This window comes from Thamnophis sirtalis, unplaced genomic scaffold (assembly GCF_051295495.1).
Source record: "Thamnophis sirtalis isolate CommonGarterSnake01/CBP01778 unplaced genomic scaffold, rThaSir2_p1.2 scaffold_3, whole genome shotgun sequence".
Classification (NCBI taxonomy): Eukaryota; Metazoa; Chordata; class Lepidosauria; order Squamata; family Natricidae; genus Thamnophis; species Thamnophis sirtalis.
Genome location: NW_028261383.1, coordinates 174,632,514 through 174,776,692, shown reverse-complemented (window position 1 = coordinate 174,776,692; position 144,179 = coordinate 174,632,514). Strand labels below are relative to the sequence as shown.

The following is a 144,179-nucleotide window of genomic DNA, read 5'->3' as shown; positions in this document are numbered from 1 at the left end:
CTGCTTGGACTAGATGAGCTTGTTGTGCTTCGTCTCCCATCACAGGGCAACTTTGGAAGCTATCAGTAGAATCTTGAAGGGAATACAGATAAATGTGACAGTGAGTCACCTTGAAGTTGAGTTCAAAGTTAGGAATAAGTACCGGTAGTTGGGAATTATTTATCCAGCAGCAATCAAATTGCATTATTATATCTATTTCCCCTTCAAAATAAATGAGTATTTTATTATGAAATCCAACTGTCGCAAACATAGAATTTAATAAGGGAAGTAACTGATGACAACTTCAATTTGGAATTCATTTGTGTTTCCCACTGATTCTTAGATCTTTTTGGAAGGAAGGGCCTGTGTGATTGGTAGCTCTAGAAATTGTCTACCTGGTATTAGCGTCCAAGTGCTCACTGTAATAGCTCTGCACAGGAATGATGTAACACCCTTAATTTTGTCCCTAGGATTTCAAGCAAAACACTGTCTTTTAATGTGAAGGATTCCATCACAACCTGGGAGGTGCTGGCTGTGAGCATTTCACCCACCAAAGGTAAAGAATTATGAACGATGGAGCTAAAGTTGGCAGGTGTGAAAAGCACCTAAGAATTAAAGTAGAATTAATGGGTTTTTTTGGGGGGTGGGGGGCTTTGCCATTGGCTTTCCTTGCAGGGATCTGCGTGGCTGAACCTTATGAAATAACAGTCATGAAAGACTTCTTCATTGATCTTCGACTGCCGTATTCAGTAGTGAAGAATGAGCAGGTGGAGATTCGAGCTGTTCTGTACAACTACGATGACAACAATATTGATGTAAGTTTTGGCACTGACAAGATTGTGGGTATAGAAATTAGGAAATGTGCATGACTTGTGTTACTATCAATTCTTTGACATACTTTGTGTATTTCCAACATTAAACCACAGCATTTTCTGACTAATAATAAAGTGCCAGTGATGGAGGCAATGGTGGGGCACCTTTGGCTAAGGCTCTTTGGAACAGAGTTGGTTAAAGTTTTTGTTATCAGGACCCCTTCCCACTTTTGAACATTATGGAGGGCCCTCAAAGAGCTTTTATTTGCTATATTTACCCATCTTTACCATATTAAAAATTAAAATGGATGCACTTGCAGAATATTTATCTACTGAATAATGTAAAAAAAATAATATTAAACCCATTACATATTACCCAATAAAATATTTTTCATGAAAAAAGTATATTTTGATTAACAACAATAAAACCAACAGAAACAAAGGCAGAATATAAGGAAAAACAGCTGGATGACAGATTAAATAGATGGAAAACCAAAGCTTTGCATGGACAGCACTTGAAAAACATGGAAGCAAAATGTGATGACAACTTGACATGGACAAGGCTTAAGATGGGAACCATCAAGAAAGTAACAGAAAGTTTAATACTGGCTGCTCAAGAACAAGCACGACAAACTAATGCCATGAAAGTGAAGATACAAAAATCCACCAACAACCCAAACTGCCGACTTTGCAACAACAAAGTCGAAACTGTTTCACACTTAATATGTGAATGCAGAAAATTGCACAAACAGATTACAAAGCTGGACATGACCAAGTTGCTAAATTAATCCACTAGTCATTATGTAAAAAATATGATTCACTTCTATCCAGAAAATCATGGGAACATAAAGTGGAAAAGGTTATTGAAAATGAGAAGGTGAAGAGACTTCCAGTTTGCCCATAGTGTTGTTTTCTTTGCCCTCTGCAGCCTTCAGGAATGTGAAAAATGACCCAACGTGCAAACTGGAAATCCGTTCCCCAACTTCCAGTTTGCGCATTGGGTGGTTTTTCGCCCTCAAAAAACAGCCAAAAAAACCCGCCAAAAAACAGCTGAAAAAGAAGGCCAAAGTCAACTGGCCAGTGCACACATGTGTGCTGGAACTGACAGGCAATGCCTGGCGTGCCCTAACAAATGGCTCCGGGTGCCATAAATTTGCCATCACTACCCAGGAGTCTGATACAACCAGGCAGGGAAACCTTTACCTTTATTAAGAACTGTACCTCTTGGATTCTCATATTTCAGGAATCTTATTTGCATAAATATTCTGACTTATTCACACAGTCCTATTTTCCACCAGTCCATGATGAAAAGAAGGGAAGGATAAATTGCATGATATGATGTGTGTGTATGTGTGCTCTGTGTGTACCCCTCTTCTGTCCTTTCTTCCATGTATCACAGTGACTTGCTGGTGCAGGGATATATTTGCTGGGGAATGTCTTTGTGTCATTTGTGGGAAGGCTGGATTTTAAATGATTCTTACGGTCAAAGCTTCCTTGTGGCTCATCTGCTTCTTTCCATCTCCACTAGGTACTAGTGGAACTCTTATACAGTCCAGCCTTCTGCAGTGCTTCCACAGAAGGACAAACATACCGAGAGCAATTCACGATTCCAGCTCTGTCCTCCAGAGCAGTGCCATTTGTGATCGTCCCATTACAGCAAGGATTGCATGATATTGAGGTCAAAGCAAGAGTTCGTGGACGGAATTTGTATGATGGTGTGAAGAAGAAACTGAATGTTGTAGTAAGTAACAAGTGGGGTTATATTATGGCTCTTGGAGAGGGAGAGAGATCTCTGCCGATAAAGGCTATTCACCATGTATTAATGAGTGCACTCTTTGTCTTCCCCAATTGCAACAGAAAGGCATTTTGGTCTCAAAACTTTACTTGTAACTGCACAAAATGTCCCATCTTCCATGGTGGTTAAAATGGTCTAGTTTGTTATCTTCATGGACTATATAGTTGTTCTGATTGTCTTTTGAAAACTCCTAGAATCTTCCCACAGCAAATTTTGGTTGGTTTGAAAATGGCAGAACAGGGGCAGAGCTGGCTGCTTGGGGAGTTTTTAAATATATATTTTTTAAATTTAAGTAAACATGGTCACTCTTGGACAATAGGTTTCTTTTGGTCCAGTCTTTCTCCCCCAGCCCCCAATCCTTCCCTCTGCTGCAGTAAAACAATCCCTGCCACATGAAACAATCACTCTTTACATGTCGGTGGTTGATTTGGTGGGAGGATGGGTGTGAGATTTGACCAAGGGGATAAGATGGTCCACAACAACAGCAATATTTCCAAAAAGAGAAAAAAAAAGGTATGCTGGGTTACTAACCAGATAATCTAGGAGTTCCCTAAGCTAGTCTGCCCTCCTGTGTTTTTCATTTTATCCCACAACAAGAATTCACCACCGCCTTTACCGTTGGAGACCCTTTCCTCCCATTCCCAGCCTAATTCTCCTCCCAATTTACAGGTGAACCAGGGTTGGTTTCCAGATTTGGTTTCACAGGGATTGTTGGCAGAGGATATTGGGTTAGGCCCCAATTCACCATCTGGCATGTCAGGCGGATCATGGCCCATTCCACTCGGAGCACGGCTACCACCACTGCCTGGGCCACACAGGCTTCAATTCTGCCAATTACCTCCCTGCGTCCCATCAGATCGCATAGAGTTGGCCTCCTCCGTATTCCATCCGCCAGTCAGTGCCGACTGGCGACTACTCGGAGGAGAGCCTTCTCTGTTGCGGCTCCGACACTATGGAACAATCTCCCCGTGGAGATTCGTACCCTCACCACCGTCCAGGCCTTCCGCACAGCCCTCAAGAACTGGCTAACCCGTCAGGCCTGGGGATAATCTTATTTCGCCCCTCCCGAATGCTGAGTGAATGTTGAGTTTTATTGTCTAATTTACTTTGTGCACATTTCTTTTTTAGTATTGTCCTACACTCCCCTTCCTTTTGATTGTAAGCCGCCCTGAGTCCCCTCAGGGAAAAGGGCGGCCTATAAATAAATAAATCTACAAATCTACAAATCTACAGGAGATATGCAGGGCCGCGACCTGGTCTTCACCATCGCCTTTCATGAAACATTATAAACTAGACATATTTGCCTCCGCCGAGGCATCCTTTGGGCACCGTGTACTGCAGAGCGTCATCGAGGTTCCTGAGACCACAGATCGTTCCAGTGCCCATCCTGAGATCCATATACTTTGGCATGTCCTATGCTTGGATTCTCCAAGCGGCGTACAGGAGAAAGACTGTTGGCTTACCTGAATGGTCGTTCTATGTGCGCCGTTGGAGAATCCAACCCCACCCTTGGTGTCTCGGTCCGGGGTCTAGGGGAAAGACTTACCGGTTGTATTTTTCAGAACTTATCTTATTTCCATCTATCAGTCCGGCTGTGCCTTCTTACAAAACTGGGCTTTATCATCCAAGGGGGGCAAGGCCAGGACTTTTTGAAACCCAGTCTCAAGGCTAATGGATGAAAGTTAAACCCATGCTTGGATTCTCCCGTGGCGCACATAGAATGACTGTTCAGGTAAGCTAATGGTCTTTCTTGCCATCTCGCTCCGCATTATATGAGATAAAGAAGCTCAGGGCTTCCAGGGTAAATATAAATTAATCCTTAATAGAGGACCATATTGATATCTCAGTAGAAGATATCTGGCTCACCTAAGACTTTTCCTACCGTGCACTCAAACATCAGTTTGATTAATAAATATTTTAGAACACTTCTAAGAGATTCCACTGGGGACTCTTCGTATTTTATAACTGATTTTTTGAAGTACTTGTTGCTGTCATGCATGGTATTTTTATTTGCAATGAGGCTCCCATAAGAGATTAATCTGGTGTCTTTTTCTGAAACAGCCTGAAGGGGAACAGAAAAATATTGTGACTATTATTGAACTGGACCCGCGTGCAAAAGGAATCGGTGAGTAACTCTAATTCTTACTCATTAATTCCCAGTATACCTTTTACTAAGTCCTGGGAATGGCAAAGTCCTTTCACCCACATGCTTTATTGGTTCCAGGGAAAGGAGAGGCCCTTTTTAACACAGCAGTTTAAAATAAAAGTTATTTTATTTTGCAAAAGTTATGTTCCTTCCTATTAAGTGCTTATTAAAGTAATTGTGTTAAATTCTATTTACAGTGGATTATTAGGAACAATGCCAAAGAGGAACTTAATGTGGAAATAACTTGTATTTTTCTTTTCCTGTAATTTTCCTCATTTTCTTTTTCATTTTTCAGGTGGAACCCAGGAACAAATAGTCAAAGCCAATAAATTAGATGACAAGGTGCCTGACACAGAAATAGAAACCAAGATTAGTGTTCAAGGTAAGAATTAGTTATTTGAAATCCAGGCTCCTACATCAGTTAAACAGAGAAAATGAAATGAAACCCAATTTTTGCTACAATTCACTGGTGCTGAAGATGGACTCCTGGATAAGACAATATCTCCTTGCCCTTCCATTCACGAATAGATGGAAATGTAGATCAGAGCCTTCCTTATTGGATCCACAGGTACAATGGATCTGTCTCACTTCTGACATTTAAGCTTATTACTTCTGCCCATCTGATGAGATCAGATCAAGGGGGTTTGCTCCAATTCCTGTTGTTTAATCAGTGTAATCTTGTGAAACCTAAGAAGCATTCTATGATGACCCAGGGCACAGCCCAGAGATAACACAAACAGCTGGCAGTTCAAATGGGCTCCTTTATTGCTCCAAATCTCCCCAAATGCTCCCACGTTTCTGGCAAGTCCCAGAGCAGAGTGAGAACAAACCCCCACACAAACCTCAAACAGCCTCTGGCTGCAATTTGACCAACCCAGAGCTGCCTACAACGTGACCCGACAATTGCGCAATAGACATATGCACGGCAACAAAATAGCGCTGATTAAAACACAATATCAAAATCGTGCCGACAAAAGCGCGATGACAAGCACAATAAAATTGAAAAAATTACTCTTAGGGTTAGGGTTAGGGTTAGGGTTAAATAAAATCAAAAAAATTACTGTTACTGTTTGATTAGCGAATTAGTTCAATGTGATTGCACACTCTTTAAATGTCATCACGCATTTGTCGATGCGCATTTGTCAGCGCGCTATTGTCAAAAACCAATTAGCGATTTTGACAGCGCTCATTTGTCTGTCGCGGTTTTGTCGGCGCGCATGTCTATCGCGCTTTTGTCGGTGAACCGCCTACACAAAGGCTGCACGGCAATGAATCCCAAATGAAATTGGCAAAAGAAGAGCAAAGCAAAGATTTCAGGGGGCAAAAGATTCAGATAATTAGTCCAGAAGGCCAACTAGGAATGCAAGGACACTTGGCAAGATCAAATGTCGGCACACAACACTTTAGTAACTCGGTGTTTGTTCCCAACAAATGCCCTTCCCCACAGCGTCTCCTGAAATCTCATTCCCCAGGTGTGCCTAGTGAAGCTGGGCAGGGCACTCACCTTGTCAGTGACGTACTCCGTCTGAGCTGGTCACACCTTTCTCTGCACACTCCGAGCCCTTGCATCAGGAGGGGGTGGTTCTTGCTCCTCGTCTGAGCTCTGTCTCTCCTTCCTGCCTGCAGAAAAGCCTTGCCTGGACCGAATTTGCCCTTCCCCAGTTTCTTCAAAGGCCAACGGAGGTGTCCTCTCGCTCTCTGTCAGTTCTTGTTCCATCTTATCTTCCCCTTTGTCAAGGACAGGACTGAAAAGATTACTTTCTGCATTTGGGTCTTACTGTGTTGAAAACCATTTGACTATTAATTATGATAAATCGAAAGTATTAGTGTTTACTAGAGCCCGGAAATTGTATAACTGGGATATCAGTGGCAATGCTGTTAAGCAGGTTTTCCATTTTAAGTATTTAGGTATTCAATTTCAGAACACCAGTGCCTGGACCAGACACCGAACCCAGGTGCTGAACTCGGCCTCCTGTAGTCACCAGAAGATTTTAAGATTCTTTTATACCCAGGGTGGCCAGTTCATTCCTTCTGCCCTACGTATTTACAAAGCCAAAACATTTGCCCAAACCCTTCACGGTATTCCCATATGGATAGGGGGCTTCAAGGATTGCATTGAAAGAACCCAGGCTGCTTTTCTTAGAAAATTTCTGGGTCTCCCCCCCCCCTTGTGTTGGTTTTGCCCCGATGTACCTGGAACTGGGCATTCGATCAGTGGAATGTATGGCCTGGATTAACACCTTTAAATGGTGGTTTCGGGTGCTTTTTCTGGCAGTTCCTGGCAGCTACCTCTCCCTGGTGTTTGTGGTACTCCCATATTTCTCGCTGGGAGAAAGAGCTGCTGAAGAAACTACATCTGCTAGGTTTTACGGAGGATGCCGTGGGAAACTTCGACCTTAAGGACGCCCAATATAGGGTAGTCCAACAGCTTGTGGACCTTGATTTACAATATCTATGAGCCAGAGCCAACAAGACTTGCTCCCCCCCTGACTCTCAACCAACCTAATAACTATGGATTGAGGGTGGCTTCCTATTTTTATACTTTAACCATTCCCAAGTATAGAAGAGCTTTTTTCCTAGCTCGCTTTAATGTCTTGCCCTCAGCACTTTTGGATGGTCGTTTTAAGAGGCTCCCGATTAACGAGCGACTATGCCCTTGTGACAGAGCCGAGGTTGAATCTATGGAGCACGTCCTTCTATTTTGCCCCATATATAATGCAGACAGATCTAAGTTACTGTCTCTTCTTGAAATCTTCCCTTCTAGACCTAATGGCTGTAATTTGTTTGTATATTGCCTTGGAGATGGCTCCTCATACATCATCTATCAGGTTTCCAAATTTTTCTTAAGAGCTGTAACAGTGGTGGGTTTCAAAAATTGTTCGAACCTACTCTCGGGGTGTGGCCTCCTTTGTGGGAGTGGCTTGCCTCCCATGTGACCGGATGGGAGTGGCTTGCCGCCCATGTGACCGGATATGAAGATGCGGGCGACACTTGTCAGAACCACCTTAAATTACCTCACACACAGCACTGGCATGCATAAGAATAGGATGTCAACTTGTTTTTTAAAAGGCATCTTTGGTTTGCGTTAAAACAACTTCAACACACGCAATGTTCCGATTGCACCACAAACGCAGTAGTCATCCTTGCCTTTCACAGAGGCACTGAGTTTTATAAATATGAGCTTGATAGTGTAGAATAATCATATCCAAGGACCAGTGGTGGGTTTCAAAACATTTTGGAAGCTCTTCTGTAGGTGTGGCCTGCTTTCCGGGTCCCCTGGTGGAACCTCTTCTAACTGGTTTGGTAGATTTGACGAACCGGTTCTACCGAATAGGTGCGAACTTGTAGGAACCCACCTCTGAGCTGTAACCATTAGAGGAGAATGCTGTAACTTCCCTTAGTTAAGCTTTTGGTGACTGATTGCTATGATGCTATGATCAATTCTCTTATGTCTCTTTTGTAGTACTTGTGTTTTGGTCTCTGACAGTAAATAAAATATATACGTAAGATTTTCTACCAGTATTGAGCTAATCTTCTGGTCAGCTATGTCTTTTTCTATGTATATATTATTTCTCCTTTTTAACCCTTTTTAACATCCTAAATTGCCAAGGAGAGCAGAAATCTTAAAACTGAATTAAATAAACTAGTTAAAAAAAACCTAATAATTAGTCAAAATTACCCCAGGCTCTATTCTCTAAAGAAAGAATAGTAGAGTTGGAAGTCAAATTAGACTATTCATTTGCCCTAAAGCTACTGAAGCTTAAAGCAAGATCACAAACTACCCACCTTCTGCAGATGTTTGACAATTCTTTCATGTTCAGGTAACCCTGTGGCTCAGATTGTTGAAAATTCAATTGACGGAAGTAAAATCAAACATCTCATTATCACTCCTTTTGGCTGCGCGGAGCAAAATATGATGAGAATGACTCCAACAGTTATTGCCACCTACTACCTGGATGCAACAGATCAGTGGGAGATCCTCGGCATAAATCGCAGGCCTGAAGCTGTCCAACAGATCATGAAAGGTAAGGCAAATTATCTCCAGAGTTGTTTTCTTCAGGGGATGGAAATGTGAGATTCATTAATCCCTAAATTGAACAAATGTAAAACCCACAGAAGTCAAGAAGCCAAGTATTCTTAAATGTATGGCGAGGTTCTTTTTGTTGTTTTTTCACAAGGTCGGTTCCTGCTAGCTTAGCTGAGGATATCATTTCTTTAGTCTGGAGGGGTGGTTGTGATCATAGTAACTGCAAGAAAAGTTTAAATATGGACTCATGGAATTATCACAAATTTCTATAAAAGGAAAGACATTTTTTTCTTTTTTTTAGTGAGTTTAGAAGTATTGTTCTGCTATCAAATGCTTTTGTTGTTCTTGTTCTTGTTGTTGTTAAGGTTGCTTTCTTTCAGAATCTCATCTGAAGAGTGGGATGGTTTTACACTGAGACCAGAACACAAACCGAAACAAGCGTGCAAAGGAAAAGCACCTCCAAGGAGACTCACAGCAAAGAAAGAAGAGTGCAAAACTGTTCTGGATGCTAGTCTAGATGTGATTTGTATGGTTGGAGCTAAATTTCATAGCTCTTTCTATCTTGTCCCTTTTCAGGTTACACCCAGGAGCTGGTGTACAAGAATGCAGACCATTCCTATAGAACATTTCCACAGGGTGTATCTAGTACCTGGTATGGACAAAACTATAGCCCTTACTTTAAGATCATGGAAAGGCTTTCCTCTAACTTCCTCTATAAATGTTCATATATTTTGATTTTCTAACTTCTGCTTCAGCATCTGCTTCTCTTCTCTTTGTATTTTTTTATTTGTTTGCTTTCTTCATTCCTTTCTATTTACCTTCTAGAAGCTCCTTCCCTGGCTGTGCTTCAAACCTTGACAAACTCCTCTCTTCTGATAATGGCTTACCCATATAACATGTCTTCCTCTTTTTCCTCTTGTTTTCTCATGTCTAGCTTTTAGTATCAATCAGTTCTATTTTCCCCCTTAAGATAAGAATGGAAATTTGCTCCTGCTACAATAGGATAGGATAGATCTGGAAGGGACCTTAGAGATCTTCTAGTCCAGCCCCCTGCTCAAGCAGGAGACCCTATATTATTTCAGACAAGTGATTGTCCAGTCTCTTCTTAAAAACCTCCAGTGATTAAGCCCCTACAGCTTCTGAAGGCAACTTCTGTTCCACTGGTTAATTGTTCTCACTGTCAGGAAATTTCTCCTTAATTCCAAGTTGCTTCTCTCCTTGATTGGTTTCCATCCATTGTTTCTTGTCCTGCACTCTGGTGCTTTGGAAAAGGACCCCCTCCTCTTTGTGACAGTCTCTCAAATACTGGAATAACTGCTATCATGTCCCCCCATGTTTCTCTAAACTAGCCAAATCCAAATCCTGCAAACGTTATTCATATGCTTTAGCCTCCAGATCTTTAATCATCTTAGTTGCTCTTCTTTGCACTTTTTCTCAACATCTTTCTTGTAATAAAAAAAATATTTTTAATTTAAAACAAACATAACATCCTTCTTTACATGCTGTAGAAAGTGTATCAGTTGGTTACAAAAAGACTTTCGTGCATCTCTTCCTCAGTCAACAAACATAATTCATATTAACTCAAGCATTTTAACTCAAATATTTATACATGTCACCATCATCATATCTCCATTTTCATTTGACTATAATTGTTTAAGCTCCTTCATCATAAAATATACCAAAATTTAATACATAACCACATACTGGCCTTTCAATTATTATTTCTAAAAAACCCCATTAACACTAAATCCTCATGTCCTATTCTAGCTAAATATCCATAATATTTAATAACAAAGTTTTCTAATCCTCCTTTCCAAATCACTGTTTAAAATTTATACCCAGCTTCCTTATGTTATACCCATATCTATATATACATTGTTATTCTTATCCCTCCTTTATTTGACTATATCCTATATCATAACATTTTCCCCCTAATAATCAAAACTTTAACTGTATCTAACTTGGTTCTTTTTTCTTTTTTCTTTATTAACCTTTATGTATAATCCAAAAGGATTTCTAATCTTCCTTACATGGGTACCATTCAATATTCATATCCAGTTATACTCATCATAACACTACACATTGTATACATTAATAACATTATCAATTTTTATTTAAACTATATCTATTGTCAATAAATTTCACTAGGTTTAGCTAGTTTTAAATTATATTCTTCCATCTATCAACCTGTATCTTTCCAATAGCAAAACAGTCTCATATCTTCTGCCATTTGTGGTGCCAGTCCTCTAATCATCTCCCTTGATGAACTTTGTATGGACTCCTCATTGCTTATAAGATCTCTCATGTAATCTTGATGCCCTTCTTCTGTTTCCTTAGTCAGCTTTTCTTTGATTGTCAGTAGTGTTATCAATGCTATTGCTAATAAAATTTCTCTCTTTAAATCCATAGATTCTTTGGTTTTTTTCTTCTTCTATATCTTGCCCTCTGGGATAAAATTCCCCTCCATTTAATCCCTCTTTCAGGATTCCACTCTTTCCATTTTCAGAGACAAACCAATCACCATAAATATCAGCAAATTTAATCTCTTTATATTCATTTTCCACTTCGATTTTTTTAGTTTTAACCACCACGTTTTGCATTTGATAAACATCCTCAACTTCTTCATCATATTTTGCTGTTATATACTCTAAGTCTTCCAGCTTCTTCTCTATTCTCTCATATGTATTTGATAATTTCTGTATTTCTGAAAATATCTTTTGCAAGCTTAAGATTTTTGTTTCCTTTTGAAATTGTGCAATTTTCTCCAGCTAACAAACACAGCTGCTCTAGCTTGGAAGGTTAATAAAATTAAACATAGATTCACAAAAATACTTTGTTTTCACTTTTCTCTGGTTAAAGATATATTTCAAAGGGACATCTGCATGCTTCCCTTCTTATCACTCTCTATAACCAAGCAGTGAGACCTTGTAGTGCCAAGCCAAAACAATCAGTGAAGAAAAAAAATGTTTCATTTCCATTACACAAACTCCAATACACAAACCTTCCAGCCTCCGAGTAGCAATGCTATTGTTGCAAATTTCCTTATTTCTTTTGTATCTTTTTTGTATTTCAAGTTAGAAAAAAGAGTCCAATTTTTAAATGGGTTAGAAAAACACCCACAGTAATGAAAGAGGAAAATTTTAGACCATAGGTTACAGAGAATAATAAAAGAAAAAATAGAAGAAAACTTAATCCATTCATTTTAAAAGGCTTGCATAAATTCCATCCATGAAGATAGCATTTAACAAGTAAGATAACCACTGTCCAAAACCATTCCAAATTTAATTCCGCTGCTTGATTCTTCTGTTCTCCAATTTAAATTAATTTTAAGTTTTTTATAGGCAGTCTCTTTTTAAAACAGTAAAAGTTCCTCACCAGTTGGACACACTTTCTCTTTCTGTATCCTTCCATTTTGGAGCCACCCCGACTTCATCATCCTTGGCTGGTTTTTTTGTCGCCGGCTTGAAGAACTTCTCTTGCATCAATCAGGGATTTTGCGATGTCCCTGAGGTCAGCAAGACATATTCTTCCTGTTCACCGTCTCTTCGGGATGGTTTAGGTCCGATTGGACCACCCAGTGGCAAAAGTATTGGCTGTGGTCTCAGAGCATTGAGACCGCATTCTGTATCATTGCGACGTTGACTCCTCCTCTCCAAAGTCTCAACATCTTTTTTTATAGCATGGTGATCAAAACTGGATGCAGCATTCTACGAGTAGTTCAAATGAGGTTTTCTAAAGTAGTATAATACTTCACATGATTTTGCTTCTATGCCCCTGTTTATACAACCTAGGACGGTATTAGCTATTTTGGCAGCAGCTGCACACTGCTGAGTCACACTTAAGTAATTGTTCACTAGGACTCCGAGGTCCATCTCACAGTTATTGTTTCACCTAATCTATACTTATATTTTGGTTTTTTTCTGCCTAAATGTAAAACTTCTATTTTCTCCACATTAAAATTCATTTTGTTGAAAAAGGGCCCTTTGTTCATAGCTGTCAAAATCCTTTTGGATCCTGAGCTTGTCTTGGCTATTCCTGCCAGCTTAGTGTCATCTGCAAATTTCATGTTCCCTTTCTATTCCCTCATCTAAGTCATTTATGAAGATATTGAAGAGTAGTGGGACTAAGACAGAACCTTGTGGTTCCCCACTGCTCACTTCCCTCTATGCAGATGTAGTACCAGTATGGATTACTCATTGAGTACAGTTTTCAGCCAGTTACAAATCCATATGGTGGTGATGCCATCTATCCCACATTTTTCTAGCTTACCAAGAAATAGGTTGTGGTTACTTTGTCAAATGCTTTATTGAAATCTAAGTATATTATGTCCACAGAATTTCGCTGCTCTACTAATTTAATCACTTTATCTAAGAATGAAATAAGATTGGTTGAGCAAGGTCTGTTTTTAACAAACCCATGCTGGCTTTTAGTTATAACTTTATTTGTTTCCAGATGTTCACAGATCTGTTTTCTGATTATCTTTTCCAGTATCTTTCCAGGTATTGATGTTAGGCTAATTGATCTAGAGTTTCCAGGGTTTGTTCCCCCACTTTTTTTTCTAAAGATGAGAACCACATCAGCTCTTTTCCAATCCTCAGGTGGTTCCCTGAGGCTCCAAGACTTTTGAAATATATGGTACAATGGTTCTGAGATAACATCTTCCAGGTCCTTCAGAACACTTGGATGTAATCCATCAGGTCCCAGAGATTTATATTCATCAGGATCAGGCAGGCGTTCTCTTGCCATTTTTTTTGTTTATTTTAATTTTTATTTCTAGTCAGTCTGTTACAGTATTTTTTTTTTAGTTGGTGGAGATACAGTTTCTTTAGACTGATGCAAAGAATGAGTTAAGCAGCTCTGCTTTTTCTCTACTACCTGTTACTTCCTTGTCATTTTCTCTCTCTCTCTCTCTGTTTTTTTCTAGTTATTAATATGTTGAAAGAAACTTTCTAAATTATCTTTGACTTTTGCGGCAAGCTTTTGTTCATTCTGAGGCTTTGCTTTCCTGACTTCATCTTTGCAGATTCCTGCCTATCTGCTGATATTCTGCCTTAGTTATGTGTCTCTCTCTTTCCCTTTTTTTCGTACTTGTCCTTTTCAGGACAACTTTAGTTTTCAGTTTATCAGAGAGATCTTTGTGCAACCATGCTGGTTTGTTCTTAGATTTCTTATTTTTCTTTTTCAGTGGTATTTTGCTAGATTGGGCTTTTATTATTGTATTTTTCAGCATTTCCCGTGCTTCTTGAGTTGCTTTCCCCTTTAGGATTTTCATCCATGGAATCTTCCCTAGGCTGTCTCTGAGGTTGTTAAAATCAGCTCTTTTAAAGTTTAAGACACTGTCTGGATTATGTTCTATTGCTTGTATTTACATTACATTGAATTCTAATATGATGCGGTTACTCTCGCCCAAAGTTCCTGCAACTTCAAGTCCCTCTATCACTTCTTTTCTATTAGTAAGAATTAGATCCAGTATACCTTTTCCTCTAGTTCCCTCCTCTACCTTTTGAATGACAAAGTTGTTGGCTAGGTTTGTTAGGAATCTGTTTGGTATCCCACTTGTTGCAGAGTTTGTTTCCCAGTCGATAGCAATAGCACTTAGATTTATATATTGCTTTACAGTCCTATCTAAGCAGTTTACAGAGTTAGCATATTACCCCCAACAATTTGGGTCCTCATTTACCCATCTCAGAAAGATGGAAGACTGAGTCAACCTTGAGCCTGGTGAAATTTGAACTGTCATATCGCAGGCAGCCAGCAGGCAGCAGAAGTAGCCCGCAGTTTTGCACTCTAACCGCTGCGCCACCATGGCACATCATATATCAGGATATCAGGGTAGTTAAAGTCTCCCATTACTATTAAGATATGCTTCCTTCATACATTTGTTAACTGGTTGAGCCAAGGTGGCGCAGTGGTTAAATGCAGCACTGCAGGCTACTGCTAGATCAGCAGTTCAGCGGTTCAAATCTCACCGGCTCAGGGTTGACTCAGCCTTCCATCCTTCCGAGGTGGGTAAAATGAGGACCCAGATTGTTGGGGGCAATATGCTGACTCTCTGTAAACCGCTTAGAGAGGACTGAAAGCCCTATGAAGTGGTATATAAGTCTACTGCTATTGCTATTGCTATTGGTTGGCAAAAAGTCCATCTATTTCTTCTGATTGGGTGGCTGTCCTTTAGTATACATTTATGGCAATGTCACTATTTTTTCCTTTTATATTGACCCATATACATTCTAGGAGGTTTTTATTTTTGATCATGTAGATGATTCTGTAGTGCAACTCCATGTCCTCTTTTTGTAGATCTGTTTCTTTTGAGCAATTTGTATCCATCCATCAAATGCATTCCAGTCATGGAATTGTGTACTATTGCTTCAAGTTCACTCTGTTTGTTCCCCAAACTTTGAGCATTTGTATATAAGCATTTGAGTTTTTTATGTTTCCTGCATCTCCTATTTGATACTTGATATTTTCTTTTTTTCTCATCACTCCCTACCTCATTGTTTAACTTATTTTCTTGGGGTTTATGATTGGTTTTATGTTCCAGAGATTCTAAACATTGGTCATCCTACCCCCTCAATTTTAGTTTAAAGCCCTTCTGATGAGTTGAGCCAGTAGTTTTCTGAGTACATTTCCCCTGTTATCATGAGGTGCACCTCATCCCTTGTCAAAAGTCCTTCATGTAGGCAATGCAGTCCATCGTCCAGGAAGCCAAAGTTCTCTTGACAACACCAACCTTTGATCTAGTGATTTATTTCTAGAATTCTTTTTTCCTTAATGAGTGCTGACCTTCTGTTGGGAGTACTGATGAGGACACCACTTGTGCCCCTAACTCCTTAACTTTTTTGCCTAGTTGCTCATAAACTCTCAATATTGTACTCAGGTTCTTTGTTGGAACACTGATTCCTTGGGATTGAGTTGTTATTGTTATTATTAGATTTTTATCGCACCTTTTTTCCCATTGGTTAGCTCAAGGCAATGAGCATACTTAATATCCCTGCTTTCTATTCCCCACAACAGCGATCCTGTGAGGTGAATTGGGTGAAAGAAGGTGACTGGCCCGAAGTCACCCAGCTGGTTTTCATGCCTAAAAGGGCCTAAAATGCACAATTTCCTGCTTTCTAGGCCAGCGCCTTCAGTATTACTCCAACGTGGCTCTCTGAATAGATAGTTATACTATTTCATTGGGGAGCTACCCTCTGAAAGTACTCAGTTCCACTTATATTATTAGCCGATATAAAGCAAATGCTAAGAATGCATCGTTGATAGTCACGAGAACTGAAATAAGGAATTCTCATTCTCTTAACTCTCATTCTGCATTTCTTCCAAAGCTCTAGTTCCTATGTACTGTTGTGCTATAACAATATTATAATTTCTGTTACACTGACTCGGATGCACTATTTCTCTTGATATGGCTTTGATTTGGTTGTTGGGCATATTTTCCTTCCTGGGTTGAAGGAGAGATTAGGGTGACTGATTTTAATTTTGATTGTTTCCCATCATAGGAACAATATTGCCCTAGAGGCATGCACAACTTCTATGGTTGTTGTGCCATAATGTAATATTGGGGTGACTCCTAGCTAGCAGCAACCTAGTCATATTTGGCTTACAAAATCAAGCAAGGAACTATTGGCACTTGTATTAAGATCTTCAAATTGTTGGTTAATGCATTACATTCTTTACAGGCTAACAGGATATGTTGTAAAAGTCTTTTCCTTGGCTGCCAAAATTGCAAAAGACATTAGCCATGAAATCATTTGTGGAGGTGTGAGGTGGCTGATTCTGAACAGGCAACAACCAGATGGAGTGTTCATAGAAAAAGCCCCTGCACATTCTTCAATGTTGCAGGTATGGTTTCATTCCTTCCTTTTTTCCTTCCTTCCTTTTCTTCCTTCCTTCCTTCCAATAAATACAGGGATTTTTGAGTTCTTAACTGAAAAAGACCCAAACTCAAGTATTAGAGAAAAGTTTGTACTAGTTCATTGCTAGTTTCTACTCTAATGACATTAGTTATTAGAATTCAGATAGGACACGAGGATAGCAATAGCACTTAGACTTATATGCCGCTTCACAGTGCTTTACAGCCCTCTTTAAACGGTTTACAGAGCCAGCATATTGCCCCAACAATCTGGGTCCTCATTTTGCCAACTCAGAAGGATGGAAAGCTGAGTCAACCTTGAGCCGATGCGAATCAAATGTCAGCTCTGGAGGCCATTTTTTCCTTGGGATCTGCAGGGCTGCCACACGTGGAGCTGTGGAAATCTTGGAGGGGGCTTTCCGGGAATGGTAGAGATATCTAGTCATAGCAACATTATTTTCTCTGGGAGTCATGGACATTTCAACCTGCACTTGAGTGGTATGACTGGGAGGCACCTCCAGTTGGGACAGTGGATTGATTGGAACATGTGATGGACAGGTGGGTGTAGGGGAAGGGTCTTTGATATTATTTTGAGTGGGGAAAACCCCAAAGCTTTCAGATTCAGGTTTTCCCAGATGTGCCAATATGACATCTTTAATAAAGTGGAACATTGAGGAACTTCAAGCCTCGGAGCCTTCTTTCGTTGGGGGTGTTACTTGGAACGCTGACATCGAACAGCCTAGCTGCAGTACTGCATTCAAGAACTGTGGCACCACAGCTCTACCATTACCAAAGATAGCCTTGGTAAGATTTGGCTTAATGTGGGAATAGATCTCATGGAGGAATTTGAAGATGAAATCTGCTTCAAAGACAAAAGAAAATCTAGAGCAGAGAAAAAAACAACATTGAAACAATATCAGATGAGGCTCTACAGAAGAAATTTAGAAGCAAATCTAAACAGCCTCCACGCCCTGGTACAAGATGGCTCACTCGACATTTCCTGAGCGCATGTCTTCATGCCTTCACTTGTAACATAGTTTCTCCGTAGTTGCCACAACATTGATCTTTGTAATATTCTATTTCAGGATGCTGCCCACAGGCAATATAGGGCATGTTGATATGGACTACGAAGGTGGCCTGAAATGAGTGCTCTGTGTGGCTTGGATTATGTTCTTTTTCTGTGGGATCATCAATTCAGTCTGGTCCTTGACCTCTTTCCCTGCCCTCCACTCCTCTTTTACAAGAAGCTGGAACTCTGATATCTACAAAACATTGTTTGTCTTTTTAAAAAAAATTGTGTCAACTAGTCAGATTCAGAGTATGAAGCCTTGAAATGATCCAGGCTAGGCCTGGCTTAAAGTAAATAATTAAAAGTTTCATTAAAAGGACTCATTTCTTATTCTTCTACAGATTGACAGAATATTCATTCCCTAGAGTTTGCTGTCCCTTGTTCTTACTTTGTTTCCCCATATAACATTGTTAGGGTAGTTTAGAGCTACAACATGGCTACACAAAGTTGAATGATTTCCTCAAACTTCAGCTCTTCATCAATACTGCATCTTGAATGGACAAATATGGATGGCCACTAGATAGAAGCCAAGAGATATAAAAGCATTAACTCTGCTGCTCCCCTGTGTATCCCCTATGTATAAACACAGAGTAGCATTTATTTATTAGCATAACTTTTGCCTTTTTGTCCCCCACCCACCGCTCTGTTTTCTTCTAGGGAGGAATCCAAGGTGCTGAACCAGAAGTATCTTTAACAGCCTTCATTCTGATTGCGTTGTTGGAATCCAGAGAAATCTGCAATGAACATATCAATGTACGTGATGTTGTGATTGGAAGTGGTATGAGAGGGCAAAATATGATCACATCCCTTAGGGGTTTTTCGATCATGGTCTTCCATTTTCACAACTTCTCTGACCTAGTATTAGAAGCCTTCAGGCTCTCCAGCATTCCTCAAATTGAGAGGAAGATTTAAAAATATCTATGCAGAAATGGTGTCTGCAACTGGATCGGGCCGTACTGCAGCTTTTACAGTGGAACCCTATTTAAGACATTCCTAAAGAATTTATGTTCAACATCTCTTCCTGCCTAAAAACCTTAAAATAACACACCCGATGGCTAAATCTGCATTATTAGCATGTAAAACATATAAGCAGGAAGTGGCAGCACATATTTATTTTATTTCTTTGTTATTTATTGAACAAATTTATATGGCTGTCCAGCTCAGAAGTAGTTGGCACTGGCAAGCTTACGAGATTTAAAAATCTACCACGTTAAAAATGTCTTGGAAGAAAGATATCTTGGAAGAAGGAAGAAAGGAGAAGAAAGATGGGAAGAGAGGGAGAAGAGAGGGTAAGGGGGGAAGATGAGGAGGATAAGGAGGCGTGGAATGTAGAGAGAGGAGAAGGAGAAAGGAAGGGGAAGTAGAGTAGGAAAGGATGATGGAGGGAAGAAAGGAGGTAGGAGAGAGGTAGAAGAAAGAGGTGTATGGAGAGCAGAAGAGCTAATAATGGGTTTTTATCTTTTTGGATTATTTTTCTTTAAAACTAGGATATGTTAAGTATATTGATATGGAAGCACAAATACACCAATGAGAGGAGGAGTGGGAAACAGAAGGGAGAAGAAAGATGGGAAGAGAGGGATAGGAGAGAGGGTAAGGGGGGGAAGATGAGGAGGATGAGGATAAGGAGGAGTGGAATGTAGAGAGAGGAGAAGGAGAAGGGAAGGGGAAGTAGAGTTGGAAAGGATGATGGGGGGAAGATAGGAAGTAGGAGAGAGGTAGAAGAAAGAGGTGTATGGAGAGCAGAAGAGCTAATAATGGGTTTTTATCTTTTTGGATTATTTTTCTTTAAAACTAGGATATGTTAAGTATATTGATATGGAAGTGGAAATACACCAATGAGAGGAAGAGTGGGAAACAGAAGGGAGAAGAAAGATGGGAAGAGAGGGATAAGAGAGAGGGTAAGGGGGGGAAGATGAGGAGGATGAGGATAAGGAGGAGTGGAATGTAGAGAGAGGAGAAGGAGAAGGGAAGGGGAAGTAGAGTAGGAAAGGATGATGGGGGGAAGATAGGAAGTAGGAGAGAGGTAGAAGAAAGAGGTGTATGGAGAGCAGAAGAGCTAATAATGGGTTTTTATTTTTGGGGGCATTGATGATCATATTACTATATGATAATGGCTATGTATAGTATACATGTGATTGTATGTTATGAAAATGGAAATACAAAAATATGTTTTAAAAAAAACAAATTAAAAAAAATAAAAAATAATAAAAAAATGCATAACTTATCTGCTCCCCTCACTCCCGTGGCCGCAGCAGCATAATCAAATCAACCGTTTGATCAGTTCCATCTCCATTTGCGCTTCCCAGGCCCGATGACAAAACCATGTTTTAGCGCCTTTCAGAAAAGCAACTGAGTGGGGCCCATCATATCTCAGGGAGATGGTATTACATAGGGATGCCTATAACGTTCCTAATGGATCTCTTCTCTACCCTCTCCCCTCACTTCCAGAGTCTAGAGAGCAGCATCAACAAAGCTACAGATTATTTACTCAAAAAGTACGAGCAATTGCAAAGGCCTTACACTACGGCCCTCACAGCCTATGCTTTGGCTGCTGCAGAACGACTCAAGGATGACAGGAAACTCATGGCAGCATCAACAGGTACATATATTGTTTTGTTTTAAGAAGAAACCAGAGGTTAACCAGGCGGTTGGGTTTTGAAAACATTCCACTAAGAAGAAGAATGAAGTAATCCTAGAAATACAAATAACGATGGACAGATTTTTAGATATTGCAGTGACAAAAATAAAACCAAGAACCACATGCAAATGGGCACTTCTTTGCTTCTAACTGCTTTCTCGAGAAGAAGAAATCAGTAGAAATAGATGCAAATTCTTTTTCCCGATTGTACAGGTTTATTGTTGAATTGATCTCCCAAAATTTGTGTCCTACCCATAGGTCCCCTGTTGAACTCTTTATCAAATATGAACTTCTAAGTGTATAGCCTGTAAATGTATTTGCTCTTATCATGTTTTCAGTTTAGCAAAGGAGACTAGAGACAGAAATGGAAACAAGTGGCTAATTTTTATTATGAATATTTGTTAATTTACAATATTTTGCTCTGATCTTTATCAATATGTTTATAATTTAAATATATGCATTTTTACCTAGTAAATATTTATGGTTATATTGCATTTTTAGTGATTTTCATAATCATATCTTGTTTGATGACTTTCTTGGTAGTTATTTCTCTTGCATTGAATGTAACAGATGATAAATCACCACTTAATTTTTTTTTAATATACTCCTAACTTTTACTTATATTGAAAAGTTAAATAGGATCTTAGAACATAGAATAAAAGAGTTGGAAGGGTGTGTGGAGGAGAGACTCTATACCATTTAGATACAGTAAGTGATTGCCTAGTCTCTTTTTGAAAGCCTCCACTGATGGAGCACCCACAACTTCTGAAAGCTAGTTATTCCATTGGTTGACTGCTCTCCTTAGAACTAAGGGGAATTTTCTCCTTAGTTCTGGCATGCTTCTCTCCTTAGTTAGTTTCCATCCATTATTTCTTATCTTGCCTTTTGGTGCTTTGGAAAATAGTTTGATCCCCTGTCTTTGTAGGAGTCCCTCAAATATTGGAAGATGGCTATCATGTCTTCCCTAGTCCTTCTTTTTATTAGACTACTAGACATACCCTATTCCTGTAATCATTCTTGCTATGTTTTAGCAAGTGGGCACTGCTATGGAAAAGATATTCTTTCTAGGTCCCGTTAAATCGGCGATCACCAACCGTTGGTCCAGAGTGCACCTGAGTAGAGGAGCTTCTCCAAGATGACCAATGGACCAGTCCTGTGACTAGAGTTCTGAAATATGGGACAGGACAGGCAGTTCATGGTAGGGCTCAAAAAATCCACTGTAGAGGAGGTATGTGCAATTTGCAACTTTGCAGGAGGTGCAACATGCAAGAGTAGTGCAGCTCTCGCTGGCTGGAATGAGGTAATGGTGCTGTTGCGGCAAAGGGGGGTGTGTGGCACAGGCAGGCCGAAGTGGCTCTTTCATTTCCCCCGCCTGTGGCTTCCTGTTGGGTGATCCCACCACTGGCCAGCCCAGCCCTTGCTCTCCCTTCTCAGTCACTCCTCACCTGGCCTGAGAAGGGAAGAATGTGGGATGGAGATTTGCTCCATCCAGAACGGGAGCAAAGCTTCATTTCTTGCTGGATCTCATAAGTATTTCTTCTGGCCCTTGTTGGTGCTAATGCTTCTTGGCAGGTTTTGTTCCTGGGCTCTCTATCTTCAGAAGATCTGTTAGGGGTTTGGCAATTTTCGCAAAGGAGGGGATGAATTGCCTGTAGAAGTTCATTAACCTAGGAAGCTTTGTAGCTGTCTGCGGGTGCGAGTGGGTTGCCAGCCTAAAACAGCTTGTACTTTGGCTGGGTCCATCTCTATTCCCTCATTTGACACTCGGTAACCCAGGTAGTCTAACTGTGCATGGTGTAATTCGCATTTTGATACCTTGACGTACAGTTTGGCTGCCAGACGTTTTTCCAATACTTGGCGGACCAGGGGTATGAGGTTGTCCCTGGTCTCAGTGTAGATAAGGATGTCACCAGGTAGACAAGGACCCCCTTGTAAAGGTGCTCATGCAACACCTTGTTTATTAACTGCATGAATACCGCTGGGGCCCCCTGCAGTCCAAAAGGCATCACTTTGAATTGAAAACTCCCTAGGGGGCAGTTGAACACTGTTTTCCACTCATCTCCCTCTCTGATACGTACTCGGTAGAATGCTTCTCTGAGGTCTAGAGTGGTTAAGACTTTTCCCTTGGTCAGATGAGATAGCATGTCCTTCATGAGGGGGAGGAGAATATAGGTTGTGGATGCATACCCCATTTATCCCTCAAAAGTCCACACACAATCTCATAGTTCCATCTTTTTTCTTCTTGAAGAGGACTGTTGCCGTGACCCGTGGCTCAGCTGGCTAAATGAACCCCCTTGCTAGGTTTTTGGCTATATATTTGTGCATCTCTTGCATTTCCAGGGGCGTCATGGTATACAGTTTGGGCTTGGGTAGTTTTGCCCCGGGGATGATTTCGATGGCACAGTCTGTCTCACAGTGAGGAGGCAGAACATCGCACTCGACCTCGCTGAATACCTCTGTGAGGTCCTGATATTCCATTGGAATCAGTTTGGCCTCTGGGGTTTTGTCGGATGTGGTTGCCAGTTGTTCTTGTGGGCTCTTTTGGTGGGGTTCCTATGCGGGTGGTGTTTCTGCTAGCTGGTGTGGGAGGGGTTGGGGGCCCCTTGATATCCTAAGTCTGTGGGAACCCCCTTTCCACCAGATGGTCGGTCCCCACTTGTCTAGCCAGGAAAGTCCAATTATGACTGTGTCTGTCATTTTGAGGGCTATTATGAATCAAATTACTTCCCAGTGATCTGCTAGCTCTAGCCTCAATGGTTCAGTCAGGTGGGTGGCATAGGCTCCTCCCATTGGGGACCTGTCAACCTGCTCGAACCAGATCGGATAGGCCAGTCTTTTTGCTCTGATCCCAAGACTGATCTCAAGACTGTGGTTAGGTTTATCAAGCACCTTGTGCAGCCTGAGTCTATTTGGGTTTGAAAATCTCCCTGGTTTCCTGTTTTTGGGGCTTTGAGGCATATTGGAAAAAGGAAAGGGTGAATTGGTCCACTCACCATTTGGTCATTTTCTCCCTCGTCTTCCCTGGTTGTTGTTGCCTTGGGTTCCACCACTTTTGCTTGAGGGGGAAGGGGCCTCTGCAGCCTGGAGAGCTTTCCCGGATGAGTTGGTGGGCTGTTTGGGTCCTCGTTCCGGTTGTCTCCTGGGCGGTGGGTCTGGCTTTGGTTTTGGGGCTGGGGTTGGGCATGCAGCTGCCATGTGGCCCATCCTCCCACATCGGTAGCATTTCAGCGGACTTTGAGGGAGGGCTGGTCTCAGGGCCTGCTGTGGTGCTGTGGTTCCCTGTCGGCTGGGTGATTTTAGGTCAGGTTGTGTCCAGTTGCTCTCTCATGTCGTTGGTGTACAGCCTGCTGCTGACTTTTGTTGCTACTTGGATCCACTCAGAGAGTTGATTTGGGATGTCGCAGTATGTGGTTACCTGGGCAATTGACTTGTCCAGGCCTGTTCTGAAAAAATGCACCAGCAGCCGCTCTGGTAAAGGGAGTAGCCTTCCTATGGCCCTCCTGAATTCACGGATGTGCTCTTTGATGGGGCGGCCCCTCTGCTTTAGGTTGCTGAGTTCCTCTTCTGCATATGGGTCCTCCTCGAGCTCCTCAAATCTGGCCTCTAGCAGTTGCAGGAAGTCATCTATGTCTTGCAGTTGGGGGTCTCCTCTTGTGAAGGGCTGCTAACCATTCCCTTGCTTCTCCCTCTAGCCCCTCTGTGATGGTATTCACCATGGTCCTGGCGGATGGGTAGAGGTGCCCATAGCATTCTAGGTGGATATCAGCTGAATCGAGGAATCGAGCTAGGTGGTCTGAGTCCCCGTCAAACTTTCCCCTGAATTGGGGCAGGTCATTCAGCCCTACACCTCCAACCTCCTGTCGGTCTCTGTATGCTTGCGCCTGATATGGCTGGCCATCTTCCTCACCTCTAGTTCAGAGGGATGGAAGGGTTTGTCTGACCAGGGCAGCCTGCACTGGTTGCAGTTTCAGACTGCTTCTCCTTCTATTAGGTGGAGGAGGGGGACTGTGGTCCAGTCTGCGTCTCTTCTCCTCAACAGAATCAGATGTCCCTCCCTTCTCTTTTGGGCAGCATGATGACTCCTCATCAGCAAGAATGGTCCGATCAAGATCCTCCCTCTGTTGCTCTATTACACTCGCCAAGGATTCCATCTGGGGCTTTAGGAGCCTGACTTGTGCCCAGTCCCACCTCCAGTCCACCCTTGCCAGCTTGTTTGAGACCCTTCCCTGTATCTGGGGATTAGGGGACTAAGGGACTCTACTTCAGCTGCCTTAGGGGCTAATTTCCACCAGTACTCCTTTCTTGCTTCTGCTGCTGGGAAAAGCATCGCTGCTTGGCATTGCCGCATACCTCCTGTTGCCTGATTTTCCCTCCAAGTACCCCAAATATGGGGGGAGTGCTTGGAGAGCCTGGGATTCAGGAAACCTGGAAATCTTGATAGATTTTTCAAAGTAAGTTTTGGCTCCGTCGGTTTTGGACACGCTTTACACGTTGACAGGCAGATCCTCCAAATAACTTTGCTGTGTGCCATGTATGTTTTAAAGGTGATAATCATCACCTTGTAGTGCATACAGAAAAAAAATGGACCCAGTGTAATTCCCATGGCAAAACACTATGATACGGGCAAAGCACCTGAAACTGCAACACCACTGAATTCTGGAACAGTTGTAACTTCTGAGTGATCTTCAAAGATAGAGCACATTGAAGTAGTCCAGCTGGGAAGTGACCTAGGCAGGAGTGACCATGAGTTAGGCCTCCCAATCCAGGAATGGCCACTATTGCTGCAGAAGATGGATCGATGCAAAGTCACCTTCAAGGTAAGTAACCAATATTTTTATCTGTTTGGCTTAATTCTGTTTCTGTGCTGTTTTTTTTAGGAAGGAATCGTTGGGAAGAATATAACGCTCACACCCACAACATTGAAGCCACTTCCTATGCCTTGTTGGCCCTGCTGAAAATGAAGAAAATTGAGGAGGCCGGTCCTGTAGTCAGATGGCTGATAGATCAGAAATATTATGGAGCAACATATGGACAAACCCAAGTGAGCTTTTCTTTCTTTTCACATTGTGTGTATTGTCTGAATTACAATCTTTTGAGCTCTATTCTACCTTAGGCTTCTTAAAACAAAACAAAAGTCTGAATTGTTGCATGTTTCACCTGAAGAAGAGAAGGTAAGGTCGGGACATGATAGCAGACGTCTAATATTTGAAGTGCTATCATGGGGAAGAGGTTGTGGATTTATTCTCCATAGTGCCTAAGGAAAACCGTCCGGTTGGCATGTAGAGCAAAAGAAACACCTGGGACATTTTTCATTTTACCAAGAGCATAACTATGTCATACACCGGGCAGCTTGCTACATATGCCTCTATGTCCTTCTTTATTTTTGGCCATCAAAATTGCCATAAAACTAGATGGAGAGTCTTCACAAATGCGAAAGTAGTTCTGCTGTAGAATTAGAGTGCTTCGGCTAGCTGGGATGTAGATTTTGCTCCATTTCCATTCCAGCCTCTCTCTTAATGCCAACTGGTCTCTGTGATGCTGGAACCAGTCTTCAGCCTCCCTTAGGGTTGTGCCAGGTCTGTGGCTGAGTATTGAGAGGTTGCTCTCTCCTGTCTCGTAACTGTGGGCGCCGCAAACTGGTTGGATGGGATGATGGAGTTGACAACTTCCTCTCAGGCACTATTGTACTGTGGCATGTGGGAGAGACCGTCCACCCAAAAATTATCTCCTCCTCCCCTCCCCCCCCGGTAGACATCAGTGGATGGAGTTGAAATGATTGAAATACTGAACCTACCAGACCTGCTTAGAAAATAGCTTCCATGGGGTCTTTAATGCTTTTATGTTCTTGTGGTCTCTCCTCATTTTGAAGGGGATTTTACTGCCCTCCAAGAACTGCCTCCAGATTAGGAGAGCCCACTGGACCTTCTAGGCTTCCTTCTCCCAGATGTCCCAGTGCCTCTTTGTCTCAGAAAGTTTATAAGATGTGTAGGTGCAGGGTTGCAACTCTCCCTTGGCATTTTTCTGGAGGAGGACCAGAAAATCACTGGCGCCTACCTGTATCACAAATGGTTCATCTGGGTCAGAGTGTTTCAGAACCGGCTCTGCAACAAAGAGGCACTTTAACTTCTTGAATGTGGCTTGGCCTTCGAGCAATCAATGCAGAGGCTTCCCAGGCTTGGGTCTCAGGCCTTTCCCTGTCCTACGCAAGTTAGTGATTGCCAAGGCTATGAGGGTAAACATGGGGATGAATTGGCGATAGAAATTTGCCAAACCGAGAAAGCTCTGCAGCTGCCTCCTGGTTCGAGGGACCTCCCATTCCAGTATTGCCTTCACCTTGCCAAAGAGCCGAGGTGGCGCAGTGGTTAGAGTGCAGTACTGCAGGCCACTTCAGCTGACTACTCACTGCAGTTCAGCGGTTCAAATCTCACCGGCTCAGGGTTGACTCAGCCTTCCATCCTTCCGAGGTGGGTAAAATGAGGACCCGGATTGTTGTTGGGGGCGATATGCTGGCTCTGTAAACTGCTTAGAGAGGGCTGAAAGCCCTATGAAGCGGTATATAAGTCTAACTGCTATTGCTATTGCTATTGCTCCCTCCTTTGAAATTCAATACCCCAAGTAGCCTAAGCTGGTTTTATGGAAGTTGCATTTGGATAGCTTTGCGTAGAGCTGGGCCTTTTTTAATTTTCTGAGTACAGCCCTGACCAGCTTCATGTGCTCCTCTTGGGTCTTGGTGTAAGTTAATGTATCATCCAGGTACACCAACTCCTTTGTACAGGTGCTGATGCAGACCGTCATTGATTAACATGGCCAGCACTCCCTGCAGGCCCAATAGCAATAGCAGTAGCAATAGCAGTAGACTTATATACCGCTTCATAGGCCTTTCAGGCCTCTCTAAGCGGTTTACAGAGAGTCAGCATATTGCCCCCAACAATCTGGGTCCTCATTTTACCCACCTCAGAAGGATGGAAGGCTGAGTCAACCCTGAGCCGGTGAGATTTGAACCGCTGACCTGCTGATCTAGCAGTAGCCTGCAGTGCTGCATTTAACCACTGCGCCACCTTGGCTCTTCTATAACATCAGGGTACCAGGACCTCTACCCTAGCTGTCATGGAGCGATGGTGCACTTACCATCAGGTTGCTGTTGATCTCATGGAAGACGGGATCCTTTTTGACAGGGGTTGGAGGTTGAGGGGAGAACTCTACAACCTGCTGTCCCACCACATCTTTTTGGGCTGGCTCGGGGGCAGGGGAGTGGATGCCAGTCTTGGCGCAAGGCACTCTTCTGCCCACCACCTTCTTTTCTTCCTCTGTGGGTCAGTTGTTTCTCGGGAATCCATGAGGTTGTAGGAGAAAGAATAGCTTTTGAAAGGAGTTTTTACCTGAGGATTATCTAGGGTTTATGTTCTTCATCCATGCTGAAATTAAGGGAATCAGGGGAAAACTCAGCCATAGACTTCCTATTGTCCTAGATCAGGGCTGTCAAATTCCTGGCCTGTGGGCCGGATGCATCATGTGCTGGCCATGCCCACACATGGTTTAGTGAAGGGGGGGAATCCTGACATGTCACATGAAACCACTGTGACGATATGAATTTGACACTCCTCCCCTAGATCATTTAGTTCTACAGATAAAAGGCTCTTTAAAGATGAATGTATGTGTATATAAGTCAACTCTCCTCTGTTTGTTTACTCGTTCAGTTTGTAGTCCAACTTCTCATTTATGATCAAATGGTCTAACAGACAATTGTAAAAATTAGAAAGATAGTTTGGGTATTGATTGTAGCAAGCCCCATCACCATGTTCTTCCCTATGTGTCAAACATTTATTTCTCTGGTAAAATACATCACTGGATTTTCAGTTCCTTTGTGAGACACTCCAAGACAAACAATCTTATTTTTTTCTTTCTCCCATTCCAGGCAACAGTTATGGCGTTTCAAGCTCTTGCTGAATATGAGATTCAGAGGCCTACCGAGGACTTGAATTTAGATATTGTTATTAGGCTGCCAAAACGAGAAATTCCTATAAACTACAAAATTGATGCTACCAATGTTCTTCGAGCCCAGACGACAGAGGTACAGTATTTCAGCAAGTGTACATATTACTCCTTTCATTGGAAATAATTACTTTGGTGTTTTAGGTTCAAATGCATCTTTTTTTCAAGAACTCAGAAAAACTATACAGAATTCAGTGAAACAAGAAAGAAGACCTAAATCAGTTCTGCCTTTTGGAATTGTGGTGGTTGGAAATTAGCCCATGTTCAAGCATCAGATCAGAGGAGACTGGCTTAAGACTACTACAGTGGTGGGTTCCTACCAGTTCGAACTGGACCGTTTCAGCCAAACTGGTAGTAGTAGCTTGGCAGCCTGGGTCACTGGAACCAGCAGCGACTGAGGCCTGCCACTCCCCCAGTGGTGGGTTGCAAATCCCGTTCCAACCGGTACAGTACATACCGGAACGGTATCCGGTGCTCCTGGCTGGCTCCAGTACACACGTCCCAGGGCATACAATCTGCAACCCACCACTGCACTCCCCCAAACTTGTTCTGCCATAGGCACCGCCACCTTGGTTTTTTGCTTCTGCGCATGTGCAGAACATTTTTTATTGATCTGTGCATGCCTGCACAGCACGCATCAAGAAAGCATGATACTCCCATGAGTGAACCGGCAGGAGTGACTGCTGGAACCCAACCCTGGACTACCAGCTTCTTTGTCAACATACAATGTAGTTTTAAATGGCTTTCCTTTCCTCACCCAAAGCTGCAAAAGGCTGTATTTAAGACAATATTGCAAAATTGTCTCTGTGTCCAAGAATTGTGTCCAAGAACTATTCCTAGGAAAGGGGTCTTAATGAGGGACTTTTGGAACACTTTGCAACACCTTCACTATTGCTATTTGCTACTTCTGATATTGCAGAAGCAATTTAGAGCCAATGTAGCTGTATGATACTAGTAGAGTTTAAATACATTTGTATCAGGAGTGGGTTGTTGCAGGTTTTACTGCTGGTTTGCTGCATGGACGCTTCGCCAACAACCATCTTTTTTTCTTGGTTTAACAATGAATAGTTTCAAAAATGGCAGAAGTGCTTCAAAAAGGGGTAACAGGCGGAAGTGACTGAAGAGAGCCTCTTTTAGCTAATACAGATAAAAATCCCTTAAATTAGTTAAGAAATGAAATGACTTATTGTCCATTTGAAAAATAAATTCCAAAACAGCTGCTTTGTTAACACATAAGTGATTGCAGGCCCGTCCCATCTCCCCCTCCCCAGGCTCACCAGATGCTTCGAAGCACAGCTCCTGAAACTATTTGCAGACTGCTGCTGTACGGAGCGGTCTTGTGGGGTGATTCTAGGACTCTCCCTGATCCAGGAGAGTCATGTAAACTAAAGGAATGGTGGTTCCTTCTGTTAGTTAGTTGAAAAACGGGGACTTCCTGTGAACATGACTGTCACTCATCAGGGAGCCTTCTGTCTCTCTGGATTGTTGATTTTCAACCCAGCAGGCATCTGACAAGCAAAGTCAGTTGAGGAAACCAGATTCGCTTAATGGCTGCAGTGATTTACTTAACAACCATTGTAAAAAGTGTCAGGTGCTTGAAAGTTTACCATACAGATACTACGTAATTGTCAAATGGCATCACTCATAATTTATATATAATTTATATTTATACCTTCCTACTGCAGAAAATTAAACCCATTTATTCTACTACATTATATTACTATGAAGGTACACATACATAGAAATTGCAAAGATTGGTGCACAATAATTTGGTTAATTTTACGTTCATTGTAGAGTGGAATGAAACTTCCACTTCAGAAAGTGGAAAGAAAGGAGTTTTCTTTATGATTTGATTTTGCTGATACCTTCCTAATATAATGTTGTTTCTTCATCCAAATATTTGATTTGGTCTTTTTTATATTTTGAAATCTGTTCCACCTCTAGCTCATATCAGGTTACAACAAATACAATTAAGTAGAATCAAAATAGCCAAGGAACTGCAGCTGATGGTCTTGCTAACCCTCGTTGCTTTTCAGACCAAACTGAATGAAAACTTCACTGTGTCAGCATCAGGTGATGGAAAAGCAACAATGACAATTTTGACAGTCTATAACGCACAATTGCGGGAAGAGGAAAATGTTTGCAACAAATTCCAACTTAACGTTTCTGTTGAAAATGTCCCATTGAGTAAGTTTGACTTCCCAGAAATAGTAGATTGTAATGAAGTTTTTTTGGGAGGGGATGAAAATGTTAGAATCTCAATCGCAGGCCACGCCCACCCCAGCCCCTCAAATGGGAAAAATGTCATGAAACATCACGTGACAGCAACATGATGCAGCGAATTTGACAGGCGTGCTTTAGAGCTTTAGAATCTACGCAACCAGTTCTTCAGTGACTGAAATTGGGTCTGGATTTAATTTATTATTCTTTGGTTAAACATGACCTATTCATATTATTTCTTTCAAGAATTCTTTCAAAAGCCAATCAATTATAGAAATAGAGGGTAAAAGTGAATAGCTTATTTATTGGTTTTCCAAAGAGATGTTACGGCCAGTTGGACAATCAAACCTTTCACCTTTAAAAAAAACTGCTAAGAATTTTCAGAGTCTGATTTCTCCCATTTCTTTTGCAATTTTTAGACGCAAAGCAGGCAAAGGGAGCCAAGGGAGCCCTCATGATTAAAATCTGCACTAAGTAAGAATGCTGAATGTTAAAGAAAACTTTGGATTGTTAACAGGATATTTGGAGTAATAACTCAGAGAAGCACTTGTGTTACTTTTCAAGAAAAGAGTTATACTTTCCCCAGCTTTACACTCTATCTATGCTTGGATATTGATCTGTTTTCTGTGCACCATCCTAGTTTGTAACATTTTGTTGTTGGTGGATGAAACCAAGAGCAGGATTTAAGCCACCGCAGGTCCTTCAGATTGATTTAGGGATGTAGAAATTGAAATATGCTACAGCAGGATGGCCAGTACACGAATGGGAAACCTCCAGGGGACTCTAGCAATGAAGAATAAATTGTTTGTGAACTAGGAAATCCATCTTTGGTCATTTTTTCTCCATTCTTGATTTTAGATATCTGGGAAAAGTTGACGCTACAATGACAATAATTGATGTTTCTATGCTGACTGGTTTTCTCGCTGACGCTGAAGACCTTACAAGGGTAGGCAAGCTTTGCGTGGGGCTTGAAATGGCCTCACTGAAGAGGTTGAATGAGAGAATCTGTTATAGTTAATCATTTGCCTATATGGTTAAAACTGCAGAGAGAATAAATGAATGTTCATTACCAGTAAATGAATCAATAAGATACTGAATTTTATTTCAATGACACATAAAAGGCATCTTTTAATAAAATCAGAAAAGTACATCTCTTTTAATGAAGACGCGATTCTGCAAAACATTGTGAATCTAGTCAGTTATTTTAATTTTCTTGAAAATTACTCAGATGTTGTAGGATTCAGTGGGCAAGAAACTTTGGATATAATTTAATGCTAGACAACAATGGGAGAATATGTGGACAAAAAGTGTAAAAGGGACACTAAATTATAATCTAAAAGAAAAATTTTATAAGATGATATATCATTGGTGTATAACACCAGATAAGTTGTCCAGAATGAATAAATATATTTCAAATGAATGTTCGAAATTTAAATGTAAAGAAGGGACCTTTTATCACTTACAGTGGACATGTGATAAAGCAAAGAAATATTGGAGTAGGATTCATATTTTAATACTGAAAATTCTTAAAGTGAATATAAAGATAAAGACAGAAGTTTTTCTTCTGGGTCTAATGGAAAAAGACTTGGAACTTTTTTAAAAAAACTTTGATTTTGTCATATATGTTGACAGCTGCAAGATTACTTTACATACAAAAATGGAAGGACACTTTGATTCCTACAATGGATGAATGAGGCAAAAGCTGATGGAGTTGGCAGAAATGGCCAAATTGACTGTTTTGATTAAAGAAAAAAATATATAATTACTTTTGCTTCTACTTGGAAACCACTTCTGGATTTTGTGCTGGTGGTGGAAAAAAAGGAAACTATTATTTTGGGTTTTACCAATTAATTGGGTTGTTGTTATTTAATACTCTTTTTAACTTTTGTAATATGTGTTTTTTTAATGTTGTACACCGCCCTGAGTCCTTTGGGAGAAGGGCGGCATATAAATCCAATAAACAAACAAACACACTTTTCTCTTTTCTTTTTCACCCCCTATTTTCCTACTAGTTTCTTTTGTATGTTTGTATTATATATTATAAAATAATTTAAAAAAAGAAAAAAGAAATTACTCAGATGTTGACTATAAGCAATGATTTCCATACTGACCTAGAATTTGTGGGAAGTTTCACTAGAAGAAGGATATGTGGAATTTCTTTAACAAATTAATTATATTAAAACTCTTTTTGGTTGTCTCAAAGTCTCTCAGGGAACTTGAAAGTTCTTTCCGATTTTGTTATAACACAGTCCCAGTACAAATAGCTTCAATCATCTGCAATTCCTTGAATTGAATCATCTGCAACTCCTGAAGTAAATATCTATCCTTTCTTTCCTTTCATTGTTTAGCTTTCTGAAGGAGTCGACAGATTCATCTCCAAGTTTGAAATTGACAATAATATGGCTCAGAAAGGAGCTGTTATCATTTACTTAGACAAGGTAAATACTTATGGAATCAATTTCTTTGAGTAGTTTCAAGGTTGGTTATTTGGTTTGCTAGGCAAAAAAGTGTGTTAGACTGAAAAAAATAGGATGTATATTCAGCAAAATAAACCTACACAATCCATAATTAACTGCAACAGATCATATACAGTATCTAGTAAGAAAGAGATATAATCATCTCTTGCAGCATGCGATACTTATGTTCAAAGACTGCATGTCTGCTATATTGATCCATAATTGGATAAATGTAGTACTGCCTCTTGTCTGTTTTCCACGATTACAATAAAGTACAAGCCACCAGCCCTTGAGCCAGTAAACATATACTGGCCTAAATTATATTACCAGTCCATATTCTGCCACAATAATGAGGATGGTGAATGGCATTGTCCTCGGTAGATTCCTTCCCTTCCACTAAGCATCATCCGTCACTCTGCCTAATATGGGGAAGGGTGGGGCAGGCTTAAACAAATGCTTAGAACAGCATATCTTGCCATCTGTCAGGTGGCCTGACTTATAAAAGGCAGACAGGTATCAGAGGGAAGCATGGGGTAAGCAAGTACACCCCATCTATTTTGAAATCTCAAGCCCGTCCTGATATATGTTGGTTCAACTATTGTGAACACAGTTCTAACACCTTCCCAAAAGAGAGAGATATGGTTAATGAATAGCCTGGCTGACCAGTTAGAGATCTGGAGGGGAATGCCGGTTGAAATAGGAAGTTGTAATTGATCAAAAGAGAGCTATATCCCTGACTAATGCTGCAATATGATGATGGTGTCCAAATAATGATGGTATCCAAGCAAATAGTCAAAGCTTCGAGTTCTGTCCTTGAGGCCTGAAGCACCTGAAATAAGCAGGGAACAGCCAAGGAGAACTAGCATGCTAGAACTGACTGAGAGAGTTGTGGGATTATTATTGTGATCTCTATGTAATTCTAGCAGTCATCCCGATAAAAACATCTTGATTTTCTCCACTTGCATTAACTTCAGTACACCTTGGTTAGCACTTATTTTCTGAGATACCTCTAAATTGTTCCTCCATTTGGCTCACAGATATATATATATATATGTGTATATATCTCCTGCAGCCCTCTGCCAGTGAAAATGGAGCTGGGGAGGGCCATGGCTTGAGCTCTGTTTTCACTGGCAGAGGCACTGTGGGCCGGTCCTTTGCTGTTGCCAGGGTGTCCACCAGAACTTCTTCTGTAGGTGTGTCCTGCTTTGTGGGAGTGGCTTGCCAGCCATGTGACTGAGTGGGAGTGGCTTGCTAGCCATGTGACTGGGGATGTGTGGCCAACTTGTAAAATGTGGTGAAACTCACTTAACAACGCTCTTGCTTAGTAACCAAAATGTTGGCTCAGAAACTCTGGCATTTGAAGCACGCAAGTCTTAAAGCTGTCAATTTACAAGACCCTTGCACCACTAACCCTTTAGAAAAAAAACCTAGGGGTGTTCAAACTTGACATCTTTAAGACTTGTGGACTTCAACTCCCAGAATTCCTCCTCTCACTCTTCATCTTGGGAGGGGGTGGGAGCTGGAACCGGTTCTAAATGGCACTGTAGATTTGTGGAACCTCTTCTAGAGGTTAGAACTGGCAGGAACCCACCCCTGGTGTCCACATGGGCCAGATCTAAGCACCCTGTGGATTGGATCTGGCCCCCAGGCCTTGAGTTTGAAACCCCAGGAATAGTGTGGTAATTCGACCACTATTTTCTGAGACACCATTTCTTCTCACCTTTTCCATTGCTTACCCTTTATTCTGGGAAACCTGGACAGATTTCAGAATTTAATCCTTCAATCGTTGGGTCAAACCTGAGGAACTCAGAATAAGCAGTTTCCTTGAGGTTATTCAGATGGAGTTTCAGGGGAGGGGGAAATTATCTCCATGGATAAACTGGCATCCACAAATTCTCTTCTCTCTCTATCCCAGGTCTCCCACTCTGAGAATGAATGCCTGCAATTTAAGATTCTCAAGCATTTTGAAGTTGGATTTATTCAGCCAGGATCAGTCAAGGTGTACACCTACTACAATCTAGGTAATGGCAGATGTATTGAACACATCTCCCTCCTCCTAATTTCCTCACAACAACCACTTTGTGAAGTGAGTCCGATTGTGAAAGAATGACTTGACTTTCATAGCTAAGGTGGGACTTTACTCTTGGCCTCCCGCTCTAGCCTGGTACATTTACCATTAGGCCAGTGTGGCTCTTTCCAAGGAACTCAAAGGTACTGGAGCTTGTAAAAACTAGGCAGAAAGCCAAACAACAATTGATAGTTTATAAAAACATTCTTTATTTTCTAAAAATCTCTTTATAACAATTTTATAAAAGCTGAAGTGGATGAATCCTTTGGGAATATTGAAGGTATATTAAAGGTAGCTCTATCCAGGGGTGGGTTCCAGTGGCTGCTACTGCTGGTTTGATCTGGGGCAAGCTGTGCACACGTTTCGTGCGCGTGCGCAGTGCAACAAAAATTTTAAAACCAAGGAAAAAGCAAGATGGTGGCGCCTGTGGCGCCGCCAAGAGAACCAGTTTGGGGATGTGGCCGGTTTGGGTCGCTCAGTTCCAGCAACCCAGGCCGCCAAGTTACTATCGGTTCGGCTGAATCAGTCAGAATCAATAGGAACCCACCTCTGGCTCTGTCCAATGCTTTGGCAGCCTTCTGGTCTGAGTTTCCTTTGCTTGCCTCCTGAGGGGCAGAGAACAGAGCCAATGACACCAAGACCCTGTTTTTCTCTGCTCTGGTGGGCAACATGATGCTCATCTTTGCGGGAGGGAAGTGGTACTGAGCTTATCATGGCTGAGGAAGAGTTTTGTCAATCTAATTATCATTTTCAAAGTTCATTATCATTTTTATTTCTGAATGGCATTTTCAGTGCATCTCCTTAACCATGAAACGTGCAAAAGCATGAAAATACTTCAGATAAAATTACCTGTAAAACCTGTATATAGTAGGCAAAATTGCAAAAAAGCCTTTGTTTGGGAAAAATACCCTTAAATGCATACACATTTCTGAAATGTTAAAAGAATACAAAAGAAACTATATAAAAAATCTCTAATCCAACTCATCAGACCTGACATATTTGCAAAGATGAAAATGATGAGAAACCAGAACCGACAGACACACATGCCCAGTTCTAATTCGCTTTTGTTGGCAGAACAGATCAATGAATCATGCTTTAATTTCAGGAAAGGATGTGCCCATCCGAGACATTCTGCTGTACAAAGCATTTGCACTGATTTTGTGTATAGACACAACCCAGTGGTGGGATTCAAATAATTTAACAACCGGTTCTCGGCCCTAATGATTTCTTCCAACAACCAGTTCAACAAACTCTTTAGAAAGTTACCAACCGGTTCTCCCGAAGTGGTGCAAACTGGCTGAATCCCACCACTGACGCAACCCTAAAATTGTTTGTTGTGTCAAAGGGCTCGGGCAGGCTACCTAACTTGCCTGGAAGGTCAATTTGTCCCCCTTTTGATCTCACTCTCACTAGGTCTTGCTAATTGCAGTGAAAATGTGAGATTATTGGCCTGTGGAATCACTTATAAGACCCTTGTAGTCTTTGCTTACCAACAGACAAGGGACGCTGCAACTGTTCAAAATTACACTTGTGCTAAAAAGTAATTTTATTCATTCAATTTACAACTATCGTGGCATTAATTTAAGTGAAAATATGAGACTGCAGGTAGTCCTCGATTTAAAGCAATTCGTTTAGTGGCTGTTCAAAGTTATAACACTGAAAAATGTGACTTATGACCATTTTCCCCCACATTAGTCATGTGATCAAAATTCAGATGGTTGACAACTGGCTCATATTTATGACTGTTGTAGTATCCCGGGATCACGTGATCACATTTTGCAATCTTCTGACCAGCAAAATCCATGGAGAAACTAGATTAATTATCAACTATGCCACTAACTTAACATTACAATTCTTCACTTAACAACTGTAGCAAGAAAGATTGTAAATTGGGGCAAAACTCACTTAACAAATTTTCCACTCAGTAACGGGAATTTTATGGGTCAATTGCGGTTTTAAGTCAAGGACTACATGTATCGGCCTACAGTTTCAATTATAAGGCATCTTTACTTACTGACCGCTATGGTACAATGGTGCTAAAAAAATAACCTTGTGTCTAATCCTTCAGGTTATAATTATTGCAGCATCCCTCAGTCATGTGATTGCTATTCACATTGTTTAAAATTAGCACACATGTTTGCTTGGAACTAGCAGAGTTAATATGGCACAGTTTAAAAGGTGGAAGTAAAATTGTAAGTCACAATCATGTTATTTTTCATTTTGTGACTGCATCCCTTTGCTTAACGCCCAAGGGGATGTAAGGTCATAAGTTCAGTTGCAGTCACAGCATTTTCTGCTTAGCAATCTAGAGCCGAGGTGGCGCAGTGGTTAAATGCAGCACTGCAGGCTACTTCAGCTGACTGCAGTTCTGCAGTTCGGCTGTTCAAATCTCACTGGCTCAGGGTTGACTCAGCCTTCCATCCTTCCGAGGTGGGTAAAATGAGGACCCGGATTGTTGGAGGCAATATGTTCACTCTGTAAACCGCTTAGAGAGGGCTGAAAGCCCTATGAAGCAGTATATAAGTCTAACTGCTATTGCTATAGTTGCTTGTCCCAATTGTGATTACTAAGTGAAAACATTAATATATTTTAGTATTGGTATTGTTAATACCAGAGCCGGGATATTATATGTACCATTGCAGAGAAGCTCCCTAAAATTGGAGACTTTCATACTAGAAGGAATTAGTTTTATAACATATATGAATCATAACTATAGGTAGTCGCCTGCCCAAAAACCTCCCATTTGATTAACTGGATTCAGACTTACAACCATGTGGTCTGCTTAATGACCATGTGACTCAACTATTGCAGTGACCCATTTAACGACCATAATTTCAATGGTTATAAAACCAAGTTTGGACATGTGAAGACTCAACATATGACAGCAATGATTTACAACCAGAATTCAGGGCTCAATTGTGGTTATACGTTAAGGGCTGCCTATAGTCTATTTTATGCTATGGAAAAGTGGCCCATACAAGGAGGCATCAAAGGGGGCTAAAATGAGAAATGTAAACATTATATTGTCGCACCAGAAGCCCCACACCTTTTGCATGTTAATTGTGGCATCGCATGCATGCCCAGAACTTCCAATGCAATGCCATTTGACCAAAGGAGCAGAATTCTCCAGATGTCCATGTTCCAACTTCCTAACTCCACTATATAATGGGATATTCTCTCTTACCTTTCTTATTGCATTGTAGGGCTCTGTGCTTCTCAGGTAAATGCTTAATAAAACTCAATCAGCTAATCAACATTCTTGATAAGTTTCCATTGAATTGTCAGGTCAGACATGCCCCAAATTGGAAATCTCTTTGAGAAAATTGGTTACTCTTTGTTCTTCTAAATAATTATAACTATAATCATCCTAGATTTCTTGATGTGATGTATGGACATAATTTTTAATTCTTTCAGATGAAACATGTACCAAGTTCTACCATCCAGATAAAGGAACAGGCCTTCTCAGTAGGATATGTGATGGTAACATTTGCCGATGTGCGGAAGGTAAGTTGGGACATTCCAAGCTGGCCAACACCCTGGAAGATAGGCTCAAAATCCAGATGGATCTCTCTTCTGATCCCCCTCGTTCCACACCAAAACACACTCTGAGCCAGAGATAAATTACGGCATTTAATTAACAGACAAACAGGTCCTTGGCATCAACCCGGCACAGACAAGCTTGGGCAGCAATAAACACAGATAAGGCTTGGCAGCAATCCAGCCTGCCAAGCTCATACAAAGTTCTCCGACATTCGATTCTGTGTTGACTTCTGCAAAGAGGGGCGTGTGAACAAGTAGCTTTTTATAGTCTGCAGAGGAGCCTAATGACCACCAGCTGAGCGCAATTACCTCCTGTAATTGCATAATTGTTCCTGACGCCTAGTAGCTTTTCGATGGTGTGCATCCAGGAACAACTGACTACTGGCTTCCGGCTCACTCTCCCTTGTCTCCTCCCCACTGGTCCAAGGCTCAGGTGCCTCCTGGTGGCCAACCAGACTCTTTACGCCCTGCTCGGAGTCGGAACCCTGTCCAGGGTCCTTCACATCCTCCAGAGCCGACTCTTAGGGCCCCTTGCTGTCGGAGTCTGGTGGCAGCTCCAACGGCTCCTGCTGGGCCACAACAGATCTCAATAGACTTGAACACTGTGTCTTATCTAATAAAATGAAATTCAATGTAGAGAAAAGTTAAGGTTTTATATTTAGGTAAGAAAAAACAAGTGCACAGGTATAGTATAAGTCTGTGATAGCACGCATGCCGAAAGTGGCACACAGAGCCATTTCTCCAGGCATGCGAGCTGTCACCCGTTGCTCTTCTGGAGTCTGGCGCACAAGCCAGCTGGTCTTCATGCACGTGGGAGCGCCAAAAATCAGAAGAGCAGCCACCCTGTGCACATGTCCATGCCAGTCTGGTCTTCCGGATTTTGGCATGCATGCGTGCGCAAAAACCAGCTGGAAGCCAGAAGAACATCTTCCCAGCATACTCATGTTCTTCCAGTTTCTGGCACATGCACTCCCATTTCAGCACTTGGTGCTGAAAATGTTCGCCAACCTGGTATAGGTGGTACCTGGTTCAATAGTAATAATTGTGACAATATTCTTGGTGTCCTAGTGGACAATCACTCAAATATGAGCCAACAGTGTGCTGCAGCTACCAAAAAAGCCAACTCCATCCTAGGCTGCATAAACAGAGAGAATCAAGATCATATGAAGTGTTAGTACCACTTTATAATGCCACACTTAGAACACTGCATCCAATTTTGGTCACCACAGTACAAAAAGATGTTGAACCTCTGGAAAGAGTGCAGACTGCAGAGAAGATGAACCAAGGTGATTGGAGGCTAAAACATATGAAGAATGGTTGCAGGGTATGAGTATGTCTACCTAGTGGAAAGAAGGACTGGGGTGACATGATAGCAATGTTCCAATATCTAAGGGGCTGCCTTGAAGGCAAGACAAGGAGCAATGGTTGGAAACTAATCAAGGAGAGAAGCAACCTGGAATTAAGGCGAAATTTCCTAACAATTAGAACTATTATTAATCAGTGGAATGACTCCAGAAAATGGTTGCTCCAACATTGCAGGTATTTGAGAAGAGATTGGGCAATTGTTTGTCTGGAATGGTAAAAGTCTGAATGGTCCTAAATGGTCTGAAATGTTCCTGCCTGAACAGAGGGTTGGACTAGAAGACCTCCAAGTTCCCTCCCAAACTCTATTATTCTGAAATTATTATTTCAGAGCAAAATAAACCTTACGGCAGAGGTGTAGAGTTGCTTTTGAAAAATCCAGTGTTTTCTTTGCTCCTTAAATAGAGCACAACTCTTATCTGATTTCAGGAAAAATAAGACTGCAAGCATTTGGAATGCCACATTATGAACTAAGTATGTAATTAGCTCTAGATAGTAGGGTCTTGCATTTAAATTAGAGTTACTTGTTTCTGATTATCAAACACAGATGTCTTCTAAAAATGAGATGTTACCTGCTTTGTGCTGGCTACTTTTTACCCTAGCAATGTCTTTTAAATCAGAAGATGTATCCTCAACAGTCAATCCAACATTCTGTCTTCTCTTTTCTCCCCTTGAAGAAACCTGTTCCTCCAACCAGCAGGAAAAGATTAATCTCGCATTACGAATTAAAAAAGCCTGCGATCAAAGTGTGGATTATGGTATTTATATTGTACAATCTTATTCATAATTAGTGGTGTCTTTATTTGTTAATGGTTTATGTCTAATTAACAAGATTTGGAGAAGCCATTTTGAATTTATTCGTAAGATGGAATTTTTTTACCCGCAATTGCTCATCCACTTGGCGCAGACATTTGGCCAGGTGCCCACATGGTGCACAATCTCCTCCACTGCTCCTGACACCTGCTGGGTCTCCGAGGGGGTATGCAGGCTCTCCAGGACCCCGCCACTAGCACCCAACACGTCTTAAACTTTCTTTTCCATTCTGCCATCTTCCCTGAGTCTTTCTGCTGCCTGGGTAGACTGGGCAAATGGCTGGGGCTCAGGACCCCAGATAGCAGCTCCAGTTGGAGTGGAGAAGTTAGTTGGAGAGTCAGTTTAATGTCAGGATTCCAATCCAGGCTTCGGATTACAGCAAACAGTAATCCGAGGCAAGCAATTTCCTCAAAGAACAAGCTCATTGGACATATCATATTGGCATAGACTGGTGAAAACTGACTCTATAGTCCCTCACCTAATTAAAAGTAAAAGTTTCCACCCTTTCCCAAACAATAAGTCACATGGTCCAATCAGGGTGCTATCTGGTTGCTTGGAAACTACACTCCTCTTCAGCCACCTGTGGGAATGTTCTTGGTTCTCAGGAGAAACTATTTGGTTTCGGCTACAAAACCCCAGCTATCACTATTCCCCCCCTCCCTATCCCTCGGCACCCTTGTGACAACACTGAAGCCCCCCCCCCACCCCCCGTCAGGGTAGCTTCAGAGTTTGTTGGTGCGTTAAGTGAACTTCCAGTGTAGCATAACAATTCATGGCTCCTAAAAATAGATCTGTATCAATGAGTAAGCAGAGCCAAAAGACCGAGGACATTTTCATGCTCTGCACATTCATTGTTTTCACTCTCAATTCTTCCAAAAGCAGCATGAGGCCAAAGTGCAGTAATCTGCATGGCCCCAACGTCAAAACCCAGAGTTTAAGCACTACAGTGCCGTGAAGTGGAGGGAGGTGAACGTTTTCACAAAAGGGGGAAAGGACTTCTTGGAAGCTTAGCCCTCCGAGATAGCCCAGACAGGAAGAGCAGCCAGGCACGTCAGAGAGAATCTTTAGCATGAAGTTACGTTAAACAGATCTCTGAAGACTAAAAGTATTTCTCCCATCCACCTTTTCCATTTTCTGGAGAACTAGGGAGGGTCACCTCTGAAACTCTTCCTACGTTTTTCCCACACCCACAGACTGAGCTGCCTCTCATCAAGCCGTTGCCTAGGTAGGCTGCAGATCTTCCTCCTGTCTCCCAAGGTCAGTCCAAGAAACCTGTAATGGTATCTGGGAATGGCCTTGGGAGATGGCTAGACAAGGGGTAGCTTAGCCTACCCAAAAGGAATTCAAGTGGGGCAAATGTCTCCCCAAAAACCCTCCCTAGTTTCTTGGGCTTGCAAGATTCTGTTAATGCAACCTTAGAAATAAAGTAAATTTAGTCCATCTGGCCATAGGTCCTGTCTGGACTACCTCACATGGCTGATAATAGCATCAGACTCACAGAAACGCAACATTCGAGAGAAAATACACAATTTGCGTCCATGAACTCCACAGTGGAGCTAGTACCCAGCAGCCTCACATGGAGGATTCTAGACTGCCACGAAGATCCAGCCTGGAAGTGCCCGTAGTCTAGGTGGAAAGGTTAGCAGTCCCAAAGGTGCTTCTCCAAAGGCAACCGGACTTTCTTGGTAAGATAGCAAATCCAGTTGCCTTTTGGAAAAGCACCTTTGGGACAACCATGACCTGGATGGGAATCTCCAGAGACAATTAGCAGCACCTGTGCCTCTCTGATAGTGCCACTCGTGGTCAACAATAATCAGCTGTCTTAATGAGTATTGTTTCTGTCTTTCTCCTTACAAGTCTACAAAACCAAGCTGCTTCGAATAGAAGAAAAAGATGATAATGTTATCTATGTCATGGAAGTTCTAGAAGTTATTAAAAGAGGTAAGAATTCTCTCTCAAAATGCAGAAGAGGGCAGCCCTTAAAAACCTTATTTGTAAATTTGTAAAATACATAGGGCATATTTTATTGCCCAGAAGCTCACATTTTCTATGGAACAGTAAAGTATTTCCCATTGGCAGTCAGGTAGAAGGTCTCTCAAAATGTGCATGATTGAATATTTCCCAAATTTTTTTGCTAACACTTTGGGATTCATCATCCTCACAAATGCGTTTCAGTAATTCCTTCAAACGTCCCTTATTCATGAATTATCAAAAGGAATAAGTGGATTTCGGTCTGCTTTCTTACAACAAAGTCTCCCTTTTAATGCTTCTGGTTACAGTAAGGATGCTGAAACAGGTGGAGGTCTGGTGAACTCTTTTGCTTGTAAGAGGAGACTGCCTTTAAATTAATCTCTCCACTCTTTTTCTGTGTTTTAAAGGAAGGAGACATCTTATTCCTCCTCCTCATCACTGTAATTCAAGATCACGTAGGGTTTTCCTAAACAGAATGTTTCTGTTTCAAATAAGGATTTTGTCCGTGAGGATGAGGAGCTAGGGATGAGTTACATCAGAAAAAGAGGAAGGAGCCATTTTTAGCATTCTACCCGTTTTCTGTATCCTGATCAATCGGCTCCAGTGAATCAGAAGATCCTCCAACCAGTGTGAGAAGGATCTATTGTTGGGGGGGGGGCTGCCAATGGTCGTCCTTCCCTCTGCAAAAGTGGCCTTCCTTTCACTTCTGTTGATAGGAATCTTGCCCGGATGATCCGCAGACAGCTGAGGTTAGCCTGAAAAGGACTCCAGTACTGAGATAGGGAACTGGTTTTTCAGGGTCAGATGCTGTCGTATCTGTGTTGCCTCTCTGAGGAAAAAGGTAGAGCTGAGAAGATGGTTTGTTTGCCCCAAGGTGATAAATATGGACTAATAGAAGTTGAAGAAACGGCCAATGCACCCACTAAATACAGCTATTTCCTCTTCTCTAGTCACGTAACATAACTTGCCAATGTAAGACCGTGTCCCTATTGAAATATTTGTTCAGATTCTATCTAATTTCTGCAGGCACTGACCGAAATCCAAAAGCAAAAGCCCGCCAGTACGTAACTCAAAGGAAATGCCAGGAGGCTCTGAATCTGGAGGTGAACAATGATTACCTGATCTGGGGTCTCACCAGTGACCTGTGGCACATGAAAGATAAGTATGTGCTTCACTTTTTTTCTAAAATTTTCTAAAATTTTATAGGCTTTATTTTTCTGCTATCAAATCCACAGAACACCTAAATCTATATATCTATAGTGCCAGGGAAGGTTGTGTTACATTTTTGAAAGCAACCCTAATCTGAATAGATGATGATGATGATGATGATGATGATGATGATGATGATGATGATTATTATTATTATTATTATTATTATTATTATTATTATTATTATTATTATTTTGGTTCAGTTCGAGTCCAGCTTTTGGCAATTTTATGGTTCAGGTCCCAAAGGTGCTTTTTCAAAAGGCAACTGGTCTCTTCAAAACATTTTGAAAAAGCACATAGACATTTAGCTATACTACAGGTCTCTCCAGTTGTGGGTTCCTCTCTCTGTCACTATCGGTACGCTGCTCATGGGGCCATGTGTCCTGTTTGTGTGCTGCGCATGCATGCCCACTCTGCACCGCCCCTTTAACACCCAGCTGCTTGTCGGAACTCGTGCTGTGCGTACATGTGCAATTGGCCGCTTGCTTTAAAAACAGGTATAGAAGGTGGACAGGTGGGCCAAATGAACCACCATACAGGTAGGCTGTCAGCTGCTCCCAGCTACTACCGGTACAGCCGTATCGGGCCGTACTGGCCGGAACCCATCACTGGGTCTCTCCCTATCTTCCGATCTTGCACTATTTATTTGAATTTTGTGTGGTATGGTTAGTGTCATCTGTGGTAGTGTTCAGCCACCATGTTCTTTGATGCCCTGGTTTCCTTTTGCTGCTAATTGCTGCAAACATAATTTCTTTCTCTAGTGAATTCCCCCACAATGCTCTCTGTTCTTACTTGTATTTTTTGAATTTCTTGCATAATCATTTGCAATGTCACTTCCTTTTCTTTTTCATGTTGTGCCATTCCTCCAGTTAGTAAACACTGCCACTATAGAATCCAAAGGTTTTTTTTTAATTAAATTCCAAACAAATTCACTGCAATCTTCTCTCTTTCAAGTCAAGGCTTTCTTTTCATTCCAATCCAGCTACTGATAGTACCCCAGAGGAGCACCTGTATAAACAATCCGTGCTCTTCCTACTATCATTTTCAATTAAAAAACTCAGAAACCTTGAAATGTACATCAAATGTTCAAAGAAAAAAGAAAAACAATGTTTCCAAGCCTCCAAGCCTCTAAGTGGCAGTGTTACTTCTTTTCCTCTACTTTTATTCCCCTCTTAATATTCCAAACGTAAGGAGAAGAAGAGAAGTTCTTAGGAAAAAATGCAATAGAGTTTTGAAAAAAGAAAAAGAAAGAGAGTCTTAATCAATAAGTATTAAAAAAAGAAAAATAGAGGAAGAAAAAAATGGTCCAGTTTAAAAAGTAAGAAGCATTTGTAAAAATTCCATCAATAAAAAGATTAAAGAAAAATAACGCACTATGTTTGACTCAGGCTTAATCTCGCCGCTTAACCTCTTCTGTCTTCAATTTTAACTTTACTTTTAATCTTTTTGGGTGTTCTCTAATAATAAATTTTATCTCACCAATTTGACACACTTTCTCTCCTGCTTTCCTTCTATTTTGGAGCTGTCCCAATTTTCAGCAGCTTCAATGGCTGCTTCTCTGTGGTCAGGAAAAGGGCTTCTCCTGGATCTACCAGGGACTTTGTGATGTCCCTGGGATCAGCAGGATGTGCCCTTCTCCATCACCGTCTCTACAGGATGGTTTAGGTCCAAAAGGACCAGCCAGCGGCAGAGATATCGACGGTGATCTTGGAGCTCCAAGATTGCACGTTGTACCGTCGTGACATCGGCCCCGCCTCTCCTCCCCTTACTTGTTTTTAATGGTGCCTTTTCAAGCAATAAATGATCCTCTGAGCTTTTTGACTTGCCTAAAAGAATTCTCGGTGTGACCCTTCGTGGTCTGATTCAAGATTTTTACACTGCTTATCCCGATAAATGTCATTATTCTTCCTTACTGCCCTCTGGAAACCTGCATTCAGTCTTCTTGCTTCTTCCCATTTGTCTGCTGCTTTGGCTGCTTTTTTTTGCTCAACTATTTTGATGGTTCATCTGAGAGTCATCTGCGCTTTTTCTCTGGCTTCTTGCATAGTATCTTCTGCAAGGATGAAATTATTAAAATGTATAAATGGATTCAGTCCAAGCATAGCACGTTGCTCCAACAGGGGACAGTTGAACTAATTTCCTTGCAGGGCTAAATTTTAAGCTATCCTGTTTCCTCTTTCCAGAATTTCCTATCTCATTACAAAGAACACCTGGATAGAGAGATGGCCAAGTGAAGACGAATGTCAGGATGAAGAATTCCAGGACGTATGTGCAGACATTGGCCAGTTGTCTGACATATTGGGTATTTTTGGATGCCCTTCTTAATGTTCAGAAGAATCAATGATAGGAAGAAAATTCTTAGAAAACAGATTTTTGAGCCAATACATACGTTATTTTGTCTCTTAATTTTTGAGTTTTCTGCAATTTTCCTTTAAATTGTTTATACATAAAATAAATAATTGATTTCTTATTTGGTGTCCTGTTGATTATTAATAAGCCATGATGTTTCAGGATTGCTATTTCTTCTTCTTCTTCTGATCCATCGAATAATTTAATTTGTCTGAGATTATAAAGTACTGTTTTAGTGATGGATGAATGAATTGGTGCAGTGTTGGATTCAATTTTTTTTACTACGGGTTCTGTGGGCGTGACTTGGTGGGTGTGGCTTGGTAGGGGGCAAAGTGACTGAGTGGGCCTGAATAGGTAGGAAAAAATGCTTTAAAAGTGAAAAAAAAGGGTATGGCAATCGTGTGGCTCATAGCTGATCCGTGCAATTGTCGGAACCATTTTTTTCACCTTTTAAAGCATTTTCCCCTACCTATTTGCCCAAACAGGGGAGTCGCCAGCCAACATTGGCTGGTGGATGGAATCTGGAGGAGACCTAACCTGTGAGATCTAATCGGTCTATGGGAGGTAATCGGCAGGAGGCGGTCTCTCAGGTACCCAGGTCCGATGCCATGCAGGGCTTTATAGGTAGCGACCAGCACCTTGAAGCGGATCTGGAGACTAATGGGTAGCCAGTGCAGCTCGCGGAGGATAGGTGTGACGTGGGTGTACCTGGGTGCACCCACAATCGCTCGCGTGGTTGCGTTCTGGACTAACTGAAGTCTTCGAACACTCTTCAAGGGCAGCCCCATGTAGAGCGTGTTACAATAATCCAGTCTTGAGGTCACAAGGGCGTGAGTGACTGTCTGAAGGGCCTCCCGATCCAGGTAGGGTCGCATTGGTGCACCAGGCGAACCTGGGCAAAGGTCCCCCTGGTCACAGCCGACAAATGGTGTTCTAAAGTTAGCTGGGGATCCAGGAGGACTCCCAAATTGCGAACCCTCTCTGAGGGGCATATAATTTCACCCCCCAGCCTGAGAGATGGAATAATTGGCCAATCTTTGGGAGGGAACATCAGAAGCCACTCGGTTTTGTCTGGATTGAGTGCCAACTTGTTTGCTCCCATCCAGACCCTAACAGCCTCCAGGCACTGGCACATCACTTCTACTGCTTTGCTGAGTTGGCACGGAGCAGACAGATACAACTGCGTATCGTCTGCGTATTGGTGGTACTTAATCCCGTGCCGGCGTATGATCTCACCCAGCGGCTTCATGTAGATGTTAAATAGGAGGGAGGATAGGACCGAACCCTGCGGCACCCCGTAGTTGAGGGGCCTTGGGGTCGATCTCTGCCCTCCGACCAACACCGACTGCGACCTGTCCGAGAGGTAGGAGGAGAACCACCGAAGGACGGTGCCTCCCACTCCCACCTCTCGCAACCGTCGCAGAAGAATACCATGGTCGATGGTATCGAAGGCCGCTGAGAGGTCAAGGAGCACAAGGATAGAGGGGTGACCCCTATCCCTGGCCCGCCAGAGATCATCGGTCAGCGCAACCAAAGCAGTTTCCGTGCTGTAACCAGGCCTGAAACCCGACTGAAAGGAGTCTAGGTAATCGGCTTCATCCAAGGACTGTCAGAGTTGAGAGGCCACCACTTTCTCAACAACCTTCCCAACAAAGGGAAGGTTGGAGACTGGACGATAGTTGCTCAAAATGGCTGGGTCCAGAGACGGTTTCTTCAGGAGGGGTCTCACCACCGCATCCTTTAGGAGGGGCAGGAAGATTCCCTCCTGGAGAGAGGTGTTAACTATCGTCCGGATCCAGCTGCGTGTCACCTCCCTGCTGGTCGAGACCAGCCAGGAGGGACACGGGTCCAGTATACAAGTAGAGGCACTCACCGCTCCCATGGCCTTGTCCACTTCCTCAGGAGAAGCAAGTTGAAACTTTAATTATCTTTTCCAGGATTTTCTCAGGTATTGGTGTCAGGCTGTTTGGTCTATAGGGTTATATTTTTGGGGGGGAAGGTATTTGTTCATTATTACTGTATATTCTATGTGTGTGTCTGTGTCTGTGTTTGTGTGTGTGTGTGTTGCATTTGTGCTGATAAATAAATAAAGGGAGACTAGTATAGATCTATTTCAAGCTATTTAGCTCTCATCAGCTAGCCATACCCTTACTGGGAATCGAACCTGGGCTGTATTACATATCAGGCAGTTATATCAGCCACTAAGCCACAGTCTCTCTTCCTTTATCAGTTAGGCCAGGGAAATAGGTATGTATTGTGTCACAACCCCTGGTATGCCCAAATATGGGAGGAAGCATACTGCTTCCTTTCTCTGTCTATCGGCTCATCACAAGAGACCATCACAACAGATGCCGTGTCTCAGTATGTTCTGAATTCCATGTCCCTTCATGGCTTTGGTTTTAAACTTAAAAAATTAATCATCCCACTCCAAATTGTATTTTGATGGGGTTTGTTTAGTCCTTTAGTCTAAAGGAAATGCACCTCCTCCGTAGCAGTGTCTGTCCTCTGGAATAAGAACCCCCTGATCTGGATGGAGGACAGAGACCTGATGATGTTTCAAAGGATTTTGAAGGCCTGGCTCTTCACCAGGGGTGGGTTTCTCGCCCCGTTCCAACCGGTTCGGTTGGAACGGGGCTGGCGGCGTCCTCGTGCACGCATGCGGTGCACGCATGCGTACTAGCATCTGGGAGATGCTCCAGCTGCTCCTGGAGGATCGCGCAGGCGCTGTATGCGTCCTGCGCATGCGTGGAAGCGCAGAACTCGTCAAAACCGGGTAAGGAGCGCGGGCGGGCGGGTGGGCCCTTCGCCGTTCCTGGAAGTTACTTACTTCCAGATTCGCCGACCAACCGGTTCGCAGGGACCGCCGCGAACCGGTTGAAACCCACCCCTGCTCTTCACCCTCATCAAACCCTTGATGAGAGTTATTGAAGCCTCCTTTGGACTATGTAAATTTGTTCTTCATTCTCATCTGGCGGTTTTTTTGGGGGGGGGGGTTGATCACTCTTTCCATCTTCACTCCTCATTTTTGTCTATCACTGTCATTTTTTAAAATACTTTTACTTATATCCACCCCCTCCAAACCATTGAGAGTCAGGCAGCATACACTATACATTTAATTAATAACAACAACCACCAAGAAAGCATCAGAACAAATTTAAAACCAGACTAATTTAAAAGCCTAGACTACTTTTCTGATATTATTGTTCATTGCATACCACCCTCTTTGAGGAAGACGGGTGATTCAGAAATGGAAAATTAAATAAATAAATTGTTATGGTTGTGGCACTCTTCTTTTATGTAATAGGATAGATTTCTTAGGTTCTTTTGTGGCCTTCATAAACAACATGTTCCTAACGACAATTGGGAATGTGTGATGCATATGTTTTAATGTACAATGTTCTCCTCTAATCAGAAAATAAAGCAATATCTTTCACCTGGGAAATGATTTTAAGATATTTACAATAGCTACATCCTGAAGCCTCAAGATGTGAGTCTCCTGTTGGGAATATCAAATGTTATAAAGAATATCAGATAAGTAGCACGTGTTTATTAGCAGACCTGAGAAGGTAGCTTCTGAAACCACCCTACTATTTTCGTCAATACTCTTATGACCATTAGAAGGAAAGAATTATCCATGCTTCCTTCCCAGATATATGCTTGCAGCAGGAAATGGGGATAGGAGGGGGGGTTGTTTCTATTGGACCAACAGAGATTTCCCTAGGACTGGACCACACCACACCAAAGCAAGGCATAAAAATAGCCTTTATGCTGCCCTGCTGTGCTCTGAAAACATTCGCTGCAACATATTAATTTTATTAAAGATTAAACTTCATGCTCCAATGAACACAAGGCAGTGCACAGAGTTTTCTCTCTTAAATGTCAGAAATGGCATAGGACCATGATGGCAAATCTATGGTATGCGTGTCACAGGTGGCACACGGAGCCATTTGTCAGGGCACGCAAGGTGTTGAACCCCTGAAAGACAACCAGCCGACATTCGACCTGCTTTTGAGGCCATTTTTTGCCCAGAGAGTGAATACTGGCCCTACAGACAAACCGGAAGTTCGGAAACATACTTCCGGTTTCCTCGTAGGGCCGGTTTTAGCCCTCTGGAGCCTTCAGGAGGCTTCCCTGAATGCTCCGGAGGGCAAAAAACGACCCTACGAGCAAACCGGAAGTCACATCCAGTTTGCTCGTAGGGCCGGTTTTAGCCCTCCAGAGCATCCAGGAGCCTTTAGCTGAAGGGCTAAAATCAGTCCTACGAGCAAGCCGGAAGTCCGTTCCCGAACTTCTGGTTTGCCCATAGGGCCAGTTTTTCGCGCTCCGGAGCTTCCCTGAAGCCTCTGGAGAGCTTCTGGGGTGGGGGGCAGGGGAGACCATTTTCCTATAAAGACTCTGAAGCCTGGGGAGGGCAAAAAAAGCACACCATAAATGGGGGGGGCAGCGCTGGTCGTGCCTGCATGTGCACTGGGATTGTGCGCATAGCATTATGGGTGTAGCATGCCCACGCATGACCCCCTTGCACTCCCCCCACTTTTGACACGTGAGCCAAAAAAGGTTTGCCACCACTGGTATAGGATCTCCTGCTTGAGCAGGGAGCTGGACTAGAATGCCTCCAAGATCCCTTCCAGCTCCATTCTGATTCTGATTCCTATTCATTTCCACAATGAGTTAAAATTGGTTAAAGGTCAGTGATAGATGAGAAAATCTCCTTCAATGAAATTCATGGATGTGTGTAAGTTTTTGCTTTCTTTTGTGATAAATCTAAACATCCAAAGTCCACAAAGACAGCAGATCCTGGAGAATATCACCCATTTAGACTCTTTTATTGGCATCCCCCAACCCAAAGGCTACACATCTGGAGTCTCTGGCTTGGCCTTGTTTACCCAACTTCCATTAGACTAGCATCTTTCCTCTCCATTCCAGGGACCAGTTGGGATCTCCCCTTTCTGACCTTCACTTAGATTGGGAAAGGGTGACCTCAAAGAGACACGGAGCACAGGATCACTTTACTGGCATGCTGCTAAACATTAAGAGGGATGGAACGTTGACCATTTTGCTGCATCCACATCCTTTAATGAAGCCGCATTGGTTGATGGTGAGTTGGGTGATGCTGCGAATGTGTTGATCAAAGATCCTCTCAAAGATCTTCACAGTGTGAGACAGAAGGTGGATTGGGTGATAGTTGGCATAGTCAGCTGGGTCACCTTCTTTATTCTTGAAGATGGGAACTGTTACGTTTGTTGACCAATCAGTTGGTAGATGTGTTCATTACAGCATTGAAGAACTCACTCAGTCAAAGTATCTCTGTGTCCTTTAGTTTCCAAACATCTGCAGGCAGATTGTCCAGTCCAGGACCCTTCAAATTCTTCATTCTGTCCATAGCATTGTTGATTTGTTCCTCAGTTATGAGTGGAATGGGTCCATGGGATGGTGGAATTTGTGGATGGGGGAATTCAATGTGGATGGAAAACTGTATGCATGGAGAATTATATATGTTTATGGCTTTGCAATTTGCAGGAAATGAACTTTTAGTATTGCCTTTGGTGGAAACTCAGACAATGCAGAGATCCATCTATTCTAGTTACTGGGATAAAATTACAAGGAAGTAAATTTCTATTCTCCATAGTGTTGAGTTGTGCCACCTAATTCTCTCCCCAACTCACTAATCCCAGTTAATATTCACCAACCAACTCAAAAGTGGTATGAAGCTGGTTCAGACTGGTTCGGACGAACCAATAGCAGAAATTTTACCTGGTTCGGAGAACTGGCAAATACCACCTCTGGCTGGTCCCATCCCAACCTGCCCAGTCACCTGGTTGCCACTCACCCCTCCCTGCCCACTTGCTGCTCACCCTGCCTGCCCACATGCCCCTCCTTGAAGAGCCGAGGTAGCGCAGTGGTTAGAGTGCAGTACTGCAGGCTACTTCAGCTGACTACTAGTTGCATTTCGGCGGTTCAAATCTCACCGGCTCAAGGTTGACTCAGCCTTCCATCCTTCCGAGGTGGGTAAAATGAGGACCCAGACTGTTGGGGGTGATATGCTGACTCTCTAAACCGCTTAGAGAGGGCTGAAAGCCCTATGAAGCGGTATATAAGTCTAACTGCTATTGCTATTGCCCCACCCGCCCCTCCCCTCCCCTTCACTCCTTTTCGTGCCTCACCTACCTACAGTTACGCCAGCAACATAGCTGCTGCTGCTGCTCTCTGGACTGGTTCCCTCGCTTGGCTCGACCACAGCTGATTTCTATCTGGTGATTTCTGCCTTCATTCACTTGCCCAGCTATCTCCCTTGCGGCCACCCTTCACCTGGCCTGAGAAGGTAAGACCTTCCATGCTCAGCGAAGCTTGGCCATGTTTCAAGCCCAGCTCTGGGAGGGAAATCCAACAGAAACTGTCTGGTCAAGTTACATAGTGCTCGCCCCAAAGGGTCGCTTGCCTGCCGCTCAGAAGCACACTCCCCTCACCCCAAAAACACTATAAAGCCTCGAGAGTGAGGGGGAATAAAGATGCCAGCGGGCAGGCCTGAAGCATTTCTTGCTTTGCTCTCCTAAGTCCTGCCTCCGTTCTTGCAAATCTCACGGCCTTTTCTCTTGCCGCACGACCCTCCCAATCTTTGAGACTGCAGCAGTGGCTACCTAAATGAGAAAGAAGGGAGACAAAGGGAGCTAGGAAGAGAAAAGGCAGCGAGCAAAGCAAACGAGTGAACCTTCAGCCCGCCCTCTTTACTCCCCCCCCCGCTCCCAAGACAGCCATCTGGAATGGCAGCAGCAGCGCGATGGCTGCCTTTTCTCTGGCCATGCGAGCTTTGAGACTGCAACTCCCTAAAGGTAATGGTACTGTGCAGTGGTTAAATCATTTTTTTTTGCCACCGGTTCTGTGGGTGTGGCTGGGGGTGGTGGTCATGTGACCGGATGGGTGTGGCCAACTTTTTTTCACTTTTTAAAACATTTTCCCCCTGCCTGTTTGGGCAAATAGGTAGGGGAAAATGCTTTAAAAGGTGAAAAAAATGGTTCCGACAATTGCACGGATCAGCTATGAGCCACACGATTGTCATACCCTTTTTTTTTCACTTTTAAAGCATTTGTTCCTACCTATTCAGGCCCACTCAGTCACTTTGCCTCCCACCAAGTCATGCCCAAAGAAACGGGAGTAAAAAAAAATTGAATCCAACCACTGCACCAACTCATCCATCCATCACTAAAACAGTACTTTATAATCTTCTCAGACAAATTAAATTATTCGATGGATCAGAAGAAGAAGAAGAAATAGCAATCCTGAAACATCATGGCTTATTAATAATCAACAGGACACCAAATAAGAAATCAATTATTTATTTTATGAATAAACAATTTAAAGGAAAATGACAGAAAACTCAAAAATTAAGAGACAAAATAACGTATATATTGGCTCAAAAATCTGTTTTCTAACAATTTTCTTCCTATCATTGATTCTTCTAAACATTAAGTGGGGCATCGAAAAGTAGTCAATATGTGAGACAACTGGCCAATGTCTGCACATAAGTCCTGGAATTCTTCATCCTGACATTCGTCTTCACTTGGCCATCTCTCTATCCAGGTGTTCTTTGTAATGAGATAGGAAATTCTGGAAAGAGGAAACAGGATAGCTTAAAATTTAGCCCTGCAAGGAAATTAGTTCAACTGTCCTCTGTTGGAGCAATGTGCTATGCTTGGACTGAATCCATTTATACATTTTAATAATTTCATCCTTGCAGAAGATATTATGCAAGAAGCCAGAGAAAAAGCGCAGATGACTCTCAGATGAAACCATCAAAATAGTTGAGCAAAAAAAAGCAGCCAAAGCAGCAGACAAATGGGAAGAAACAAGAAGATTGAATGCAGCTTTCCAGAGGGCAGTAAGGAAGAACAGTGACATTTATCAGGATAAGCAGTGTAAAAATCTTGAATCAGACCACGAAGGGTCACACCGAGAATTCTTTTAGGCAAGTCAAAAAAATCAGAGGGCCATTTATTGCTCGAAAAGGCACCATTAAAAACAAGTAAGGGGAGGAGAGGCGGGGCCGATGTCACGACGGTACAACGTGCAATCTTGGAGCTCCAAGATCACCGTAGATATCTCTGACACTGGATGGTCCTTTTGGACCTAAACCATCCTGTAGAGACGGTGATGGAGAAGGGAACCTCCTGCTGATCCCAGGGACATCGCAAAGTCCCTGGTAGATCCAGGAGAAGCCCTTTTTCTGGCCACAGAGAAGCAGCCATTGAAGCTGCTGAAAATTGGGGCAGCTCCAAAATAGAAGGAAAGTGGGAGAGAAATTGGTGAGATAAAATATATTATTAGGGAACACCCAAAAAGATTAAAAGTAAAGTTAAAATTGAAGACAGAGGAGGTTAAGCGGCGAGATTAAGCCTGAGTCAAACTTAGTGCATTATTTTCTTTAATCTTTTTATTGATGGAATTTTTACAAATGCTTCTTACTTTTTAAACTGGACCATTTTTTTCTTCTATTTTTCTTTTTTTAATACTTATTAAGACTCTCTTAAAAGTAGTAAAAGTAGAGGAAAAGAAGTAACACTGCCACTTAGAGGCTTGGAGGCTTGGAAACATTGTTTTTCTTTTTTCTTTGAACATTTGATCTACTTTTCAAGGTTTCTGAGTTTGTTTATTGAAAATGATAGTGGGAAGAGCACAGATTGTTTATACAGGTGCTCCTCTGGAGTACTATCAGTAGCTGGATTGGAATGAAAAGAAAAGGTTTCTGAGTTTGTTTATTGAAAATGATAGTGGGAAGAGCACGGATTGTTTATACAGGTGCTCCTCTGGAGTACTATCAGTAGCTGGATTGACTTGAAAGAGAGAAGATTGCAGTGAATTTGTTTGGAATTTAATTAAAAAAACCTTTGGATTCTATAGTGGCAGTGTTTACTAACTGGAGGAATGGCACAACATGAAAAAGAAAAGAAAGTGACATTGCAAATGATTATGCAAGAAATTCAAAAAATACAAGTAAGAACAGAGAGCATTGTGGGGGAATTCACTAGAGAAAGAAATTATGTTTGCAGCAATTAGCAGCAAAAGGAAACCAGGGCATCAAAGAACATGGTGGCTAAACACTACCACAGATGACATTAACCAGACCACACAAAATTCAAATAAATAGTGCAAGATCAGAAGATAGGGAGAAACCCAGTGGTGGGTTCCGGCCAGTACGGCCTGATACGGCTGTACCGGTAGTAGCTGGGAGCAGCTGACAGCCTACCGGTATGGTGGCTCGTTTGGCCCACCTGTCCACCTTCTACACCTGTTTTTAAAGCAAGCAGCCAATTGCACATGCACGCACACCCCGAGTTCCGACAAGCAGCTGGGTGTCAGAGGGGCGGTGGAGTGGGCATGCATGTGCAGCACACAAACAGGACACGTGGCCCCATGAGCAGCGTACCGATAGTGACAGAGAGAGGAACCCACAACTGGAGAGACCTGTAGTATAGCTAAATGTCTATGTGCTTTTTCAAAATGTTTTCAAGAGACCAGTTGCCTTTTGAAAAAGCACCTTTGGGACCTGAACCATAAAATTGCCAAAAGCTGGACTCGAACTGAACCAAAATAATAATAATAATAATAATAATAATAATAATAATAATAATAATAATCATCATCATCATCATCATCATCATCATCATCATCATCATCAATTCAGATTAGGGTTGCTTTCAAAAATGTAACACAACATTCCATGGCACTGTAGATATATCTACTGAGGCTAGACTTCCGGAGGCCAAACCCCCACCGTAGGGAGGAGGAACCGACCAGGTGGTTTTGCCCCAAGCGACTGATGGACCCTGTTAGGTTCCAGACGGAGCTTGGGGTTATTCCAGATACTCTCGCCCACAGTTCGGTGGAGACCCTTGTCGCTGCCTGGCACTCGGCAGCTTCGGGGTCTCTAAACCGGATTGCGCCACTACGGCCCCTCCGGGTCAGCGGCCCCCGGAGGCCTCCTTGGTCCACCGAGGCGCTCCGGGAGATAAAGCGCCGGAGGAGACGCCTAGAGCACCTGTGGAGATCAGACAGGTCCGAATTGAACCGGGCACTTGTAACAGCATGCACCAAGGAGTATACTCGAGCTTTAAGATCGGCAAAAAGAACACAGATTGCCTCCTTGGTAGCGTCCGCCGAGTCCCGCCCAGCCGCCCTGTTTAGGATAACCCGCTCCCTCCTAAATAGGAGGGAGACGGGGGACCCCTTACAGGGTAAGGCTGAGGAGTATGTTCAGTTCTTGGCGGACAAAGTTGCCCGATTTCAAGCGGACCTGGACTCCACTCTTGCAGAGCCAGCTGAGACACAGGGGAAAGATTTGGCAAACCATCTCTGGGTTGAGTTTCAGGAAGTTGCCTCTGGGGATGTGGACGAGGCTATGCGAGCTGTGAGTACCTCCACTTGTGTACTGGACCCGTGTCCCTCCTGGCTGGTTGCCAACAGCAGTGAGGTGACACGAGGCTGGATCCAAGCGGTTGTTGTTGCATCTCTTCGGGAGGGGCACTTCCCCACCGAGCTTAAGGCAGCGGTGGTGAGACCCCTTCTGAAGAAACCGTCTTTGGATCCAGCTGTTCTTAATAACTATCGTCCAGTCTCCAACCTTCCCTATGTGGGGAAGGTTGTTGAGAAAGTGGTTGCCCTCCAGCTTCAGCGTACCTTGGAGGAAGCAAACTATCTTGACCCCTTCCAGTCCGGCTTCAGACCAGGTTACAGCACAGAAACCGCTTTGGTCGCATTGACCAATGATCTCTGGAGAGCTAGGGATGGAGGCTTTGCGTCCATCCTAGTTCTCCTTGATCTCTCAGCGGCTTTCGATACCATCGACCATGGTATCCTTCTGCGACGACTGCGGGAGGTGGGAGTGGGCGGCACTGTCTTGCAGTGGTTCTCCTCCTACCTCTCGGACAGGTCGCAGTCGGTGTTGGTGGGTGGGCAGAGATCGTCCCCGAGGCCCCTAACATATGGGGTGCCACAGGGGTCGGTCTTGTCCCCCCTCCTATTTAACATATACATGAAACCGCTGGGCGAGATCATTCGGAGGCACGGGATAAAGTATCACCAATATGCGGACGATACACAATTGTATCTGTCCGCCCCGTGCCAACTCAATGAAGCGGTGGACGTGATGAACCGGGGTCTGGAAGCTGTTAAAGACTGGATGAGAGCTAACAAACTGGTGCTCAACCCAGACAAGACCGAGTGGCTGTTGTGTTTTCCTCCCAATAATTTGACCACCGTACCATCAATCAGGCTGGGGGGACAAAACTTATACCCCTCAGATAGGGTCCGCAACTTGGGAGTCCTCCTGGATCCACAGCTGAGTTTTGATCACCGTCTATCAGCTGTGACCAGGGGGGCATTTGCCCAGGTTCGCCTGGTGCGCCAGTTGCGGCCCTACCTGAATCGGGAGGCTCTCACGACAGTCACTCGAGCCCTTGTGATCTCTAAGCTGGAATACTGCAATGTGCTCTACATGGGGCTGCCCTTGAAGAGCACCCGGAGACTTCAGCTAGTACAGAACGCGGCCGCGCGAGTGATAGTGGGCGCACCTCGGTTCGCCCACATAACACCTATCCTCCGCGAGCTGCGCTGGCTGCCTGTAGATCTCCGGGTGCAATTCAAGGTCTTACTTACCACCCATAAAGCGCTCCATGGTAGTGGATCTGACTATCTGAGAGACCGCCTCCTGCCAATAACCTCCCTGCGTCCCATCAGATCGCATAGAGCGGGCCTCCTCCGTATTCCATCCGCCAGTCAGTGCCGACTGGCGACCACCCGGAGGAGAGCCTTCTCAGTTGCTGCTCCGACGCTATGGAACAATCTCCCCGTGGAGATTCGTACCCTGACCACAGTCCAGGCCTTCCGCACAGCCCTTAAGATCTGGCTAGCCCGTCAGGCCTGGGGATAAATTTTCTTGCCCCTCCCGAATGCTGAGTGAATGTTGTGTTTTAGTACTTTTTGTTATCTCACACTTTTTTTTCTGTATTTTGTCTTTCACTCCCCTTCCCTTACTATTGTAAGCCGCCCTGAGTCCCCTCAGGGAAAAGGGCGGCCTATAAATGTTAAATAAAATCTAAAAAATCTAAATTTTAGGTGTTCTGTGGATTTGATAGCAGAAAAATAAAGCCTATAAAATTTTAGAAAATTTTAGAAAAAAAGTGAAGCACATACTCATCTTTCATGTACCACAGGTCACTGCTGAGACCCCAGATCAGGTAATCATTGTTCACCTCCAGATTCAGAGCCTCCTGGCATTTTCTGTGACTTACATACTGGCGGGCCTTTGCTTGTGGATTTCGGTCAGTGCCTGCAGAAATTAGATAGAATCTGAACAAATATTTCAAAAGGGACACGGTCTTACATTGGCAAGTTATGTTACGTGACCAGAGAAGAGGGAATAGCTGTATTTAGTGGGTGCATTGGCCCTTTCTTCAACTTCTCTTGGCCCATATTTATCACCTTGGGGCAAACAAACCATCTTCTCAGCTCTACCTTTTTCCTCAGAGAGGCAACACAGATACGGCAGCATCTGACCCTGAAAAACCAGTTCCCTATCTCAGTACTGGAGCCCTTTTCAGGCTAACCTCAGCTGTCTGCGGATCATCCGGGCAAGATTCCTATCAACAGAAGTGAAAGGAAGGCCACTTTTGCAGAGGGAAGGACGACCATTGGCAGCACCCCCCCCCCCCAACAATAGACCCTTCTCACACTGGTTGGAGGATCTTCTGATTCACTGGAGCCGATTGATCAGGATACAGAAAACGGGTAGAATGCTAAAAATGGCTCCTTCCTCTTTTTCTGATGTAACTCATCCCTAGCTCCTCATCCTCACGGACACAATCCTTATTTGAAACAGAAACATTCTGTTTAGAAAAACCCTACGTGAGCTTGAATTACAGTGATGAGGAGGAGGAGGAGTAAGATGTTTCCTCTCTTTAAAACACAGAAAAAGAGTGGAGAGATCCATTTAAAGGCAGTCTCCTCTTACAAGCAAAAGAGTTCACCAGACCTCCACCTGTTTCGGCATCCTTACTGTAACCAGAAGCATTAAAAGGGAGACTTTGTTGTAAGAAAGCAGACCGAAATCCCCTTATTCCTTTTGATAATTCATGAATAAGGGACGTTTGAAGGAATTACTGAAACGCATTTGTGAGGATGATGAATCCCAAAGTGTTAGCAAAAAAATTTGGGAAATATTCAATCATGCACATTTTGAGAGACCTTCTACCTGACTGCCAATGGGAAATACTTTACTGTTCCATAGAAAATGTGAGCTTCTGGGCAATAAAATATGTCCTGCGTATTTTACACAGTTACAAATAAGGTTTTTAAGGGCTGCCCTCTTCTGCATTTTGAGAGAGAATTCTTACCTCTTTTAATAATTTCTAGAATTTCCATGACATAGATAACATTATCATCTTTTTCTTCTATTCGAAGCAGCTTGTTTTTGTAGACTTGTAAGGAGAAAGACAGAAACAATACTCATTAAGACAGCTGATTATTGTTGACCACGAGTGGCGCAATCAGAGAGGCACAGGTGCTGCTAATTGTCTCTGGAGATTCCCATCCAGGTCATGGTTATCCCAAAGGTGCTTTTCCAAAAGGCAACTGGATTTCCTATCTTACCAAGAAAGTCCGGTTGCCTTTGGAGAAGCACCTTTGGGACTGCTAACCTTTCCACCTAGACTACAGGCACTTCCAGGCTGGATCTTCGTGGCAGTCTAGAATCCTCCAGGTGAGGCCGTTGAGTACTAGCTGCACTGTGGGGTTCATGGACGCAAATTGTGTATTTTCTCTCGAATGTTGCATTTCTGTGAGTCTGATGCTATTATCAGCCATGTGGGGTAGTCCAGACAGGACCTACGGCCAGATGGACTAAATTTACTTTATTGTAAGGTTGCATAAACAGAATCTTGCAAGTCTGAAACTACAGTACATTCCTTTGCCTTTTACAGTCCAAGAAACTAGGGAGGGTTTTTGGGGAGACATTTGCCCCACTTGAATTCCTTTTGGGTAGGCTAAGCTGCCCCTTGTCTAGCCATCTCCCAAGGCCATTCCCAGATACCATTACAGGTTTCTTGGACGGACCTTGGGAGACAGGAGGAAGATCTGCAGCCTACCTAGGCAACGGCTTGATGAGAGGCAGCTCAGTCTGTGGGTGTGGGAAAAAACGTAGGAAGAGTTTCAGAGGTGACCCTCCCTAGTTCTCCAGAAAATGGAAAAGGAGGATAGGAGAAATACTTTTAGTCTTCACGAATCTGTTTAATATAACTTCATGCTAAAGATCCTCTCTGACGTGCCTGGCTGCTCATCCTGTCAGGGCTATCTCAGAGGGCTAAGCTTCCAAGAAGTCCTTTCCCCCTTTTGTGAAAACGTTCACCTCCCTCCACTTCACGGCACTGTAGTGCTTAAACTCTGGGTTTTGAAGTTGGGGCCATGCAAATTACTGCACTTTGGCCTCATGCTGCTTTTGGAAGAATTGAGAGTGAAAACAATGAATGTGTAGAGCATGAAAATGTCCTCGGTCTTTTGGCTCTGCTTACTCATTGATGCAGGTCTATTTTTAGGAGCCAGGAATTGTTATGCTACACTGGAAGGTCACTTAACACACCAACAAACTCTGAAGCTACCCTGACAGGGGGGGGGGGGGGATTCAGTGTTGTCACAAGGGTGCCGAGGGATAGGGAGGGGGGGGAATAGTGATAGCTGGGGTTTTGTAGCCGAAACCAAATAGTTTCTCCTGAGAACCAAGAACATTCCCACAGGTGGCTGTAGAGGAGTGTAGTTTCCAAGCAACCAGATAGCACCCTGATTGGACCATGTGACTTATTGTTTGGGAAAGGGTGGAAACTTTTACTTTTAATTAGGTGAGGGACTATAGAGTCAGTTTTCACCAGTCTATGCCAATATGATATGTCCAATGAGCTTGTTCTTTGAGGAAATTTCCTCGGATTACTGTTTGCTGTAACCCGAAGCCTAGATTGGAATCCTGACATTAAACTGACTCTCCAACTAACTTCTCCACTCCAACTGGAGCTGCTATCTGGGGTCCTGAGCCCCAGCCATTTGCCCAGTCTACCCAGGCAGCAGAAAGACTCAGGGAAGATGGCAGAATGGAAAAGAAAGTTTAAGATGGGTTGGGTGCTAGTGGCAGGGTCCTGGAGAGCCTGCATACCCCCTCGGAGACCCAGCAGGTGTCAGGAGCAGTGGAGGAGATTGTGCACCATGTGGGCACCTGGCCAAATGTCTGCGCCAAGTGGATGAGCAATTGCGGGTAAAAAAAACCCATCTTATGAATAAATTCAAAATGGCTTCTCCAAATCTTGTTAATTAGACATAGACCATTAACAAATAAAGACACCACTAATTATGAATAAGATTGTACAATATAAATACCATAATCCACATTTGGCTCGCAGGATTTTTGAATTCGTAATGCGAGATCAATGTTTTCCTGCTGGATGGAGGAACAGGTTTCTTCAAGGGGAGAAAAGAGAAGACAGAATGTTGGATTGACTGTTGAGGATACATCTTCTGATTTAAAAGACATTGCTAGGGCAAAAAGTAGCCAGCAGAGAGCAGGTAACATCTCATTTTTAGAAGGCATCTGTGTTTGATAATCGGAAACAAATAACACTAATTTAAATACAAGACCCTACTATCTAGAGCTAATTACATACTTAGTTCATAATGCGGCATTTCAAATGCCTGCAGTCTTATTTTTCCTGAAATCAGATAAGAGTTCTACTCTATTTAAGGAGCAAAGAAAACACTGGCTTTTTCAAAAGCAACTCTACACCTCCGACATAAGGTTTATTATGCTCTGAAATAATAATTTCAGAATAATAGAGTTTGGGAGGGAACTTGGAGGTCTTCTAGTCCAACCCTCTGTTCAGGCAGGAACATTTCAGACCATTTAGGACCATTCAGACTTTTACCATTTCAGACAAAAAATGGCCCAATCTCTTCTTAAACACCTGCAATGTTGGAGCAACCATTTTCTGGAGTCATTCCACTGATTAATAGTTCTAATTGTTGGGAAATTTCACCTTAATTCCAGGTTGCTTCTCTCCTTGATTAGTTTCCAACCACTGTTCCTTGTCTTGCCTTCAAGGCAGCCCCTTAGATATTGGAACATTGCTATCATGTCACCCCAGTCCTTCTTTCCACTAGGTAGACATACTCATACCCTGCAACCATTCTTCATATGTTTTAGCCTCCAATCATCTTGGTTGATCTTCTCTGCAGTCTGCACTCTTTCCAGAGGTTCAACATCTTTTTTGTACTGTGGTGACCAAAATTGGATGCAGTGTTCTAAGTGTGGCATTATAAAGTGGTACTAACACTTCATATGATCTTGATTCTCTCTGTTTATGCAGGCTAGCATGGTATTGGCTTTTTTTTGGTAGCTGCAGCACACTGTTGGTTCATATTTAAGTGATTGTCCACTAGGACACCAAGAATATTGTCACAATTATTACTATTGAACCAGGTACCACCTATACCAGGGTTGGCGAACATTTTCAGCACCAAGTGCTGAAATGGGAGTGCATGTGCCAGAAACTGGAAGAGCATGTGTATGCTGGGAAGATGTTCTTCCGGTTTCCAGCTGGTTTTTGTGCACGCATGCATGCCAAAATCCGGAAGACCAGACTGGCATGGACATGTGCACAGGGCGGCTGCTCTTCTGGTTTTTGGCACTCCCACGTGCATGAAGACTAGCTGGCTTGTGCACCAGACTCCAAAAGAGCAACGGGTGACAGCTCGCGTACCCGGAGAAATGGCTCTGTGTGCCACTTCCGGCATGCGTGCCATAGATTTGCTATCACAGACTTATACTATACCTGTGCGCTTGTTTTTTCTTGCCTAAATATAAAACCTTAACTTTTCTCTACATTGAACTTCATTTTGTTAGATAAGACACAGTGTTCAAGTCTATTGAGATCTGCTGTGACCCAGCAGGAGCCATTGGAGTTGCCACGAGACTCCGACAGCGAGGGGCCCTATGACTCGGCTCTGGAGGATGTGGAGGACCCTGGACAGGATTCCGACTCTGAGCAGGGCGTAGAGAGTCTGGTTGGCCACCAGGAGGCACCTGAGCCTTGGACCAGTGGGGAGGAGACAAGGGAGAGTGAGCCGGAAGCCAGTAGTGAGTTGTTCCTGGATGCACGCCATCGAAGAGCTAATAGGCGTCAGGAACAATTAGACAATTACAGGAGGTGATTGTACTCAGCTGGTGGTCATTAGGCTCCTCTCCAGACTATAAAAAGCTACTTGTGCACACACCCCTCTTTGCAGAAGTCAACACAGAATCGAATGTCGGAGGCTGACATGAGCTTGGCAGGCTGGATTGCTGCCAAGCCTTATCTGTCTTTATTGCTGCCCAAGCTTGTCTGTGCTGGGTTGCTGCCAAGGACCTGTTTGTCTGTTAATTAAATGCCATAATTTATCTCTGGCTCAGAGTGTGCTTTGGTGTGGAACAAGGGGGATCAGAAGAGAGATCCATCTGGATTTTGAGCTTATCTTCCAGGATGTTGGCCAGCTTGGAATGTCCCAACTTACCTTCCGCACATCGGCAGATGTTACCATGACATATCATACTGAGAAGGCCTGTTCCTTTATCTGGATGGTAGAACTTGGTACATTGTTCATCTAAAGGAAGAATTAAAAATTATGTCCATACATCACATCAAGAAATCTAGGATGATTATAGTTATAATTATTTAGAAGAACAAAGAGTAACCCATTTTCTCAAGGGTATTTCCAATTTGGAGCATGTCTGACCTGACAATGCAATGGAAACCTATTAAGGGTATTGATTGGCTGATTGAATTTTGTTAAATATTTACCTGAGAAGCACAGAGTCCTACAATGCAATAAGAAAGGTAAGAGAGAATATCCCATTATATAACGGAGTTAGGAAGTTGGAACATGGACATCTGGAGAATTCTGCTCCTTTTGTCAAATGGCATTGCATTGGAAGTTCTGGGCATGCATGCGATGCCACAATTAACATGCAAAAGGTGTGGGGCTTCTGGTGCGACAATATAATGTTTACATTTCTCATTTTAGCCCCCTTTGATGCCTCCTTGTATGGGCCACTTTTCCATAGCATAAAATAGACTATAGGCAGCCCTTAACATATAACCACAATTGAGCCCTGAATTCTGGTTGTAAATCATTGCTGTCATATGTTGAGTCTTCACATGACCAAACTTGGTTTTATAACCATTTTAATTATGGCCGTTAAATGAGTCACTGCAATAGTTTAGTCACATGGTCATTAAGCAGACTACATGGTTGTAAGTCTGAATCCAGTTTATCAAATGGGAGATTTTTTGGTGGACGACTACCTATAGTTATGATTCATATATGTTATAAAACCAATTCCTTCTAGTATGAAAGTCTCCAATTTTAGGGAGCTTCTCTGCAATGGTACATATAATATCCCGGCTCTGGAATTAACAATACCAACACTAAAATATATTATTGTTTTCACTTAGTAATCACAATTGGGACAAGCAACTATAGCAATAGCAGTTAGACTTATATACCGCTTCATAGGCCTTTCAGGCCTCTCTAAGCGGTTTACAGAGTGAACATATTGCCTCCAACAATCCGGGTCCTCATTTCACCCACCTCGGAAGGATGGAAGGCTGAGTCAACCTTCCTTCTAGTATGAAAGTCTCCAATTTTAGGGAGCTTCTGTGCAATGGTACATATAATATCCCGGCTCTGGTATTAACAATACCAACACTAAAATATATTATTATTGTTTTCACTTAGTAATCACAATTGGAACAAGCAACTAGATTGCTAAGCAGAAAATGCTGTGACTGCAACTGAACTTATGACCTTACATCCCCTTGGGCGTTAAGCAAAGGGATGCAGTCACAGAATGAAAAATAACATGATTGTGACTTACAATTTTACTTCCACCTTTTAAACTGTGCCATATTAACTCTGCTAGCTCCAAGCAAACATGTGTGCTAATTGCAAACAATGTAAGTAGCAATCATATGACTGAGGGATGCTGCAATGATTATAAACTGAAGGATTAGACACAAGGTTATTTTTTTAGCACCATTGTACCATAGCGGTCAGTAAGCAAAGATGCCTTATAATTGAAACTGTAGGCCGATACATGTAGTCCTTGACTTACAACCTCAATTGGCCCATAAAATTCCGTTACTGAGTGGAAAATTTGTTAAGTGAGTTTTTCCCCAATTTACAATCTTTCTTGCTACAGTTGTTAAGTGAAGCATTGTAATGTTAAGTTAGTGGCATAGTTGTTAAATTAATCTAGTTTCTCCATTGATTTTGCTGGTCAGATGATTGCAAAATGTGATCACGTGATCCCGGGATACTACGGCAGTCATAAATATGAGCCAGTTGTCAAGCATCTGAATTTTGAAATTAGGAGGAGGGAGATGTATTCAATACATCTGCCATTACTTAGATTGTAGTAGCTGTACACCTTGACTGATCCTGGCTGAATGAATCCAACTTCAAAATGCTTGAGAATCTTAAATTGCAGGCATTCATTCTCAGTGTGGGAGACCTGGGATGGAGAGAGAAGAGAATTTGTGGGTGCCAGTTTATCCATGGAGATAATTTCCCCCTCCCCTGAAACTCCCATCTGAATAACCTCAGCTAAACTGCTTATTCTGAGTTCCTCAGGTTTGACCCAACGATTGAAGGATTAAATTCTGCAAATCTGTCCAGGTTTCCCAGAAAAAAGGGTAAGCAATGGAAAAGGTGAGAGGAACTGCAGGTTAAAATGGTATCTCAGAAAATATTGGTCAAAAGTTAGAGAATTAGCACACTATTCTCGGGGTTTCAAACTCAAGGCCTGGGTGCTTAGATCTGGCCCAGGTGGACACCAGGGCTGGGTTCCTGCCAGTTCTAACCTCTCCTATAGAAGAGGTTCCACAAATCTACAGTGCCATTATAGAACTGGTTCCAGCTCCCTCCCCCCCCCCGTCCGTCCACACATCATCATGATGAAGAGCGAGAGGAGGAATTCTGGGAGTTGAAGTCCACAAGTCTTAAAGCTGTCAAGTTTTAACACCCCTGGTTTTTTTCTAATGGATTAGGGGTGCAAGGGTCTTGTAACTTGACAGCTTTAAGACTTGCGTGCTTCAAATGCCAGAGTTCCTGAGCCAACATTTTGGGTGCTAAGCAAGAGCGTTGTTAAGTGAGTTTGACCACATTTTACAAGTTGGCCACGCCCACACAGTCACATGGCCGGCAAGCCACTCCCACAAACCAGGACACACCTACAGAAGAGGTTCTAAAAAAATTTGAAACCCACCACTTGTGGACACCCTGGCAACAGCAAAGGACCGGCCCACAGTCCCTCTGCCAGTGAAAACAGAGCTCAGGCCATGCCCCCCCCCCCCAGCTCCATTTTTGCTGGCAGAGGGCTGCAGGAGATATATACAGATATATATCTGTGAGCCACATGGAGGAACAATTTAGAGGTATCTCAGAAAATAAGTGCTGACCAAGGTGTGCTTATACTGCAAGTATAAGCAAGTGGAGAAAATCAAGATGTTTTTATCGGGATGACTGCTAGAATTACATGGAGATCACGATAATAATCCCACAACTCTCTCAGTCAGTTCTAGCATGCTAGTTCTCCTTGGCTGTTCCCTGCTTATTTCAGGTGCTTCAGGCCTCAAGGACAGAACTCGAAGCTTTGAATATTTGCTTGGATACCATCATTATTTGGACACCATCATCATATTGCAGCATTAGTCAGGGATATAGCTCTCTTTTGATCAATTACAACTTCCTATTTCAACCGGCATTCCCCTCCAGATCTCTAACTGGTCAGCCAGGCTATTCATTAACCATATCTCTCTCTTTTGGGAAGGTGTTAGAACTGTGTTCACAATAGTTGAACCAACATATATCAGGACGGGCTTGAGATTTCAAAATAGATGGGGTGTACTTGCTTACCCCATGCTTCCCTCTGATACCTGTCTGCCTTTTATAAGTCAGGCCACCTGACAGATGGCAAGATATGCTGTTCTAAGCATTTGTTTAAGCCTGCCCCACCCTTCCCCATGTTAGGAAGAGTGACGGATGATGCTTAGTGGAAGGGAAGGAATCTACCGAGGACAATGCCATTCACCATCCTCATTATTGTGGCAGAATATGGACTGGTAATATAATTTAGGCCGGTATATGTTTACTGGCTCAAGGGCTGGTGGCTTGTACTTTATTGTAATCGTGGAAAACAGACAAGAGGCAGTACTACATTTATCCAATTATGGATCAATATAGCAGACATGCAGTCTTTGAACATAAGTATCGCATAATGCAAGAGATGATTATATCTCTTTCTTACTAGATACTGTATATGATCTGTTGCAGTTAATTATGGATTGTGTAGGTTTATTTTGCTGATTATTCATCCTATCTTTTTCAGTCTAACACACTTTTTTGCCTAGCAAACCAAATAACCAACCTTGAAACTACTCAAAGAAATTGATTCCATAAGTATTTACCTTGTCTAAGTAAAAGATAACAGCTCCTTTCTGAGCCATATTATTGTCAATTTCAAACTTGGAGATGAATCTGTCGACTCCTTCAGAAAGCTAAACAATGAAAGGAAAGAAAGGATGGATATTTACTTCAGGAGTGTCAGATGATTCAATTCAAGGAATTGCAGATGATTGAAGCTATTTGTACTGGGACTGTGTTATAACAAAATCGGAAAGTATTTTCAAGTTCCCTGAGAGACTTTGAGACAACCAAAAAGAGTTTTAATATAATTAATTTGTTAAAGAGATTCCACATATCCTTCTTCTAGTGAAACTTCCCACAAATTCTAGGTCAGTATGGAAATCATTGCTTATAGTCAACATCTGAGTAATTTCTTTTTTTGTTGTTTTTTATTATTTTATAATATATAATACAAATGTACAAAAGAAAATAGTAGGAAAATAGGGGGTGAAAAAGAGAAGGGAAAAGTGTGTTTGTTTATTTGTTTGTTTATTGGATTTATATGCCGCCCTTCTCCCAAAGGACTCAGGGCAGTGTACGACATTAAAAAAACACATATTACAAAAGTTAAAAAGGAAATTAGAGTATCCAAAACCAAACCCAATTAATATTAGCAATAGCATTTAAAAATTGATTAAAATTAACAATAATCAATCATTTATTTTGTTTTGTTCAGGCCAGGCTGGCTGGCTGGAAAAGCCAACTTTTTAGGGCGCGTCGGAAGGACCAGAGGTCGGGGATTATGCGAAGCTCCGGGGGCAGCTCATTCCAGAGGGAAGGCGCTCCCACAGAGAAGGCTCTCCCCCTGGGGGTGGCTAGCCAACACTCTCTGGCCGACGGCACCCTGAGGAGGCCAACTCTGTGGGATCGCACTGGACGGTGGGAGGCTACCGGTGGCAGTAGGTGGTCTCGCAGGTACCCTGGGCCTAAGCCATGGAGCGCTTTAAGGGTCATAATTAGTACCTTGAATCGCACCCGGAAGACAACCGGCAACCAGTGCAGGCTGCCTAAAAGGGGTGTAACATGGGAGCACCTAGGAACCCCCATGATAACCCGTGCAGCCGCATTCTGGACCAGTTGAAGCCTCCGGGTGCTCTGCAAGGGCAGCCCCATGTAGAGAGTGTTACAGTAGTCCAGGCGAGAAAGGACGAGGGAATGGGTGACTGTGCACAGAGCATCCCGATCCAGGAAGGGGCGCAATCAACGTACCAGGCGAATCTGGTAAAAGGCCCCCCTGGTCACAGCCATCAGGTGTTCTTCTAAACTAAGCCGCGTATCCAGGAGGTCTTCCCAGATTGTGGGCCCTCTCTGAGGGGGCTAAAATTTCTCCCCCTATCATCAAAGATGGAACAGCATTAAATTATGTCCAAAGTTTCTTGCCCACTGAATCCTACAACATCTGAGTAATTTTCAAGAAAATTAAAATAACTGACTTCACAATGTTTTGCAGAATCACGTCTTCATTAAAAGAGATGTACTTTTCTGATTTTATTAAAAGATGCCTTTTATGTGTCATTGAAATAAAATTCAGTATCTTATTGATTCATTTACTGGTAATGAACATTCATTTATTCTCTCTGCAGTTTTAACCATATAGGCAAATGATTAACTATAACAGATTCTCTCATTCAACCTCTTCAGTGAGGCCATTTCAAGCCCCACGCAAAGCTTGCCTACCCTTGTAAGGTCTTCAGCGTCAGCGAGAAAACCAGTCAGCATAGAAACATCAATTATTGTCATTGTAGCGTCAACTTCTCCCAGATATCTAAAATCAAGAATGGAGAAAAAATGACCAAAGATGGATTTCCTAGTTCACAAACAATTTCTTCTTCATTGCTAGAGTCCCCTGGAGGTTTCCCATTCATGTACTGGCCATCCTGCTGTAGCATATTGCAATTTCTACATCCCTAAATCAATCTGAAGGACCTGCGGTGACTTAAATCCTGCTCTTTGTTTCATCCAACAACAACAAAATGTTACAAATTAGGATGGTGCACAGAAAACAGATCAATATCCAAGCAGAGATAGAGTGTAAAGCTGGGGAAAGTATAACTCTTTTCTTGAAAAGTAACACAAGTGCTTCTCTGAGTTATTACTCCAAATATCCTGTTAACAATCCAAAGTTTTCTTTAACTTTCAGCATTCTTACCTAGTGCAGATTTTAATCATGAGGGCTCCCTTGGCTCCCTTTGCCTGCTTTGCGTCTAAAAATTGCAAAAGAAATGGGAGAAATCAGACTCTGAAAATTCTTAGCAGTTTTTTTTAAGGTGAAAGGTTTGATTGTCCATAACATCTCTTTGGAAAACCAATAAATAAGCTATTCACTTTTACCCTCTATTTCTATAATTGATTGGCTTTTGAAAGAATTCTTGAAAGAAATAATATGAATAGGTCATGTTTAACCAAAGAATAATAAATTAAATCCAGACCCAATTTCAGTCACTGAAGAACTGGTTGCGTAGATTCTAAAGCACGCCTGTCAAATTCGCTGCATCATGTTGCTGTCACGTGATGTTTCATGACATTTTCCCCATTTGAGGAGCTGGGGTGGGCGTGGCCTGCGATTGAGATTCTAACATTTTAATCCCCTCCCAAAAAAACTTCATTACAATCTACTATTTCTGGGAAGTCAAACTTACTCAATGGGACATTTTCCACAGAAACGTCAAGTTGGAATTTGTTGCAAACAATTTCCTCTTCCCGCAGTAGTGCGTTATAGACTGTCAAAATTGTCATTGTTGCTTTTCCATCACCTGATGCTGACACAGTGAAGTCTTCATTGAGTTTGGTCTGAAAAGCAACGAGGGTTAGCAAGACCATCAGCTGCAGTTCCTTGGCTATTTTGATTCTACTGAATTGTATTTGTTGTAACCTGATATGAGCTAGAGGTGGAACAGATTTCAAAATATAAAAAAGACCAAATCAAATATTTGGATGAAGAAACAGCATTATATTAGGAAGGTATCAACAAAATCAAATCATAAAGAAAACTCCTTTCTTTCCACTTTCTGAAGTGGAAGTTTCATTCCACTTTACAATGAACGTAAAATTAACCAAATTATTGTGCACCAATCTTTGCAATTTCTATGTATGTGTACCTTCATAGTAATATAATGTAGTAGAATAAATGGGTTTAATTTTCTGCAGTAGGAAGGTGTAAATATAAATTATATATAAATTATGAGTGATGCCATTTGACAATTACGTAATATCTGTATGGTAAACTTTCAAGCACCTGACACTTTTTACAATGGTTGTTAAGTAAATCACTGCAGCCGTTAAGCGAATCTGGTTTCCTCAACTGACTTTGCTTGTCAGGTGCCTGCTGGGTTGAAAAACATCAATCCAGAGAGACAGAAGGCTCCCTGATGAGTGACAGCCACATTCACAGGAAGCCCCCTTTTTTCAACTAACTAACAGAAGGAACCACCATTCCTTTAGCTTATATGACTCCCCTGGATCAGGGAGAGTCCTAGAATCACCCCACAAGACCGCTCCGTACAGCAGCAGTCTGCAAATAGTTTCAGGAGCTCTGCTTCGAAGCATCTGGTGAGCCTGGGGAGGGGGAGATGGGACGGGCCTGCAATCACTTATGTGTTAACAAAGCAGCTGTTTTGGAATTTATTTTTCAAATGGACAATAAGTCATTTCATTTCTTAACTAATTTAAGGGATTTTTATCTGTATTAGCTAAAAGAGGCTCTCTTCAGTCACTTCCGCCTGTTACCCCTTTTTGAAGCACTTCTGCCATTTTTGAAACTATTCCTTGTTAAACCAAGAAAAAAAGACGGTTGTTGGTGAAGCATCCATGCAGCAAACCGGCAGTAAAACCTGCAACAACCCACTCCTGATACAAATGTATTTAAACTCTACTAGTATCATACAGCTACATTGGCTATAAATTGCTTCTGCAATATCAGAAGTAGCAAATAGCAATAGTGAAGGTGTTGCAAAGTGTTCCAAAAGTCCCTCATTAAGACCCCTTTCCTAGGAATAGTTCTTGGACACAATTCTTGGATAGAGACACAATTTTGCAATATTGTCTTAAATACAGCCTTTTTCAGCTTTGGGTGAGGAAAGGGAAGCCATTTAAAACTACATTGTATGTTGACAAAGAAGCTGGTAGTCCAGGGGGGAGTTCCAGCAGTCACTCCTGCCGGTTCACTCATGGGTGTATCATGCGTGCTTTCTTGATGCGTGCTGTGCAGGCATGCACAGAGCAATAAAAATTGTTCTGCACATGCGCAGAAGCAAAAAACAAAGGTGGCGGTGCCTATGGCGGAACCAGTTTGGGGGAGTGCAGTGGTGGGTTGCAGGTGGTATGCCCTGGTACGCACGTACTGGAGCCAGCCCGGAGCACCGGATACTGTTCCGGTATGTACTGTACCGGTTGGAACGGGATTTGCAACCCACCACTGGGGGAGTGGCACACCTGAGTCGCTGCTGGTTCCCGTGACCCAGGCTGCCAAGCTACTACCGGTTTGGCTGAACCGGTCCAGTTCGAACCGGTAGGAACCCACCACTGTAGTAGTCTTAAGCCAGTCTCCTCTGATCTGATGCTTGAACATGGGCTAATTTCCAACCACCACAATTCCAAAAGGCAGAACTGATTTAGGTCTTCTTTCTTGTTTCACTGAATTCTGTATAGTTTTTCTGAGTTCTTGAAAAAAGATGCATTTGAACCTAAAACACCAAAGTAATTATTTCCAATGAAAGGAGTAATATATACACTTGCTGAAATACTGTACCTCTGTCGTCTGGGCTCGAAGAACATTGGTAGCATTAATTTTGTAGTTTAGAGGTAGTTCTCGTCCTGGCAGCCTAATAACAATATCTAAATTCAAGTCCTCGGTAGGCCTCTGAATCTCATATTCAGCAAGAGCTTGAAACGCCATAACTGTTGCCTGGAATGGGAGAAAGAAAAAAATAAGGTTGTTTGTCTTGGAGTGTCTCACAAAGGAACTGAAAATCCAGTGATGTATTTTACCAGAGAAATAAATGTTTGACACATAGGGAAGAACATGGTGATGGGGCTTGCTGCAATCAATACCCAAACTATCTTTCTAATTTTTACAATTGTCTGTTAGACCATTTGATCATAAATGAGAAGTTGGACTACAAACTGAACGAGTAAACAAACAGAGGAGAGTTGACTTATATACACATACATAGATCTTTAAAGAGCCTTTTATCTGTAGAACTAAATGATCTAGGGTAGGAGTGTCAAATTCATATCGTCACAGTGGTGTCATGTGACATGTCAGGATTCCCCCCCCTTCACTAAACCATGTGTGGGCATGGCCAGCACATGATGCATCCGGCCCACAGGCCAGGAATTTGACAGCCCTGATCTAGGACAATAGGAAGTCTATGGATGAGTTTTCCCTTGATTCCCTTAATTTCAGCATGGATGAAGAACATAAACCCTAGATAATCCTCAGGTAAAAACTCCTTTCAAAAGCTATTCTTTCTCCTACAACCTCATGGAATCCCGAGAAACAACTGACCCACAGAGGAAGAAAAGAAGGTGGTGGGCAGAAGAGTGCCTTGCGCCAAGACTGGCATCCACTCCCCTGCCCCTGAGCCAGCCCCAAAAGATGTGGGGGGACAGCAGGTTGTAGAGTTCTCCCCTCAATCTCCAACCCCTGTCAAAAAGGATCCCGTCTTCCATGAGATCAACAGCAACCTGATGGTAAGTGCACCATCGCTCCATGACAGCTCGGGTAGAGGTCCCGGTGCCCTGATGTTATTGGGCCTGCAGGGAGTGCTGGCCATGTTAATCAATGACGGTCTGCATCAGCACCTGTAGAAAGGAGTTGGTGTACCTGGATGATACATTAACTTACACCAAGACCCCAGAGGAGTACATGAAGCTGGTCAGCTGGCCAGCTCTACGCAAAGCTATCCAAATGCAACTTCCATAAAACCAGCTTAGACTACTTGGGGTATTGAATTTCAAAGGAGGGAGCGGAGAGGGACCCTGGCAAGTGAAGGCAATACTGGAATGGGAGGTCCCTCGAACCAGGAGGCAGCTGCAGAGCTTTCTCGGTTTGGCAAATTTCTATCGCCAATTCATCCCCATGTTTACCCTCATAGCCTTGGCAATCACTAACTTGCGTAGGACAGGGAAAGGCCTGAGACCCAAGCCTGGGAAGCCTCTGCATTGATTGCTCAAAGGCCAAGCCACATTCAAGAAGTTAAAGTGCCTCTTTGTTGCAGAGCCGGTTCTGAAACACTCTGACCCAGATGAACCATTTGTGATACAGGTAGGTGCCAGTGATTTTCTGGTCCTCCTCCAGAAAAATGCCAAGGGAGAGTTGCACCTACACATCTTATAAACTTTCTGAGACCAAGAGGCGCTGGGACATCTGGGAGAAGGAAGCCTACAAAGTCCAGTGGGCTCTCCTAAGCTGGAGGCAGTTCTTGGAGGGCAGTAAAATCCCCTTCAAAATGAGGAGAGACCACAAGAACATAAAAGCATTAAAGACCCCATGGAAGCTATTTCCTAAGCAGGTCCGGTAGGTTCAGTATTTCAATCGTTTCAACTCCATCCACTGATGCCTACCAGGGGTGGGGGGAGGAGGAGATAATTTTGGGGTGGGCGGTCTCTCCCATATGCCACAGTACAATAGTGCCCGAGAGGAAGTTGTCAACTCCATCATCCCATCCAACCAGTTTGCGGCGCCCACAGTTACGAGACAGCAGAGAGCAACCTCTCAATACTCAGCCACAGACCTGGCACAACCCTAAGGGAGTCTGAAGACTGGTTCCAGCATCACAGAGACCAGTTGGCATTAAGAGAGAGGCTGGAATGGAAATGGAGCAAAGTCTACATCCCAGCTAGCCGAAGCACTCTAATTCTACAGCAGAACTACTTTCGCATTTGTGAAGACTCTCCATCCAGTTTTATGGCAATTTTGATGGCCAAAAATAAAGAAGGACATAGAGGCGTATGTAGCAAGCTGCCCGGTGTATGACATAGTTATGCTCTTGGTAAAATGAAAAATGTCCCTGGAGTTTCTTTTGCTCTACATGCCAACCGGACGGTTTTCCTTAGGCACTATGGAGAATAAATCCACAACCTCTTCCCCATGATAGCACTTCAAATATTAGACGTCTGCTATCATGTCCCGACCTTACCTTCTCTTCTTCAGGTGAAACATGGAACAATTCAGACTTTTGTTTTGTTTTAAGAAGCCTAAGGTAGAATAGAGCTCAAAAGATTGTAATTCAGACAATACACACAATGTGAAAAGAAAGAAAGGCTCACTTGGGTTTGTCCATATGTTCCCCCATAAAATTTCTGATCTATCAGCCATCTGACTACAGGACCGGCCTCCTCAATTTTCTTCATTTTCAGCAGGGCCAACAAGGCATAGGAAGTGGCTTCAATGCTGTGGGTGTGAGCTTTAGCTACTTCCCAACGATTCCTTTCTAAAAAACAGCACAGAAACAGAATTAAGCCAAACAGATGGAAATATCGGTTACTTACCTTGAAGGTGACTTTGCATCGATCCATCTTCTGCAGCAATAGTGGCCATTCCTGGATTGGGAGGCCTTGCTCATGGTCACTCCTGCCTAGGTCACTTCCCAGCTGGACTACTTCAATGTGCTCTATCTTTGAAGGTCACTCAGAAGTTACAACTGCTCCAGAATTCAGTGGTGTTGCAGTTTCAGGTGCTTTGCCGGTATCATATTGTTTTGCCATGGGAATTACACTGGGTCCATTTTCTTTCTGTATGCAATACAAGGTGATGATTATCACCTTTAAAACATACATGGCATACAGCCAAGTTATTTGGAGGATCTGCCTGTCAACGTGTAAAGCGTGTCCAAAACCGACTGAGCCAAAACTTACTTTGAAAAATCTATCAAGATTTCCAGGTTTCCTGAATCCCAGGCTCTCCGAGCACTCCCCCCATATTTGGGTTACTTGGAGGGAAAATCAGGCAACAGGAGGTATGTGGCAATGCCAAGCAGTGATGCTTTCCCAGCAGCAGAAGCAAGAAAGGAGTACTGGTGGAAATTAGTCCCTAAGGCAGCTGAAGTAGAGTTCCCTAGTCCCCTAGTCCCCAGATACAGGGAAGGGTCTCAAAAAAGCTGGCAAGGGTGGACTGGAGGTAGGACTGGGCACAAGCCAGGCTTCCAAAGCCCCAGATGGAATCCCTGGAGTGTGTAATCGATGGGTCCCTAATGGGAGGAGTCTATGCCACCCACCTGACTGAACCATTGAGGCTAGATCTAGCAGATCACTGGGAAGTAATTCGATTCATAATAGCCCCCAAAATGACAGACATAGTCATAATGGGACTTTCCTGGCTAGACAAGTGGGGACCGACCATCTGGTGGAAAGGGGGTTCCCACAGACTTAAGATATCAAGGGGCCCCCAACCCCTCCCACACCAGCTAGCACAAACACCACCCGCATAGGAACCCCACCAAAAGAGCCCACAAGAACAACTGGCAACCACATCCAACAAAACCCCAGAGGCCAAACTGATTCCGATGGAATATCAGGACCTCATAGAGGTATTCAGTGAAGTCGAGTGCGATGTTCTGCCTCCTCACTGTGAAACAGACTGTGCCATCAAAATCATCCCCGGGGCAAAACTACCCAAGCCCAAACTGTATACCATGACGCCCCTGGAAATGCAAGAGATGCACAAATATATAGACAAAAACCTAGCAAGGGGGTTCATTGAGCCAGCCAAGCCATGGATCGCGGCACCAGTCCTCTTCAAGGAGAAAAAAGATGGAACTATGAGATTGTGTGTGGACTTTTGAGGGATAAATGGGGTGTGCATCCACAACCTATATTTCCCTCCCCCTCATGAAGGACATGCTATCTCATCTGGCCAAGGTAAAAGTCTTCACCAAACTAGACCTTACTACCTACCGAGTAGGTATCAGAGAAGGAGATGAGTGGAAAACAGTGTTCAACTGCCCCCTAGGGAGTTTTCAATTCAAACTGATGCCTTTTGGACTGCAGGGGGCCCCAGATGTATTCATGCAGTTAATAAATGAATAAATGAAGTATTGCATGAGCACCTCTACCAGGGGTCCTCCTTGACCTGGTGACATCCTTATCTACACTGAGACCATGAACGACCACATACCCCTGGTCCGCCAATTATTGGTAAAACTTCTCGCAGCCAACCTGTACGTCAAGGTATCAAAATGCAAATTCCACCATGCACGGTTAGACTACCTGGGTTACCGAATGTCAAATGAGGGAATAGAGATGGACCCAGCCAAAGTACAAGCTGTCTTAGGCTGGCAACCCCCTCGCACCCGCAGACAGCTACAAAGCTACCTAGGGTTCGCAAACCTCTACAGGCAATTCATCCCCTCCTTTGTGAAAATTGCCAAACCCCTAACAGATCTTTTGAAGACAGGGAGCCCAGGAATGAAACCTCATTGGGGATAACCCCTACAGTGGGACCTAACCTGCCAAGAGGCATTAGAAACACTAAAAGAAATTTTTGCAAAGGAGCCAATGCTGAAGCATCCTGACCCCAAGCAACCCTTCATGATCCAGGCAGATGCCAGCAACATGGCAGTGGGAGCGGTGCTACTCCAAAGAAACAACTAAGGAAACTTACAACCCTGCACCTACACCTCCCGCAAGCTCACAGACACAGAGAGAGGATGGGCTGCGTGGGAAAAGGAGGCTTTCGCAGTGAGATGGGCACTGCTGACCTTTTGGAAGGGGGCCAGAAACTGGTCAAAGTCCGGACCAACCACAAAAATCTGGAGGCGCTTAGGACCCCACATAAAACAAGTCCGATGGGCTCAATACTTCAAATGTTTTGATTTTGTTTTAAAGCACATTCCAGGGGGGAGGAACTTTCTAGCTGACACCCTCTTCCGCATGCCTCAGTACAAATGTGAACGGGAGCACATAGTGGATGCTATATTTCCCTCTACTCAAACCGCTGCTCAGGTGACCACCAGGTGGCAACACCATGACCGGCAAGACCAACCCACAAACGACCTAACCACGAGACTCAAAACCAAACTGCTAGGGCAGACCTTTTATCTTTTGCTGAGGTTGCGTACAATAATGCTGTTCACAGTAGCACAGAACTCCCGCCGTTCAAAGTAATAAGCAGCATGGATTTTATCCCAATGCTTGAGTATCCAAGGGATTCCCCCTACCCCCCAGTCAGTTTGACTGATTGGATGTCGATGCTGAAAGCAACCTGGAAAAATGTCAAAAAAGCACTGGCTAAAGCGGCACGAACCTATAAGAAACAGGCAGATAAACACCGGACTCCGCAACAGCCATTCCGAGTGGGAGAGAAGATTTACCTCTCCACAAAATATGTGAGATTAAAATTGCCTAGCAAGAAACTGGGGCCAAAGTTTATGGGACCATTCCCCATAGTAAAGATCATCAACAGTGCAATTGAAACTGCCTCAATTGTTAGGGAAGATACACCCAGCATTTCATAGTAGTCTCTTAAAAGCCGTGATTGGATCCACTCTGAGATCCCTACCCCGGGACATAGGGGGACAAACCTATTATGAAGTTCAACGAATCCTTGATTCAAGGTGGCACAGGACACAACTCCAATACGTAATCAAGTGGAAGGGCTACCTCTTATCAGAGGCATCTTGGGTGAAAATTAGAAATATCTAGGCTGATCGCCTTATAGCAAAATTCCATGCAGAAAATCCAAGCAGGCCTGGGGGAGGAACGCATCCCTAAGTTATACACCTGTACTCAAATTGCTTTGTTTTACACAGGTCACTTTCAGGAAGTGAGGGGAGCTGGATGTCAAGGTGTAAAGCGTTTCCATGACTACTATCAACTCAGGAAGGGAGGAGCCCTTCAAAGTCATGCCGGCATTTTAGCGTGCCCCTCGGCCGCCATTCAGCGAAAGATGTTTCACTGAATGGGGGCCGAGTTCTAAACTGCCGGCATGACTTTGAAGGGCTGGATTGCCTTCTGCGCGAGCCGATGTGGAAGGCAAGCAGCAAGCCAGCCCTTCAAAGTCATGCCGGCACTTTAGCGTGTTGGCAGGCAGGGCTGGAACGAGCGAGCGAGCGTGCTTCGTCCCGGTGGGTGCATGAGCGGAGCACTTTTCCAGCGCTCCTGTGCCTGGAGAGCTCCGTCTGCATATGAGCCCAGGATCCGCCGCTTGCGCTCCCTTGCTCCGCCCCACCACCCGCCTTCCCTGACTAGGGGCTCCTCCAGCAGAAGTAGCAGAGTCGCGTCGAGCGCTGCTCTGCCTTCCTCCGCGCTCTTCCCGCCCGGACGCCCAAAGCCTCCCAGTCCGCCCGGCCCAGGGTGAGTCAGCTGCAGTGCAGCGGGCGGCGATCCCACCACCATCCGCCCGCTCACTCGCCCCACCCATCACTTACTCTGAGTTCGGAGAAGAAGCGGCGGCCCCAGTTGGCTCTTTTCGCGGAGGCTTTCCCACAGCTTGTCTAGAAGTGGAGCTGGAAAGGCGAGCTCACTCCCCCGCTCATCCGCCCACTCACTCGCTACACTACCCCACCCATGCGAGCGGCAACGGATGGGCGGGGAAGCGAGTCGAAGAAGGCACCAAAATTAAGCGAGATCTTTTGGGAATGGCCCGGGACGCAGGAAAAATTATGAGAAGGCATGCCTGTCCCGCCAAATGCGGGACGTCTGGTCACCCTAAGGATTACTTCATTCTTCTTCTTAGTGGAATGTTTTCAAAACCCAACCACCTGGTTTCCCTCTGATTTCTTCTTAAAACAAAACAATATATATACCTGTTGATGCTGCCATGAGTACCCTGTCATCCTTGAGTCGTTCTGCAGCAGCCAAAGCATAGGCTGTGAGGGCCGTAGTGTAAGGCCTTTGCAATTGCTCGTACTTTTTGAGTAAATAATCTGTAGCTTTGTTGATGCTGCTCTCTAGATTCTGGAAGTGAGGGGAGAGGGAAGAGAAGAGATCCATTAGGAATGTCATAGGCATCCCTATGTAATACCATTTCCCTGAGATATGATGGGCCCCACTCAGTTGCTTTTCTGAAAGGCGCTAAAACATGATTTTGTCATTGGGCCTGGGAAGCTCAAATGGAGATGGAACTGATCAAATGGTTGATTTGATTATGCTGCTGCGGCCATGGGAGTGAGGGGAGCAGATCAGTTATGCATTTTTTAATGTGGTAGATTTTTAAATCTCGTAAGCTTGCCAGGGCCAACTACTTCTGAGTTGGACAGCCATATAAATTTGTTCAATAAATAATAAAGAAATAAAATAAATATGTGCTGCCACTTCCTGCTTATATGTTTTACATGCTAATAATGCAGATTTAGCCATCGGGTGTGTTATTTTAAGGTCTTTAGGCAGGAAGAGATGTTGAACATAAATTCTTTAGGAATGTCTTAAATAGGGTTCTACTGTAAAAGCTGCAGTACGGCCCGATCCAGTTGCAGAAACCATTTCAATTTGAGGAATGCTGGAGAGCCTGAAGGCTTCTGATACTAGGTCAGAGAAGTTGTGAAAATGGAAGACCATGATCGAAAACCCCCTAAGGGATGTGATCATATTTTGCCCTCTCATACCACTTCCAATCACAACATCACGTACACTGATATGTTCATTGCAGATTTCTCTGGATTCCAACAACGCAATCAGAATGAAAGCTGTTAAAGATACTTCTGGTTCAGCACCTTGGATTCCTCCCTAGAAGAAAACAGAGCGGTGGGTGGGGGACAAAAAGGCAAAAGTTATGCTAATAAATAAATGCTACTCTGCGTTTATACATAGGGGATACACAGGGGAGCAGCAGAGTTAATGCTTTTATATCTCTTGGCTTCTATCTAGTGGCCATCCAGGTTTGTCCATTCAAGATGCAGTATTGTTGAAGAGCTGAAGTTTGAGGAAATCATTCAACTTTGTGTAGCCATGTTGTAGCTCTAAACTACCCTAACAATGTTATATGGGGAAGAACAAGGGACAGCAAATTCTAGGGAATGAATATTCTGTCATTCTGTAGAAGAATAAGAAATGAGTCATTTTAATGAAACTTTTAATTATTTACTTTAAGCCAGGCTTAGCCTGGATAATTTCAAGGCTTCATACTCTGAATCTGACTAGTTGACACAATTTTTTTTTAAAAAGACAAATAATGTTTTGTAGATATCAGAGTTCCAGCTTCTTGTAAAAGAGGAGTGGAGGGCAGGGGAAGAGGTCAAGGACCAGACTGAATTGATGATCCCGCATAAAAAGAACATAATCCAAGCCACACAGAGCACTCATTTCAGGCCACCTACGCAGTCCATATCAACATGCCCCATATTGCCTGTGGGCAGCATCCTGAAATAGAATATTACCAAGATCAATGTTGTCACAATTATGGAGAAACTATGTTACAAGTGAAGGCATGAAGACATGTGCTCAGGAAATGTCGAGTGAGCCATCTTGTACCAGGGCGTGGAGGCTGTTTGGATTTGCTTCTAAATTTCTTCTGTAGAGCCTCATCTGATATTTTTTCAATGTTGTTTTTTTCTCCGTTCTAGTTTTCTTTTGTCTTTGAAGCAGGTTTCATCTTCAAATTCCTCCATGAGATCTATTCCCACATTAAGCCAAATCTTACCAAGGCTATCTTTGGTAATGGTAGAGCTGTGGTGCCACAGTTGCTTGAATGCAGTACTGCAGTTAGGCTGTTCGATGTCAGCGTGCCAAGTAACACCCCCAACGAAAGAAGGCTCCGAGGCTTGAGGTTCCTCAATGTTCCACTTTATTAAAGATGTCATATTGGCACGTCTGGGAAAACCCGAATCTGAAAGCTTTGGGGTTTTCCCCACTCAAAATAATATCAAAGACCCTTCCCCTACACCCACCTGTCCATCACATGTTCCAATCAATCCACTGTCCCAACTGGAGGTGCCTCCCAGTCACACCACTCAAGTGCAGGTTGAAATGTCCTTGACTCCCAGAGAAAATAATGTTGCTATGACTAGATATCTCTACCATTCCCAGAAATCCCCCTCCAAGATTTCCACAGCTCCACGTGTGGCAGCCCTGCAGATCCCAAGGAAAAAATGGCCTCCAGAGCTGACATTTGATTCGCATCGGCTCAAGGTTGACTCAGCTTTCCATCCTTCTGAGTTGGCAAAATGAGGACCCAGATTGTTGGGGCAATATGCTGGCTCTGTAAACCGTTTAAAGAGGGCTGTAAAGCACTGTGAAGCGGCATATAAGTCTAAGTGCTATTGCTATCCTCGTGTCCTATCTGAATTCTAATAACCAATGTCATTAGAGTAGAAACTAGGAATGAACTAGTACAAACTTTTCTCTAATACTTGAGTTTGGGTCTTTTTCAGTTAAGAACTCAAAAATCCCTGTATTTATTGGAAGGAAGGAAGAAAAGGAAGGAAGAAAAAAAGGAAGGAATGAAACCATACCTGCATTGTTGAATGAAGTACAGGGGGCCAAACAGGGAGGGAGGGAGGGAGGGAGGGAGGGGGCCATACCTGCATTTCTTCATGGATTACAGGGGCATTTTCTTTGAACACTCCATCTGGTTGTTGCCTGTTCCGAATCAGCCACCTCACACCTCCACAAATGATTTCATGGTTAATGTCTTTTGCAATTTTGGCAGCCAAGGAAAAGACTTTTACAACATATCCTGTTAGCCTGTAAAGAATGTAATGCATTAATCAATCATTTGAAGATCTTAATACAAGTGCCAATAGCTACTTGCTTGATTTTGTAAGCCAAATATGACTAGGTTGCTGCTAGCTAGGAGTCACCACAATATTACATTATGGCACAACAACCATAGAAGTTGTGTATGCCTCTAGGGCAATATTGTTCCTATGATGGGAAACAATCAAAATTAAAATCAGTCACCCTAAACTCTCCTTCAACCTAGGAAGGAAAAAAAGCCCAACAACCAAATCAAAGCCATATCAAGAGAAATAGTGCATCCGAGTCAGTGTAACAGAAATTATAATATTGTTATAGCACAACAGTACATAGGAACTAGAGTTTTGGAAGAAATGCAGAATGAGAGTTAAGAGAATGAGAATTCCTTATTTCAGTTCTCGTGACTATCAAAGATGCATTCTTAGCATTTGCTTTATATCGGCTAATAATATAAGTGGAACTGAGTACTTTCAGAGGGTAGCTCCCCAATGAAATAGTATAACTATCTATTCAGAGAGCCACGTTGGAGTAATACTGAAGGTGCTGGCCTAGAAAGCAGGAAATTGTGCATTTTAGGCCCTTTTAGGCATGAAAACCAGCTGGGTGACTTTGGGCCAATCACCTTCTTTCACCCAATTCACCTCACAGGGTTGCTGTTGTGGGGAATAGAAAGCAGGGATATTAAGTATGCTCATTGCCTTGAGCTAACCAATGGGAAAAAAGGTGCGATAAAAATCTGATAATAACAATAACAACTCAATCCCAAGGAATCAGTGTTCCAACAAAGAACCTGAGTACAATATTGAGAGTTTATGAGCAACTAGGCAAAAAAGTTAAGGAGTTAGGGGCACAAGTGGTGTCCTCATCAGTACTCCCAACAGAAGGTCAGCACTCATTAAGGAAAAAAAGAATTCTAGAAAAAAACCACTAGATAAAAGGTTGGTGTTGTCAAGAGAACTTTGGCTTCCTGGCCCACTACTCTTCAACATCTTCATAAATGACTTAGATGAGGGAATAGAAAGGGAACATGAAATTTGCAGATAACACTAAGTTGGCAGGAATCGCCAAGACAAGCTCAGGATCCAACAAGACCTTGACAGCCATGAACAAAGGGCCCTTTTTCAACAAAATGAATTTTAATGTGGAGAAAATAGAAGTTTTACATTTAGGCAGAAAAAAACCAAAAATATAAGTATAGATTAGGTGAAACAATAACTGTGAGATAGAAGTTTTACATTTAGGCAGAAAAAAACCAAAAATATAAGTATAGATTAGGTGAAACAATAACTGTGAGATGGACCTCGGAGTCCTAGTGAACAATTACTTAAGTGTGACTCAACAGTGTGCAGCCACTGCCAAAATAGCTAATACCATCCTAGGTTGTATAAACAGGGGCATAGAAGCAAAATCATGTGAAGTATTGTACAACTTTAGAAAACCTTATTTGAACTACTCGTAGAATGCTGCATCCAGTTTTGATCACCACGCTATAAAAAAAGATGTTGAGACTTTGGAGAGGAGGAGTCAACGTCACAATGATACGGACATGCGGTCTCAATACTCCGAGACCGCAGCCAATACTTTTGCCACTGGGTGGTCCAATCGGACCTAAACCGTCCCGAAGAGACGGTGAACAGGAAGAATACGTCTTGCTGATCTCAGGGACATCGCAAAATCCCTGATTGATGCAAGAGAAGTTCTTCAAGCCGGCGACAAAAAATCCAGCCAAGGATGATGAAGTCGGGGTGGCTCCAAAATGGAAGGATACGGAAAGAGAAAGTGTTTCCAGCTGGTGAGGAACTTTTACTGTTTTAAAAAGAGACTGCCTATAAAAAACTTAAAATTAATTTAAATTGGAGAACAGAAGAAGCAAGCAGCGGAATTAAATTTGGAATGGTTTTGGACAGTGGTTATCTTACTTGTTAAATGCTATCTTCATGGATGGAATTTATGCAAGCCTTTTAAAATGAATGGATTAAGTTTTCTTCTTCTATTTTTTCTTTTATTATTCTCTGTAACCTATGGTCTAAAATTTTCCTCTTTCATTACTGTGGGTGTTTTTCTAACCCATTTAAAAATTGGACTCTTTTTTCTAACTTGAAATACAAAAAAGATACAAAAGAAATAAGGAAATTTGCAACAATAGCATTGCTACTCGGAGGCTGGAAGGTTTGTGTATTGGAGTTTGTGAATTGGAAATGAAACATTTTTTTTCTTCACTGATTGTTTTGGCTTGGCACTACAAGGTCTCACTGCTTGGTTATAGAGAGTGATAAGAAGGGAAGCATGCAGATGTCCCTTTGAAGTATATCTTTAACCAGAGAAAAGTGAAAACAAAGTATTTTTGTGAATCTATGTTTAATTTTATTAACCTTCCAAGCTAGAGCAGCTGTGTTTGTTAGCTGGAGAAAATGGCACAATTTCAAAAGGAAACAAAAATCTTAAGCTTGCAAAAGATATTTTCAGAAATACAGAAATTATGAAATACATATGAGAGAATAGAGAAGAAGCTGGAAGACTTAGAGCATATAACAGCAAAATATGATGAAGAAGTTGAGGATGTTTATCAAATGCAAAACGTGGTGGTTAAAACTCAAAAAATCGAAGTGGAAAATGAATATAAAGAGATTAAATTTGCTGATACTTATGGTGATTGGTTTGTCTCTGAAAATGGAAAGAGTGGAATCCTGAAAGAGGGATTAAATGGAGGGGAAATTTATCCCAGAGGGCAAGATACAGAAGAAGAAAAAACCCAAAGAATCTATGGATTTAAAGAGAGAAATTTTATTAGCAATAGCATTGATAACACTACTGACAATCAAAGATAAGCTGGTTAAGGAAACAGAAGAAGGGCATCAAGATTACATGAGAGATATTATAAGCAATGAGGAGTCCATACAAAGTTCATCAAGGGAGATGATTAGAGGACTGGCACCACAAATGGCAGAAGATATGAGACAGTTTTGCTATTGGAAAGATACAGGTTGATAGATGGAAGAATATAATTTAAAACTAGCTAAACCTAGTGAAATTTATTGACAATAGATATAGTTTAAATAAATAATTGATAATGTTATTAATGTATACAATGTGTAGTGTTATGATGAGTATAATTGGATACGAATATTGAATGGTACCCATGTAAGGAAGATTAGAAATCCCTTTGGATTATACATAAAAGTTAATAAAGAAAAAAGAAAAAAAAGAACCAAGTTAGATACAGTTAAAGTTTTGATTATTAGGGGAAAAATGTTATGATACAGGATATAGTCAAATAAAGGAGGGATAAGAATAACAATGTATATATAGATATGGGTATAACATAAGGAAACTGGGTGTAAATTTTAAACAGTGATTTGGAAAGGAAGATTAGAAAACTTTGTTATTAAATATTATGGATATTTAGCTAGAATAGGACATGAGGATTTAGTGTTAATGGGGGGTTTTAGAAATAATAATTGAAAGGCCAGTATGTGGTTATGTATTAAATTTTGGTATATTTTATGATGAAGGACGCTTATAAGAGCCGAGGTGGCACAGTGGTTAAATGCAGCACTACTTCAGCTGACTGCAGTTCTGCAGTTCGGCTGTTCAAATCTCACCAGCTCAGGGTTGACTCAGCCTTCCATCCTTCCGAGGTGGGTAAAATGAGGACCCGGATTGTTGTTGGGGGCGATATGCTGACTCTGTAAACCGCTTAGAGAGGGCTGAAAGCCCTATGAAGCAGTATATAAGTCTAACTGCTATTGCTATTGCTATTGCTAAACAATTATAGTCAAATGAAAATGAAGATATGATGATGGTGACATGTATAAATATCTGAGTTAAAATGCTTGAGTTAATATGAATTATGTTTGTTGACTGAGGAAGAGATGCACGAAAGTCTTTTTGTAACCAACTGATACACTTTCTACAGCATGTAAAGAAGGATGTTATGTTTGTTTTAAATTAAAAAAAATTTTTATTACAAAAAAGATGTTGAGAAAAAGTGCAAAGAAGAGCAACTAAGACGATTAAAGATCTGGAGGCTAAAGCATATGAATAACGTTTGCAGGATTTGGATTTGGCTAGTTTAGAGAAACATGGGGGGACATGATAGCAGTTATTCCAGTATTTGAGAGACTGTCACAAAGAGGAGGGGGTCCTTTTCCAAAGCACCAGAGGGCAGGACAAGAAACAATGGATGGAAACCAATCAAGGAGAGAAGCAACTTGGAATTAAGGAGAAATTTCCTGACAGTGAGAACAATTAACCAGTGGAACAGAAGTTGCCTTCAGAAGCTGTAGGGGCTTAATCACTGGAAGTTTTTAAGAAGAGACTGGACAATCACTTGTCTGAAATAATATGGGGTCTCCTGCTTGAGCAGGGGGCTGGACTAGAAGATCTCTAAGGTCCCTTCCAGATCTATCCTATCCTATCCTATTGCAGCAGGAGCAAATTTCTATTCTTATCTTAAGGGGAAAAATAGAACTGATTGATACTAAAAGCTAGACATGAGAAATCAAGAGGAAAAAGAGGAAGACGTGTTATATGGGTAAGCCATTATCAGAAGAGAGAGGAGTTTGTCAAGGTTTGAAGCACAGCCAGGGAAGGAGCTTCTAGAAGGTAAGTAGAAAGGAATGAAGAAAGCAAACAAATAAAAAAATACAAAGAGAAGAGAATCAGATGCTGAAGCAGAAGTTAGAAAATGAAAATATATGAACATTTATAGAGGAAGTTAGAGGAAAGCCTTTCCATGATCTTAAAGTAAGGGCTATATTTTTGTCCATACCAAGTACTAGATGCACGGCTTGCAAATGCTGCATAGGAATGGTCTGCTTTCTTGTACGCCAGCTCCTGGGTGTAACCTGAAAAGGGACAAGATAGAAAGAGCTATGAAATTTAGCTCCAACCATACAAAATCACATCTAGACTAGCATCCAGGACAGTTTTGCACTCTTCTTTCTTTGCTGAGAGTCTCCTTGGAGGTGCTTTTCCTTTGCACGCTTGTTTCGGTTTGTGTTCTGGTCTCAGTGTAAAACCATCCCACTCTTCAGATGAGATTCCGAAAGAAAGCAACCTTAACAACAACAACAGCAACAACAACAACAATAGGAGCTGAAGAGTGCTGTCTTGTATGCCTGAAAAGCAAGCATTTGATAGGAGAACAATACTTCTAAACTCACTAAAAAAATAGAAAACAATGTCTTTCCTTTTATAGAAATTTGTGATAATTCCATGAGTCCATATTTAAATTTTTCTTGCAGTTACTATGATCACAACCACCCCTCCAGACTAAAGAAATGATATCCTCAGCTAAGCTAGCAGGAACCGACCTTGTGAAAACAAAAACAAAAAGAACCTTGCCATACATTTAAGAATACTTGGCTTCTTGACTTCTGTGGGTTTTACATTTGTTCAATTTAGGGATTAATGAATCTCACATTTCCATCCCCTGAAGAAAACAACTCTGGAGATAATTTGCCTTACCAGTCAGGATCTGTTGGACAGCTTCACGCCTGCCATCTACGTCGAAAGTCTCCCACTGATTTGTTGTATCCAGGTAGTAGGTGGCAATAACTGTTGGAGTCATGCTGATCATATTTGACTCCCCGGAGCCAGAAGGAGTGATAATGAGATGCCTGAGTTTACTTTCGTCAATTGAATTTTCAACAATCTGAGCCACAGGGTTGCCTGAACATGAAAGAATTGTCAAACATCTGCAGAAGGTGGCTAGTTTATCTTGCTTTAAGCTTCAATAGCTTTAGGGCAAATGAATAATCTAATTTGGCTTCCAACTCTACTATTCTTTCTTTAGAGAATAGAGCCTGGGGTAATTAAGACTAATTAGAAGCTTTTTTAACTAGTTCAGTGATGGGCAACCTTTTTGGCGTGGTGTGTCAAAAATCGGCAAAAAATCAAGCATAACTCGCGTTGTGTGTCACTTCGACAAAAACATAATTTTGCGCAATTTATAGTTTAAACTACAAAAATGTATAATTGCAATATATAATTGTATTTAATAAACCAAAAACAAATTATTTAACATACCTGCTTAGTAACTTCTTTGTTCATCAGTCGATTTCGTATGTTGCCCTTGATATTATTGAACTTGTTTGGGGTGCCGTGAACCAGGGCTGTGGAGTCGGCTGCTTCCAGCTCCACGTCCTCATCAACATGCCGCTCCAGCCCGCCCCTGCTATGAATATTCCTAGTGACGCGAGGGCGAAGAATATGAATATTCATAGCGGGGGCGGGCCGGAGCGGCATGTTGATGAGGACGTGGAGCTGGAAGCAGCAGACTCCACAGCCCTGCCGTGAACTGAGAAAAGTGAGGGGGAGGGCGAATTCTTTAACTAACCAAGAGTAGACTCTCTGTGCCAGCCTGACTGGAGAGAGGCGCGCACTGTTCCCGCGCTCCTCTCCTGCGGGTCCTCCCTCACCGCGCTGATGACGTGTGTGCGCACGGCACACACGCCTTACCAGCAGCCCCTGCGCTCAGAAAGGGGCGGCAGCGATACAGTAAGTGAGTGTGGGCGGGGGAGATCACACGTCCCGCCCCCCCGTTCCTCCAGCACAGATTCTTTCATCCTCGGCGGCTGTGCAGGAGCCGAGGATGAATCGCATGAAATCCTGTGCGTGTCACCCCAAATGGCTACGCGTGTCAGCACTGACACGTGTGTCATAGGTTCGCCATCACTGAACTAGTTTATTTAATTCAGTTTTAAGATTTCTGCTCTCCTTGGCAATTTAGGATGGTTTAGGGTTAAAAAGGAGAAATAATATATAATAATATATACATAGAAAAAGACATAGCTGAACAGAAGATTAGCTGGTAGAAAACCTTATATATATATATATATATATATATATATATATATATATATATATATATATATATATATATATATATGTGTGTGTGTGTGTGTGTGTGTGTGTGTGTGTGTGTGTGTGTGTGTACGTATACGTATACACATACACATACATGTATGTGTGTGTGTGTATATATATATATATATATATATATATATATATATATATATATATATATATATATATATATATATATATATATATATATATATATATATATATATATATATATATATATATATATATATATATATATATATATATATATATATATATATGTTTAAAGTCACAACCCCTGGTATGCCCAAGTATGGGAGGAAGGTCACACTTCCACTCTCTGTCCTTCGGCTCGTCACAAGAGACCATCCAGACAGAAACCCAATATTTTTTACTGTTGCCTTTTTGTTACATTTGTTATATTTATGCTGATAAATAAATAAAGGGAGACTAGTATAGATCTATTTCAAGCTATTTAGCTCTCATCAGCTAGCCATATGTATGTATGTATGTATGTACGTACGTACACACTTTCTTTACAGTCACAGACTAAAACACGAATACTACAAAAGAGACATATGAGAATTGATCATAGCATCATAGCAATCAGTCACCAAAAGCTTAACTAAGGGAAATTACAGCGTTTTCCTCTAATGGTTACAGCTCTTAAGAAAAATTTGGAAACCTGATAGATGATGTATGAGGAGCCATCTCCAAGGCAATATACAAACAAATTACAGCCATTAGGTCTAGAAGGGACGATTTCAAGAAGAGACAGTAACTTAGATCTGTCTGCATTATACATGGGGCAAAATAGAAGGACGTGCTCCATAGATTCAACCTCGGCTCTGTCACAAGGGCATAGTCGCTCGTTAATCGGGAGCCTCTTAAAACGATCATCCAAAAGTGCTGAGGGCAAGACATTAAAGCGAGCTAGGAAAAAAGCTCTTCTATACTTGGGAATGGTTAAAGTATAAAAATAGGAAGCCATCCTCAATCCATAGTTATTAGGTTGGTTGAGAGTCAGGGGGGGAGCAAGTTTTGTTGGCTCTGGATCGTAGATATTGTTTATCAAGGTCCACAAGCTGTTGGACTACCCTAAATTGGGCGTCCTTAAGGCTGTAGTTTCTCACGGCATCCTCCATAAAACCTAGCAGATGTAGTTTCTTTAGCAGCTCTTTCTCCCAGCGAGAAATATGGGAGTACCACAAACACCAGGGAGAGGTAGCTGCCAGGAACTGCCAGAAAAAGCACCCGAAACCACCATTTAAAAGTGTTAATCCAGGCCATACATTCCACTGATCGAATGCCCAGTTCTAGGTACATCGGGGCAAAACCAACACAAGGGGGGGGGGGAGACCCAGAAGTTTTCTAAGAAAAGCAGCCTGGGTTCTTTCAATGCAATCCTTGAAGCCGCGTATCCATATGGGAATACCGTGAAGGGTTTGGGCAAAAGTTTTGGCTTTGTAAATACGTAGGGCAGAAGGAATGAACTGGCCACCCTGGGTATAAAAGAATCTTAAAATCTTCTGGTGACTACAGGAGGCCGAGTTCAGCACCTGGGTTCAGTGTCTGGTCCAGGCACCAGTGTTCTGAAATTGAATACCTAAATATTTAAAATGGAAAACCTGCTTAACAGCATTGCCACTGATATCCCAGTTATACAATTTCCGGGCTCTAGTAAACACTAATACTTTCGATTTATCATAATTAATAGCCAAATGGTTTTCAGCACAGTAAGACCCAAATGCAGAAAGTAATCTTTTCAGTCCTGTCCTTGACAAAGGGGAAGATGAGATGGAACAAGAACTGACAGAGAGCGAGAGGACACCTCCGTTGGCCTTTGAAGAAACTGGGGAAGGGCAAAGTTAGTCCAGGCAAGGCTTTACTGAATTGGTAGGGCCTGCAGGCAGGAAGGAGAGACAGAGCTCAGATGAGGAGCAAGAACCACCCCCTCCTGATGCAAGGGCTCGGAGTGTGCAGAGAAAGGTGTGACCAGCTCAGACGGAGTACGTCACTCACAAGGTGAGTGCCCTGCCCAGCTTCACCAGGCACACCTGGGGAATGAGACTTCAGGAGACGCTGTGAGGAGGGGCATCGGTTGGGAACAAACACCAAGTTACTAAAGTGTTGTGTGCCGACATTTGATCTTGCCAAGAGTCCTTGCATTCCTAGTTGGCCTTCTGGACTAATTATCTGAATCTTTTGCTCCCTGAACTCTTTGCTTTGCTCTTCTTTTGCCAATTTCATTTGGGATTCATTGCCGTGCAGCCTTTGTGTAGGCGGTTCACCGACAAATGTGCAATAGACATATGCGTGCTGACAAAACTGGAACGGACAAATGAGCACTGTCAAAATCGCTAATTGGTTTTTGACAATAGCGTGCCGACAAATGCGCATCGACAAATGGGTGATGACATTTAAAGAGTGTGCAGTCACATTGAACTAATTTGCTAATCAAACAGTAACAGTAATTTTTTCAATTTTATTTAACCCTAACCCTAACCCTAACCCTAAGAGTAATTTTTTCAATTTTATTGTGCTTTTGTCGTCGCGATTTGGACGGCACGAATTTGTCGGCACGATTTTGACGTCGCGTTTTAATCAGCGCTATTTTGTTGGCGTGCGTATGTCTATTGTGCAATTGTCGGGTCACGTTGTAGGCAGCTCTGGGTTGGTCAAATTGCAGCCAGAGGCTGTTTGAGGTTTGTGTGGGGGTTTGTTCTCACTTTGCTCTGGGACTTGCCAGAAACGTGGGAGCATTTGGGGAGATTTGGAGCAATAAAGGAGCCCATTTGAACTGCCAGCTGCTTGTGTTATCTCTGGGCCATGCCCTGGGTCATCATAGAATGCTTCTTAGGTTTCACAAGATTACACTGATTAAACAACAGGAATTGGAGCACGCCCACTTGATCTGATCTCATCAGATGGGCAGAAATAATAAGCTTATATGTCAGAAGTGAGACAGATCCATTGGACCTGTGGATCCAATAAGGAAGGCTCTGATCTACATTTCCATCTATTCATGAATGGAAGGGCAAGGAGATATTGTCTTATCCAGGAGTCCATCTTCAGCATCAGTGAATTGTAGCAAAAATTGGGTTTGTGACTATTTCATTTTCTCTGTTTAACTGATGTAGGAGCCTGGATTTCAAATAACTAATTCTTACCTTGAACACTAATCTTAGTTTCTATTTCTGAGTCAGGCACCTTGTCATCTAATTTATTGGCTTGGACTATTTGTTCCTGGGTTCCACCTGAAAAATGAAAAAGAAAATGAGGAAAATTACAGGAAAAGAAAAAAATTACATTGTACCTTAAGTACCTCTTCGACATTGTTTCTAATAATCAATTGTAAATGGAATTTAACAGAGTTATCTTAATAGGCACTTAATAGGAAGGAATATAATTGTCTGTAATCACATAACTTTTGCAAAGTAAAATAACTTTTATTTTAAACTGCCGTGGTAAAAAAAGAGCCTCTCCTTTCCCTGGAACCAATAAAGCACGTGGGTGAAAGGACTTTGCCATTCCCAGGACTTAGTAAAAGGTATACTGGGAATTAATGAGTAAGAATTAGAGTTACTCACCGATTCCTTTTGCACGCGGGTCCAGTTCAATAATAGTCACAATCTCTTTCCGTTCCCCTTCAGTCTGTTTCAGAAAAAGACACCAGATTAATCTCTTATGGGAGCCTCATTGCAAATAAAAACACCATGCATGACAGCAACAAGTACTTCAAAAAATCAATTACAAAATACAAAGAGTCCCCAGTGGAATCTCTTAGAAGTGTACTAAAATATTTATTAATCAAACTGATGTTTGAGTGCACAGTAGGAAAAGTCTTAGGTCAGCCAGATATCTTCTACTGAGATATCAATATGGTCCTTTATTAAGGATTAATTTATATTTATTTATCCTGGAAGCCCTGAGCTTCTTTATATCATATAATGGGGAGCAAGGTGGCAAGAAAGACCATTAGCTTACCTGAACGGTCATTCTATGTGCGCCACGGGAGAATCCAAGCATGGGTTTAACTTTTGTCCATTATCGGCGGCCAGGATTTGATTTGTCTTGAAAGAAATACCACCTCAAATGCTAAGAGCCAGGAGAGATTATGCTTTTCTAGTGGAAGAACTCAGAAACCGTCAGATACAGTATAGATGGGATGTGCCATTTGGTATTATAGTTACATTTGACAAGCAAATGTATGGAAAGCTCGAGATTTCTATCACAATATTCTGAAGGTGGGACACCCTGCACCATCTGGATCTGGAGAAAGACCACAAGAAGTACAAGATAGATGGCAAACTACACAACTACCAGACAAGGTGCACCATCTCCTCTTCCCAGAAGGACAAGGTGTCATGGAACAAAGACCTAGCCGTATGATTACCAGACGAATGGAAAAACAAGCCACAATGCAACAACCTCAACAATCACCGGCCATTGATCAAAGAGTCACAGCAACAAGCTCAGAAGCCATGGGAGGAGCTAGGCCAAAGGTTAAACAGGCCATGCAGGAGGCTCTAAAAATGCTTCAGCCAACCAAAGATGACAACTAAGATCTTGACATGGAATGTCAATGGACTGAACTCTCCACAGAAGAGAAAGAAAATATTTCACCATCTTAAACAGTTCAAGAATGATATAATTTGTCTGCAAGAAACTCATATCAAATCAACCGATCAAAAATATTTGTTTAACCCCAAACTTGGTCAACATTTTGTGACCTCTGCTACGGAAAAGAAAAATGGAATAGTTGTATACTTAAGAAAAGACATTAAGGCTGAACTAATTGAAGCAGATCCCTTTGGAAGATATATCGCGCTAGACCTAATCTTAGAAGGGAAAAAGACATTACTTTTGGGAATTTATGCTCCTAATCAACAACAAGACGGATTCTATAGAAATCTTCACGCTAAATTAGTACAGTGGGACTATAAGTCTTGTATACTATTGGGTGACTGGAACAGCATGATTGACACTAAAAGAGATAAGAAGACCTCTCGCCCTAATACTAAAATGCGAGCTAAGCTACCCAAACCTTTTTTTGACATGATGGATGACTTTGAATTGAAAGATATTTGGCGAGAAAGAAACGCAGAGGAATATGATTTCACCTTCTTTTCTGATAGACATCAATCCTTTTCAAGGATTGATTTTATACTAATCACTAATGATTTACTTTCTAGGGTGAAGAAGACAAAGATTGCGGCGTGGGTCCTTTCGGATCATAACCCAGTTTGGATGGAATTGGGAAGGATACTGCAGGCGAGAAGGTCTTGGAGGCTGAATGAAAACTTATTCAGATATGAGTACATTAATGATTGTAAAAAATTGTTATCTGAATACTTTGTTCTGAATATGAATAAGGGTACACCTATGGAATTTGTATGGGATGCAAGCAAAGCGTATATGAGAGGAGTACTGATGAATATAAACAAAATACATAGACATAAACAAGGGCTAAAACGAAAAGAATTGGAAGAGGAAATTAAAGGGAAAGAGTTGGAGTTAATATTGAATCCAGGCGATACAAAGGTTAAGGAAGCAATTACTATATTAAAATCCCAATTTGATATGTTGATCTCTGATCAGGTAGCCACTAGTTTACTATATGCAAAACACAACACTTTTTGTAACGCAAATAAACCAGGCAGATGGTTAGCTTATCAGATTAGGAAAAAAATAAAAATTCGAAATGTAACCAAATTGATTTATAGAGGGAAGGAGGTGTTTCAACAGGAGGAGATTCAAAAGGCATTCCGGGAATTTTTTTTTAAAAAAAAAAAACTCCCCAAGCAGCCAGCTCTGCCCCTGTTCTGCCATTTTCAAACCAACCAAAATTTGCTATGGGAAGATTCTAGGAGTTTTCAAAAGACAATCAGAACAACTATATAGTCCATGAAGATAACAAACTAGACCATTTTAACCACCATGGAAGATGGGACATTTTGTGCTGTTACAAGTAAAGTTTTGAGACCAAAATGCCTTTCTGTTGCAATGGGGGAAGACAAAGAGTGCACTCATTAATACGTGGTGAATAGCCTTTATCAGCAGAGATCTCTCTCCCTCTCCAAGAGCCAAAATGTAACCCCACTTGTTACTTACTACAACTTTCAACTTCTTCCTCACACCATCTGATGCCAACACTCCCCGGACACTAGCTTTGACCTCAATATCATGCAATCCTTGCTGTAATGGGACGATCACAAATGGCACTGCCCTGGAGGACAGAGCTGGAATCGTGAATTGCTCTCGATATCTTTGTCCTTCTGTGGAAGCACTGCAGAAGGTTGGGTTGTATAACAATTCCACTCGCACCTAGTGGTGATGGAAAAAAGCAGATGAGCCACAAGGCAGTTTTGGCCGTAAGAATCATTGTGTCACAAATGACACAAACACATTCCCCAGCAAATATATCCCTGCACCAGCAAGTCATTGTGATACATGGAAGAAAGGACAGAAGAGGGGTATACACAGAGCACACATACACACACATCATATCATGCAATTTATCCTTCCCTTCTTTTCATCATGGACCGGTGGAAAATAGGACTGTGTGAATAAGTCAGAATATTTATGCAAATAAGATCCCTGAAATATGAGAACCCAAGAGGTACAGTTCTTAATAAAGGTAAAGGTTTCCCTGCCTGGTTGTATCAGACTCTTGGGTAGTGATGGCAAATTTATGGCACCCGGAGCCATTTGTTAGGGCACGCCAGGCATTGCCTGTCAGTTCCAGCACACATGTGTGCGCTGGCCAGTTGACTTTGGCCTTCTTTTTAAGCTGTTTTTCGGCGGTCTTTTTGGCTGTTTTTTGAGGGTGAAAAACCACCCAATGCGCAAACTGGAAGTTGGGGAACGGATTTCCAGTTTGCACGTTGGGTCATTTTTCACATTCCTGAAGGCTGCAGAGGGCAAAAAAACCAGCACTATGGGCAAACTGGAAGCCTCTTCACCTTCTCATTTTCAATAACCTTTTCCACTTTATGTTCCCATGATTTTCTGGATAAAAGTGAATCATATTTTTTACATAATGAATAGTGGATTAATTTAGCAACTCGGTCATGTCCAGCTTTGTAATCTGTTCGTGCAATTTTCTGCATTCACATATTAAGTGTGAAACAGTTTCGACTTCGTTGTTGCAAAGTCGGCAGTTTGGGTTGTCAGTGGATTTTTGTATCTTTGCTTTCATGGCATTAGTTTGTCGTGCTTGTTCTTGAGCAGCCAGTATTAAACCTTCCGTTACTTTCTTGATAGTTCCCATCTTAAGCCATGTCCATATCAAGTTGTCATCACATTTTCCTACAATGTTTTTCAAGTGCTGTCTGTGCAAAGCTTTGGTTTTCCATCTATTTAATCTGTCATCCAGCTGTTTTTCCTTATATTCTGCCTTTGTTTCTGTTGTTTTTATGCTGTTCTCCGTTTTCACAGCCTGCAGCAATTTTTTTGTACTTTGGTTCACATAATCATTCAAACTTCATTTTTATTCTTCTACAGTTTGATGGATTTGCAATAGCCCCCTGGCCCCTATTGGCAGGTACAACTTGTTGATGTCACTTTGTGGATGTAAAGCGTGGTACATATTCAAAAGTTTGCGTGTTTTCTGGTCCAGGTTTTCCAGTTCAGCCAGAGTCCAGTTGATGATTCCAGCTGAGTAGTGTATCACTGGAACTGCCCATGTATTAATGGCATTAATTATGTTTCCAGCATTCAACTTTGATTTTAATATTTTGCGGATGTATTCCTTTTGCGTTGACTCTTTGACTTTTCCATTCAAGATGTTATCTGCTTCCAATATGCCAAGGTACTTGTAACCATCACCCTTTGCTAATGCTTTCACTATATTTCTATTTCCTGGTTCTATTCCTTCTGATTTTTCCATTTTTCCTCACCACATGGATAATATAATACATTTTTCAAGCACAAAGTTCATTTTGGTGTCACTGCTGAACAGTTGAACTGTGTTGAGTATTGATTTAAGTTCAGTGGGGCTTTTTGCATACATTTTAAGTCATCCATGTATAGTAGATGGTTTATCTTGCCATGTTGGCTCGAGATTTGGTATCCCAGTTTTGTGTTTCATAGGATTATTGTCAGTGGAATTAATTCAATGTTGAACAGTAGTGGTGAAAGTGAATCCCCTTGGAAGATTCCTCGTGTGATGTTGACTTCACCAACGTTCTCCCCATTTGTTGCTAGACCTGTTTTCCATTTTTGCATATTTGCTTTCAAAAATGTACAGATATTTTTGCTGATTCCAAAGATTTCCAGACAGGTGTTAATCCAGCTGTGGGGTAATGAGTCAAATGCCTTCTTGTAATCAATCCATGCCATATTTAAATTTGTTTTTCTTCATTTTGCATTTGTTAGTACCATTTTGTCTATGAGCAGCTGATCTTTTGTTCCTCTTGATATTTTATAATTTCCTTTTTGTTCTACTGGATAAAAACTGTTTTCCATCAGATGATTGAATACTGAATTTTCCAGTATCCTTTTTAAAAAGTTTGAACGTTGTTGGCAGACAAGTAATTGGGCGATAGTTGCTTGGTTCTGTGCCTTTTTCTGGACCTTTCATTATCAAGTATATATGACATTGGGGATCACTGTTACATATTTCATCCATAGCCATGTAGTTTCGATGGCCAGGTTGCAGTATTTTGTAATTTTTTCCAGTTTTTTTCTTTGACTCTGGCATCTCCTGGTACAGCAATATCAATAAGCTGTATGCTTCTGCCCTCGACAGCTGTGATATCTGGTGTATTGTGTTCCAAATGATGATCCGTCTGTATTCAAAAGTCCCACAAGATCGTCCCCGTGCCATTTTTGGTGACTTCTTCCACTTTGTGCTCCCATGACTTTTCGGATACAGGTATGTCGTTGTTTTTTTTTACATAATGACCTGTGGACTAATTTAGCAAGTCGATCATGTAATCAGTTTGCGCGATTTTGCTGCACTCACATATTAAGTGTAAAACAGTTTTAACTTTGTCATTGCAAAGTTGGCATTTGGATTGTCAATGGATTTTTCTATCTTTGCTTTCATGGCATTAGTTTGTAGTGCTTGTTCTTGAGCAGCCAGTATTAAACCTTCCGTTACTTTCTTGATGGTTCCCATCTTAAGCCTTGCCCATGTCAAGTTGTCATCACATTTTGCTTCCATGTTTTTCAAGTGCTGTCCATGCAAAGCTTTGGTTTTCCATCTATTTAATCTGCCATCCAGCTGTTTTTTCCTTATATTCTGCCTTTGTTTCTGTTGGTTTTATTGTTGTTAATCAAAATATACTTTTTTCATGAAAAATGTTTTATTGGGTAATATGTAATGAGTTTAATATTATTTTTTTACATTATTCAGTAGATAAATATTCTGCAAGTGCATCCATTTTAATTTTTAATATGGTAAAGATGGGTAAATATAGCTCATAAAAACTCTTTGAGGGACCTCCATAGTGTTCAAAAGTGGGAAGGGGTCCTGATAACAAAAACTTTAACCAACTCTGATCCAAAGAGCTTTACCCCAAGTTGCCCACCATTGTCACGCAAGCCAGCTCTTCAGGGAAGGAAATGTTTATTGTGCAGGTTCAGAATGAATGCCCTGAACAATGAGTGAAAGGAAATTCCTTATATAGTTTATCGCTTTCAGCTAAAGCCCTTAGTTTTGGAAACACCCCTCAAGATTTTGCCCTTGAGTTACAGAAAGTATGTTTACAGGATGTCATAATACATAGGTCAGCCAACGGATATACATAGCATGTATTGTGAGGAGCTAACAATATGTGTCTACCAAACAGATTAACAGCCAAGCCAGCAAATAGGCTAAAATAGATGCTTCGCTTCAGCATATTTCATGTGCAGACTTCCTTCTAACCCATGTCTAACCCCACTATGTCCTAAAAGCAAACCTTGCAATTTCTATATGAACAGTTAAAGCTTAATATCATGAAAACCTAGTTTGGTTCAGGCTTGAGGCCTACTTTGGTTCAGCCTGCCATCTTACCTCCATCATTGGCACTTTATTATTAGTTAGAAAATGCTGTGGCTTGGCGTTGGAAATACACAAAGTTTGCCTGTCAAAGAAATAATAGTAACCCAAGTCATGCACATTTCCTAATTGCTAAACCCACAATCTTGTCAGTGCCAAAACTTACATAAATATCATTATTAGCGTAGTTGTACAGAACAGCTCGAATCTCCACCTGCTCATTCTTCACTACTGAATACGGCAGTCGAAGATCAATGAAGAAGTCTTTCATGACTGTTATTTCATAAGGTTCAGCCACGCAGATCCCTGCAAGGAAAGCCAATGGCAAAGCCCCCCACCCCCCAAAAAAACCCATTAATTCTACTTTAATTCTTAGGTGCTTTTCACACCTGCCAACTTTAGCTCCATCGTTCATAATTCTTTACCTTTGGTGGGTGAAATGCTCACAGCCAGCACCTTCCAGGTTGTGATGGACGCCTTCACATTAAAAGACAGTGTTTTGCTTGAAATCCTAGGGACAAAATTAAGGGTGTTACATCATTCCTGTGCAGAGCTATTACAGTGAGCACTTGGACGCTAATACCGGGTAGACAATTTCTAGAGCTACCAATCATACAGGCCCTTCCTTCCAAAAAGATCTAAGAATGAGTGGGAAACGCAAATGAGTTCCAAATTGAAGTTGTCATCAGTTACTTCCCTCATTAAATTCTACGTTTGCGACAGTAGGATTTCATAATAAAATACTCATTTATTTTGCAGGGGGAAATAGATATAATAATGCAATTTGATTGCTGCTGGATAAATAATTCCCAACTACTGGTACTTATTCCTAACTTTGAAATCAACTTCAAGGTGACTCACTGTCACATTTATCTGCATTCCCTTCAAGAGTCTACTGATAGCTTCCAAAGTTGCCCTGTGATGGGAGTCCAAGCAGCAAGAGCTGGAAAGCAGCTTTCTCCACAACTATCATTTCCTGGTCCTTCAACTGTGCTCCATATAGCAGAACCCAAGAGGAAAGATGCATTATTGCTGCTAATGGTGTGAGAAGCAGAAAACAGCATATGCCAACGTACATCTCTACTTGGCTGAAACTACCCCCCCCCAATGGACCTAGATCCTCTGATCTTGGTTGATAACTCTGGATCAACTTGGCTAAGATTAATTTATCAAAATTCATGGCTTTTCACAGGATGATGCTAGTTTAAGGCGGGTGTATCAAGCAACTCTGTTATTCTGTTATTAATTGTAATTAATCATCATTTCTACCTTTTCAAAATGGAATTCTGGTCATTGTCCATAATAAACATTGATTAACAAGTAGCTTTTCTCTTCTAAAGGAGGTGAAAAATAAACCCCAGGTTTCATGCAGAACCTTTTCTGATCCTTTCCTCTTGGAAGAGACACCATCTTCCCCATCCCTGTATAAATTTTGAAATCATTAGATTTTCCTTTCAACTGGAAAATGGGCTAATAGAAACAGAAGAACTCAAATACCCTTGACTGTTAGGTGGTGCATTCAGGTTCTCCGTTAGCCACAACCAACTCTCAGGAAAATCAGACCTTGAGATGAAGTTGTCATCGCCAAAGAATTCATCTTCAAAATCACCTGGAAAACAGAAAGCAAGTTGGTATAAGATACTGTTTTTAACAGTATTTTATTAAATAAGCCACAGTTAACTAGATTGTTATTTTCAAAAATAGCAAAATAGTAGGTATTTCTGTATTTTGGTTAATCAAAGTATACTTTCCTTTGCTTGCTATTCTACCAGAAAGTACTGAACATGCAAACTGGCCCAATGGTGCAACGTTTCCTTCTTCAAAACTCAAGCTATTCAGAATGAGAGACTCTGCAGGGCAATGGGGATTGCTTCCATCACATGCAGTATTAGATGTAGTAGCAAGGACATGATGAGAATTAATCATTGTTTCTGTAGCCACCTATTTCTTCCATCCTTATTTTATATTCTCTATTAGATTGACATGTACACATTAAATGAAATTAAGAAATAATTTCATTTTCAGTCAGACAGGGAAAACCAAAACTAGAAAAACAATTATCTATCAAGGAAAGGAAGATCAAGGTCATATGTGATTCTAATCCTCACCCAATCTTGTAGCTACCTCTAAGCAGCTCTATAACAATATTGACACAATGCTTATTTCTCCCCTTTTCTTCAGGAGTGTTCACCCACATTTCCACATAGAAAAAAGGCAAAGTTTCAACCACCCTACTATGGTTGCCATCTTCTCCTTTTTTTTACCTCAGCTTTTAAAAAATAATCATTTTCAAACCTTTTTTTTAAAATCAAGGTTTTAATTTATAGTTCGTTGTTCCAACTAGAATAAAATTGAAGCAGTCTACCATTAAACTACCACCAAAGATAGATCTATATTGCCACCACTTTCCCTCAACAAGCCCTCAAAATCATTTCTCACCAAAAGCTTTCTTCAACCGCTGAGACCTTACCAAAAGTTGCTTTAGCTCAGTGGTGGGTTTCAAAAATTGTTCGAACCTACTCTGTGGGTGTGGCCTTCTTTGTGGGAGTGGCTTGCCACCCATGTGACCGGATGGGAGTGGCTTGCTGCCCATGTGACCGGATGGGAGTGGCTTGCTGCCCATGTAACCGGATATGAAGATGCCGACAACACTTGTCAGAACCACCTTAAATTACCTCACACACAGCACTGGCGTGCATAAGAATATGATGTAAACTTGTTTTTTAAAAGGCATCTTTGGTTTGCGTTAAAACAACTTCAACACACGCAATGTTCTGATTGCACCACAAACGCAGTCGTCATCCTTATCTTTCACAGAGGCACTGAGTTTTGATTGAGTCAATAAATGCAAATGGACTGCAGTTTTATTCTTTTACCTCAGAGTAAACAGAAACTTCATTATTTGTCACATACCTTTGCTTGCCTTGCTGTCAAGCAGGGAAACAGAGCTGCGACGCCTCCGATTGGCAGGCTGAGGACACTTTGCATCTGAACGAGGCAGGGGAGAAGAGGCAGAAACAATTATTCTTTAAAGTAAGAAGATAACTTTCAGCGCTAATCCCTGTGAAGATTGATTTTACAATTGGATTACAGTGAGGAAGTAAGGGTATGCCTTCTATTTCTCCCATTTAAAATAGATTGGGAATGCAGTCTGAAGCCTTAATCGTGTGTTAATTAGATCTATATCTAATAGATCCAAAGCAGCTCATAGAAAGTTCACTTTAGTGCTGGGAAGCTGCAGTGAGGAAGAAAGCATAGCTCAACTCTTCATTGGGTCTGAGTTGAAGGGCTCACAGTTGGAGGCCAAAGAGCATCTCCAGCTTTTTCATGTTTGGCTGAAGTCTCCCCCCACCCTTGAAATAAAATGATAGGAAAAAGCAGGAAAATACCAGTGAGAATAAAGTAGGATGCCTGCACTATAACTCTCTCCTCTAGAGCCACCCTTACAAACAGCGATCTGGAATTTGCCCTGTAATTTGAGTAATCATTTGATAGAAGATGTTGGAACCATTGCATGCATTTCAAGACCCCAATGGCCAATATTCTGTGCTTGAGATGCTGAAACATACTTTTCAGGTGCCAGGAAAACAAATCCTTAGCCGAATGGGACATTTTAGCAAAAGAGAAACATTAAAGGAATGTGTGCTAATTGGCAGATGAAAAAGGCAACCTTGAAGTTCACAGTAAGCCTGGCCAAGATTTCTACGGCAACCGAACTGACATTTTTCTTTTATTACCATAATACAATAATTCCTTCTTGAACACAGTAAGTGGAGAAGTAACATGAGAGTTATTAATTATGAATGATTATGGTTATATCATATCATATATATAATAAGGTTATGTATGACTCATCATTTTTCCTCCTTTCTGAAATGCATAGATATGAGTGAATATTTTTTCTACTGGAGTTTCTTCTACTACATGTTTTCTTTCTTTTCTTTCTTTTCTTTCTTTTCTTTCTTTTCTTTCTTTTCTTTCTTTTCTTTCTTTTCTTTCTTTTCTTTCTTTTCTTTCTTTTCTTTCTTTTCTTTCTTTTCTTTCTTTTCTTTCTTTTCTTTTCTTTCTTTCCTTTCTTTCTTTTCTTTCTTTCCTTTCTTTCCTTTCTTTCCTTCCTTCTTTCTTTCTTTTTTTTTCTAAACTGCCCATCTCAACCAAGTGACTCTGCAGTGAGCCTTAACTATTTGCTTTAGGATTTGTGAATTGATTCCCATATGATGCTAGTAGTATTTGATGGAGCAAATGCTCTTCTCTTGGCTTCTAGATGGATTGGAGAACCTCTGTCATCTCCCAGACTTTAACACCCACCCCCAAAATACCTGATCTTTGTTTGGTGTTGAGATTACTGCTAGTTGTCAGAGTCAGTCCAGCATCTTCAAACACACCCAGATTGTTCTGGCCGCTGCCAGCTGTGCAGCCAAAGTCACTATTTTCTATTGTGTCCCATATCTAGTGCACATCAAAGAAAAAAAATGTTCCTCTTCTGTACTATAAGTCGGAAAACCTTTGAAAGCTGTTTGTAGCTTAAGAAGTTTCTGGCCTTACCTTAGTTTGGCTAATCTTATATTTATCATTGAGAACATATACTGCTTTGTCCACAGCCACAAGACTGACACGAGCACCTGGATCCCCTTCCAATTTGATATTCACTGCTTCTCCTGGCTTTTTTATTTGATTGTCTCTGGAAGATGCTCCTTTCACAACCAACTGTTTACACAAAGCAAAGAACAGCTCAAATATCTAACAGACAGGAAAAATGCCAATTCAAGGAAAAATGGTTGACTTTCTCTGTCTGAATTGAAATAAATGTTTTGGGAAAATACAATTTAAATGCTTTAAAATAAGCACATCTGATTTATGCTCCAATTCTGGTGCAGTTCTGATGCAGCTATAATAAGGTGTTTCCCATGACTGCTAAGAAAGCTACTGGGAAGGCTGACTTACCGTTCCCATGCAGGTATCCTTCACGTCCACCCAGACAGAGTCAGCCACAATTTCGCTGTTTCCCACGAGGTAGTAAGCCACAAACCGGAAGGAAGGGATGAGATCTGGCGTGATACGCAGAGTCATGGTTACCAGATTCTGCCCATCTCCCTTGGGTTGCCTGCCAACCTTGAAAATCTTCCCTTTGGTCAATATCTGAGGGTGAACAAATACTGGTTAATGGAATGGTTAGAAATGGTAGATGAAGACAGTGGCTTCAAGGCTGCAATATGAATTGAAATACAGCTCTTGGATTTCCTCCAGGTCTATAATACTTACAAGGTATGTGAAATACTTGATCTGGTTCAATGAATTTGCATTGCCCCTCACATTGAAATTGACATGTAAGTTATCTCCGGGCTTAATCTCTGTACATGGAATGGCTACATGAAGGTAGTTTCCAGATCCTCCCTGCGTTTGGTAGGCTGTGGCTGTCATGGACCTGGTTGCTTGGCGTTCTCTTAGGAGGTCTCCATGGTTGGTTCTAACCTAGACAGGGTAAATATGAAGCAGTAACCTAATTAGGAAGCAACTGTGACTCCTTTTAAGGCTGGCATTGAGTGATGTCCACATGCAGACTGCTGAAAGAATACAGTAATGGCTAGAATGGACCTGGCTAGCATCCTGTTTTCATTAAAAAGTATCTGAGATCCTGTTATTTGATCTGCATCGTTAGGATAAAAAAGAGCTCTGTGTTACTATGAGTGTAGCAAATTCTATATTGTAATTGGGATTTGGGGAGTGGGCATAGCTATTGAATAAAACAATTGCAAAGTGAGTTGCAGCCTGAGGGTCAGATAGGCTGATGAACTGACTACAAAGAACAAGATCTCCCTTGCTCTAACAGACAGACATAATGTCTCCATTCCTAGCTAAGATGACTCTCCGGTGACACAATGTGCATAGGGGCTTCACAGAATATATTTCTTTCTTTGCTTGTCATAGTTGTGTGGATTGTCCTGCAAAAGTGCATAAAAACAGAGTTTGCAGCACAGCCAACATATTTCACCTCTTGTTCCCTCTTGAGCCACAGCAGAGCTGCTGCTGGCATCCAAGGTGCCATTGGGCAGAATTCCACAATGCTAGGACTGTCTCTGCTCTCAGAGTCTGACTGTGTAGGGGCAAAGCGGGTGAGTTTATGTCACTGACAATCTTCTCTTCGGGTCATTCCATCGGGTGGTGCACAATTTGCACACCAGACTGTGATGGGCCCATGTTCCAACATAGATGTCAGGCCCAAAACCAAGAAGAACACTTTTCCCAAGTTGAGTTCTCTATTGCTTTCCAACCTATAGACAAAATCTTGTCAGACCGAGGAGTCTTCTATCTGTATCTACAATATACTCCGAGAACTATTAGGGAGGGGCTGTCTTCACCCTATTTCTCTCACACAAAGCATCCGGACTGAGTTGCCACTTACTCCTCTGCAATGCCCCCCTCCCTCCTGGGAATCTCCCTCCTCACGACATTCCCTCTCTCATCAGCACACTGAGTGGGATTGAACAGAATATCAGAGTGACTTACAGTGATCGGTAGGCTTTGAATGTTCCCTTGTGTGTTCAGGATGAATTTAGCAGTCCCATCGCTCAAAGTGGTTCCCTCAGAACGAATTTCCTCTGATATCACTGGTACATTAGCAGCTGGTGAGCCATCGGGGTTGGTAACAAGCACCTAAAACAATCCAGAAGAGGTGATTCAGCATGGAACATGGCAGCTTCCTCTGAATCTAAATCAGCTTATTCAGCTATTATTTATTTAAAAGATTTATATGACTGCCCAGGTGACTCAGTGACTCCAGGCCGCTTAGAAATTTATTTACTAAAGTTTTTTTGTAATTTATACTGTAGGTTCTATGCGGACACATTACAGCAAAACATCCAATGTGCAAATACCAATCAATCAATCAATTTACAGAGGCAGAGTCAACCCCGAGGAAAGCTGAAGCCTCACATGCATCTCGAACAAGTCTAGACAGCTCTTCAGAAGCCCAATAAAGTGGAGGAAGATATTGCTAAGGTGGTTCTCTGACAAAACAGGAGACTTCGATTTCTATTACCATAAGTTCATACGGCATTCCTGGCTTGAAATATTGGGGAGTTTTTGTGAAGTAGATCTGATAGGGAGATGTCACGATGTGAATGCCGCTTTGCTCAGTCACTACCATATCACTGCCTGCAAAACAAAAGGAAGGAATGCAACTTAAAATAGAAAATAAAACTGAGAAATTCAAGACAAAAATCATGCAAAGATTTTGAAGCACTATTAGTTTCAAACCTAATAAACCCAATACTTTCACGCTTTGCAAGTTCTCTCTCAATGTTTTCTCTCTCCGTACCCCCTTTTTTTTCTAGAAAACAATGTTGCATCATATTATGTGCTGGTTGTAAGCTTTATTATCCTGTCATGTAAATGGTCTTAAGAAATTAGAGAAAATAATGTGGCAAATGATCGTTTATAAATAGAAAATTGGCATATTAAAACTTCAGAAGATGTGGATTGGGATAGAAATGAATAAGATCTGTTATGCCACCTGTCATACCAATTTCACAAATGTTTTATTGGTGTTTCAAGAAGACAGTGAAAGTATTAGAAACAAAGACAATATCAGATTGATATTGGTTTCAGGAAGCACATGTATAGCCCAGGAAGAGAAGGACATTAATATTCCAAATTTAGGCCTAACACTTCAAATAATTAGAAACAATTTTAATTGAAAAAACTAATAGATACAGTTCATACAGGGCAACATTTTAGATAGAACATCCCTTTTAATCTAATTTGGAAAGTTTTGATGACTAAACAATTAGAGTCAATTAAGAGACATTTATCCACAATAATATTGTGGATTTTTGTGGGATAAAGGTGAATAATCATTGTGAAAGGAGAGGATTTAAAAGCCAAGTCACATGTATTCTGGTGATGGTTTGTTTTCTTTCATTTAGTTGTTTTCAACCCCTGGTATTTAAAATTGTAGTCTGTTACTTTTTTAAAGTGTAATATGTTTGTATTCAAAGAAACAACATGCCCTTCTCCCACCCCTGCTCACCTGAGTCTGTTATCACTGTTACAGATGCATACAGAGTATGCCCAACAAGCTGATTGAGATCTTGAAATCGAGAACGTAGCATGCGTCTTTCTAGTGTTGCTTCCCCATCTCCATCACTAATCTGAAAATAAATGAAAAATAACCAAAAATAACAGAATAGAATTCTTTATTTGGAGAGGTAGCAGGACTGAAAATAAACAGAGAAAAAAACTAAAGCTCTAATTAAAAATCTTACACAAAAACAAAATCTAGCAGAAAAAGTGGACTTTCAAAGAGTTAAGAAAGTTAAATATTTGGGAATATACTTAGCGAGATGTGCAGCAATAGAAGACAATTATATAAAACTTACTTTAAGCAAATAAAATTAAATTTGGAAAAATGGAAACATTTACATTTGCCAATGTTAGGAAGGATTGTCACGATAAAAATGAATATCCTACCAAAACTGCTTTGCCTGTTTCAAACAGTACCTATAAAAATTGTAAAGAAATTATTTGATGATTTGAACAAATTGATGTTGACATTTATTTGTCAAGGAAAAAAAGTTGAAAATGGAAAATGCTACAAGAATCTAAAATTGAAAATGCTACAAGAATCTAAAGAAGATGGAGGGTTTCGACTTCCAGATTGTTTTTTGCATTACCTAGCATGTGTGATAACGTGATTTAAAAAATGGATAAATCTCAGACACAAGAGACTCTTATATTTAGAAGAACATGATTTACAATTAGGATGGCATGCCTTCCTATGGTATGAGAAAAATAAAATTCATAGATATTTTCAAAATCACTATATACGAAATTCACTAATATTGATATGGGAAAATATAAAGCCTAAAATTCCAGAATGGCTCTCTATGATAGAAGCCTTTATATATCCAAATGTGGTGATGTTTAAAAAATCGTGACTTATAAAGATATTTGAGACACTGAAGGGAAATTAAAATCGAAGCAAGAGCTTGAAGAACAGGTCATTACATTATCATGGTGGGCTCAATTGCAAATATAATCTAGATATGACATAGATATGAAAACGTATGGCTTTTATAAAGGACAAATACCATTTGATAAGACACTATTGAACACTGAGGAAAAATTAATTAAGGTATATAACTTTTTGCTAAATTTAAAAATGGAGGATGAACAAATAAAAGACACAATGGTACAATGGGGGAAAATGTTGGCTATAACATAGAATTAGAGAAATGGCAAACATTATGGGAATGGAACTATAGTTTAACAATGGGAACTTCTTATAAAGAAAATGTATATAAAATGTTTTATAGATGGCATTTAGCACCTGCAAGGTTAGCTAAAATGTTTAAAAATATGTCTAACAAATTTTGGAAATGTAATCAAAAGACGGCCATGTTTTATCATATGTGGTGGCTTTGTGCTAACACAAAAGAAATTAGGCAAAAATACATAACAGGGAAACATGTAGACTTTAAACCTAATTTCTTGGTAGATCTTATATGGACTTTTCTTGGCAACTTGTTTTTCATTGCATATCTTATAAAGACTCGAAACCAGTGATATTTTCAGACTTTTCCACACATTTGCCAGTTCATTTGTGGAGAGCTGATTTCTCAGAAGAGACTGAAGCAGACACTCCCTCATTCACTGAATTATTTGAAGGAGAGGGAATTATAGCACAACCAGGCTTGTAAAATTCTGTTATTATAGCCAACCTCAATAATGGTAGCTTAGCCTTCTAGTGAAAATGTTCTAGTAGATCTGACACACAAACCCACAAGCACACTCCTACATATGCAAACACCTCTGTTACATTTTACCGGAATTCTTGTGAGTGAGTCTGGAATGCTCTTTTTGCCATCATCTGTTTTCACTCCAAAGAGGACAAAGGCAACACCTTCGATTTTCTTTCCATACAAGTACCTGTAATGACACGATGAAAGTAAAGGCCCAATTATACATCTTTGCTTTCCCCACAGATCTTCTCTGAACACAAGAGGGGGGCATCAGTGATGGTGTCTCAAAGATGCTTTTTTCTTCAAAAGGCAAGTGGACTGTTTTTTCCTTGAAGAAGAAGAAGAAAACATTTCACTTGTCATCCATGAAGCTTACAATACAATACAATTGCAAAACAAAAATTGCAATCCTTCCATTTCTTCCCTCACCACCAACCTATCAGAACCTATCCTCCCCTCCCCCCACCATCCAGTCTCAACTGTCGGTACTTATCTGTCCTGAACGCCTCAGAACTGAGGAAGCTTCTTGGATGAGAAGTGAAATGTTTACTTCTTCTTCCTCAAGGAAAAAAAACAGTTGCCTTTTGAAGAAAAAAATCACCTTTGAGACAACTATGACCTGAATGATTGAGAATCTCCACAGACATTAGTGAGGTTGCTAACCTATTTCTTTTTTTATATAAGTTCTTTATTTTATTTTAATACAAACATTCCATCTTTCATTAAACTCTATCATCTGGGTACAAACATTTTGTGCAATAACAATTAAAATTACACCCATGTCCATTATCTTATCTATTCTTAAATTGATACTAACACATAACATACTATTATAATAATCCCCTTCTTTACTTGTTTAACTTTATTAATACAGTTTCCCTATTTCACTCCTCTGCTTTCATTTCTAATTTTCATATTTATTTTCTAACCGTTGATAAAATAACTCCTATATACTATAATAGTCAAATTCTTCCTTTTCTTTAATTACAAGTGTTAATCTATTCATTCCTGCACATTCTAATATTTTTGTAATCACATTCTCATCCGTAGGGATCTCTTTACTTTTTCCAATTTTGTGCAAATACAATTCTAGCTGCAGTTATTACATGAATAAATATACGTTTTCTTTACTATACGTTTCTAGTAAAAGCCCAAACAAGAATAATTCTGTTTAAAATCAATATATTGTCGTATCACCTTTTCCAACCACATACAGATTTTGTCCAATATTTTTTACCTTCTACCAGGGGTGGGTTTCAACCGGTTCGCGGTGGTCCCTGCAAACCGGTTGGTCGCCGAACCCGGAAGTAAGTAACTTCTGGGAACGGCGAAGGGCGCGCCCGCCCGCCCGCAGTCCTTACCCAGTTTTGACGAGTTCTGCGCTTCCACGCATGTGCAGGACGCATACAGTGCCTGCGCAATCGTCCAGGAGCAGCTGGAGCGTCGCGCAGATGCTAGTACGCATGTGTGCACCGCGCGCATGCACGAGGATGCCGCCGGCCCCATTCCAACTGAACCGGTTGGAACGGGGCGAGAAACCCACCCCTGCCTTCTACATATGTCTACCACATATGATAGTAAGATCCTGGTATCTGATGACATTTCCAACATTTGGCTGATTTATCTTTAACCATCTTTGCTAATCTTTCCAGTGGAAAGTGCCATCTATCAAGCATCTTATACAAATTCTCCTTGAATGCAGTTGACATTGTTAATTTATAATTTCTGTCCCATAGTTTCTGCCATTTGTCTAACTCTATCATATAACCAAAGTTTTTGCCCATCCTATCATTGTTTCTTTTACTTGTTCTTCTTCTAATTTAATATACAATAGGTAGCTATACAGGTTTTTTTATCACTCTCTCTTCTGTTCCTGTTAGTATCTTATCCAGTTCTGTCAGTTCCTTATAAAAGCCATATATTTTAGCATCTTTTTCATATTTAGATTGTATTTGCAGTTGTGTATACCAAACCATATCAATCCCTTGTTTTTTCAATTCTTGTTTAGTTTTGAGCTCTCCCTTCTCAGACGAAATATCTTCGTATCTAACAATATTTCTCATATTAATGATATTTGGATGTATAAGTGCTTCCATCATCAAAAGGCAAACTGGTATCTTCAGATAATGTTGTTCTCTAATTTTCTCCCATACTAATAACAAAGCATTTCTTATATAATGTCTTTGAAAGTAACCATGGATCTTATTTTTCCCATACCATAAGAAAGCATGCCAACCCAATTGCAAATCGGGAGGGGGAGAAAGGGCAAGAAGAGGAAGGGGAGACTTGGGTGGGGAAAGCTGGAAGGTAAGGATAGAAAAAGAGGAGGAGAGGCGGGGATGACGTTGAGACGGTACGATGTGCGATCTTGAAGCTCCAAGATCGCTGTCAATATCTCTGCCGCTGGACCTAAACCATCCCGTAGAGACAGTGATAGAGAAGGGCACATCCTGCTGATCCTAGGGACATCACAAACTCCCTGGGAGATCCAGGAGAAGCCCTTTTTTCCGGCCACAGAGAAGCAGCCATAAAAGCTGCTGAAAGTTGTGACAGCTCCAAAACGGAAGGAAAGCGGGAGAGAAAGTGTGTCGAATTGGTGAGATAAAATTTATTATTAGAGAACACCCAAAAAGATTAAAAGTAAAGTTAAAATTGAAGACAGAAGAGGTTAAGCGGCAAGATTAAGCCTGAGTCAAACTTAGTGTGTTATTTTTCTGTAATTTTTTTATTCATGGAATTTTTACAAATGCTTCTTACTTTTTAAACTGGACCATTTTTTTCTTCTTCTATTTTTCTTTTTTTAATACTTATTGATTAAGACTCTTTTTCTTTTTTCAACACTCTATTGCATTTTTTCCTAAGAACTTCTCTTTTTCTCCTTAAGTTTGGAATATTAAGAGGGGAGTAAAAGTAGAGGAAAAGAAGTAACACTGCCACTTAGAGGCTTGGAGGCTTGGAAACATTGTTTTTCTTTTTTTCTTTGAACATTTGATCTACATTTCAAGGTTTATGAGTTTGTTTATTGAAAATGATAGTGGGAAGAGCACGGATTGTTTATACAGGTGCTCCTCTGGGGTACTATCAGTAGCTGCATTGAAATGAAAAGAAAGCCTTGACTTGAAAGAGAGAAGATTGCAGTGAATTTGTTTTGAATTTAATAAAAAAGCTTTGGATTCTATAGTGGCAGTGTTTACTAACTGGAGGAACGGCGCAACATGAAAAAGAAAAGGAAGTGACATTGCAAATGATTATGCAAGAAATTAAAAAAATACAAGAACAGAGAGCATTGAAAAGAGATTGGAAAATATTGAACAAAGAACAGAAAAAATAGATGGAAACATTGAGAATATTTACCAAATGATGATGAAATACGAAGACAAAGTTAAAAAAATTGAAAAAAAAGATGAACAAAGAGATAAGAAAATTGGTGATATTGACAGCCGATTGAGTGTGGTTGGAAAAGACAAGAGTGGAATATTGAAATGAGAAATCGACAGATTAGAATTTTACCTCAGATTCCAGAATATAGAAGGAGAAAAGGGAGAAAATTTGGCAGAAGTAATGATAGAAATTTTGGCAGAAGCATCAGTGATAACCAAAGGGAAGTTGATGGAAGGAACAGACGGAGGGTTTTGAATCTTTACAAGATATGCAGTGAAAAACAAGTTGCCAAGAAAAGTCCATATAAGATCTACCAAGAAAGCAATTAGAACACATATACTACAAATGGCAAGAGATATAAGATTGCACTACTATTGGAAGGATACAGAGTGATGTAATGCTATAATAAAAACTAATTCAAATTTACTTAAATTTAGAATATTACGCATAAAATGAAGTAATAATAGGGTGTGGCCAACCAGTGCAATAAAAATTGCTCTGTGCATGCGCAGAAGCAAAAAAACCAAGATGGTGGGGCCTACAGCGCTGCCGGGAGAACCGGATCGGGGAAGTAGCCGGCCTGGTTCGCTGCCGGTCCCAGCCACCTAGGTCATCAAACCACTACTGGTTTGGCCGAACCGGTAGGAACCCACCCCTGAGTCAGGCTAATAAAGCTACCATAAGTAAAGTCTATTTTCCAATTTTATAAAGAACGTATTTGTTAAACAAATTTCAATTAAATATGCTCAAATCAGAACTAGCCTCCAAATCTTATTTTTCTGAACTTTCATGCAGATGTTACCCAGTGCCAAAATAAATTTCTTTAGCCACTCATAGTTGTAAATAAGCATACGTTGCAGTGATAGACAGGCGGAAATCTGCATTGCCGTCAACGTAAAGAAACTTCTCTGAGGGCTGCAGACGAACTTCAAAGCTTGGCAGCTCTACAGAAAAAGAAACAGACGAAAAGTTGGAAGTCTAGCACTGACAGGTTTTATTCAATATATTTTATTTATTATTTATTTATATCACACCTTTCTTATTTTTGTAAGCAACTCAAAGTGGTGAACCTATCTAATACTCCTTCCTCCTATTTTATTTATTTATTGGTGTCTTGCCTTTATTATTTGTACAGATAACTCATATCCAACACACCTTTCTCATTCTATTTCTCCCACAACAACTATGTGAGGTAGATTGGACTGAGAAAGAATGACTGGTTAAGATCACCCAAGCTTGCTTTCATGGGTAAGGTGGGATTAGTATTCACAGTTTCCAGAGTTCTAGGTTAGCAATAGCAATAGCAGTTAGACTTATATACCGCTTCATAGGGCTTTCAGCCCTCTCTAAGGGGTATACAGAGCCAGCATATCGCCCCCACAGTCTGCGTCCTCATTTCACCCACCTCGGAAGGATGGAAGGCTGAGTCAACCTTGAGCTGGTGAGATTAGAACCGCTGAACTGCAGATAACAGTCAGCTGAAGCGGCCTGCAGTACTGCACCCTAACCACTGCGCCACCTCGGCTCTCTAAGTTGCTACCTTAACCACTAGACCAAATTGGTTCTCATAATTTCCAACTTCTACAAATGATAGAACTAGATTTTTTTTAGAAACAACATGGAAGAGAAAGAAACCCGGGATCAGGAATTGGCTTGGTTGAACAGAAATGAATCTTCTTACCATATTCCCTGACATCAAAATATGCGGTATAGCTCTCCTCTGGGGAATGCCCATATTTGGCCACAACCTTCCATGTCCCCAAACTATAGGAAGAAAATGAAACTATTTTTCATTCTTTTGACTTTATAATTGATTTATGACAATAACGTTATGAACAAGGGATACAAGGCTTCTTCCTGATATTAATAGGTTTACTTGTCCTATGATGAATAATTATAAAGGACGAAGAAAATGACTGTTTCATAAATCTTCAGATTCAAATATGTGGGAGTTGAAATGTGAATCTTACATCTGCAACAAATTTCCATTTGTTCCCTGAGTTTAAGTGGTGGTGATAAGATTGTATCTATTATTTGTCCACTCAATTTCACAGAATTGCCATAAAAATAACATTGCAGCTGATCTGGGCTCTTCAAAAAACAAGAGGAAATAGAAATGTAATGGACAAATTAAAATGATCAAACCTGGATTTTTTTTCTTACCTTAGTAATAATAGATCAGGGAAGTAGGCTAAAAGGGAAAATACTATACAGCCTTATTCTTTAATTGGTCTTTAATAGCTGTATGTTTTTGTTTCCTGTATCACAGTTTCAGTTTGGTTTCAAAACAGGTAGCCTTATGATAATATTAATGTTAAATTACCTGACAAGCTCTGGTAAATTGTAAGGCCGGATGAACTTTGGATCAACTGGATTAGAACTAACGACAATGTCTTGTGGAGTCTGGGCACAAGGAAATAAAGTATGAATGTGTTGAAAAAATGTAAAATGTTGCACAATATTTCCTATGCATTCTATAACATCCAACTCCAGCTGTAATACTAGATATTTTTTTATGTGATAACACAATACAGATAGCAAATGCAACCCAGCAGATGGGACACTGGGTTATAAGATGCAAGACTATTATTTGAATTTTAACCAAGATGACATCAACTGATAGGCCAGAACAGATAATTCAGCCTCATTTGCTTTGAAAATAGAACATTGGCCACCCCAAGCCCCTTTTCAGCAAAAAATAAAATAAAATAAATTGTGCAGATGAAAACTGCAACAAAACACGAAGTAAACAACTAGCTCCTATCCCATTTTCCACTTTCATATCGAAACTTTTCGAATCATTGATACAGCCTAATATTTAGCACAGAGCTTAAAATTAAGCCATTTAGGAAAAATGCATATATAAAATGTTGCCCAACCAAAGCTTCATAAAGTGGTTGCCCTGATTGCATGGGAAAGAAGAATCAACAACAACCACTTCTTGTTCAGGGGTACTATACTAATCACACAGGATTGCAGACACCATTCTCACCTTAAACTCGACAATCACAGTTTTGTCCATCCTGTGCATGTTGTGATCCACAGAAAAGACATGATAGTGCACTAAGGAAAAAAGAGACCAACTGTAATTTGTGATAGTATTCAGAAGATATGTGCTGGTCTGTGACCATAATAAAAAAATTAATTGATTCATGTGCTTGTATCCTAAAAAAAAAAGTATTGTCATAAATTGCCTGATGTTTTGTAGCTGTCAATCGTCCCACATGGTTCATGCAGCAAATAAAGACTCCCGGGACATTTTTATTACCAAAAGTATAACTTACTGAGCCAATATGGATACAGAAGTAGCAAAGCCAATATTAACAATTTTGCGCGCAAACAGCATAGTTAAACGTTCCCCTTTATTCTATCCAATCAGTATGGTTCAGTTCAGTTCAGTTTCTTTGGCTAATGGGCTCTCAGCCAAAAACTGAGCTTGGGAGCCCGTTTTCGCTGGCAGAGTACTCGGGTCACCACAGGTGTCTCCAACACGAGTGACATTGAACTGGCTACACCTACCCTGGCCAGGCCCACCCAGCACCCTGAGGTCAAACACAATCTTGATGCAGCCCACAATGAAGTCAAGTTTGATACCCCTGCACTAATTTGTGATTACATTCCACTGGACCATCTATCAATGTCTTTCTTAAATCTTTTCTTAACTTTCTAACCTTGATTTCTCAATATCACCAATGCCAATACTCACAAGGAATACATTCTTCCCTTTCCCCCACTCTCTAGAAATATCTCAAATAAATGACAAATCCCAGGTATGGTTTTGTTTATAGCATTATTCATCACATAACCCCAGGGGAGTGGAGAAAGAGAGGCGGAAAAAGAGTTTACCTGCAGAGCCTGGTGTATAGATGCCTTTATCTGTCTGGATGAACACAAAGCCACTCTGGTAAGAAAGGAGAACCACCCTTTCCAATTTCGATGGAAGACCAGTTACTTGCACAACCACATACTGAATTTGCTTCGAGTCCTTCTTGAGTTCCTTTGCAGGAATCTGGATGAGAAGATGAACAGAGCAAAGGCTTCAAACATAATCATCACTAAGGGCCACCTGAGGCCTCATTCCGTAGCCCTAGACAACAACACTAAAACATCGATCCAGAAATTTTCACGACTGAGTCAAAAACAAATTGTGATCTAAATATTTTGGTTGTTTGCTGTGAAATGCTGCAGATAATCTTTCAGCAATTGTGGCAGTAAAAACTGTAAAATAAATACATATGTATCCCAAAATTCCATTTTGCCTTCCTCCTTAGAATTTTATGCCCAATTTCTCTCAATATTTGACAATCTAGTCATGTTTGACTAACGTGCATAGGATACAATAGACTCTACTGCAACCATTACTATTCACCCACCTTTATAGTTGGAGTGACAAGCATGCCTCCCGCTGGATTCATTTCTACTCTGGTTTGGAACAAGGTTTTCTGCATCCGTGGAAAATCCTGAACCAAGATGTCAAGCTGTTTCGGAGCATTGTCTCCATGTGCCTCCACCAAAATTTGCTCGTCTGTATCTGTTCGCAGAACACCAGGGGTGATGAGGGTGTAGCTGCAGAAGGAGAAAAGAAAATCTCCTTTTAGTCTGCTGAGGAAAAGTGTGCAATTTGGTGAAGTTTCTTCAGGATCTTTTCTTTTAGAAAAGTGAAGAAATAAATTGTGAAAGATGTGACACAGAAAGCTTTCAAATAAAGTTGAAAAATGAAGAAATCTATTGTATCTTTATATCACCTAAAGGATATTTGGGATCCTGGGGGTTTTTAGTTATAAAATGAGACTGACTAACCTGGGTGGTATTGTAATGTAATCAATACATTATAATGAACAATGCAGTGCCCCTTTGCAGAGTAAAGGACCATCTTTTCTATGAAGGAACAGAGCTTGAATCTAAGATTTGAAAAATAGAATTGTCCCGTCATCCAAGTTCAGGCAGTCCCCAGCCTGCATGCAATTCTCCAGTAACCCTATGTTGAGTTGGCCATGCCCACACAGTCACGGGACCACAAAGCCACGCCTACCCTGCTGGTCATTAGGGCAGAGAACCGGTTGTTAAATTATTTGAATCCCACCACTGCTACCGCTGCCCCTAATTAAGGAAGCACAACCTATCAGCGCCAAAACTTATTGCGTTTACCAATTTGTTCGTAATTGTGGAGACAATTACATTGGCGGAACTGATAGGTGTTTGGCTTTCAGAATCAAAGAGCATCTTCCAAAATGGATGCAGACAGTCTTGAGTAATCCAACAACAACAGCAAATCATGGGCATAAAATGCCTTCTTCAGCCATTGCAAGACACTCGCTATGGGCCACCAGGTGACTCCAAAGTCAGTATTTAAAGTTCTACAGGAACTCTTGTTTGCTGAGGTTTAGAGGTGGTTCCCATTAACCGTCTGAAGCAGAGGTGGGTTCCTACCAGTGCCCACCTATTCGGTAGAACCGGTTCCTCAAATCTACCGAACCGGTTAGAGGAGGTTCCACCAGTGGACCCGGAAAGCAGGCCACACCTACAGAAGAGGTTACAAAATGTTTTGAAACCCACCACTGGTCCTTGGATATGATTATTCTACACTATCATGCTCCTATTTATAAAACTCAGTGCCTCTGTGAAAGGTAAGGATGACTACTGCGTTTGTGGTGCAATCAGAACATTGCGTGTGTTGAAGTTGTTTTAACGCAAACCAAAGATGCCTTTTTTAAATTTTTTAAAAATTGTTCAAACCTACTCTGTGGGTGTGGCCTCCTTTGTGGGAGTGGCTTGCCACCCATGTGACCAGATGGGAGTGGTTTGCCACCCATGTGACCAGATGGGAGTGGCTTGCCGCCCATGTGACCGCATATGAAGATGTCGACGACACTTGTCAGAACCACCTTAAATTACCTCACACACAGCACTGGCATGCATGAGAATGTGATGTCAACTTGTTTTTTAAAAGGCATCTTTGGTTTGCGTTAAAACAACTTCAACACACGCAATGTTCTGATTGCACCACAAACGCAGGAGTCATCCTTACCTTTCACAGAGGCACTGAGTTTTATAAATAGGAGCCTGATAGTGTAGAATAATCATATCCAAGGACCAGTGGTGGGTTTCAAAAAGTTTTGGAACCTCTTCTGTAGGTGTGGCCTGCATTCCGGGTCCACTGGTGGAACCTCTTCTAAGCGGTTCGGTAGATTTGACGAACCGGTTCTACCGAATAGGTGCGAACTGGTAGGAACCCCCCTCTGACACACTCCCAACACAGATCCTGCCTTTCCAATTGCTTTCATAAAGGGAAAAGGAAGTGGCCCCTATGATAAAGGGCTTAAACATTCCATTTCTTTCCTGCAATAAGAGTTGCTACATGTCTACTGACAAATCACCTTCTCTGCCCTCCTCCTCCTTCTGCTCTTTTGCTTTTTCAGTAGCTGATTCTCCATGCTGGGACCAGAGAAATATGGTCAGCCTCATTGCTGCTATCACTCATACATCACATCCTGTATGCCTGCTGCAAAATCGTATCTGGTTTTCCAATATAGGTACGGACAGAAAATTAAATATTTTCTCAAAACAAGCAGGTAGGAGGCCAATCTCTATGTCACTGAAGGCAAACGTCACTTGAACACATCAGAAACAAAGAATGTGGGATGAGTGTTTTCTAAATAATCAACTTAATTTTTTGTTTGAAGTTGTTGACGCTTCAGTATGCACAGCAATGGAAATAATTTAGCCATAACTGAGAACAAGAGGTCTTTATATTTCTCCAGAGAATCTTCATTCCAAGGACAATTCCTCAGTCAATAAGGGGAACTTCAGGGCCCTTATTGATAATTATAATATGTTTACTCCCGTCATGGGGATGTATTGGATTTTCTAAGAAAGCTCCAAAGTGTTTGGAGACACCTGCAAGTAAATTCATTACTGTATAAAGCACCTTGAACATGATAGCTCTGCTTAGCCCAGACTGTCAAGCCCACAAGTCTTTGTTACACCTGCAAGGAAATTCATTACCCTGCAAAAAGGACCACAAGGCTTCCCCAGCACTCCCCTGCTGAAATATCTATGATACTTACAGAGCCCCCTGGGAAGATGCTGGCAAAGCAATCAATAGAGCAGCCACCAGATAGAACGTCATCCCCTCCATGGCAGTCCAGAGGGACCAGAGAAGTGCTGACAACTCCAGTATTTATCCAGAGAGCCTGCTTTGAAGCCAAGCCCCTTTGCAATTGCTGAACGTTTAATCAGTACACAAATGGGGTGGGGAGGAGCTTGAATAACTAGGGCATTTCAGAGGAAATTAACAAAAACATACACTGGATTATTTGTCTTCTCACCAGGGTTTCAGTGCAATGACTAAACAGCAGTATTTATGCAATTTGGTTTTGATATTCTGCTATTACATCTGCAAATATTCCTTTATTTTGTGATACACAAACGTACTTTGCCCCTCTCCCCCACATACATATTTGAAAGGGGTTTTAAAGTAGCCCAATTTGAGGGTACAACTTCTTACCCCAAAGTTTGTTCCTAAACATATCTTGGTGTGACCCTTTGTGGTCTGCTTCAAGTGTTTACACCGCTCATCCTGGTAAAGGTTATTGTTCTTCCTCTGGAGCGCCCTCTGGAAAGCTGCACTCAGTCTTCTTGCTTCTTCCCATTTCTTTTCTCAGCTACTTTGATGGTTTCCTCTGAGAGCCATCTGCCCTTTTCTCCGGCTTCTTGCATAATATGTATTCTTCTGCAGTTCCAATAATGCCACAGTTCATCAGATGTCTTCTCAGCTGGGTCCAATAGTTCAAGCCCATTTTTCATCTCAAAGTTTCTTTGAGTAGCATAGTGAGGTCTAGAATTTTCCCCAAGTAAACCCTCACATGCCCACCCTTCCACCAAAGAAAAAAGCCGAATTACCAAAGAGTGTCTAAAGATGCCTTAGCACCTTAAACATATTTTGTCTTACCTGATACAGTTCTCAGTAGAATTGTGCACAAAAGCAGGCATTCTCTGGCATGGTCTTACTATGTGTTTAAGTAGAGCCTATATTGGAAATCAAATGGACTGCACTTATTGCCAGACAAAATGTATAGAAAAGACAGTCAAGAAGTGTTTTATTGCATGTTATTTATTTAAAACTGCACATCAGTAAAGAGTTAATCAGAAAGTATACAGTAATTCGGCAGGTGGTTTCCAATAAGAGCTCCTCTTGGCAGGACATATGGACAACACTGGAGCCTGGATTTCCAAAGACAATCAATTGCACCATATCTACTCTGTTTACTCTAGCTTGCTAAAAATATGCCTTAGGGATGGAAAGTGTTCTGTGGTCTCTACATGTGTGTGTAACTGCAAAGGCAGGTGAGGAGGTGGAAAGGGGGAGGTATTGGGCCCCAAAGAGATATCATCATCATCATCATCATCATCATTAGAATTGGAAGGGACCTTGGAGGTCTTTTAGTCCAATAGCCTGCTCAAGCAGGAGACTCTATTCCATTTCATAAAAGAGGATGTCCAGACACTTCTTAAGAACCTCCAGTGATGGGGCACCCACAAACTCTGAAGACAAGCCATTCCATAGGTTGATTGTTCTCACTATCAGGGAATGTCTGCTTAGTTCTAGGTTATTTTTCTCCTGGATTAGTTTCCAACCATTGCTTCTTGTCTTGCCTTCTGGCATTTTGGAAAATAATTTGACCTCTTCTTCTTTTGCGGGAGCCACTGGGACCATGCTATCATGTCACCCTTAGTTCTTCTTTTCACTAGACTAGACATACCCAATTCCTGCAACCATTCTTTATGTGGTTCAGCTACCATTCTTCACCCCTTTTAGCCTCCAGCCCCCTAATCGTTTTAATTGCTTTTCTCTGCACTCCTTCCAGAGGATCTACATCTTTTTTTATATTGCGGTGACCAAAACTGGATGCAGGATTCCAAGTTTGGCCTTACCAGGGCCTTATAAAATGGTACTAACATGTCACGTCATTTTGATTCTATCCCTCTGTTAATGCAGCTTAGAGTTGCATTGGCTTTTTTGACTGCTGCATCACACTGTTGGCTCATATTTAAGTGATTGTTTACTAGGACTTTGAGATCCCTCTTGCAGTTACTCCTATTCAGCCAGGTTTCACCTAATCCATGCTTGTACACTTGGCTTTTCTTGCCTAAGTGGAAAACCGTACTTTTCTCTACATTGATTCCAGTGGTGGGATTCAAATAATTTAACAACCGGTTCTCTGCCCTAATGACCATCTGGGTAGGTGGGGCTTGGTGGTCAAGTGATTGGGTGGGCGTGGCCAACTCAAGGTCACTCAGGTCAATGGACGTTTCATCTTAGCTGTTACAATGTAATCAGGGTTAACCGGAGAGGCAGTTTCTGTAAGCAGGGCAATAAAGATCAGGCTAGAAACAACACCAGAATGTTTCCTTCCTGCCTTCCTTATAGGATTAGCCCTGTAAAGTGAAAAAAAAACAAAAGGAGATTTCTTCTAACAACCGGTTCTCCGAACTGCTTAGAAAGTTACCAACTGGTTCTTCCGAATAGGTGCGAACCGGCTGAATCCCACCACTGACTGATTCTCATTTTTTTTTAGATGGGGCTGTGTTCAAGTCTGTCAAGATCCATCTGGATCTTGAGCCTATCTTCTGTCTATCTGTTTCCTGAAGGATACAACTTTATGGTAGCCAAGTGATGGCATCTGAAAGTAGTGTTTCTATCATTTCTACAGCCTAGGAAAAAGAATATGTCCTCTCTCTAAATGCACGGGCTCTAATCTGGATTGGGCTCTCCTGAATAATATATTTAAAAGACTTTAAAAAAAAACTCTGAACATTCCCAAGTCCTCAAAGACAGCAAATCCGAGAGAATATCACTTGTTTAGACTCTTTCATTGGCACTGGCACACACATACACACACACACAAACAAACACAGAAAGGCTACCGCATCTGGAGTCTGTATGAAGAGAGAGTTAAGACTTGGCCTTGTTTACCCAGCTTGCAACAGACTGCGCTACCATCAGCGTCACCTTTCCTCTCCATTCCGGGAACCAGCTGGGATGTAGGAGCATTTGCCTCCCCTTTCTGACCTTCACCGAGATTGGGAAAGGGCGACCTCAAAGTGGACACTGAGCAGAGGATCACTTTACTGGCATGTTGCTAAACGCTGTGAAGAGGCACAGAACTTTGATCGTTTTGCTCTTTGTTTTGGAGTCACGACAGTGGGCTACAGTGGATTAATGGCATTTCCTCTTGCTTTGATATCCCCTCGTTGCTATTGTTGTGCTGATATGCAAACTGGCTTCTTCTTCTTCATCATCCTAACATATTCTTGCAGATGCAGAGTCCGCTTTTTGGATCATCGAAAGCCGCTTTGCATGGTGGGCTGCATCTCCGTGGCGTAGGCCTGCAGCATGTGTGTCTTAGTGATGGTGTCTTGCCATCTCTGACACCCTTGAGGTTGCTGGCCATCGACTTCTAGTTGGTGGGCTGTCTTGGCAACGGTGGAAGGTGCGTCTCTCTTGACATGTCCATACCTGCGGAGGTGGCCTTCTCTCATCTTCCCTGTAATTGGTGCCACACCGAAATGCTGTCAAATGGTGTCATTTGTGATGTTGCCTAGGGTGTTGGCTATTCTTGCTAGCTTAGTATCATCTGCAAATTTGATAAGTTCCCCTTCTATTCCCTCATCAAAGTCATTTATGAAGATATTGAACCCACCTCTGGATTTGACGTAATGAGAGAATAGATCTGATGGAGGAATTTGAAGATAAAATCTGCTTCAAAGACAAGGAAGCCTACAGTGGAGAAGAAACAACATATGAACAATATCAGATGAGGCTCTGCAGAAGAAATTTAGGAGCCAATCTATACAGCCTCCATGCCCTGGTACAGGATGGTCCATTCAGCACTTCCTGAGTACATATCTTCACGTCTCCATCTGTCACGTAATCTCTCTATAGTTGAGATAACATTGATCTTCCTAATAGCCTACTTGAAGATGCTGTACACAGGCAATAGCGGGCATGTTGACCTCCATGCGAGACCCTCAGAATATGAAGCCACTGGCAGAGGCACTATGGGCCAGTCCTTTGCTGTTTTCAGGGCGCCCCCATGGGCCAGACCTGACCCCCCAAGCCTTGAGTTTGACACCCCTTGTCTAGGCCATTCCCCACTTAAATAATTAAAAAAATCATTAAAATAACTCATCTCTTGTTATTTTATAGAAAATTGGATTCCCAGAGTGTGCTGCCCCTTGTTCTTATTTTCTCTCCTCCTGTAATGTTCTTAGGATAGTTCAGAGGTGGGTTCCTATCAGTTCTCACCTATTCGGTAGAACCGGTTCGTCAAATCTACCGAACCGGTTAGAAGAGGTTCCACCAGTGGACCCGGAAAGCAGGCCACACCTACAGAAGAGCTTCCAAAATGTTTTTGAAACCCACCCCTGGTCCTTGGAGATGATTATTCTACACTATCATGCTCATATTTATAAAACTCGGTGCCTCTGTGAAAGGTAAGGATGACTACTGCGTTTGTGGTGCAATCAGAACATTGCGTGTGTTGAAGTTGTTTTAACGCAAACCAAAGATGCCTTTTAAGAATCAAGTTTACATCCTATTCTTATCCATGCCAGTGCTGTGTGTGAGGTGATTTAAGGTGGTTCTGACAAGTGTCGTCGGCATCTTCATATCCGGTCACATGGGTGGCAAGCCACTCCCATCTGGTCACATGGGCAGTAAGCCACTCCCACAAAGGAGGCCACACCCATAGAGTAGGTTCGAACAATTTTTGAAACCCACCACTGTTATAGTTCCCATAGGGCTACCCAAAGTTAAATGGTTTCCTCAAACTTCAACACTGCATCTTCAAGATGGACAAACTTGGATGGCCACTAGATGGCAGCCAAGACATACAAAAAAAAAAACCTTAACTCTCTTTCTGCTCCAGGTACTTGCTATGCATTACAGAGAAGTATTTATTCATTAGCATTGTTTTTGTTTTATTATTATTATTGTTATTATTTGTCTCGCTCTCCATCCCGTCCCCCCCTGTTTTCTTCTAGGGAGGAATTCAAGGTGCTGAACCAGAAGTACCTTTAACAGCCTTCATTCCGGTTGCGTTGTTGAAATCTAAATCAATCTGCAAAGAATATGCCATATCAATGGACGTGATGTTGTGATGGGAAATGGTATGAGGGGGCCAAAATAAGATCACATTTCTCAACATAGTATATTTTTTTTATCACAGTATTCCATTTCCCCACCTTTTTGACCCCAAGTTCAGTACTAGAAGCAGTGGTGGGTTGCCGGCAGCGTCCTCGTGCACACGCGTGCAGTTCACACATGCGTCTTAGCGCCTGCACGATGCTCCAGCTGCTCGCGGAGAATTGCGCAGGGGCTGTATGTGCCATGCGCCTGCGTGGAAACGCAGAAGCCTTCAAAACCGGTAAGGAACACGGGCAGGCGAGTGGGCCCTTCGGCGTTCCCGGAAGTTACTTACTTCCGGGTTCGCCGACCAACCGGTCCGCGCGGACCGGTTGAAACCCACCCCTGACTAGAAGCCTTCAGGATCTCAAAGTAGCCTAAACAGCATTGCTGTTGGTTATACTGTTATTGATTTCAAATCAAATGAAACTAAAATAAATAATCAATTCAATAAGGGTACTATTAGGAAATTACACATAAACTTTCAAGCCAGCAAGTATTAAGACCAGTTAATGACCTTTAAATATCGAAGATCCTTTTCACGGCTACAGCATAATTTTTATCAACAGCGTACCTCTGTGGGAAGTTATCACCCAGCCCTCTCCCAGAAAAACGAAATACCCTAGGAAATATTGAAAAGGCAGAATATTTCTCTGGATGTGAAAAGAAAGAAACATGTTTTAAGAGACAGAATAGCTGCCTGTAGCTTCCTGCCCATCCCCACTTTGTCAATAGGCCATTGAGAAGGCCAAGCTAGTCCATTTTACATAATAAAGAGTTCTCCACTTCAGCTCCAGGGGGATGGGATTAAAGCATGATAATATTGGCCCCAACTGACCACATGGCATCTGAGAACTCAACCAAACCTGGATTCAAAATGCAGCCTAGAGTGTTGCCCCTGCATGGCCCCATGGGAGTCTGACAACGAATCAGAATACATTTCTTACACAGGAACAGGAAACAGAGAGGTGGGACTGAACAGGTTATAAAAAGCCTAGCAAGCCCCTCCCTCGGCCCTTCTCTTCTTCTCCACCAACATTGAAGCATGTGATCACCTTTTCTGTTCAGGGCTCAAGCTATGTGGTCCTGTCCACCAATAAACCATCTTTCCAAGCAGCCTCCATGTCTCCAGTGTCTTTTTCCCCACTTGGAGCTGAACGCAGAAGGACATTGCTTTCATCACCTCAAAGGCAGATTTATAAAGATTCATGCAGGTAGATCTTAACAGTGTTGCAGGCTTTTCAGAAATTTTCTACTGGAACTCCTATTTAAGACATTCCTAATAAATGTATCCATAGCATTTCTTCCTGCATTGACCTTAAAATAATGCATATTATGGCTAAGTTAGCATGTAAAACATACTGGCAGGATTTGGGCAGCACATTTTTAAATTTTATTGATTAATTAACAGAACAACAGAGTTGGAAAGGGAGATCCCCCAGTCCAGTGGTTCCCAAAGTGGGTGGTACCGCCCCCTGGGGGGCAGTGGGATGACTTAGGGGGGCGCTAAGAGGCACGGGAGGTGGCAGAGGAGTGCTGGAGGTGGCCCCCTCACAGGGCGCAATTCTGCCTGGAGCTCTGTTGGCCGCCATTCAGCTGAGCACTTCCGGCAGGGGTGAAATTCAGTCTAACATCCCAAAGACTGGAAGGATTTTTCGCTCGCTTGCTCGCTCATTCGGGAGGCATAAAAGCATGTCAGGTGGAGGGGGGGCAAAGGGAGGGGGCAGAGAAAGAAGAGCCTTTTGCCTGCATTTCTCTTCCAATATGACTCTGGGTGTGCTGTGCACGGAGAAGAGACGCAGAACTGAATGGGGCTGTCTAAGTGTGGCCTAACAATATTGCGAAATTGTCTCTGTACTTCACGAACTATTCCATCTGTGATAAGAGATTTGAATGGCTCTGGGAGACTTCTGAGAGCCGAGGTGGCGCAGTGGTTAGGGTGCAGTACCGCAGGCCACTTCAGCTGACTGTTATCTGCAGTTCAGCGGTTCAAATCTCACCGGCTCAAGGTTGACTCAGCCTTCCATCCTTCCCAGGTGGATGAAATGAGGACCCAGACTGTGGGGGCGATATGCTGACTCTGTAAACCGCTTAGAGAGGGCTGAAAGCCCTATGAAGCGGTATATAAGTCTAACTGCTATTGCTATTGCTATTCTGGAGCACTTCATGACTTAAGAAATGAAGATAATGCCATTAAAAACAATGTTGTTGCTATTTCTAATGTTGCACAAGGAATTTGGAGTCAAAGTAGATGTATGATACAAATAAAGTTATATGTTTAAATATGGATTTGGTATAAACGAGCAGAAATAAATGTTTCTGAAATAGTATTTGAGGGAAAAGTACATGAAGGAACATAAATCATGGCAGCATTGTTTCATCCTTTCACACATCCTTTTTTTTTGCTGTTTACATGGAGCTCATGACTGAAAATACAGTTTGGAATCATAGAAAATATAACTCAGATCAGTGGTGGGTTTCAAAAATTGTTCGAACCCACTCTGTGGGTGTGGCCTCCTTTGTGGGAGTGGCTTGCCACCCATGTGACCGGATGGGAGTGGCTTGCCGCCCATGTGACCGGATATGAAGATGCCGACGACACTTGTCAGAACCACCTTAAATTACTTCACACACAGCACTGGCATGCATAAGAATAGGATGCAAACTTGTTTTTTAAAAGGCATCTTTGGTTTGCGTTAAAACAACTTCAACACACGCAATGTTCTGGTTGCACCACAAACGCAGTAGTCATCCTTACCTTTCACAAAGGCACTGAGTTTTATAAATATGAGCATGATAGTGTAGAATAATCATATCCAAGGACCAGTGGTGGGTTTCACAAACTTTTGGAAGCTCTTCTGTAGGTGTGGCCTCCTTTCTGGGTCAACTGGTGGAACCTCTTCTAACTGGTTCGATAGATTTGACGAACCGGTTCTACCGAATAGGTGCAAACTGGTAGGAACCCACCTCTAACTCAGATGGAAAAAAAAAACCCTCATAATCAGCATCTAAATTTTGTGCCCCAATCTGGCCTGCTGATGTGATCTGAATCTTCAAAGGTTGATTGGATTCATGCTTTTAGGTGGCAGAATTTAAGAAACAAGACTCAAGAGCCAGCCTACAGATATGTCTTTGGAACACATCCACACTATAAAGTACAATATCATTTGAAACAGATTTAGGTTAGTAAGAAACCATGTAGACTTTCTATCAGTGAATTACAATAACAAACCACTAAAATGGTGCTTTGAATTTTAACTTTAATCCATTATTATTTTTTCTTTCACATATGTATTGTACAACAGGTCAATTGGGTTGCAAATAGATATACATTTTGGACCTGCTTTGAAAGGGGGAAGCTATTATTGTTGCAAAAGAGTTCTCATTGTTCAGCAGTGGTTCCCAAACTTGGCAACTTTAAGACTTGTGGACTTCAACTCCCAGAATTCTCCAGCCAGCAGAGCTCTGCTGGCTGGAGAATTCTGGGAGTTGAAATCCACAAGTCTTAAAGTTGCCAAGTTTGGGAACCACTGAACTAGGGGAAATAATATATGTATTAGTCCTTTTTAATTCACATTTTTCCATGTTTTTCTTTAATTTTGTTCTGTCTCTATTCAATTATTTTATTTTGGATTTCAATCTTTTGAATAAAATAAAATTGTTTAAAACAAGAAACAGATTTAGGTTCACCGTAGTTCTCCAAGGAATTCTAGAGAGGACTTAAGTACATTTCTATTATATACAATCTATTGAGAGACAATTGGATGTAGTGGTGAAGGTGCTGGCTTGGAACCAAGATATTGTGAGTTCTAATCCTGGTTTAGTCAGGGAAGCTGGCTGGATGATTTTACACCAATAAGGGTGGTTATTATGGAGAAAAAAGACAGCAGGATACTTAGGTATGTTCAATGCCTTGAGTTATATACACTATAAAAGGGATAAGAATATAATAATCTTAACAATTGTTTGTAAGAAAAACAAAAAATGTCTTGATAGTGGATATGGTAGCACCTGGAGACAGCAGAAGAGAAGGGAAAAGGAATGAAGAAAATCACAAAATATGAACACTTGCAAATAGAAAAAGAAAATAGAACAAACTGTGGCAAAGATAGTACTAAAACTAATAAGACACTTTGGATGCAATCCCTAAACATCTGGAATCCTTTATCACTGTGAATGCACATCAATTAAAATATTGCTAAGATTGTTGCACAATAATTTGGTTAGTTTTGCATTCATTGTGTCTTCAGAAAGAAGAAGGAAATAGGTTTCTTGGTCCAAATATTTGATTGGGTCTTTTTATATTTTGAAATCTATTCCACCTCTAGCTCTTATCAGGTTGCAACAGTCAATAAAATACTAGCACTAATAACAAGTCAATTCAAAATAGCCAAGGAACTGTAGTTGAAGGTCATGCTAATCCTGATTGCTTTTCAGACCAAACTCAACGAAGACTTTATTGTTGTGTCAGCAACAGGTGATGGAAAAGTGACGATGAACATTTTGACAATTTATAATGCACAATTGCAGGAAGATGCAAATGTTTGCAATAAATTCCATCTGGATGTTTCTGTTGAAAACGTCCACTTGAGTAAATTTGACTGGAGGCCTTTGGCTTGCTAGAAATAGATTCTAATGAAATGTATGAGGGAGGGAGATTAAAGTGTTTCTTTTCATCATGTCAGGATCCCAATCTAGAACAAGCTTTCTCTACTACTTATTCATAAAATGTCTCTCATTTGATAGAAAATAATATTAATAATTTCATACTTAGTTGAAATCTAGTTCTTGAAGTCAACAAAATAATTTATTTCCTTTTGCCATGAACAAACACCGAAGCAATAGGCATGAGTTTAAATGGACTCCAGGGGATGGTACAGGACAGGAAGGCGTGGAGGAACATTGTCGATGGGGTCGTGATGGGTCAGACACAACTTCGCAACTAACAACAACAGGCACGCTTAGTTTCTCTGCTATGCACCATTGTACAACATAGGTGACACAAATGAAGATTAGACAATCTGGGTGAAGTAGCAGGTTGTCAAAACATTGTGTGTAGATCCAGGTTTAAGTCCTCCTCACTTACAAATCTACTGATTTCAGACTACTTCATGTATCATCATGAAAATAATATAGAAAGTGGAAATATGATTTGATATTATATAGAGTAAAAGAATTTGCAATCTGAAACTAATCAACCACCAATAAATGGTGAAGCCATTAATAAATCCCCATGGGAGTTATAACTTCCAGATAATTTATTTATAGACTTCCTCTCAAAATGCAATTCACATGACATCAATGATTTATTCATACCTGAAAAAGGAGATACCAAAGATTGCTAGTACAGGGTTCATTACAATTACTGAATTTTTATTTCAGAGCATAATAAACCTCAGGTCACAGTTGCCAGATTTGCTTTTGAAAGGCCCAGTGTTTTCTTTCCTCTTTAAATACAGCACAATTCTTATCTGATTTTCTCTTCAGAGAAAATAAGAAGGCGCCTTTGATATAGTAGACCACAGCCTACTACTTGATAAGAGAGAAAAATGTGGGTTAGACAGCATCACCATCAGATGGATTTGTAACTGGCTGACAAACCACACTCAACGTATGGTCTTTGATGGAACTTCATCTACATGTGGGGAAGTATGGAGTGGGTACCCCAAGGTTCTTTTTTTGACCCAATGTACTTCAATAGCTTCATCAATGATTTAGATGAGGGGATAGATGGGGAACTCATCAAGTTGGCAGGAATAGCCAACACTCTAGAACAGTGGTTCCCAAACTTGGCAACTTTAAGACTTGGGGACTTCAACTCCCAGAGTTCTCCAGCCAGCAGAGCTAGCTGGAGAATTCTGGGAGTTGAAGTCCACAAGTCTTAGAGTTGCCAAGTTTGGGAACCACTGCTCTAGAAGATAGGCTTAAGATACAGAAAGATCTTGATAAATTTGAACATTGGGCACTATCTAACAGTAGATGGGGGGTGGTGGTAAAAAAAGTAAGGTTCTACATTTAGGCAAGAAAAACAAAATTCACATGTATGGTATAGGTGGTATCTAGATCAATAGTAGTAACTGTGAGAGGGATCTTGGAGTCCTAGTGGACAATCACATAAATATGAGCCAGCCGTGGGCAGCAGCTGCCAAAAAAGCCAACACAGACCTAGGCTGCATTAACACATGGATAGAATCAAGATCTCGTGAAGTGTTAATACCACTTTAAAATGCCTTGGTAAGGCCACACTTGGAATACTGCATCCTGTTTTGGTCACCACGATGTAAAAAAAGATGTTGAGGTGTAGAAAGACTAAGAGAAAAGCAACAAAGATGATTAGGGGGCTGGAGGCTAAATCATATGAAGAACGGTTGCTGGAATTGGGTATGCCTACTTTAATGAAAAGGGGCACTAGGAGTGACATAATAACAGTGCTCCAATATCGAAGGGGCAGCCACAAAGAACAGAGGGTCAACCTATTCTCCAAAGCACCTGGATGTAGGACAAGAAGCAATGGATGGGAACTAATCAAAGAGTGAAGCAACCTAGAATTAATGAGGAATTTTGCTCTAAGGAGAACAATTAACCAGTGGAACAACTTGCCTCCAGAACTTGTGGGTGCTCCAACAATGGAAGTTTTTAAGAGGAGATTGGACAACCATTTGTCTGAAATGCTACAGAACTTCCTGCCTGAGCAAGGGGTTGGACGAGACCTCCAAGGTTCCTTACAACCCTATCTGTTATTCTGCTATTTGAAAGATCACATTATCAAATAATAACTATGTTTGTATATTATCCCTAGATATACAGTGTCACATTTAAATTAGTGTTACTTGTTTCTGATTATCAAACACAGATGTCTTCTAGAAACGAGATGTTACCTGCTTTGTGCTGGCTACTTTTTGCCCTAGCAATGTCTTTTAAATCAGAAGATGTACTGTATCCTCAACAGTCAATCCAACATTCTGCCTTCTCTTTTCTCCCCTTGAAGCAGAGGTGGATTCCTACCAGTTCGCACCAGTTCGGTAGAACTGGTTCGTCAAATCTACCGAACCGGTTAGAAGAGGTTCCACCAGTGGACCCGGAAAACAGGCCACACCTACAGAAGAGGTTCCAAAAAATTTTGAAATCCACCACTGACACACACACACACAAACACAGATTCACACAGAGAGAGAAAGAGAAAGAGAAAGAAAGGAAGAAAGAAAGGAAGAAAGGAAGAAAGAAAGAAAGGAAGAAAGAAAGAAAAAGAGAGAGAGATGAAAGAAAAAAATAAAAAGGGACAGAGAGGCAAAAGGAAGGAAAGAAAGAGAGAGAGAGAGAAAACACATGGCCAGCAAGCCACTCCCACTAAGTCACATGGCCGGCAAGCCATTCCCACAAAGGAGGCCACACCCACAGAGTAGGTTCGAAAAATTTTTGAAATCCACCACTGACACACACACACACACAAACACAGATTCACACAGAGAGAGAAAGAGAAAGAGAAAGAGAAAGAGAAAGGAAGAAAGAAAGAAAGAAAGAAAGAAAGAAAGAAAGAAAGAAAGAAGAAAGAAGAAAGAAAAAGAGAGAGAGATGAAAGAAAAAAGTAAAAAGGGTCAGAGACACAAAAGGAAGGAAAGAAAGAGAGAGAGAGAGAGAGAGAGAGAGAGAGAGAGAACACATGGCCAGCAAGCCACTCCCACTAAGTCACATGGCCGGCAAGCCACTCCCACTAAGTCACATGGCCAGCAAGCCACTCCCACAAAGGAGGCCACACCCACAGAGTAGGTTCCAAAAAATTTTGAACCCCACCACTGCCTTGAAGAAACCTGTTCCTTGCTCAAACAGCAGGAAAAGATTGATCTTCCGCTACGAATTCAAACAGCCTGCGAGCCAAATGTGGATTGTGGTGTTTATATTGTAGAATCTTATTAATGAGGTAGTCGTGTCTTTCATTATTAATAGGATACTTCTAACTATCAAGAATACATGATTTGAAGCAACCATTTTGAATTTATTCATAATATTCATGGGGGTTTTTTTTACCCCCAGAATTCTTAGCTGCTGGTACGCACCTTCATCCCACAGTGATATTTTTCTAATTAAAATTAAATCTAGGGAAAGTTTAAAATTGCCAGTGTGGCAGCATTTGTGCCAGGATAATCCCCAAACTCAGAAGGATTACAATATAGCATTCTGGGAGCTGATGTAGTTGTTTGCAGTACTAAAGAAAATATTTAGATATTACAACATTTTTATTGATGTTTTCCTCTGAACTGCGTTGAATTCTAATGAGGGAAGGCAGCACATTCTCAACCACAGGCATGGACAAATGTCAATGTAATGTCAATGTAATGCAAGCAATAGCAATAGCAATAGCAGTTAGACTTATATACCGCTTCATAGGGCTTTCAGCCCTCTCTAAGCGGTTTACAGAGTCAGCATATCGCCCCCAACAACAATCCGGGTCCTCATTTCACCCACCTCGGAAGGATGGAAGGCTGAGTCAACCTTGAGCCGGTGAGATTAGAACCACTGAACTGCAGATAGCAGTCAGCTGAAGTGGCCTGCAGTGCTGCACCCTAACCACTGTGCCACCTGGGCTCTAGATAGATAGATAAGAGATATGGATAGATGATAGATAGATAGATAGATACATAGATAGATAGATAGATAGATAGATAGATAGATAGATAGATAGATAGATAGATAGATAGATAGATAGATAGATAGATAGATAGATATAGCAGTTAGACTTATATACCGCTTCACAGTGCTTTTACAGCCCTCTCTAAGCGGTTTACAGAGTCAGCATATCGCCCCCACAGTCTGGGTCCTCATTTCACCCACCTCGGAAGGATGGAAGGCTGAGTCAACCTTGAGCCGGTGAGATTAGAACCGCTGAACTGCAGATGACAGTCAGCTGAAGTGGCCTGCAGTGCTGCACCCTAACCACTGTGCCACCTCGGCTCAGCGCCAACCATTTAAGTGCATGTATCAGGATATCACTCATCTACCCCAACAGGATAAGCTTGTGTTAAAATGGTGAATTTGCAGTGGATCCTGTAAACATCTTAAGGAAGGTAGCTTGTGAGCCATGTAATAGCCATGAAACAAGAAGGGATCAATGGGTTCCAAAAATATTAATGAAAGATTAGAGATGGAGAATTCGTTCACTGGGCCAGCTGAATTAAGTTCATTGCATAATTTGCTACTTGATGAAACTATAAAGGGGCAATTAATTGGAATGTGGGAGCATCATTGTCATTGTTTTGAAGGTCAAATAATGAACGCAAGCAAGGGAGAGAATGCAATCCAGCACTGACATACTTTCGTAGTAGTTGCTGTATTTCTGCTTTAAACACTCTTCAAAATAAAGATATGGAGATAAATCCTGTAAAGCAATTTGCTACACATTTCTAACAGATGTAACCGATTGTTATAAAACCATGAAATAAAGATGTTTCATGGCGCTTAAAGGTAGGTGACAAGAATCAAGATTGAACTTGATTGAACTTGATTGAACTTGAAGAATGCAAGAATAATAAATCAAGAAATTAAAGGCATAAAACACAAGCAAAAGTCAGTATGTGCCATGAACCTCCTAGATAGGATGTGGGCAAGAGTATGTTGATTTATAGGGTAGATTGTAGATTATAACTTACAGAGAACAGCATGAATAGGCTTTAGATAAAAGTGGGCTTTTGTGGCATTTGTGCCAAAAGTGAAATGTCCTTTGAAGTTTCTAAACAAAGTGCACATCTTAAAGACATGTGAAAAAGAAAGCACGCTCTCTTTGAGTGCTATGATTTTAGATATCAAGATATAATAAAAATCACCCGCTCCTTGGCAGTTTTTCGTAGTAGGTAAAGATAAGCTCAGATAAATAACGCATTGCATATTATACTAAGTCATCATTTATTTTACACAAAGAAAAGCCAAACCATGGGTGAAAAACTAAGAATACATTATGATTCAATAGCTTTTTGAACACCTTCAGCAGAAATAACTTGAAGGAATAATTCTCCAAATGACTTTATCAATCTCTCATGTTGTGGAGGAATTTTGGCTCACTCTTCCTTATAACATTGTTTCAGTTCATTGGTGTTTGTGAGCATGTGTTTTTTCTCGGCACTCTTGACTGGGCCATTACAACACCTTGATTCTTTTTTTCAGCCATTCGGTTGTAGATTTGTGGTGTGCTTGGTGTTCTGACCCCCCTCGTCGTACACCAAAGCACACCGAGACAAAGATACTGCAAGGATTTATTAATACACAGACAGGACCTTGGCAACAATCCAGCACAGACAAGATGTTGGCAGCAATCCAGCACAGACTAACCTTGGCAGCAATCCAGCCTGCCAATCTAGCCATGAAAGTTCTCCAACTTTAGTGAATACGTTGACTCCTGCCAAAGGGCGTGTGCACAATCATTCCTTTTATAGTCTTGAGAGGAGCCTAATTACCACCAGCTGAGTGCAATTATCTCCTGTAATTGTGCAACTGTTCCTTACGCCTATTAGCTCTTCGTTCCCGGACATCCAGGAACAACTCCCTTGGCTCCTCCCCACTGCTCCAATGCATGACGTCGCGATCACACTCCCTTGTGTCCTTCCCACTGGTCCAAGGCTCAGGTGCCTCCTGGTGGCCAACCAGCCTCTCTGCACCCTGCTCAGAGTTGGAACCCTGTCTAGGATCCTCCACATCCTCCAGAGCCAACTCATAGGGCCCCTCGCTGTCGGAGTCTGGTGGCAGCTCCAACGGCTCCTGCTGGGCCACAACAGTCAACCATGTTTTAGCTGTTAGACAGATGGCCTCACATTTGACTCTAGAATATTTGGTAATCAGGAGTTTATGGCCAACTCAATGACTGCAAGATGTCTTGGAGCTATACCCTTCCCTACCGTGCTCGGCGGTTGGTATGAGATGTTTCTGCTGATATGCTGTGTTTGGTTTTCACCAAATGTAGTGTGATTTATTCAGATGCAACTTTGCAAATCTAAGCCATGCTGCCATGTTCTTTTTAGAGAGAAGAGGCTTTCTCAATCAAACCATGATTGTTCAATCTTTTTCTAATTGTGTTATGAAGTTTAACATACCAAGTCCCGTAGAGTCGGAGATGTAACTCTTGGATTTTTTTTTTGCAATTTCTCTGAGCATTCTCTGACTGTGGGGTGAATTTGTTGGGATGTTCATTCCTGGAAATATTGGCAACTGTCTGGAATCTTTTCCATTTGTGAATAATCTTCTTCACTGTAGAGTGATGGACTTAAATTATTTGAAAATGGCTTTATGACCCTTCCCAGATGAGGGGCAGCAAACATTGTTTCTCTAAGATCATTGCTGATGTCTTTCCTCTTTGACATTGTGTTAACACATACCTCAATGCTGGAGAGCAGCAGACGCCTAAATCTTCAATTTCAACACTTGCTGATGATAAAATTAATCAAAAGCACTTGATTAGCAGCTGCTGGCTTCTACTCATCATTCAGGCTTTTAAGAAGAGACTGGTCATGGTATAGGGTCTCCTGTTTGAGCAAGGAGGTGGACTAGAATACCTCTAAAATGGTTTTTACTATGTCCTGATACGTAAAATCATAGAAACCGGGATTGGGTGGCCTATAAATGTAATAAACAGTTAAACAGTTTAATAAACAGAAACCAAAGAGGGTGTACTTTCTTTTTCATATGACAGTATTTCCATCAGAAATTTTAAAAAGATTCCTGGGGCTGGGGAAGATGCATATACCTGCATTTTTCTGTGGCTGGAGCACACACACAAAAAATGGGAAAATCTCTTCCATAATAAAATGATTTTTGAAATAAATGGAACCTCTGAAATGTCTATTGCTTTGCCTTAAATCTGGTCCCCTTCAAAAAATACTGGGATTGTAATTTCCACAACTATCAAACAATTGTTATTTAATTGTAAGGCACACGCAGGAAGAGAGAGTGGTGAATGAGACCTAATGAGATATAAAATTAAGATTTTGTCTCGTTGGTTTAACTTTGGTCTCATAGATGACAATACTGTTTGTTTCAAATCTAAGTTGAGGAAAGTTTACAGATATAAGCATCTTATAGAGAGAAAATGAAGCTGAAAACCAAGAAGTGATGATGATGAGAAAGTATTGAGAAGATACTAGAGAAAGTATTGAAAAGATAGAGCCGAGGTGGCGCAGTGGTTAAATGCAGCACTGCAGGCTACTTCAGCAGACTGCAGTTCTGCAGTTCGGCTGTTCAAATCTCACCGGCTGTCAGCCTCTGCTTTGCTGCTGCTTCGGCTGCCATGAAACGGGGAGGGAGGGCATGGTATTTGGGAGAGGTTACTTATTGTGCTGGAGGAAGATTCTGGAGTTCTGCTGCCTGTCGGACTACGCATGCGGAGGAGGTTCCCGCCAAGGCTAACGGCACCGACATTCCATCTTGGTGATGCCTTTCGAAGTTATCTCACACCTCACATTTAGGATAATTATGATTGGACTGTAACTGGGATGCCAAGGGGTGGGGAATGGGTTATTTTATATATCAATCGCTTTCGCGCCTAAATAATCAGTCTTCGCTTTGCTACGCCTTTAATCATTTATAATTAGTAAAAGTACACTTGATTTCTACCTATGGAGTCTCGTGGTCTTCTTTCCTAATTACTCAATGAAGAGGTGCTGACACCGGCTCAGGGTTGACTCAGCCTTCCATCCTTCCGAGGTGGGTAAAATGAGGACCCAGATTGTTGTTGAGGGCGATATGCTGACTCTGTAAACCGCTTAGAGAGGGCTGAAAGCCCTATGAAGCGGTATATATAAGTCTAACTGCTATTGCTATTGCTATTGCTAAGATGCCTGTTATGTTTCTAAACAACTTACACTGGAACAGTCAAAATATATCATTGAGTAAGTTTGAATCTTAGGTTTAGGTTTAGGTTTAGGTTTATTGGGATTTATATGCCGCCCTTTTCCCTGAGGGGACTCAGGGCGGCTTACAACCACAGGGGAGGGGAAGTGCAAGGTCAAAACAAACACTTTGTGAACAAAAGAAAAATAATAAAACACAGCTTTCATTCAGCAATCAAACACTCGGGCGGGTAATTGGAAGCCTATCCCCAGGCCTGCTGGGAGAGCCAGATCTTGAGGGCTGCGCGGAAGGTCTGGGTCGTGGTGAGGGTGCGGATCTCCATGGGGAGCTCGTTCCATAGGGTCGGGGCAGCAACAGAAAAGGCTCTCCTCCGTGTGGTCGCCAGTCGACATTGACTGGCAGATGGAATTCGGAGGAGGCCCAGTCTGTGCGATCTGATTGGTCGATTTAGGGAGGTAATCGGCAGAAGGCGGTCTCTCAAGTACCTAGATCCACTACCATGGAGTGCTTTAAAGATGGTCATCATTATCCTGAAGCGCACCCGGAGACCAACAGGCAGCCAGTGCAGCTCGCGGAGGACAGGTGTAACGTGGGCGAACCGAGGTGCGCCCACTATCACTCGCGCGGCTGCATTTTGGACTAGCTGTAGTCGCCGGATGCACTTCAGGGGCAACCCCATGTAGAGCCCATTGCAGTATTCCAGTCTAGAGATCACAAGGGCTCGAGTGACTGTTGTGAGGGCCCCCCGATCTAGGTAGGGCCGCAACTGGCGGACCAGGCGAACCTGGGCAAATGCCCCCCTGGTCACAGCTGACAGCTGGTGGTCAAAAGTGTTTCTAGGCACTCCCATCTCGCATAAGAAGGGCAAAGAAACAGTTGCAGTGGAAGAAAGATGATCTTTGTGTCAGAGGAGGATATTAGATCAAAAATGCCTTGTGACATTTGGCATCTTACATCTGGTGTGGATTTAGGAACAAAGAATTTTTCCAGCAAATACTGTTAGACAATGAAAACATTTCATGGAACAGTAGAACTGAAACTTAGAGGATTTTCTAAGAAAAGGATTCAAACAATGCTAGTTCAGCAGGACATAATCACCCAGCACTCATCAGCTTCACTCCCACAGTACATGAGATGTGCTTTTATTAATAATTGTTATTGTAACAGTAAATTCTAATACAGACTAAATTCCAAGAACGAAAACTGAAGAGAAACAGAGTAAAAAATGCACCAGCAAAAAGAGAAAAGTAAGAATATAATTTAAAAAAGAATTATACAAAGAAAAAGGATTATACAAAGAAATTACATCCAAACTTCATCACAAGTGTAAACAAATATAATGATGATTCACTACTTGTAAGGTTGCAAACATTTGTCACTTCTTCCCATATCTTATGTCTTATCTATAAACAAATCCATAAAAACATCTTTTTAGCAGAAATGTTCATGAAGTGTTGCCAAAAATAATATCATATGTTTCTTTAATCTTTATCAAATGAACCAACTTGCCTTTCTTTTACTTCTAATTGCCTTTCTTTTACTTCTAGCAATCCAGCAGTCTTCAATTCATTCCAGTATTGTTAAGGTGACCAGATTTTCAGATTGGTAAAGAGGGACACCTTTGACCGGGGAAGGGGGGGGTGGATTAAAAATTTTATACGGAGCAACAAAATTTTTCATACAACGCAAAAATAGTATTGCAATATTTTTTTTATTTCAACATAACTACAATTTACAAATATAAATTCTAACTGTTGCCAAACATCAAAATTTTGATCACGTGACCATGCGGATGCTGCAACGGTCGCTAAGTGTGAAAATGGTCGCTAAGTGTGAAAAATGGTCATCAGTCACTTTTTTTCAATGCCATTTTAACTTTGGTCACTAAGCCCATTATACCACCTTTCTTGCCACAGTTCTTAAGTGAATAACTGTAGCTGGTATTTTGTATTTTGGATAGAATCTTTTTTTAAATAGCCTAAGACAATTTAAAAAAAGAATCCACACAGAGTAAATTGAAGTAAAACATTTCAAACTATTTTTTCTATGCACAATATATTTCAAAGTATTGTGCATAGAATTTTTAAACATGGTTTCACTTCAATTTATTTTGGATAGAATCTTTTTTTAAATAGTCTAAGACAATTTAAAAAAAGAATCCACATAGAATTTTAAAAAATCCTATGCACAATAAATAAAATATTATTTTAAAATACATTAAAAAAATAAAAGAAAAAAACCCAGCTCACTTACCAGCAGGCACAAGTGAGCATTGCAAGTCAACCCAGAATGATGTAGATGTTAATACAAAGAACTGAGCAAATTGAAATGGTGAAATTAGTCAGGGAAATATTTTTCAAAGAAACTTTGCAACCATTTTTTCTACACAAGCAGACCTCCAACCTCCGTGCCCCTCCCCTCCAGAAAATCCAGGAAGTAACACTCACAACCTCTCTAGCCAAGTGTTTCCTGCAGCGCTATGGTACTTGGTCATTTTTTCTTATAAAATGAGGTAAAAGGGGCGCCGGGGGGGGGTCCGTTTTGTTGCTTTAACGTTTTAATATCTTCAATGAAAGTACTGAGACAGAGAGAGAGAGGTTAGACAGGGTGTCTTTTGTATTGCCCCTGTTAGGATTTCTTAAGCAAATCCACTGGGCTTTCAACATGAAGCCAGAAAATCGGGACTTTTTTAAAACGGCCCGGGACACGGGACAAATTGTTATAAAGTGTGATTGTCCCGCTGAAATCGGGACATCTAGTCACCTTGATTGTAGGATTTGATTTCTCTTCATTCTCTCTTTGTCCCATTTCACAAAAGTTCTTCGAGGATTTAAAAAGCCTCTTTTGTAAATCCAAAGGCAAAAAAAATGATTCAGGTTATTCTCTTGGTTTGTCTCTTATATTTCGCTTTTAAATGTTAAAAACCTAGCCAGTTTCTTTTGTAGATCTGATGAAACATCCTTTTCTAAGTCATACTCTCAGCCGATATCAGTTGTAAATCCACTTTCAATACCATTTCTATCATGTCAGCTAAAATTTGTTCTGCTTCTGTCATATCTTCAATAACATCTTTTGGACAGTGTCTATCCATAGAAGCAAATGTCATTACTGACAATATTGGCTACTATTTTCTGATACATTCTTCAAAAATCTCCTTTTTGTTATATTATTTTTTTATTGTTATACTGTACAATGCAACATTTTACAGGTTTGTAAACCTTTCTTCTGCCTGAAATTGTTAGTCCCTCTAGTGTCCACTTTTTGAAATCATGAAATTACTTATCCTTGTTTTGTCTTGTAAAAGCCAAAACAAAATCCATTATCTGAAATAAACTGCTTGTTCTTTATAATGAATTCCAAATTCTTATTGTAAAAGCTTAATTATTTCAATTTCATCTGGGCCCTTAGTCCATTTATAGCATTCTAAGATCCAAACCTTATTCACCATATTTTTCGGACTATAAGACGCTCCAAAGTATAAGATGCACCTAGATTTTGGGGAGGAAAAGAAGGGGAAAATATCTGCCTCTGCCTCCCAGCAATTTGCCACCTTGCAACAAACAGTACAGAGAATATACACTGTTTGTAGTGTTATATTTCAGACTATACTTGTACAGATGCTGTTAAAATTGATGTGCTTTCTTAAGGTGACCAGACGTCCCGATTTCATCAGGACAATAAAGCTTTATAACAATTTGTCCCGTGTCCCGGGCCATTTTAAAAAAGTCCCAATTTTCTGGCTTCATGTTGAAAGCCCAGTGGATTTGCTTAAGAAATCCTAACCGGGGCAAGGCAAAAGACACCCTGTCTAACCTCTCTCTCTGTCTCAGTACTTTCATTGAAGATATTAAAACGTTAAAGCAACAAAACGGACCCCCCCCGTGCCCCTCTTACCTCATTTTATAAGAAAAAATGACCTAGTACCATAGAGCTCCAGGAAATACTTGGCTAGAGAGGTAGCAAGTGTTACTTCCTGGATTTTCTGGAGCGGAGGGGCACAGAGGTTGGAGGTCGGCTCGTGTGGAAAAAATGGTGGCAAAGTTTCTTTGAAAAATATTTCCCTGAATAATTTCACCATTTCAATTTGCTCAGTTCTTTGTATTAACATCTACATCATTCTGGGTTGACTTGCAATGCTCACTTGTGCCTGCTGGTAAGTGAGCTGGGTTTTTTCTTTTATTTTTTTAATGTATTTTAAAATAATATTTTATTTATTGTGCATAGGATTTTTTAAAATTCTGTGTGGATTCTTTTTTAAAACTGTCTTAGACTATTTAAAAAAAAGATTCTATCCAAAATAAATTGAAGTGAAACCATGTTTAAAAATTCTATGCACAATACTTTGAAATATATCGTGCATAGAAAGAATAGTTTGAAATGTTTTACTTCAATTTATTCTGTGTGGATTCTTTTTTTAAATTGTCTTAGGCTATTTAAAAAAAAGATTCTATCCAAAATACAAAATACCAGCTGCAGTTATTCACTTAAGAACTGTGGCAAGAAAGGTGGTATAATGGGTTTAGTGACCAAAGTTACAATGGCATTGAAAAAAGTGACTGATGACCATTTTTCACACTTAGCGACCATTTTCACACTTAGCGACCGTTGCAGCATCCTCATGGTCACGTGATCAAAATTTTGATGTTTGGCAACGGTTACAATTTATATTTGTAAATTGTAGTTATGTTGAAATAAAAAAAATATTGCAATACTATTTTTGCGTTGTATGAAAATTTTTGTTGTTCCGTATAAAATTTTAAATCCACCCCACCCACCCACCCCCGGTCAAAGGTGTCCCTCTTTACCAATCTGAAAATCTGGTCACCTTATGCTTTCTGAAAGTATTGTTATACTCTGCTATGTTAAAGAATAGCACTTTTTAAATCAATAGCACTGGGCCTCTTCAGATCAAGCATTTATTTTAAAAAGCTTCTTCATTTTGTTAAGTTGTCAAATTAATAATAAAGCAGTCTTTAAAAAATAAGGTTAATAATTTGAACATTCCATAGGCATTTATAGTTGTTGACTTGTCTCTTTGCAGCAAACAGCCTGATTAGCACAAGAAAAAAAAATCTGCCTCCCAGTAATTTGCCACGTGGAGCAAACAGCAAGTTTCACTTTCAATTTCTCCCGATCATCAGCTGTTACAGCTGCAGGGATTGCTATAGCTTATTGAAGCCTCCACAAACCCCCGTTTGCTGCAAAGAGGTAAATTGCTGGCAGTGGTGGGTTTCAAAATTTTTAGAACCTATTCTATAGGTGTGGCTTGTTTTGTGGGAGTGGCTCGATGGTCATGTGACTGGGTGGGCATGGCTTGGTGGGCATGTGACCGGGTGGGCATGGCCAACTTGGAAAATGTGGTGAAACTCACTTAACAACGCTCTTGCTTAGCAACCAAAATTTTGGACTCAATTGTGGTCATAAGTTCACTTTCTTTTTCTTTCTTTCTCTCTCTCTTTCTCTCACTCTTTCTTTCCTTCCTTCCTTCCTTCCTTTTGTCTCTCTCCCCCTCTTTCTTCCTTCCTTCTCTCTCTCTCCCACTTCCTTTTTCTTTCTTTTTTCTTTCTCTTTCTATCTTTGTCTCTCTCTTTTTTTCTCTCATTCTCCCTCCATTCCTTCCTTCTTTCCTTTCTTGTGTGTATCCCTCCCTCCCTCCCTCCCTCCCTCCCTCCCTCCCTTCCTTCCTTCCTTCCTTCCTTCCAGAACAGGTTCCAAAAGGCACGCTAAATTTCACAAACTGGTTCTGGTGTACCGGTGCGAACCAGGAAAAACCTACCCCTGATTGCTGGGAGGCAGAGGCCGAAGGGTTGGGGCCAGTGAGTAGGTGGGACTACATTCAGTGTATAAGACGCACTCAAATTTTCACCTTCTTTTAGGGGGGGAAGGTGTGTCTTATACTCTAGAAAAATACGGTAGCTTTTTGTTGCTTATTTCAGATTATTTAAATTCTTAAACTTATGATGAAATTTTTCTTTTGTTCAGGATGGAAGGCAGACTCAATTGATGAATTTGTGCAAGGTATCCTGGTTCAGAAATGGGGGCATTAGATTGATTTGTGCAATGGTTCCCTATCCATAGTTTCAATTTGCTCTTTCAGCAGGAGCCATAAATCCCAGGACCCCTAAACTGCACACCAGATCTGTTCTAAGTTTAGTTTAGTTTAGTTTAGTTTAGTTTAATGAAATTTGTATGCCGCCCACTCCCATTGGGACTCTGGGTGGCTCACAAGCAAGATAAAAACACTTAAAAAATTAAGAAAAGATACAATTATTAAAACAATACAACATCCATTCAGTCTAAGTGGGGCTGGATATAATCAACAGCCCCAGGCCTGCCGGAACAGCCAGGTCTTGGTCGCTTTCCGGAAGGCCGGGAGAGTGGTGAGGGTCCGGATCTCTACGGGTAGATCGTTCCACAGGGCCGGTGCAGCCGCAGAGAAGGCCCTCCCTCGGGGGCCGCCAGCCAGCAGTGTTACCCCCATTCAGAATCAGAGGTGTTATCTCCCCTTGACTTTGAAGAAGGTAAAGTCAGAAGAAACTGCCTTTGGCTTGGGTTGAATTACAGGCAAGGCTGACTACAGAGACGTAAATCTAGCCATTACAGATTTTTTAAGGCACTGGCAGGGAGGCAAGAGAAACCATATGCATCATGACATCATCACTCAAATGGTCATCTGCACAATGATGTCATCGTGGCCTGTCACCGATGCCGGTGCAGGTTTGAATTGGACCTTTTAACTGAAAATG

The 144,179-nt window shown here is 41.6% G+C and overlaps 2 protein-coding genes across 2 annotated transcripts in view; one reads left to right on the top strand and one right to left on the bottom strand.

Annotated features, from left to right (window-relative positions):
• LOC148048410 (A.superbus venom factor 1-like) overlaps positions 1-46,419 on the top strand; it is a 76,626-nt gene extending 30,207 nt beyond the window's left edge. Inside the window, exons 19-40 of the mRNA XM_087711003.1 lie at positions 450-535; positions 655-794; positions 2,320-2,532; positions 4,648-4,711; positions 5,028-5,114; positions 8,554-8,757; positions 9,336-9,411; positions 16,439-16,601; positions 18,338-18,433; positions 20,129-20,279; positions 25,196-25,359; positions 28,234-28,389; positions 30,347-30,497; positions 30,950-31,004; positions 31,389-31,476; positions 32,879-32,968; positions 34,902-35,007; positions 38,469-38,558; positions 40,634-40,714; positions 42,627-42,710; positions 43,767-43,902; positions 46,133-46,419. Of these exons, the coding sequence (XP_087567129.1) occupies positions 450-535; positions 655-794; positions 2,320-2,532; positions 4,648-4,711; positions 5,028-5,114; positions 8,554-8,757; positions 9,336-9,411; positions 16,439-16,601; positions 18,338-18,433; positions 20,129-20,279; positions 25,196-25,359; positions 28,234-28,389; positions 30,347-30,497; positions 30,950-31,004; positions 31,389-31,476; positions 32,879-32,968; positions 34,902-35,007; positions 38,469-38,558; positions 40,634-40,714; positions 42,627-42,710; positions 43,767-43,902; positions 46,133-46,274 (2,623 nt within the window). The 3' untranslated portion in view covers positions 46,275-46,419. The remainder of the gene's footprint in view (positions 1-449; positions 536-654; positions 795-2,319; positions 2,533-4,647; positions 4,712-5,027; positions 5,115-8,553; positions 8,758-9,335; positions 9,412-16,438; positions 16,602-18,337; positions 18,434-20,128; positions 20,280-25,195; positions 25,360-28,233; positions 28,390-30,346; positions 30,498-30,949; positions 31,005-31,388; positions 31,477-32,878; positions 32,969-34,901; positions 35,008-38,468; positions 38,559-40,633; positions 40,715-42,626; positions 42,711-43,766; positions 43,903-46,132) is intronic.
• A 7,197-nt stretch (positions 46,420-53,616) lies between these two features.
• On the bottom strand, positions 53,617-119,573 carry LOC148048409 (A.superbus venom factor 1-like). The gene is made up of 39 exons (XM_087711002.1): positions 119,483-119,573; positions 116,789-116,981; positions 116,262-116,424; positions 115,408-115,478; positions 114,739-114,818; positions 114,097-114,179; positions 113,269-113,359; positions 109,119-109,221; positions 107,324-107,444; positions 106,334-106,449; positions 105,802-105,948; positions 104,557-104,766; positions 104,239-104,433; positions 103,840-104,001; positions 103,614-103,743; positions 102,208-102,282; positions 100,792-100,903; positions 99,720-99,805; positions 99,461-99,600; positions 95,421-95,633; positions 92,897-92,960; positions 92,477-92,563; positions 87,927-88,130; positions 87,229-87,304; positions 82,283-82,445; positions 80,394-80,489; positions 79,571-79,721; positions 75,096-75,259; positions 72,574-72,729; positions 70,466-70,616; positions 69,976-70,030; positions 69,504-69,591; positions 67,829-67,918; positions 65,769-65,874; positions 63,876-63,965; positions 61,710-61,790; positions 59,684-59,767; positions 58,485-58,620; positions 53,617-53,903 (listed from the first exon to the last, which is right to left on the bottom strand). Exons 1-39 carry the CDS (start codon positions 119,551-119,553, stop codon positions 53,762-53,764), a joined length of 4,746 nt encoding a protein of 1,581 aa, XP_087567128.1. The 5' UTR covers positions 119,554-119,573; the 3' UTR covers positions 53,617-53,761.
• Between the last annotated feature and the right edge of the window lie 24,606 nt (positions 119,574-144,179).

What these genes read in the sequence shown, in the direction of transcription:
- LOC148048409 (XM_087711002.1), bottom strand. Translation starts at nt 119,553, where the DNA reads ATGGAGGGGATGACGTTCTATCTGGTGGCTGCTCTATTGATTGCTTTG. An exon ending in TCAAGTATTTCACATACCTT is followed by an intron (nt 104,434 to 104,556) that starts GTAAGTATTATA and finishes GTTCACCCTCAG; the next exon opens with ATATTGACCAAAGGGAAGAT. An exon ending in TCTAGAAATTATTAAAAGAG is followed by an intron (nt 58,621 to 59,683) that starts GTAAGAATTCTC and finishes TAATTTCTGCAG; the next exon opens with GCACTGACCGAAATCCACAA.